General features: G+C 40.9%; 5 protein-coding genes and 2 long non-coding RNA genes across 16 annotated transcripts in view; 6 read left to right on the forward strand and 1 right to left on the reverse strand.

The window, feature by feature from the left end:
* Window positions 1–3967, forward strand: part of LOC135491548 (uncharacterized) — a 5415-nt gene extending 1448 nt beyond the window's left edge. Inside the window, exons 2-3 of the long non-coding RNA XR_010447846.1 lie at window positions 1–179; window positions 3230–3967. The exon at window positions 1–179 is cut by the window's left edge and continues 112 nt beyond it. This is a non-coding gene — a long non-coding RNA (uncharacterized LOC135491548). The remainder of the gene's footprint in view (window positions 180–3229) is intronic.
* A 13011-nt stretch (window positions 3968–16978) lies between these two features.
* Window positions 16979–31238, forward strand: LOC135491122 (uncharacterized). Of its 3 annotated transcripts, XM_064776786.1 has the most exons (17): window positions 16979–17077; window positions 19992–20054; window positions 20395–20665; window positions 21469–21543; window positions 22420–22497; window positions 23171–23275; window positions 24890–24925; window positions 25245–25373; window positions 25707–25883; window positions 26173–26223; window positions 26456–26524; window positions 27448–27531; window positions 28057–28104; window positions 28936–29007; window positions 29609–29676; window positions 30465–30758; window positions 31118–31238. In XM_064776786.1, exons 7-17 carry the CDS (start codon window positions 24899–24901, stop codon window positions 31185–31187), a joined length of 1089 nt encoding a protein of 362 aa, XP_064632856.1. In that variant the 5' UTR covers window positions 16979–17077; window positions 19992–20054; window positions 20395–20665; window positions 21469–21543; window positions 22420–22497; window positions 23171–23275; window positions 24890–24898; the 3' UTR covers window positions 31188–31238. The 3 variants fall into 3 exon arrangements, with proteins under 3 accessions (XP_064632856.1, XP_064632855.1, XP_064632857.1); XM_064776785.1 differs by lacking the exons at window positions 16979–17077; window positions 19992–20054 and adding an exon at window positions 18378–19702; XM_064776787.1 differs by lacking the exon at window positions 16979–17077 and having other exon boundaries at window positions 18378–20665; window positions 27460–27531.
* On the forward strand, window positions 31168–34721 carry LOC135491123 (uncharacterized). Its single transcript, XM_064776789.1, has 4 exons — window positions 31168–31375; window positions 31753–31910; window positions 32301–32545; window positions 32869–34721. Exons 1-4 carry the CDS (start codon window positions 31301–31303, stop codon window positions 33150–33152), a joined length of 762 nt encoding a protein of 253 aa, XP_064632859.1. The 5' UTR covers window positions 31168–31300; the 3' UTR covers window positions 33153–34721.
* Window positions 34722–38818: 4097 nt separating this feature from the next.
* Window positions 38819–45786, forward strand: LOC135491247 (uncharacterized). Its single transcript, XM_064776983.1, has 3 exons — window positions 38819–39401; window positions 39927–40102; window positions 43585–45786. Exon 3 carries the CDS (start codon window positions 43808–43810, stop codon window positions 45434–45436), a length of 1629 nt encoding a protein of 542 aa, XP_064633053.1. The 5' UTR covers window positions 38819–39401; window positions 39927–40102; window positions 43585–43807; the 3' UTR covers window positions 45437–45786.
* A 205-nt stretch (window positions 45787–45991) lies between these two features.
* On the reverse strand, window positions 45992–78998 carry LOC135490802 (uncharacterized). 6 transcript variants are annotated; one of them, XM_064776314.1, is made up of 7 exons: window positions 78828–78998; window positions 77538–77670; window positions 73590–74313; window positions 48562–48778; window positions 48185–48319; window positions 47746–47952; window positions 45992–47487 (listed from the first exon to the last, which is right to left on the reverse strand). In XM_064776314.1, exons 4-7 carry the CDS (start codon window positions 48775–48777, stop codon window positions 47197–47199), a joined length of 849 nt encoding a protein of 282 aa, XP_064632384.1. In that variant the 5' UTR covers window position 48778; window positions 73590–74313; window positions 77538–77670; window positions 78828–78998; the 3' UTR covers window positions 45992–47196. The 6 variants fall into 6 exon arrangements, with proteins under 6 accessions (XP_064632384.1, XP_064632383.1, XP_064632385.1 ...); XM_064776313.1 differs by having other exon boundaries at window positions 77371–77670; XM_064776315.1 differs by lacking the exons at window positions 73590–74313; window positions 77538–77670; window positions 78828–78998 and adding exons at window positions 57686–57766; window positions 59201–59224.
* Window positions 78999–105889: 26891 nt separating this feature from the next.
* Window positions 105890–109556, forward strand: LOC135490675 (uncharacterized). 3 transcript variants are annotated; one of them, XR_010447752.1, is made up of 6 exons: window positions 105890–106863; window positions 107810–107979; window positions 108440–108592; window positions 108855–108959; window positions 109116–109281; window positions 109483–109556. It is a non-coding gene; the product is annotated as an uncharacterized LOC135490675 (long non-coding RNA). The 3 variants fall into 3 exon arrangements; XR_010447754.1 differs by having other exon boundaries at window positions 109514–109556; XR_010447753.1 differs by lacking the exons at window positions 105890–106863; window positions 107810–107979 and adding an exon at window positions 108201–108241.
* Window positions 109557–110209: 653 nt separating this feature from the next.
* On the forward strand, window positions 110210–120713 carry LOC135490673 (M-phase phosphoprotein 8-like). The gene is made up of 6 exons (XM_064776005.1): window positions 110210–110224; window positions 110563–110666; window positions 110807–110866; window positions 119733–119815; window positions 120009–120069; window positions 120484–120713. Exons 2-6 carry the CDS (start codon window positions 110564–110566, stop codon window positions 120648–120650), a joined length of 474 nt encoding a protein of 157 aa, XP_064632075.1. The 5' UTR covers window positions 110210–110224; window position 110563; the 3' UTR covers window positions 120651–120713.
* The last annotated feature ends 23466 nt before the right edge of the window (window positions 120714–144179 follow it).

The following is a 144179-nucleotide window of genomic DNA, read 5'->3' on the forward strand; positions in this document are numbered from 1 at the left end:
CACGCTAGGCTTGTAAGCGAGAATATCTATGTTTCTCGGCAGCGAGTTAGAGATAGTATGCTTCGAGTAGACCCGACATCGGTGGCATTAAGGTGGTGTCATTCAATTAGGAGGCGTTCATACAGGGTTGCGGGACCAAATTCCCTTTGGCATATAGATGGGAACCATAAGTTGATTAGGTATGTACCATCACCAAGTCCATTAACTTTTCAATTTCCGTTCAAAAGAGAACTCTTGTAAAAACATTTTTGGTATGTATTTTGGGTGTGACTAGAGGAAAGTTCATTTCAAAAAAGGGACTTGTTTGATTCTTGATATATAACACCTTGGCAGCCACCTTGAAATCGGTTTCTGTCAATTTAAAGTAGAACCAGGTGAAATTAATTTTTGGTCTGAAAGTTGGGGATGACTAGAGGAAAGTTCCTTTCGAAAATTGGCTCATTCGATTCTCGATATGACAACCAGGGTGGCCATCTTGAAATCAGTTTCTATCAATTTGCACCACGCCTAATCCGTATTCCCGCACTCCCCATTTCCAAAACAGCATAGTGGATGTCACGTCCACTATCGGCATCATTCATAGACCTTTGCTGGAATAAATCATGCTATAATCGAAAAGTGTAATCCTTTACATTATATTACAATGGTGGTATCAAAATAAAAAATATTTTCATTGTGCAGTTATGAATAAAGTCCTCTAAGTCTAAACACACCTGCGTGTGGTAAAAAAACCTAAAAAGTTCTCAAACTGCTTTTTAGCTCACCTCTTAGCAGAGGTGAGCTTATCCCATACCGTGGCGTCCGTCGTCCGTCGTCGTCGTCGGCGTCGTCGTCGTCGTCGTCGTCCGTCGTCCGTTAGCAGGGCACGTTTCGTAACTGTTAGAGCTATTGAGTTGAAACTTGGTACACATGTACCCTTATGTAATGACACCTTGGAGACCAAGTTTCGGTCCAATTCGTTTCATAGTTTGGCCACCAGGGGGCCAAACGTTAAAAGTGAAAATATGCAATATCTCCCTTAATAGTAGTCAGGAAATTTTGAAAAAAATATGGTAGGTACTTCTAGCAAAGGTGCATCATATATCCTCCGGGTTTTTGATTTGACCTCCTTTTCAAGGTCACAAGAGGTCAAATGGTGTAAATTGGCCGTTAGGATGTAACGATGGCACGTTTCTAAACTGCAATGACTATTGATACCAAATTTGGTACACATTCACCCCTTAGTCAGGTGATCTCAGGGACCGATGTTTGGTCCAATATGATTCACCACTTGACCACCAGGGGGCAAAATCCAAAAACCTTAAAAATGTGATTATTCCTTTACTTCTTGCCCGATTGCCACCAATTCGATATCATGGGTACATCTAACCACCATACAGTATATGTCACACAGGTTTTTAATTTGACCTTCTTGTCAAGGTCACAGAGGTCAAATGGCGTAAATTCGCCGTCAGGCTGTAACTATGGCACGTTTCTTAACTGCAATGACTATTGATCACAAATTAAGTACACATGTACCCCTTGGTCAGATGATCTCAGGTACTGAAGTTTGGTGCGATCTGATTTGCCGTTTAGCCTCCAGGGAGGGGGCCAAATCCTAAGTTCTTCAAAATGCCATTATTCCTACTTGCCCGATTGGCACCAATTTTATATCATAGGTACATCTAATTCTAACAACCATTCAATGTGTCACCCGGGTCTTCTTTGATTTGACCTACTTTTCAAGGTCACAGAGGTCGAATGTACTGTAAATTGGCCATTTTGGGGAAATTGTAATTGCTTGGACCTACATCAAACCTAACACTACATGACACAATACCATGCTCTTTATCCATCTTTCCTCCACGTGAGGTGAGCACAATGGCCCTGGCCATTTCATTTCCTGCAATATAATGAGACTGTTCTTCTGACCAGAATGATGCCGATTGGAAAACTAGATCATACATACATGTCTAAATATATTTTTTACTAATTTTGCTAATCCGAGGTCACGTGACCGACCTCAATAATTTAAAAACCAATTTGCATAATGTTTTATCCTGGAAATGAACTGTAGTCTTCTGCAAAGAAGTTCTAACTAAGGCTATGTAGGGGAGCCAAGTGCAAGAATTGTGCAAAAAAAAGGGTTTTTAGGTTACAAGTGCTATAAACATTTTTGGGTAGGTACATCCATTCTATGAATTGAGGGGTTTGCCTAGCCATCTCTTGGAAACTCCTGTTGTGGACCATTATGAGACTCGAAAAAATACCCAAAACGTCATTTGTGTATAGGAATCATTGAAGAATATCATCCGATGAGGTATCGTCTGAAAGGGTTTGGCCTAGGCTACGATTTGAAATAGATTGATTATTGACCACACCTTTATTTAGTAATTTAGATCAGCAGAGGTCAAAATGTTCTCCCGGAAGGGCCGAAGTAACAATCTAGGATGTCTCCGCATTAAAAGTCCTGGTGTGACCTTACCAACTGGAGCAATTGAATGAAATTAACACATATTTTTTATTTAAAAGAGTACCTTATTTTTGATAAATATAGTCTTAGGGTATTTAAGACTATCCCCATTTTGTTTATTGACAAAAAGAGTTCCCAAGAGAAATGGCTGAGTAGACCTCTCAATTCATATGTAGAATAGATTGGGCTACCAAAAAATGTTTAAGCTAAGGCACACATGACGAACAAAATGACATAAACATTTTGTTCAAGATGACCGTTGTGTGCATGCATGTGACAAAAACAAAAACATTTGTTCCTGGAGAATTTTTTTCGGATATTTTTGTGGAAAACAGATATGCGCCAAATGTGAACATGGTCATCAGGCAATCGTTGATGACGCTCAGCATTTTTGACGTGACTCACTAGTGTCAAATGGTCCATCGTCTGTAGGTGTCGACGCTGAAAACATGACAAACAGCATGTCCCCTGGGCTCTTGAGCCCATTGTAAAATACTCGTATTGACCAGTGTTGTCGATCGGCCCTTTTGGCACTTTGCAAGCTGCTTTGTTCGGGAGCCCATGGGACATCCTGTATGTATACATACTGTCGTGGTTCTTCTACTACAACCACCCCGCACCCTTGCACTGTTATGCCAATAAATAGCTTGTTTGTAATGTAGTGGGCAGCCAGAATGCCATTAGCAGGGGCACATTTTTTGTCCAAATTGTTTCGACCACAATTAGTCCTGTGAATATCACTTTGATATACTTATGTATTTTATTTTATATTTTCAGATGGGGCTTTGTCATCCATGGTGGTATTGATGGGTACAGCCGTTTGATGGTTTTTCTGTCCATTGCGTGCAACAATCGTGCAGCAACCGTGCTAAGATCTTTTCGGACTGCCACCTCAACATATGGAATACCATCAAGAGTAAGGGCGGATCGTGGAACAGAAAACAATGAAGTCGAGACCTATATGAACGTCAATCGTGGGATGAACAGAGGAAGCATGATTCGTGGCCGCTCTGTTCATAATCAAAGGATTGAAAGATTTTGGCGTGACCTTTTCCACGGTTCGACTAATGTCTATTATGATCTTTTTTATTTTATGGAGGACTCTGGTATCCTTGATATAAATAACAATATCCATCGTTGGTCCCTTCAATATGTTTTTACACCTCGTATGCAGAGAAACATCACCATTTTCCAAAATCAGTGGAATAATCACCGACTTTCCTCAGAACGTGGTCATACCCCTTGCCAACTTTATATTGAGGGTATTCTACGTCTGTAAGGTTCAGGACATTCTCATATCGATAATATGTTTTATGACCATGGTAGTGATGACCATTTGGAGCCAAATGATCTTCCAGATTATGGTATTGATTGGGAAGGACCGACCGCAAACGAGACTGATACAGTTCATGTAGCTGACTCTGATTGTCCACTTTCTGCAGAACATTTTGGTCATTTGCAAGACTCCATTTCGCCTCTTGGAGAACCCTCAGATCGCTATGGTATCAGCATATATTTGAGTGTATTGTATTCAGTCATGAGTCACTGTTTGTTTCTTGAAAATATTTGTGTTTTTTCAACTGCCTGACCAATTACAGGCCCAGCCGAGCATCACGTGATCGACGAGTGGGCGTGTCTGATATCAATTTGTGTTCAACATTTTCATATATAGAGATTAAGCACACTCCTTATATAAACAAAAAAATCCTTATATAAACAAAAACCAGCAACTCCAACCAATCGGGCAAAGTATCAGTTACCTGGTCTGGATTCCTGTTATGAATTAAAATTCCAACAAAGTTGGTGAGAAGTCCCTCGTGTGTAGGAAGACACATGAGGGATTTTTCACCAACTTAGTTGGTTTTAAAATTAAGAACAGGTGCACAGGTGACTGGAAGTTAGACATAAAATCGAAAGACATAAAATCCAGCAATATTTAGGTCCTGCACTATTTTTAGGCCAAAATAGATTTTATCTATTATTATTGTAAAAAGTATCAGTGAAAAGAGGAAAAGGAGAAGTCGATGGGATGATAGGAGGTTTTGGGCAAAACCGTGTATTATGAGAAGGTACAGCCTTGGCGGATATGTATAAGCCTGTATTGCGGGCCTCATTTGCATCTTTCCAAATACTAATCTGGTGATAAAGAAGGGGAGTCCCTAATCAGAGTTCCAAGTTCCATGAAGTTCCAAGTTCCAAGTTCCAAGTTCCAGGGGGGCTATCTCAACATGATTTAGGTGGTGCTTCGGAAATGTCAGTTGTTAATGTTTGGAAATTAAAGGGAAACAATGCTGTAGACGTCCTCCGATAGGTGGCTCTTGACCACATTTACCTTGTGATGCATATCGCTTAAAGGGGTCTGTCACTGGGAGTTAATGTTTAATAGAGGGAAACCATGCGATTTCCTCCGATAGGTGACGCTTTAATACATTTACCTTGTGATGGAAGTGCGATGGGGGCAGCAATTCTTTTCAATGTGCTTTTAGCCTTGTCAGTGTTCTCCACACCATGCAACGGGGGGGGGGGGGTGTTTGTTGTGATGCTAATTTTTGGGGTTCTCCGTACTATTCAACAGAGGGGTGACAACTTTATATCTGATGGTAACCCTGTATCCCACACGTTTCGCTACAAAAATGTGGACGTTCTGTTTGTGATGCATATTCCGAACGGTCAGTGTTCTCCACAGAGTTTGCACCGAGAGGGAACAAAGAAGTTCTTTTTGAAGGGATGCGCCCCCAATCCCATTGCCCCAATCCTTCCTCTGACAATGTCTGCCAGGCCCATTATTAGGCTGGCCCAATTTCTTTTTTGTTTGCCGTCACCCCGACCGACCCACCAAAATCATGCATACCCAAAAGATTGTATTGGCATTTTAGTAATTTTCTTTAGCATCTTGGAGTTTTTCTATGGTTTTGCTAAAATCACTGAAAATTAAGAAAAACCCACTTACCCTGTATGAATACCTTTGGTAGGGTTACTGCAAACGGACAATTTATTTGGGCCAGCCTTAGCAAGCATCTGAACACCTGCTGAGTTTGGGTACAGAAACAAGGCCTGGACTTAATTCAGGCTTCCTTACTCATCAATCAATCTTGACAGCTTATATGCAGATTCCTTTACCATCAAAGAGCATGTTTATAAGCAGTTGTAGTGACAAAATTGAAACTTCCTGTTCATCAAAGACAGGTGGAAAGGGTTTAATTAAATCTTATATAATAATTATAATTCTAAGATGTATTTGTAAGGCATAAATAAAGGCAAGATTTATTCTCTTGTCGATGTTCTTGAGTTGAGGATTGCAACTGGGAGCGGATACAAACCCACGAGTCCTACCCACACTGCCTGGGGCTGCATGTAAGGTTATATAATATTACGCAATCAAAGGCATCACCTGGCTAGCTTTTTTATTATAATAGTACATTGGTTCATTAATGGTGTGTTCACACTGGATGCGAATTGAAACCGAATTCCGTAGAGTGCTCTCCGGAATACGAAATGGAAATGCAAGTCACGTGCAAGGGAGTTGATTTTTCCCTATTCTATGGCATAACGAAAAACGATTTGAGTTAATGAGATCATTTAAATACATCAGTTAACTAGTTCGGAGCACTTGTTCCCGCGGTCAAAGGTCATTTTCCATGCGCCGGGCGCATGCGCAGTGCGATCGAAAACCTTAATTCGTATCAAGCGCGTCACACTTGAAATCTCAATACGGTTTCGTTGATTCGGATTAGCTGATTCGCATTCAATTCGGTTTAAGAACCGTGTTGGTTAAAGCGGATTGAGATCGGTATGAACCGAATTGAGTGTGACGCCCCAATACGTATCAACGTTTTAATTCGAATTCAATTCGTGTTAAAACCCCAGTGTGACCACGGCATTAGTGACCCAACCCAAGAAACTCCTTGGAAACATATGTTGAGATAACTTTTGATAGGCCAGACGCATGCATTGTAACAATGTATCGCTGCAAATCATGAATTTTGGCATTGAATGCATTTCTGAGATGGCCCCTTGGAACTTGGAACTTCATGGAACTTGGAACTCTGATTAGGGAGTCCCATAAAGAAAAGTCAAAATATGGCCCAACTATGTTGTTGACTGAATCACACGGGAAATTTCTACCAGCACACTCCTTATATAAACAAAAAATTCCTTATAAAAACAAAAGATGCAATCCAGAAGGCAAAGTATCAGTTACCTGGTCTGCGTTGCAAACACATTGGCCTATTCCTTTTATAAATTAAAATTCCAACTAAGTTGGTGAGAAATCCCTCGTGTGTACGCATTCCCCCCCCCCAACTTGTCATCAAATGTGACATCTCCTTCACCCCAGACACCAAGATCCAATAAGTTCCAAGTGGTTTTGACAAGTAGACAAATAAATATTTCTAATGACACCTTTTTCTAATCAATGCCATGTGTCTGAGGCTGGAGAAAATCACACTTTGGATCTTGGTATGGTTGACAAGCCCAAGAAGATTGGTGCCTAAATCCGCTTCAAATTGTTTTGCCAAACATTCCCTGATTTATGGTGACGTGGGTTATCACTTCACTATTGGCGTTTGGGCCCTTCTGCGTCGAAGTTAGTAGAAATTGGTGGTCCAAGGAGATTGGGCATGTTGCCTATTTAAAAATTTGTTATCATTGTTTTTCAGGCAGTGCTGTTTATGATGACATTCAAACGACCATAGCCTCATTTGGTTTAGCAACTCAGAGTGTGGTTCAGAACCTGGCTCCCGGAAATATTCCTGTGATGTCTGTGCAACTAGCCGATAATTTTCAAGTGCAGAGGGTGACCACGCCAATTAACCGAAAAAAAACGAAAACGAAAAAATTAAAAATCTGTAAGAACCATCAAACTCAAGATTACGGCAGCAGATTAGTGCCATAAAAAATATTAAAAATAAAATATTATCTCGTTATTACGAGATCTTTTCTCGTTATTACGCGATGTTATCTCGTTATTACGCGATCTTTTCTCGTTATTACGAGATCTTTTCTCGTTATTACGCGATGTTATCTCGTTATTACGCGATCTTTTCTCGTTATTACGAGATCTTTTCTCGTTATTACGCGATGTTATCTCGTTATTACGCGATCTTTTCTCGTTATTACGAGATCTTTTCTCGTTATTACGCGATCTTTTCTCGTTATTACGCGATCTTTTCTCGTTATTACGAGATCTTTTCTCGTTATTACGCGATGTTATCTCGTTATTACGCCATCTTTTCTCGTTATTACGAGATCTTTTCTCGTTATTACGCGATCTTTTCTCGTTATTACGAGATGTTATCTCGTTATTACGCGATGATGGTATATGGGTCTATAAAGTACGGACCTTTCCCGCGCTTGATCCTGAGCTTTAGGTCTCGTTAGGGAGTTTTTCCCAAATGTACGCGATGATGACGTGCCCCATTAACAGGACGTAACATCTATTTTAAAATGCGTTTCCAAAGTGAATGCATGAGGACAACCCATTTGTGTCGTATATCACTGGAAACGCCCGATTCCCCTGATTCTGCAGGATGTTAAATCGGGCATTTTATTTCTTTAAATAAATGATAAGCGTCGCATTTGCTCCTAGCTCTGTTCACCATCCCAAATGGCAATATTGCCAATTGGGCCGGACAATCACGAAAACCCCCAAATATTATACATTTCTTCCTGAATAATTCTTACAGAGACCATTCTCCCATGAAAGACAGTTGCTTACGCTACACAAAAATCAAAAAAAAAATCGAGGGTCAACCATTGAACTTTTGAGATATGTTGAATTTTGCACAAATCAGCGAAAAACGCACCAACTGGTACTGGACGGCATTTCAACACGGGGCCGACGCACATCCCAAGTTCAGTGTACACATACGTCGGCAACAACAGTATAAATGCGTAGTTTCTTGTTAGTCGCCTATTGAGTAGCGCTCTAGGTTTCAGAAACTCCAAAAAAACATGTCTTTGCCATAACAACTGCTGAATCAACGCTGACATACTGTAAGGACCGAGAAATCAATGATTTTAAGAACTACGGTTAGGGCTTGGCCGCGCATGAATAAAAAAACAACTCCCTAATGAGACCTTAATCCTCGATGTTGCGTGCACTTTCGCATCTCGTAATAACGAGAAAAGATCTCGTAATAACGAGATAACATCTCGTAATAACGAGAAAAGATCTCGTAATAACGAGAAAAGATCGCGTAATAACGAGAAAAGATCGCGTAATAACGAGAAAAGATCTCGTAATAACGCGATAACATCTCGTAATAACGAGAAAAGATCTCGTAATAACGAGATAACATCTCGTAATAACGAGAAAAGATCGCGTAATAACGAGAAAAGATCTCGTAATAACGCGATAACATCTCGTAATAACGAGAAAAGATCGCGTAATAACGAGAAAAGATCTCGTAATAACGCGATAACATCGCGTAATAACGAGAAAAGATCTCGTAATAACGAGATAATATTTTATTTTTTTTGGCACTAATCTGCTGCCGTACAAGATCACCTGTCTAGATGGGGCATGGCGATTTAGCGGATTCTGCGGAACCTGCGGAATCTGGGCGGAATCAGCATAAAAACAGCTCGAGAATATCGATATTATGATAAATTATCCTTATAATAAATATTTGTAATATTCCATAACTGTTAAATTGTCTAAACCGCTAAGATTATCAAGCATTTCGGAAAAACCCCAACATGCATGAAAAAAATGTCTGCATTCTATTATCGGACGATTTCCACATTGGTCTCGTTAGGGAGTTTTTCCCAAATGTACGCGATGATGACGTGCCCCATTAAACAGGACGTAACATCTATTTTAAAATGCGTTTCCTAAGTGAATGCATCGGGACAACCCATTTGTGTCGTATATCACTGGAAACGCCCGATTCCCCTGATTCTGCAGGATGTTAAATCGGGCATTTTATTTCTTTAAATAAATCATAAGCGTCACATTTGCTCCTAGCTCTGTTCACCATCCCAAATGGCAATATTGCCAATTGGGCCGGACAATCACGAAAAACCCCAAATATTATACATTTCTTCCTGAATAATTCTTACAGTGGCCATTCTCCCATTAAAGACAGTTGCTTACGCTACACAAAAATCAAAAAAAAATCGAGGGTCAACCATTGAACTTTTGAGATGTTGAATTTTGCATAAATCAGCGAAAAACGCACCAACTGGCACTGGACGGCATTTCAACACGGGGCCAACGCACATCCCATGCAAGTTCAGTGTACACATACGTCGGCAACAACAGTATAAATGCGTAGTTTCTTGTTAGCCGCCTATTGAGTAGCGCTCTAGGTTTCAGAAACTCCAAAAAAACATGTCTTTGCCAAAACAACTGCTGAATCAACACTGACATACTGTAAGGACCGAGAAATCAATGATTTTAGGAACTACGGTTAGGGCTTGGCCGCGCATGAATACAAAAAAACCTCCCTAATGAGACCATTGACCGTTATCTATAACCCAGGCCGAGTTGTAATGGGCCGAGTTCGCCCGTAATCGTGTAAGTCGTTACACACCCGAAAAACACACGTCATTTTCGCTCATTCATTAATTTGTTAATATCGTGCAGAATACAATAGGGACGGACACTTTTTCCAGGGGACATTTTAAACTTCTACACTGGCCTGGTTGACACGTCTCTCTTTATTTTACAACATCGCAAAATTGTGCACGAGCAACATACGATTGCCTTGATGATCCATCATTAAGATATTCAAGTCACATGATGACTGATGATGTCCAGGACTCCCAAATAGACCCTGTGACCTTTTTAAACCCGAAAACTCCTTTCCAGCCCATAACGTTTCCACAAAAGCAGTTTTCTGGCCAGTATTTTCATAATAATATGTAATAGCCATCAAAAGCACACCACCCAATCTTCCCCTAAACAGCATTATATTCTTGTTGACCATAATTTGACCTTGGAGTTGAACCCATCAGTCAGTATGAACCTGGCTGGCTATAGACTAAGTTGGTCGGTTGAAAATCGGTTCATTTTTTGGTGGCAATTGGCCCATACATGTATGATTGAATTTGACGTGCTGACCTCGGCCTCTGCCCTTATGACCTTGGCCTTTGACCAATTTGAACTTCAGTCACACTTGCATAACCCGTACCAAGTTTGGTGACAATATGTGTATTGGCATTAGTCATGAACATTACCTGCTTGTTTTCCGTTGCTATTGGAAAATGTGTGCACGATGTTCATTTTTCGTATTGTAAATGTAGAGGATTTTATTTATGGCACTTATTTGCAGAGAACTCAGTTTTAGCTCACCTGTCAAGGTGCACAAAGCTGCCCGTAGGCAACTTCTACGAAGTTTCGGCCTGATTTGGTTTCAAATATGGCCACTACATGCAAATTCCAAAATTTTTAACTCAAACTAGATGTCCTAGGATTATGATATCTGGAGACATACCTAATCAGCAAATATCGGCTTGATCAGATTTCAAATATCGCCACCAGGGGGCAAAGTAAAAAATTCTTCTTTTGCCTAAACTTTAATGCCAACAAATAAAAATATATGATGTGTTGGTATTGCCCACAAATTTCAACCCGATCAAATTCCAAATATGGCAAAGTCCATTTTGTGTCATTCAAACTTACCTATGGAACACTTTTGCATGTTACTCCATTTGGGCTCAAACACAAGAGTATCCCTTTAATTTTCTAAAGGGAGAACTGAGTTAACAGCTCGGCCGCCAGGCGGCGCCCTGACCGATCCCGCGAGATCGCGCCGATCTCATGCCGCCATATTCAGTCTTTACTCTTGTGCTTCTACGAAGCACATCGTTTTTTCAAAGCTGCCGTGAATTCGATTTAAAACCAAATTCAACCAGCCAAGTCTAGACGATTTTTGGGTTCATTCACCTACGGAGTAGACCGCCAAACTAATCTTGGCATTAGTATTGTCCAGTCTATTTAATTATAGACCTTTCTTAGCTAGCTTAGTCGACCCGGCTCCATTATTTTGATCTTGGTAGGGTAGATTTACGTAGGCTATTCTCCTCTCTATTGTAATGAACAAGACTCAGATCCATTGCAATAGTGTTTAATTCAAGTAGGCATGTTTTCCTTTCCATTAATAATTGCGTCCTTTCTGGCCTACTTGGGGTTCCCAGTGTTTTTATTGTCATTGGTACCATTTTTTATATGGCGTACCCCTCCGACGTTATCCTTTGTCTCACCACAAAGGACTGCGTCTGGTGGCGGGAAACGGGCCGCGAAGACGCCTAAACCCTCTTCCGGTTCCGTTTCCGGGCATATAACCCGGAGGTCTACCAAACCTCCCGCCACCACCCCTTCCGTCAGCCGAGTTCCGGTTCCGGCCGCGGCTGCGAAGGATGCGGGATCAGACATTATCAATGTCTGTGGTCCCAAGGGAGACTTACATCCAGTAAGTCTCCAAGGGTTTAATATACCCCAGACCTCAGGGAACCTTCCGGTTCCTCTGTCGTCCGCTCCCCCGAGTACAAGCCCTTTGTACCCGCGGGAGCACCCTGCTTCCGGTCCGCCGATTGCAGTTCCGGTTGCTGACGCGGGTTCCCGTTTATCAGTTACCGAAGACTCTACTGGGGGTTTTTCTCAGTCTTTACTGCGAAATAACCCCAGTCCTCACGGACACAGTAGAGTAGGGACGGACTTTATAACGCCACCTCCGAAACGCCATGCGTCTTCGGTAACAGCGTTTCCGCTCCCCGTACCTCCTTCTAAAGGGCAACCGGTAGCTCCATACCGGCGAAGGAGTTACGGGCATTTCCGGTTTCGGACTTCGTCCTGCCGGAAATGCAGGCACCTCCCTACGTTGGCCAACCTCTTAGGTGGAGCCAACCGGAAGTGCCACCCCCTCCTCGTAGCAGAGGCGTCGTTCCAATGGAACGAGCTACCCAGAGGGGACATCTGAACTCTGGTTCAGAATATGGGCATCTTCCGCTTCCGGAAGACCCATTCGCCCGTACATACGGCTTCGAGGGTTCGCTTATGCACTCACCCTCGCCTCAACCGCCCGTCGTTGAGAGAAGCCGCACGTCGGGTCCGGAACCCGAGTCGGGCCAGCAACTGTCCCAGCTCATCCAGATGGTAGCGGGTCTTACTGATAGACTCAGCCATCTGGAGCAGGGTTCCGGTTCCTCTGGTGCGCCTTGTCCCATCGGATACCCACCATCCGACTCCTCTATATTAGAGGAATTTTCTGAGAACGAGAGTTCTCAGCCAGGCTACCGCTCCCCCAATCAGGAGGAGCTGTCACCAGAGGAGGCCAGTATCTTGTCGGATATGAGGACACTCAGATCCTTGATCAGAGCGTACCTCCCGCAGGATCTGTGCCCTACCCCGCCGGAACTGCCAGCCTTATCAACACCGACCTTTTCACTTTGGGGACAGGAAGTGGATCCCAATCCACAGGTTTCTCAGGGCTCCACTCGGGCACTTGAATTCCTTCCTCCCTCCCCGTCGGTGGTAGCAGTCTCTGAACTTTTGGAGCGTACAATCAGAGACTCCCAAGGCGCCCACCAACGTACTTCCATCCCTGTCCTTCCGGCAGTCGGACCGGAAGCTTGGTGTAAACCGGGGAAGTTTTTCACGGCACAACTTCCTCCCGTTAGGCAGTACCGCGCTGACTATTATCGAGTCAGCTCGGCCGGCTGTCCAGCTGCAGCATCGACTTCCATATTAAAGGACGATGTACAGCTGGACCAACTTGTGCCTAGGGTGACCTCCTCCACGGCTTACCGAGACCTTAGAGCACAAGAGGGTCTGGCCAAAAACACGTTAGCGGTGCTCTCCTACGCAGAGCACACTAACCTGGCCCTAGCCAGATCCCTAAAGGATAATGAGTCACTATCTGATGACACAAAATCGCTTGTGACATCCTTGTCACATTCGATTAGGCACGCTATTGCTCTGTCCGCCAAGACCGCAGCAAATAGCGTCCTACTCCGTAGAGACGCCGCACTGGGCTCTCTCAATGTCATCAGATCCCTCCAGCTGGAAGGGGCCTTAAGAACCGCTCCTATGGACGGTTCTTTCCTGTTCGCAGATTCTGTACAAGAGGCGGCTCAAGCACAGAAAGATTGGGACAAATTATATGCCCCCACTGCGACACAGAGGGCCAATACCTCTCTACCTAACGCTAGAAAGATAAAGAGGCCCCAGCAGGCATCGGGTTCAATCCCGTCTGCCAGGCAGGTCCTGCCTAGGCCTACCCCGCCTAGTCAGCCTGCTCCTGCTGGATCCTTCCGACGGGAAGCGGAGGGTCGCCGGACTGGAAAGAGGAAAAATACTTCCTCTAACCAGGGTGGATCCGGTCCGACTAGGCACTCCTTTCGTCCAAGGGGTGCAAGCCGGAAGAAGTGACTCCCCCCTCCTTTCTCCTCCCGGACGCAAAAAGGAGCCGACTCCGGTAGTCGGGGGCAGTCTGCAAAAATTTGCAGACGTTTGGGACGATTGGTGCCCCAAGGGGTCCCCAGTCCCAAACATGTTGAGGTACGGAGTGAAGCTAGATTTCAACCGTACCCCCCCCCCCCGACTACCATATATCCAACCCCAGTTCAGCCACCGAAGGACCCAGTCAAGGCCTCTGCCCTCCAAGCAGAGGTCGCGACATTACTGGAGAAGCAAGCTATCCAGGTCCTTCAAAATCCATGTTCCCCCGGCTTTTACAGCCACGTTTTCTTGGTTCCCAAGAAAGCAGGGACATGGAGGCCGATCATAGACCTTTCCAGGTTAAACACCTTCTTGAATGTTCCTCATTTCAAGATGGAAACCACCAGGTCTATAGCAACGGCGATACAGCCCAACGATTGGGCGGTATCGATGGATTTAACGGATGCGTACTTACATGTACCGATCCATCCAGACTATCAACACTTCCTTCGATTCCATCACGAAGGAAAGACGTATCAATTCAGGGCCCTGCCGTTCGGTCTGGCATCTGCACCCCTAATTTTTACGATGATAGTCACAGCCTTCGTCGCTCCCTTTCACGTGATGGGGTTCAAGCTCCATCACTACCTAGACGATTGGCTACTCCGTTGCAAATCGCGGGAACTACTACTGCAACAACTTCAGGTTCTAAAGCAAAAAGTAGTTTCCGCAGGTTGGATTATCAACGAAACAAAGTCAGAATTCATACCATCCCAAGACTTCGTTTACGTTGGAGTTCGGTTCCTTACGGCCATAGGGAAAATGCTGCCCCCCTAGACAGGATAAAGAAAATTATTCATCTCGTCGCAGAATTCAGAGGAAGGACTCAAGCTCCCGCAAGGCGATGCTTGAGCCTTTTGGGACTTCTGAATTCGGCAGCAGACCAAATCCCTCTTGGCCGCCTATATATGCGTCCCATCCAGATGTTTCTAATATCTTCTAATATTTTCAAGTTTCACGCCTGGAACTTATCCAGTTGCATCTCCACCAGAGAGGCTTTTCGGACATCGCTGTCAAACGCATGTCCGCACCTCAAAGGGGGTCAACCCTTGATGTGTATCAAGGAAAGTGGTCTACCTTCACTTCCTGGTGCAGGGAGAACGGAGTTAATCCGATCTCTCCCTCTATATACAGATTAGTTGATTTCTTTATTGAATTATTCACGGAAAGACAACTATCTGTCACGGCTATAAAAGGGTACAAGTCCGCCATCGCTTCTACCCTCCGTGTTTTAAGCACCTGGGATCTTCGTTGGGAGGACCAAATAACCAGAGCATGCACCGCACAAAACAGTGAGATTTTCACTGTCTCCATTTTCCACTTACACAGCAGACAGCTCACAGTTGGCCAGATGCTTTCGCCGTCTATTATCCGCTTCTTGAACTAACAATGAGTGGGCCCATACGTGAGACAAAAAGTTACCAGATTGTGACTTGTGGCTGTGAATGATAGGCCCCTGACCCCTGATCACTGCCAAACTTTATATGTGAGACAAAAAGTTACCCGATTGTGACTTACGGCTGGGAATGATGGGACCCCGACCCATGACCACTGCCAAACTTTATATGTGAGACAAAATGTAACCAGACTGTGACTTGTGGCTGTGAATGATAGGACCCCGACCCATGATCACTGCCAAACTTCATACGTGAGACAAAAAGTTACCAGATTGTGACTAGTGGCTGTGAATGATAGGACCCCGACCCATGATCACTGCCAAACTTCATACGTGAGACAAAAAGTTACCAGATTGTGACTCCTGGCTGTGAATGATGGGACCCCGACCCATGGTCACTGCCAAACTTTATATGTGAGACAAAAAGTTACCAGATTGTGACTCGTGGCTGTGAATGATGGGACCCCGACCCATGGTCACTGCCAAACTTTATATGTGAGACAAAAAGTTACCTGATTGTGACTTACGGCTGGGAATGATGGGACCCCGACCCATGACCACTGCCAAACTTTATATGTGAGACAAAAAGTTACCTGATTGTGACTTACGGCTGGGAATGATGGGACCCCGACCCATGATCACTGCCAAACTTTATATGTGAGACAAAAAGTTACCAGATTGTGACTTGTGGCTGTGAATGATAGGACCCCGACCCATGATCACTGCCAAACTTCATACGTGAGACAAAAAGTTACCAGATTGTGACTAGTGGCTGTGAATGATAGGACCCCGACCCATGATCACTGCCAAACTTCATACGTGAGACAAAAAGTTACCTGATTGTGACTTACGGCTGGGAATGATGGGACCCCGACCCATGATCACTGCCAAACTTTATATGTGAGACAAAAAGTTACCAGATTGTGACTCGTGGCTGTGAATGATGGGACCCCGACCCATGGTCACTGCCAAACTTTATATGTGAGACAAAAAGTTACCTGATTGTGACTTACGGCTGGGAATGATGGGACCCCGACCCATGACCACTGCCAAACTTTATATGTGAGACAAAAAGTTACCAGATTGTGACTCGTGGCTGTGAATGATAGGACCCCGACCCATGATCACTGCCAAACTTTATATGTGAGACAAAAAGTTACCAGATTGTGACTGGCGGCTGGGAATGATAGGACCCCGACCCATGATCACTGCCAAACTTCATACTTGAGACAAAAATTTACCAGATTGTGACTCGTGGCTGTGAATGATAGGACCCCGACCCATGATCATTGCCAAAATTCCTACTTGAGACAAAAATTTACCAGATTGTGACTGGCGGCTGGGAATGAGAGAACCTAACCGCCCCAACCCCTCATACTCCTGGCACATAGGGGAAAAAGGTCTATTATGTGACATGTTGTTGGAAATGATACCGCCTGTTGCCGCCCATCCTCACTGCTAAAATGAAATTAAAGAGTCAAAATTTCAAATTCAAATTGATTTATTGATTGATCATCTATTCGGCTACAGTCAAAAACTGTATACATGTATATAGACTAGTACAAATTAAAAACACGTGGTCATTCAACAGTATTCCAGATTATCATACCTCATTAGTATGTGAGCCAATCACGTCGCGTCATTCACGACCACGTGCCATGCGATAATTTTGACTATTCCACGGCCAAGGAGGATACCGCGGTGACGTCACGGCTTTTCCAAGATGGCGCTGCATATTGTAAACAAACTCGATCCACGGCCAAGGGAAAATCAAGTCATCAAAAAAGTTTGATTTTTCGCATCAAATCAGAGTTATTAGTACTTTTCTGCTATGAAATAAGTCTTCAGACAATAAGCTATCATTTGAATAATGAAAAGTGCTGTTTTGATGGGGGAAAATGGGGTTTTTTTTAACCAAATAGCCGGGCACCGATCTTCCAAAATTAGCGATGGTTTCAAAACAGTCTCCCAGATATGGGGCAATCTCTTCATTATCATAATGGGATTTGGAGGCATGTTTACAGATTTTACAAGTTCGAGACCTGTAATACCTAAAACTCGCATAGATCCCCATAGATCCCCTCTATTTGTCAAGTTAGCGCCCCTGTAAGATCATGCATTTTCGGACACTAGAACGAAATCTTCCTGCGGATATCGCGGTTTCGGTGATGATTCAAGGAGAAATTGACTGTTCTTAGAGTTGTATGGGACAGAAATGAGTTCATACTTAATGAATACATGAATATATTATGATATGGGCGGGCTTTTAAGTCAAAACAATAACAAACTCAACTGCATCTCTACTGTATATTGCGTAGTGCATTGCCTAGTGTATTTCGTAGTGTATTTTAGCGGAGACATTATTTCCGCACTTTGGCCACGCCAAACGTCTTTTTTATTCGTGGAAGTTAATCTGCTCTGTAAATTTTATTTTACACAGGAAGAATCCATACTAGGTATTGCAATATTTCATGTCTATTTGTGTTTTTGTGTACAGGAGCGCACCAGACAGTGAGACGTGGAGATGTGTTCAGTGCTGGTGCTGTCAGTAGACTGAATCTGATTGGCCATAGCGATCACTAATATGGGTCGGGATCACGTGATGTGACGTCACCGCGGTATCCTCCTTGTCCACGGCATTATTCCACGGCTGACGTCATCGATGACGCAATATTGCAAATGGCGGCCATTAAGATTTCGACGAAATCGGCGATAAAAAACAGCATATTTACGGCGTTTTAAGCCAGGAAGTTGCACAGTGATACTGTCAGGGTCTTGAATTACACCCACAAAGTAGGTAGGTTGCATTGGGTGGGACTGTTACATCCACGAACAGAAAGTACAAGGCATTCAAGTTGGGCCTGGACTCGCTTCAAACAAACATCGTCTGCTATGTAAACACACACTGTCTACAGTACATAATGTACACGTCTTGGCTCCATACATGATTTGCGTATCCGCCGATTAAAAATCACTTTGACAGTGGTTTGGGTCGCTGTGCAAAACCTGCTGGGCCGATTTCTTCAAGGTTTGGTTCGCAAAGCCTCGTGAAATAATTTTTTACCTGACAAATAATTTTGACTATTCTAATGGCTTGACATGCAATATCTAATATTCAATCTCAATGGTACTATTCTTCGTTGCGCAGAGAATGTGCGCAAAAGCAAACACACAGTAGAATGTTCACTATAATTTATAATGCGATATCGACAACAGTGAAATGCTCTACTGTTGTATAGTAGAGAGTACGTTGAAATAACCCCTCTTTTCAGAGGAATGTTATTAGAGCGTCCTAGACCGGTTCACAACACCCCTAAATGGGACCTTTCTGTTGTCCTTAAGGTGCTCATGAGGCATCCTTTTGAACCCATGTCTATTTCATCCATGAAATATCTGACACTCAAAACGGTCTTTCTAGTAGCCTTGGCTACCGCCCAACGGAGATCAGAGCTCCATGCACTTTCTTTTAAGAAGCTGGCTTTTAGAGAGGGAGGGGAGGTTATCCTGGCTTTCATACCAGGCTTTCTGGCGAAGAACCAGGGACCGGCCGCCTCTCGGGCCCCCGGTTACTATTCCCTCTCTGTCAGGAACGATCTCTTATGATCTTCCTGACAGAACTTGATGCCCCGGCAGGGCCCTAAAGTTCTACATAAATAGGACAAAACCTCCCGGTATTCGCCAGGGGAGAGAGCGTTTGTTTTTGTCCTATAAGGAGGGAAATAAACGAGAGATAGCGGCCGCCACTATTTCAAGGTGGATTGTGGAGACTATTCGTCTTTCCTACAACACCTTGAGGACTTCCTCTGATCTTCGTGCGCTAGCTAACATCTCAGCGCACGAAGTTAGAGCACTAGCCACCTCCTGGGCTAACTACCGAGGAGTTGCTCTTCAAGAAGTCGTTTCCGCTGCATGTTGGAGTAATCACTCCACATTCTCTCGTTTCTACCTACGAGACGTTTCTTCCCTCGTAGATGGCATGCACACAATCGGCCCGATTGTGTCTGCGGGGCATGTTGTTTGATCCTGGCTAGATCAAAAAAGGGGGGGAGCCCGATTGAAGAGTCAAACGCGCATCTTGCGCCATTTTTGATATGCCCTATCTTCAACAATCCAGGCAACCCCTAGTAGACTAGAAAGGACGCAATTTCTTATTGTTGTTTAGCAATAACTCATTCTACACCCTTGAACATGCCTTACTTGCTCTAAGCTCTGTTGCCGGAAAGAAGATGGTTTTATTACGCAATTCTAGCGCTTTCGGGAGAATGGGTCTATTACTCTCTATAATTCGATTGTAATACCGAGATCAAAATACCGGTACCCTGGTTCTCCCCATTTCTTTCCCCTGGCGGTCCTCCTTAGCTAATATGCCGGTGGTGCATGCCTCCTTGATGGAACAACAGCTCAGCCTTAGGTAAGTCCTCGTTTCCCACCTCCAATAGGTTGCTGGGATTCGATGCAAAAGTGTTCCATAGGTAAGTTTGAATGACACAAAATGCCCATTTCCTTACAAGAAATGGCCATTTTGTTAGTTCATACTTACCTATGGAACACGGCCCTCCCGCCGTCCCCACAAACGGGACATACTCTTTATTAACGCTCAAGAGTAAGACTGAATATGGCGGCATGAGATCGGCGCGATCTCGCGGGATCGGTCAGGGTGCCGCCTGGCGGCCGAGCTGTTAACTCAGTTCTCCCTTTAGAAAATTAAAGGGATACTCTTGTGTTTGAGCCCAAATGGAGTAACATGCAAAAGTGTTCCATAAGTAAGTATGAACTAACAAAATGGCCATTTCTTGTAAGGAAATGGGCATTTTTGCCACAACTATGATTCCTAGGTTAATAGTTAGCTATGTGACATCATTCTACGCGCAAGACAAATTTTGGCCCGATCAGATTCCAAAAGCCACCAGGGGGCGAAGTCCAAACCTCATCAATGTCTGCTGTTGATGTCCACAGGTGAGCACGTCCTTGGCCATGATTGAGAGAATCTGAAGAAGTGTCTGATGAATATATACCTAAAGTTAACCCACTTAGGCTTGAGTCTCAACACCCAAATCATTCTTGATAGATGAACTACTAATATATAAATTTTTTTATCTCCAGGAATTCCTTTTCAAGAACCTCCTGTTACGGGGCCTTCACAGCTGAGGACTGGCATCAAGTTTCTTTTGTCTCTCTCGGCACATGACTTTAAAGGGGAGATATACAGGCTGTATCCTAAATTAGGAGATACTCCCTTTAAAGTAATGTCGGCTGGGAGGAACAGAAAATTGGTGCATATTGTAATCCTTCACCAGCAGCCATCCGTTCCCTTTCCGCCACAAATGCTCCTACTATTTATATCAGGCCGGAGCATAAACTGTCAAATGTATCTGTAAGTATAAATTAATCATTACATTTAAGCTTGCTATTCGATCTCCACAACCATGCTAGTATTAAACAAGTTGGTACTATTATCACTACTATGATGTGTATTCTAAAATACCTTCGTATCACAAATTATGATTTCAAAAGGGAAATCCATTAGCCTCTTTCTGAGTGCAGAGGGTTTTGATAATGCAACGAAGACCCTCCTGGAAAATCTTTCAAAAGTTTTTTCATCACCCTAAAAGTTTCTAGGGACGTGTAACCTTCATAAAGTACAATGAGTGGACGACCACCTACCATTTTCCAATTATATACCATGCGCTACAGTCTCAATAATAAAAAATCTGTTGAAAAATGTCGCCATAAATGTCATTTTTAACACTGAAGAACGTCCACCTCAAACCATTCAGTCAGACTGCAAGTCACCAAAGTCGTACAACACAAATCACTCAGTTAGGTGCATGACATCACAAGGCGGAAATGACGTCTTCTGTGACGTTGTAATGCGCGAGTGAAATTTTGTGACGAGATGCCCAAATTCCACAATGGTCCAGACAATGGATTCTGCTAATCTTCATCAGAAATATTGCTGTTAAAATCTTTTTACGCTACCTTTTAATATTTATTTTGAGGCGTTTTATGATTGAAATTGAACTTCAACACATGAATATGCCACCTGTAATATAGGGTTTTACAGGCATTTCAGCTCGAGTCCCAATATTTTGATGTTACTGTGCCAAATCCAAACTCACATCATGAGTGTCATTGCAGCATCTTGGCCCAGACTATTAATTTTGTGTGTATTTGCAGGATAGCATACTTTATCATGGTCATAGGACCCCATCGACAGAAACTTTACAAGAGGATGAAGAAAGGTCTACTAATGTAAGTAGGGCTAGGGTAAATTCAACTGCTTAAAATAAAGCTCGAAATAGGCCTACGTGGTTTGTTGGAAAGTAATGTTGTCAATGATAAGATTAACGTTGGTATGAAAAATGAAAACACCAAATTTGTTCATGATGCACCGAATTGTTTGACCAGTGTGAAGAAGTAAACTGTTATTAAATTTCATGAAGCACAACGTTAAACATTTTTCACCGTTTTCCATGCCTTTTTGTTTCTCACACGCAAAAGAAATTGTTGTCTCCATGGAAAGAAATTGGCGCATCCTCGGTGGCTGTTAGTGCCAGTGCTGCCTTGGTGGGTAAAAAGTTAAACTGCAAGCAAATTAATCCAAATAGTTTTTAATATCATGGCAACCATTGTACTTACAACACTCTGCGGCAAACGATGATTTTGTTCAGAGATCCGATTCAAATATTGGTTGCGGTCACGCTAAATATCTGGAAGAGGATGTTGCGCAGGACGGTATTTTCGTTCATTTTCACCCCAGGCAGACTCGCGATGACATCATTCCCCTTGTCTTGTATCTATACAATGTGCAAGTTATTTAATAGTGATTACCCTTGCTACCTATGTCCAAAGTAGGTACTCCTAGTTGACACCTATTGACTATTTCCATAGACGGTTTTTCCATTCAAATGGTTTTTAATAATTAATTCCAGGAAATACTTGAGATATGATTGTTAGGAAAATTCATCCATTCACTACTGACTTTTGTTGCCCAATGTGAGCACAATTTCCCTGGGACATTTCATTTTTATAATGATTCTTTTTGATTATCATATATATAATTTTGATTTATAATTGAAATTAGAATATTTTCGAAAGTTCTTTTATCCAACCGTCATCTTTTTGCAGGCCAGCACTCGGGGTCGAAATGTTACAAATCAGCACCTCCCAGCATCGACTGCAGCTGTGGTTGATGAATCTGTCTTGGTGAGTAGGCCTACTCCATAGAAAAATAATGGTGATCATACGGATTCAAGCTCTTTTGACCAATTTGACCAATCAGCACTGGTCACTCGAACTCGAGACCAGATACACCTCCCAAGGTAGTGAACTGAGGCAATAGACTATCATTTGCGTATTCATGAGGTTGATGGAACCAGCTATCAATTAGTGGGACTCTTGAGATCAATCTGTACTGTTTAGCAGCATTTATTTCTGCAAATACATCATGTGTCTTCTGCTAGGAGGCGCAGTATCTCTAGACGCATTGTACGATGTACATAATGTTCTTGAGCAAAGTCTTTCCCGATCCCTACATAATTGATCATACAGGTTCACCCTAACCTTGTTTTCAATGTCACAGTAGCAGGAGTTTGAAAACATTTATGATGATATCCAACTGCGTAACTATTCGCAAGATCACCAAGATTTTTAGTATCATGGATGCTTCTAGGCCTATTCGGAATAGGTGTCATATCATTGCATTCACCTACTTTTCAAGGTCAAACAACTCATAAAAAAATAATGTCATCAACCGTTACTGCCTATCAAAAACAGGGAGATAGCAGAAGATACCCATTGCTCTAGTTCTTGATGATATGGAATTAATCTTTCCAATCATTTATGGCTGTATTTGATACATTTACCCTTTTAATTGTAGCCTCAACAAGTGTGCAGTTGTGGCCGTAGGAAGGTAGCAAACACGTGTTTAGTTTGCCAGCAAAACGCTGAATACAATTTGTCTCTGGCAGCTGACCAGAGAAAGGTTAGTAGTTGTTTTGTCCTCTGTAACTTATTTCAAAGTTTATGATTCTTAGGATATCAGCAAAATGTTTTCTGTGTTGTTTAAAAAGTTGTGTATCTTCATGCTATTAATCACACTTTTACGCAATTACAGAAGCAAGGCAGGTGTGAGATTTGAGAATGTGGGAGTGCAGTTTATTATCTGGCTTCAGCCATCTGTTGCTGAGCTTTTATAGTTGCCATTATATGCAGTAATCACGTCTAAACACCAAGGAGGATACCGCGGTGACGTCACATCACGTGATCCCGACCCATATTAGTGATCGCTATGGCCAATCAGATTCAGTCTACTGACAGCAGCAGCACTGAACACATCTCCACGTCTCACTGTCTGGTGCGCTCTTGTACACAAAAACACCAATAGACATGAAATATTGCAATACCTAGTATGGATTCTTCCTGTGTAAAATAATATTTACAGAGCAGATTAACTTACACGAATAAAAAAGACGTTTGGCGTGGCCAAAGTGCGGAAATAATGTCTCCGCTAAAATACACTACGAAATACACTAGGCAATGCACTACGCAATATACAGTAGAGATGCAGTTGAGTTTGTTATTGTTTTGACTTAGAAGCCCGCCCATATCATAATATATTCATGTATTCACGAAGTATGAACTCATTTCTGTCCCATACAACTCTAAGAACAGTCAATTTCTCCTTAAATCATCACCGAAACCGCGATATCCGCAGGAAGATTTCGTTCTAGTGTCCGAAAATGCATGATCTTACAGGGGCGCTAACTCGACAAATAGAGGGGATCTATGCGAGTTTTAGGTCCAACAGGTCTCAAACTTGTAAAATCTGTAAACATACCTCCAAATCCCATTATGATAATGAAGAGATTGCCCCATATCTGGGAGACTGTTTTAAACCATCGCTAATTTTGGAAGATCGGTGCCCGGCTATTTGGTTTTAAAAACCCTATTTTTCCCCATCAAAACAGCACTTTTCATTATTCAAATGATAGCTTATTGTCTGAAGACTTATTTCATAGCAGAAAAGTACTAATAACTCTGATTTGATGCGAAAAATCTAACTTTTTTGATGACTTGATTTTCCCTTGGCCGTGGATCGAGTTTGTTTACATTATGCAGCGCCATCTTGGAAAAGCCGTGACGTCACCGCGGTATCCTCCTTGTCTAAACACCATCGGAGATCAATGTGTAGCATAAATTTTTTCACACAATTTCTTAGTCTGGCACTAATCAGATAACATAATAAGCTGATGGGTCAAATATACCATCCTGACTCATACAGAAGCTGAGCACTAGTAATGTACATCTGTAATGTACATGCCCATTACCCCTAGTGCACAACTGAAGCGAGATCATTCTCTGCCGAACACCAAAGTGTGCACTTCGAAAGAAACAATCTTAGAGCAGCACAAAAAATGTCCCGAGGTCAACCAGAAGAACTATAGTTGACCACCAATCCAGTGAGCACGATTGCCCCTGGCTATTTCATTTTCCAGGCGACTGGTGTGATTTTTTTTGTGCCATATATTAATTACAACATCTTTTTACTGGTAACATGATTAGGTTCATAACGATTTCTGTTTTGCTATCATTTCAGGATAAGAAAATGATGGAAACGGATGCTGAAGACAAGGTATGCCACAAACAGGATACTATACTATATCTTACTAGTGTTTATATATCGGGTCAAGACAAATTCATTGGCTGATGTGGGTCAGCTCTCAGAGGATTGAGGCAACAAGACCATCGACATTCAAATGCCTATATCCAGGCATAAGAAGATACTGCCCTCGTCTCAACAAATCAGAGACCATTACAAGCCATGTCACAGGTCGTGGTAGGAGTGGCCCTAAGAAATTACTAGTAGTGTTTCTAACAAAAATATACAACAAGTGTACCAATTCTCATGGTTTATGCATGCCACCCCTAAGAAGAGTTATTTCCTTATGCAGGTTAGAGTAGAAAGACGGGGGCGTTTAGAGAGAAGGTTTGTGGATGGTGAAGGAACCTTTCCAATAAAAATCAGACTGCCAGGAGGCAAGCAGGGCACTTGCAGATTTTTGCCCCAAGAAAATGTGTCTGTAAGTGTTGCTAACTTGGAATTGTAACCGCACTGCTGAGCTCATTATGATGTTTATATCAATTGATTGATATGTTTCAAAAGATCATGCTTGACATATCCTGGGCAGATCATGTTCACACCCTTTTAGCTCACCTGAGCTTTTGCTTTGGTGTGTCGTCAGTCGTCCATTAGCTGGGCACACTTTGTTACTGTCAGAGCTGTTGTGAATCTGAAATACTTCAAATTCTATTATTCCTTAATTTCTTCCCTGATTGCCACCAATTTTATATCAATCGACCTTAGACATTTTCATAATTCATTTTCTTTTCTTTCCTCACGCATCTACCTACAGGTATTGGTTGATTTTATTGGTGCTCAGGAAGATTCGAGTCAACAGTTTTACATGATGATACCCGGACAAATACAAGTGGTCCACTCAATTATTGCAGAGTCTGTTCCGTCAGAAAGTTTATTTGACCTGGGTATAAATAGCCCGGTGTTAATAAATGTTCAGTGGGACAGAGAGGAAGTAAGTATAAAATTGAGCATTAGTTTTATATCAGCTCTGTGGTTTCATTTTGAGCCTCTTTTTCAGTGCATGTTTTGTGACTGTTTTGTGCTTGGACAAATGCATTTACCACCAAAGTTGGTGACAATCTGATTCTAAACATCATTAGGTTGCCATTGCATTTAAACTTCATAGCAATGTTGAGGTAAATGGCTTGCTCAAGGGCGCTAAGACGGAACAGCACGATCTTTCTGAAATTTAAACTCAAACCTCCTGATTATTAACTTGTAAATTTGTTTATTCCTTGCAGCATACTTCGCCAATAGCTTCATCCTCTTCATCAACTGGGAACCAGCCTGAGGTACATGTTCTTCACATTTCATATTTACTAGTAGTATTTGGGTAAAGATTTGTAAAGTCACTGCAGATACAGGCCTGTTTTATCTGATTATGATGGATTCTTTCCTTAGTAATATGGAATATTCTCTTATTAATTCTCTTATCTAGCAATTCATTTTGTAAATTTTTAATGAATATAATTGAAATTAAAATATTTTCGAAGGTTCTTTTATCCAACCGTCATCTTTTTGCAGGCCAGCACTCGACGTCGAAGTGTGACAAACCCTCCAGCATCAACCTCTGTGGTTGATCAATCTGTCTTGGTGAGTAGGCCTACCCAATGGATTCTTGCCTTAGTAATATTGAATGTTCTCTTATCAGAAGAAAAATATCAATCTTCATATAATCTGTTAGCAATATGTTTTGGAAATGTTAAATGAAGAAGCACAAAGCTATGGCATAAACCTATGCATAAAACAAGTAACTTTTAGAAGGCTAGTTGGAGCGTTGTTTACAACATGTCACCTGTGCCAGTGGCTCACTGATCATGGCAATTTACTTTGGCGTTTTCTTGGGAAGTGGGATATTTTAAAATTTCTTCAGTGTCAGACGGTCAATATATATTTAGTCTCCGCCATCGGCTGAGACTTTTGTACTAGGGTATTATTCTCCTCAAGAAATTATTCCAGCAAACTCTCGTCCCCAGGTGAAAGCTTCATATGTACATGAACACGGCAATGCATTGCAAAACATCGATAAAACGAGGGTGTCCATGAACTGAGAAGTCAATCTGGGTTACAGCCGCGAAAGTGCTATGGGCATGCATAACGCAATACATGTAAATTTTTAACCAATAAACCTCGCCATACCGACACGATGACTGGTGCCCCGCGTTATGTGTATTACATATTGGCTGCACATATGGAGGAACGTAACGGATAAAGACCAGGGACTAGTCTACACCATCGAAGCATTTTTCTATAATACCTAATATAATATTTGGAGTTTATGGGCTATGAAATAAGAAAAACGGCAGTGAATTAAAGCAGCTGAGTTTCAAGAATGTGTTCTTCCCTTCTGGACACTTTATGTTGCCTTGATCAGTCGTATTTCGCACATAAACCATCGCTCCGCTGAAGTGAAAGTGCGATGTTTTTGTTTTGTTTTTGTCATGTCAACATGCATGGCTGTGTGCATATGAGGGCGGAGACTCCAGAGTCTGCTAAGACTCAACTGACAATTCTAGTTTATTTTGCAGGGGACCAACATTGATGATGATACTTTGCCAGAAATCCTGCCTGTTACTGCAGCTGCAATGCTAGACTTTGATGTATGTTACTGTTTTAGTTTAAATGGCAACTAAAGACAAGAGCTAAATGAATATGAGTTTGATTTGTATTCTAAGATTAGTTTAACATTTTGGGGCTATTCTTAATAGCATGTACTCACTAGTATTTTAGTACGTACACGCAATTTTCCGATTTTCTCCTCTATGTTTATGATTGGGAGTGATCAGTTCTGTGGGAATTAGAAGTGAGCCAATTTTGTGCATTGGGAGTTGAGTTGTTTTCCATTACTTTGTATTGTATTTACTTAGTGCACTATGCCACTTTGTACTTGGATACACAGGGAATTAGATGCTGGTGCCTAGTTGTTTTGTGGTCCAACTATTTGTTGCTAGTAGAGTTGTTGTCTATTGACAGAAAGGGCGAATACAATGGCCAAACAATATTAAAATCCTGTACTGTACATGAATAGACGACAACTCGATTCTCTGCGCATGCATCCATAATTATTATTATTGTTATATAATGCATTGTTTCATTTTTCACATTTTCTTGTGTTGTGCTTTCAGAATCAGAACAATGCAGTGCAAAGGACAAGCAGACGATCTGTGCATAGGGTAAGTTAGTCAATCTAGCAAGTTTATCATTTATCATAAACCTAACCTAAGCAATCAAAGTGCTAACTACTTTTGCTCATAATGACACATTGTATTTGAATTTCATAATAATTGGTTGGCAAGTGGCATTTTCAGACTTAAACCCCTGTTTTTGTTTTGCACACCACAGGATAACTAGACTCCCAAGATTTCTCTTACAAATATATGTACCTAAACGGCTGAAAATTTTCATTTCATGAGAAGGACACTTCATTGGTAATTTTGCGCTTTAAAGAGTAGGTGCAGATATTGCCATAATCCCTGCGAGAAATGTATTAATCCAATCAGGGATTTAAATTCCATACTGGCACTTTTATTACATCAAGTGCCAAAATGCTGTGATGCGCCTCCCAAGTCTTCAAGCGCAACAAATTTTTAGGAAAAACTGGTCATATTTGTTTGCTCTTCGAACGAAATTGGACAGTTGATTTTCAGTCTGTGTCATGTCTATGTATCTCATTGGGCCTACCAACTTCTCTGTTCAATTTAACATGGTGTTCAGTACCTGCACAGCTGAATTACCCTAGCATGACGTCACGCCAGGGTGCGCGAGTCTGCAAAGGTTTGAACGTACCAGGCGGTGCAAAGTGCCCATTTTTTAAATTTTTAGATTTTTTTCACTCATTTGGAATGATCAATTAGAATGAAAAAAACCTATTTGGATTGGATCTACCCTTTAGAGTTTGGCAAGTTCTGTGTCCACAAATAATATATATATACTGGTGTGCCTGTTAATGTTTTATTCTTGGTTTCATTGTTAAGTCCCTTTATTTTACATGTTTCTAATTTTAGCCTTCAATAAGACCCCAGAGAGCCGCTGCAACTAATGCTAGGAACTATATATCAGCGGTAGCAAGTGCATTGGTATGTAGTTGTTTGCATCATTCATATTAATTCATTTCATTGGAGAAACTATTTAGTGCTACCTTTTTTTATTCGCTCTTTTTTTTATTATGAAATGGGTTGGGGTGGTTAGGACTGTTCTCGCTTTCAAGAGAGAACAGCAGACAGCAGTATGCCTCTAAGGGATTTGTGTATTTGTAGATTTTAGAGTTGGTGTACTAGCAGGCTATATATATAGTGTTATGCATGCATATAAACCCTAACGGCCAAGTTAGAAAACACAAACGCCGACCACCAAACGACCAACTGCACTTGAAACATGGTAGACATCCAGCGACTGGTCACACTTGACTGCACAAACGACAAGTTCATTGACGAGAAAAGTCATGGGGGACGCTCTTGTGTAAAGAAAATAATGAAAAATATTCTAGATATCATGATTGGCCTTTTGGAAGTGCCTAAATCGACTTCAAATAGTTACGCCAGAGATTCTCTAATTAAGGACAAAATGATCCCTGATTGGCCATTCCATGATAATAAAAAATGGGTGAAACTTCACTGAATTTAATTGTGTGCTATTCAATTCTTACGTGTATTACAATGTCATTAGATTAATTTGCAGGGTGCACCTCAAGTTCAATCTGCAAGAAACTCAGTCGGCATCCCAGAGGAGGAGACAGCTCATGATGTGTAAGTAACATTGCTATAAGATAAATTTACTCAGAGTTTATAAATTGCCATTGGAAGAGTACAACTTCATTGTCATCATCTAACACTACCGGAAAGCTTGGTGACAATTTGTTTTTCCCCAGCTACTCCGTTCCAATACTTGACTTGGCCACAAGTTCACAGAGGTCAAATGGCGTAAAATGGTCGTTGGGCTTTAACTCTGGCACGTTTCTAAACTGCAATGACTACTGATCTCAAATTTGGTACACATGTACCCCTTGGTCAGGTGATCTCAGGTACAGAAGTACGGTCCGATCTGATTCACCATTTGGCCACCAGAAGGCAAAATCCGAAAACCTTAAAACTGCTAAAGGCCTCCAAGTCGAGCATCAAACTATTTCATGGATCGGGAAATGAGAGCGCGGGTCGCGAACTTTACTGTTGTGTCTCTTCCCTGATACTCTTATCCCAACTCCCCAGTGTATATATCAGGTATATTCATGCCCATTCAGAGATGAATAGTAAGGGTTGATATGATATCTTACCAGCGAGAAGGGTTGAGTACAAGGATGCTCTTCATACATGTAATGGAGAGTAAACCCCCTAGGAGTGATACTCCTAGTCGCTTAAAGCTACAAACACCAGGATAAGTTCTGGCCTGATCAGCTGTTAGCTGGCTCTAGCATTTTGATGAGCTGGGACTAGGTGTAAAATTATTTGTTCCAAAGATAAATGTGAAATATCTCTAATTGACCTATTTTTGCACATCCACTTACATCGACCATCTTTTTTCTAAATGATTATTTTAGGGTGGATAACATAGAAGATGAGGATATGGTTGCAGCTCTGGCCGCAAGTATTCTTTTGCAACCGCCCAAAAAGCCAATATCCGCAGAGGACTTGATCATCAATTTCCAAATTGCCACCAGGGAACCAACTGGGGAAATTAAGACTAGTGTACTGGTCAACCGGGCAGATGTCCTGGAGAGTACAGAGGAAGCAGTAGAGGAGGATGAAAATTTCAACTTTTATGCTGTCCCTGAAGTAGAATTCGCTGGGGAAGATGCCACCGATCTTGGCGGGCCGATGAGGGAATATTTTAGGTATGTTGTGTTTGAATCACCAGTGTACTTCTAAACTTTAAAATATTGAACCAACAACTTCATTTCAGTTATGGGAGAGATTGCCAAGTTTTCCCATTGTTGTTTTTGCCAATCTGAATTTGGCATAGGTCCACCACAGAATTTGGCATAGAGGGGAATGGTCTTTTTGGTGATGCCAGGATAGGCCAAAAAACGGCCGGGATTTTCGGGATAGACACCCATATTTTATCTGGATTGTGTTAAATAGTTCTGATCTTGTTCTGGATAAGAAGGATTTCAACAAAAAATGACATAGTTGATGATATTTCAGGTTATTTGATACTTTGATTGTCCTGAAATCCATGATATTTGTTTTTCAGCCTCCTACTGAACGCAATAGTTAAGGCGATTGTTACGATGGTGAGTTGGAGAAGCGTTCCTTCTCACTGAACATTAGCCATCTGGAGGAGAAGAGGTACTTCCAGGCTGGTCGTTTCCTGGCATGGAGCTTGCTCCATGGTGGCCCCGGTCTTAAGTACCTCAGCAACCAAGTGTGGTCACTGATGACCGGTGGAGTCATTGAAGATGAGGATGTCAGCCATGTGCCAGATATTGATGTGCAGAATAAATTAAACAAGGTAAATGCGAATCCATTTCAAGTCTCTCATGTGTGGGGTACTTTTGAACACTTTAAAGAAGTGGTTTACTTGACTTTTAGGGATGCCATGCCGAATCCCCCCCCCCCCCCCTAACAGAGCACCAGGAGTCTGATTTTCATCTGACTTCTCGCCTTCAGCCAATCTGGCATGGTTGAACCTGCCAAGAGTTTTCACCTAGCATTGCCATCCAGGTCAATGAAGCATGCAAGCTCTTACATGTACACCACATCAAGGTTACAGACACAACAATAACAGAGTCCCATATTAAGCCAATGGAAATATGAGTGGTAGAGACAACCCCGATTGCAGATGTTTTATATTATCATCATCATTTGAAATTATTTAATTTGTTTCAGTTGAAGGAGTGCAAGACTGATCAGGAGTTCTGCCAGGTCTGCAGGGAACTTGCAGATTGGGGATACGATCCCGGTTGCCCCCAGATCATTGGGATGAAGTCCCTCAATCAAAGGACACCACTCCGGAGGCATTTAATTGCATTCTATTTGTTTTATAGGTATGTGTCAGTACTATTGTTTTTCTTTGAAATGTGTGTGTGATTGTGATTGGGTTGCTGCATCTTGGTAAAATCATGAATCAAATGAAAAGCTCTCGATTCCCTTTTTTTGGCTTTATCGCATGAACATTTCATGCTTCGGACTGTATGGCCTTAATCAGCTGAATGCTAATCACATGTAATACATGTTTTGAGTTTGACCCTCTATCTTAACTTGAGACAACATGGGGAGCGCAGTGCACGGTGGTCGAGCCAGTGCCACTCTTTACTCAAAAACTTATTAGGCTGGGGAAATAATTGTAAAGTCCTTAGAGACTTTTTTACAGTATTATGAGCTCTATATATGAACTTACATTTAAACATGTAATTGAGACCTACACTTTTTTGCAGAGTAAAGCCGGCCATTGATCAGTTCACCAGTGGTATGAACAGCCTTGGTGATCTGTTCACAGTTATGGGGAAGAACCCAACAGACTTTCAAAATTGCATGTGCGGGGGTGATAAATCACTTACCCGCAAAACATTCAAATCGATGTACCGAATCCAGTACACCAAGAAAGAGGACAACAAGGCCCAGCATGAGGAGGAGAAAGTAACAATGTTAACTTTCGAAAGGTTCCTTCAGAGTTGTGAGAGTAAGTATCAATGATCGAGCTGCTTTGCTTAATGCTTTCACTACTGCAGGGTTTGGGGAGTGTACTGTACCCCTGGCCCACACCCGGTATAGACCGGGAGTCCTGCCATCTATTTCTTTAGGTGTGACCTACCAAAAGGTTACAGGGACTGTGGAAATTTGTTCCGCAGCAAAACATTTGCCCGGATAATTAATCCCTCGATAATTTAACCCCACCTCCAATTTTATGCAGGCAGTTACATCTTCAAGAAAATGGGAAAATAACCAACACTTAACAGGGGCCTGGCTGCATTTTTTTAAAACTTTTATTTTATTATTTTGCAGATCAAAAGAACAATATCACGATAAATGATGTTCTACAATTTTGTACTGGACTGGCTTTACTTCCGCCTCAGGGGCTTAACCACAACGCAATTGTGGTGAAGTTTTATGACCAGGAGGAGGGCACATTACGGTTGCCGTCGGCCTCGACATGTGCGTTGTGGCTGTGGTTGCCAAGAAACCTGAAGGATAGGAAAGACAGGAACAAGAAGGTGGTGTTTGACGCGAAGGACTTTCTTGGGCAGGCAATAAAGAACGGCTTGGCATCTGGGTTCAATAAAATATGAATTTTTAGCTCACCTGGGTCATCACATTTTGTCCGTCGTCTGTCCATCAACAATGGTGGCACGTTTGTTCACCATTAAGTCTAGAAAATTGAAACTTGGTGTGTGGATGTTTCATGACAACTTGACTTGATATACCAAAAATCATCTCAATTTGGCCTACTTTCTGGGCTCTAGGCGGCCATCTTTGAAAACCTTCTCTGTCAATATCTCATAGTCAGAATCATGTCATTTTTACTGTGGTAACTTCAGACAAGAATACATGACATAATACCCGGGTTTTAGATTTGACCTACTTTTCATGGTCACAGAGGTCAAAGTAGAAAATTTCACCAAAGGTGGCACGTTTCTTCATTATTTGTCCTGGAATTCTTAAAGAGAAAGTAGAAAGCCTTTAAAATCGTTCAAAATACAGTTTACCCGTGAGACATTAACTCGATATATCACGACTGACCAAATTTCTGTGCCGAAATATTGCCACATGACCTATATCGGGGATTTAAATCGGCCGTGTAAGGGGCAAATATCTTGGTGCCAAAAACAGACGTCGGCCATGTATGTACACACCTGTTGGCTATCTCTACATGTTGACAAAAATTTTAAGCTGCAGTGTAAGTAGGTCAGTGTCATAAAATTCTATGGGTCATGTCTCAAGAGGCGAATGACCTTCACTCTCATTTCATCCATCACTGAAACATTACCAGGTGAGCACAATGTCCCCGTACATTTCATTTATAGCTCACCCAGGCTATTTCATTCCTGAGCGTATGGATTCAGTGAGTGGTAATTGATTCCTAGTGTCATGAGGACAATGCCATTCCATGTCTCATCTTTATTGAGGATTTATTTATGTATTTTTGTGGATGGTGTTTGGTTTTTTGTGAAGAAGTACACTTTAGGGTGCCGGGTGCTACACTCCTTGCACCTTAATGGGTATTAATCTGCAGGCAATCTCTCATTACAAACACAGAACAAACTTGTTAGGAATCTTTTTTTCTGAGATATTGTATGTAATAGGTGATGTAAACCCTTTGAGTGCCAGCCCTCCAAAAGCCAGATGGTCTACTTTTCCAGTCTGAAGTATATTTTGAATTGAATCGGAATAGTCTATAACTTTTTAGCTCACCTTTTAGCAGAGGTGAGCTTATCCCATACCGTGGCGTCCGTCGTCCGTCGTCGTCGTCGTCGTCGTCGTCGTCGTCGTCGTCGTCGTCGTCCGTCGTCCGTTAGCAGGGCACGTTTCGTAACTGTTAGAGCTATTGAGTTGAAACTTGGTACACATGTACCCTTATGTAATGACACCTGGGAGACCAAGTTTCGGTCCGATTCGTTTCATGGTTTGGCCACCAGGGGGCCAAACGTTAAAAGTGAAAATATGCAATATCTCCCTTAATAGTAGTCGGGAAATTTTGAAAAAAATATGGTAGGTGTTTCTAGCAAAGGTGCATCATATATCATCCGGGTTTTTGATTTGACCTCCTTTTCAAGGTCACAGAGGTCAAATGGTGTAAATTAGCCGTTAGGATGTAACGATGGCACGTTTCTAAACTGCAATGACTATTGATACCAAATTTGGTACACATTTACCCCTTAGTCAGGTGATCTCAGGGACCAAAGTTTGGTCCAATATGATTCACCACTTGACCACCAGGGGGCAAAATCCAAAAACCTTAAAAATGTGATTATTCCTTAACTTCTTGCCCGATTGCCACCAATTTGATATCATGGGTACATCTAACCACCATACAGTATATGTCACACAGGTTTTTAATTTGACCTTCTTGTCAAGGTCACAGAGGTCAAATGGCGTAAATTCGCCGTCAGGCCGTAACTATGGCATGTTTCTTAACTGCAATGACTATTGATCACAAATTAAGTACACATGTACCCCTTGGTCAGGTGATCTCAGGTACCGAAGTTTGGTGCGATCTGATTTGCCGTTTGGCCTCCAGGGAGGGGCCAAATCCTAAATTCTTCAAAATGCCATTATTCCTAGTAATGACTTGCCCGATTGGCACCAATTTTATATCATAGGTACATCTAATTCTAACATCCATTCAATGTGACACCCGGGTCTTCTTTGATTTGACCTACTTTTCAAGGTCACAGAGGTCGAATGTACTGTAAATTGACCATTTTGGGGAAATTGTAATTGCTTGGACCTACATCAAACCTAACACTACATGACACAAGACCATGCTCTTTATCCATCTTTCCTCCACATGAGGTGAGCACAATGGCCCTGGCCATTTCATTTATGTGAGGATTTTATACTTGAAATATTTTCCTAATCACGTTGTGCTAAGGAGGCAACACTTCACCACAACATGGCCCTGGCTGCAACTAGGGTATTTGCGTTATTGTCTATTGATGTAAACGAAAAGCTGTGGCGAGTTGTGCGCAAATTTTGCAGTCATCTCGTGCTGCAGACACTCATCGGAGATCGGCCGATTTAAAACTGTAAGTTCTAGAAGTTATTAAGTAATAATAGGACAAATATTTTGAGTCAGTAATTCTCAGAGATTGTGATAAGCACTCATTCAGCGCAATGAGCAAGTTATTCTCTTGAACTAAAGCAACTGACGTCACACTTCTACACACCTTATTTTGGTATTGTTACATCAAACACATAAAGTTATGTTATGAGACAAGTAGCCCGACCTGTACCTGCTGACCTGCTGAACCCAGATTAATGTTATTTTCAATCCACGATTGCAGGTCACCTGATCTTTGAGATTTCGCGGGAAGTGAAATTGTAAACAAACGCATGTGTGAAGTTCAAATGTAAACAAAAATGTACTTGAGTACGTTTTCCCATAGTTAGGAGCTGGGGGTGAAATTGGTTGTCTATTGTTTAATAATGGGTGCTGTGTTAGCCAGAGCTAGCCCTTGATTATGAAGGGATTTTCAAATGAAGGTGACCATTGTCTGCCTATGTGCTCACCACAGCTTTCAATACTTGATGATGTATCTGAAGAGACACTCTGATCGTGGCATGGCCTTATCAAAGAGCTGCTCATAGTGCTGAACTTCTAGCTTGCCTGTCGACTAAGTGCCTTGCCCATGACCTTGCTACATGTAGGAGGAGCACGTATTTTAAAGTTATAGTAGTGATAGTCCAATTGGTTCGAGCCATTTGGAGGCCGACATGTGAAGGCCTATCTGGGTTCGCCTTCTTCTCCGTATAAAAAGGGGCCTATTGCTGACTAAGGAATGAGGCATATTGACATTGCCTCATCTCTATTGCACCAATTGATATACTTTTATATGCATGCATACATCACGCCACTGGGTCCGAGTCGTTGGACAAATGGTTGGTTTAATTTGTCTCTTCGATATGGCTCCTTTGATATCCTTTGAGATTTTCAGTGCAATTCAACGTTCGTCACATGCAGTTCAAGGTATAGCCCACTTGAACCTGCCTGCGCCACGGGTATAAAACCAGTAACCATTAATACCCTAGTGACAGGGAGCGCCACCTATTAAGATGCCAGTACCTCATTAGCTGTTTAGGTCATATGACACTAATTGTCATCTAATTTTCGTAATTGGTCATATTGAAAATGACATATTTTTAGTTGTCTATATGTTTCAGAACAGTTGTCAGTTTGATCAGATGAGTGTTTTATGTTTAATTTTGTATTAATTTTTTTGAAATAAAAATTGCCAGTCCCCAATTTTTCTTCTGCATTGAAAGGGTTAATTTGAGCTGGCTATTCGTTTTCATCGTTTCAGAAATACATACGTGTACTTACATTTGACATTTTTTAAAAAGGGCACAGTTGCAGCATTGAATAATTTTTGTTTAAATATATTCCGCATACTAATTGCAGATTATTGTGAACTAGAAGCTTTCAGAATGGTGTATGGCCATTTCGCCTACAATCATTTTGCCTACAGCCATTTCGCCTACTTGTCAATTCGCCTACTTGTCAATTCGCCTACTTGTCAATTCGCCTACTTGCCTTTTCGCCTACTAGCCATTTCGCCTACTTTTACTGCTATTTTTGTTTTTTTATGAATTGGAAGGAAAGTATAGGACTTTCTGGATATTTGTATTGAACAGAGGTGGTTTGAGGCGAATTTTTAGCTGGCAGATAGGAGTACGGTCACTATGCATTAGCAGAAAATTAGTTAGTTTGCTTGTGTTGTGTGACACACTTTATAGTGATCCAATTAATCCAGTAACCAAATTAGAGCTTCAACAACAACAAATTAGTGTATGATGATTGGGACTTTAAAAGGGAAATGGGATACAAACTGCAACAGTAGGCCTACATAGGGCCAAACATATATTTTTGGCAGATACCAAATAAATGTGGTGGATTTGCAAATCCTCTGCAACAGTAGGTATAAGGCCTGATAACTTATATTTTTTACTGATACTGGTATCAATATGGAGGATTTAAAACAAATATATTCAGAATTATGTGAAATGGCATTTTCTGTATGTAGGCGAAATGGCGGGTAGGCAAAATGGCAGGTAGGCGAAAAGACTGTAGGCGAAATGGCATTTTTTGGTAGGCGAAATGGCGATAAACCCTCAGGATTTGTTCCAACTCCAACAACTCCGAACAAACATTGACAACTGGGAACCAACCAACTATTTGATGCTAATACTTGGGTATCTGGAGATCAAACTCAGCCTAATGAATATGTCTAAATCATTTTAGAGTAATGTTTTTCAAGTTTGCAGCTGTGTCAAAATTTTAGACACACCCTGTACTTGTTTAATTTGTCCAGAACATCGTGATGGGTTCTGACCAAGTCTACATTTGGAATCTTTATTTGTTGAAATTGTGTCTTCGATATTGCATAAGCCCACTTCGACCTGCCAGCATGACTGATAATTTGCTAGTTGTAAATAAGGAAAGATAATAATTATATTGTGTTATGGTCATTTCATTTCGTATCATTATGCTGTATTAGAAGAGAGGATAAGAGATTGTTCCGCTAACTGTTGCGGTTGTTGGTTTGACTTTATTTCAAGATAGCGGTTTCAGAGCGGGTTTTTTGCAGAAGTACGGTTTCATCCATCTTATCTTTAGATGGCGGAATCGTTCCGTTGCTGAGCCAGGACGGGGACCAGCATAAATCTGACTCACAGAGATCTCTGGTGAAATTCTGCGAGTCAAAAGATCGGCGGGATTATGTTTTGTGTGGGCAGGCATCTGATGTCACCTGGGAACTGTTGAATCAAGTTCACACAGTTTTGAATATATGTTGGTAACCTTTTTTCAAAGTTAACCTGTTGGATGACTATCTGTGAGTCAATCCACATGACCCTTTTCTTTATGGTGAGAGTTGTTTCGCAGTGCGTTGTGTATTGCAGTAACCACACCCAGTAGTTCCATACAGAGAATTGTGGTGTCCGGGAGCAGCTTAACCCTTGTTTTAACCATGAGCAGAGATGTGCGGTTTTCACTGACCAAACATGCAATGCTGCCATAGCATGATGGTGAAGCATTGCTATAGTCGTACTTCCACCTATCAAATCCCCGTGTTTTTTGCGCTTACACCTATCAATTGCCGTGTCTAAATAGACCCGTGTGTCAAATCCCCGTGTCTATTAGCCCCATCGAGCTTGATGGGGCTAATCGGGGGCTAATTTAGACCCGTGCAGTGTCATGTTTGATACGTACGTTGTATGTCCCTTGTTTCATCCTGAAATTCTCATGCCAATCCTTTTCGGTCCATGTCTTAAGGACAATCTCTCGCCAGAAGTCCCCTGACCCGACTTTCACCCATATCCCTCGTTGAACGCGTAGGCCTACGTTCAGACCGCCAACATCGTCATAACCTGTCCGATTCATCAACAGCATCATCATTTGGAAGATCATCATCATGAAGTTCCGCAGTTTTCTTCGCCTGTACGCCATATACAACGGCTTTCTACGTTTCGATGCCGTCGTTGAACATGGCAGATTCTCCAAAGCACTGTTTTTTCGAGAAAGTATCGTCTTCACAATAGAACAGAAGGTTTTTTTCAACAGAAAATCGCATTTTAACTTGGAAGATGCTAAATGCAATCACCTACAGTACCCGCCTCGTTTTGAAAATAGATTCTTGGGATCTCCTCCAGATGAAACATGGCGGCCAATTCAGAAGTGGCGGGCCTGTTCGATGAGTTTGTTTCGAGCCATTTCGGCATCGCAAACTCATGCGAGAGAGTGAAAGAGATACTGTGCTCTTTTGAAACGTTGACAACCACATCATACACAGTTTGGAAAAGCGAAAAAAGCTTTGGTGAAGGTAATTATTCACATACAATGATACATGGTACTATGTATGTAGACTATAGTGTATGATACACTATAGTGTATGTAGGCCTAAATATACATGCTAAACTAATTATATACTCGTGCATGTTATGTATGAAGGCAGTTATAGCCTACCAGTACCCTAAATTATAGGCTACTATACTAGACTACACGCGCATAGCCATAAAATGTGAAGAAGTTGCAGTCAACTGAAATTTGGAAAACAGCGGATGCTTTCCAATCTTGGTTTTCGAAACAATGGCTGTCTGTGTCTGTGTCAGAGGTAAGTTAAAACAAAAATGGCACCCATTTTGGTTGCGCTATCCGTTGATCAAATTCTTTTTATGAGAGGGGATGTGATCAGTACCAGGTACTCGGGCAACAACAAAAATTATGATGTCGTTTTCACACATGATTGAAACTTAAGTGTTTACTGAATCTTTTATTTTAGACGTGGCAATATAGGAGGATGCTTCCAGCTTGTCTGTGTATTGAATCTTTGTTCTCACTATTTCAGAGATGGGTACAGGCTTTCCAGAATGGTCGATTCTTGGTTCAGGTTCGAACAAACAATGGTCTGGAGCGACAAAATAAACTGTTCAAACACACATATCTGAAGCACTATAGTGAGAAGTCGCTGTCAAAGATGTTGACCACATTGATCAAGGAGTTTCTACCGGAGAGACTTTAGCAGTAAGTCATTTTTGAGCCCAATAGTAATTTGCAGGGGTGCAGATAATGATATATCGCATGAGTGATAAATGTAAGAGTGTTACTTTAGTGCGAGTTGCGAGTTGCGAGTTACAAAATGCGAGTTGCGAGTTACAAAGTGCGAGTTGTGAGTTACAAAGTGCGAGTTGCGAGTTACAAAATGCGAGTTGCGAGTTACAATGTGCGAGTTGCGAGTTAAAAAATGCGAGTTGCGAGTTACAAAGTGCGAGTTGCGAGTTACAAAGTGCGAGTTGCGAGTTACAAAATGCGAGTTGCGGGTTACAAAATGCGAGTTGCGAGTTAAAAAATGCGAGTTGCGAGTTACAAAATGCGAGTTGCGAGTTACAAAGTGCGAGTTGCGAGTTACAAAATGCGAGTTGCGAGTTACAAAGTGCGAGTTGCGAGTTAAAAAATGCGAGTTGCGAGTTACAAAGTGCGAGTTGCGAGTTACAAAGTCATCCTCTTCATGTGATACTTTAACAGCCACAGTTTCATTAGAATGACAACACTTCAAGACTTTCCCAAAGCCGCCACTGCCTATCTCCTCCTTTCCTTTGAGATCATGGTACCGAAAGCGTGGTATCCCAGCAAACAAAGGCTCGTGTTTATTTGATGTCCCGATTGATGGAAGTTTGAACATTTTGTACACATAAAATGACAGGATTCAAAGATGGAAACACCAAACGCCAAATAAAACAACGTGAGAAGCCAGAAAGGATCATGGGTGCTATCCTGAAGCTACAGCTGATGTATATCCAGTTGCAAAGATCATACTGAGAATTAGACTAAGGTCATTGAAACATGTGTCAGTGTGGTCCATCTCATCAACCTTATCACCAGCCACTTGGTGAGCCCTAATTTTTCTCAGCTGGGTGACTGTTTATGATTTGATACACAGTGTGCATTTATAAGCTGGTGTATACAGTTTCAGTGATGTTGGGGAAGCTCCATGTCTTATAGACATCATACATGTTGACTGTTTCTGATTTTTGCAGGATCTTGAGAATTTGAGTTGGAAAGTTTTAGCAAAATAACCAAAAACTGGAGGCTAGATTGTTCAGTCTAACTAATATAAGGGCAGCTAGCTGGACATCATTGACATTAGAAAGGAATATACCCGATAACTTGAATTAACCCATTACCGTTATTAGGTGGCCTTGGTCTTTGACTGCTATCACAATATGCATCTATATAGGCCTAGTGCCTTGTCAAAGTGAGATTACGGACGGGTCTGTCAGCGGCGGGCAGAAAATGCATGCTGCATACCGTCTGCAGACTGGGGGTTTTCTCATGAGTCAATAGAATCTAAGGTCTGGAATTAGGGGACCATATCAGCAGTTGCTTTCAGCCAACTTCTGTATTAAAATTAAGATCTGGAATTAGGGGACCATCTCAACAGTTGCCATGTGATTTTCACACTAAAAAATAAGAGGCCATTTCAGGTATATGCCAAACGGTAGAACAAAGATTATCTAGGCCGTTGTGCAAACAGGCTTTGCGATACACCACGAGTTGGGGTGTAGGCCTAAATTCCTTTAACTGTGAACCAAGTGCATCCACTGGCACCCTACATGTATGTGTGACTCGCACGGATTTAGCACGTAGGGCCTACATGATGCTAATCAGCTAGGATGTATCTTGTGACCAGGACTGTAGTGATAAACATTTGCCTGAAAACATTTTTTATTTGGCCTAACAACACCTGTTTAGAATGTCAAAGAGGCCGGTATTTTCACTTAACATCAAGAGACAGAGGAGAACTGTCAAGGTGGGTGTTTGATATACAATGGTTTTCTGTTCCCTGGGTTTCTTCATTCTGTTATCTTTAATTATATTTACCCATGTCATTCAGCACTTTTTATCATGAAATGCTGCCTTTGAGACGAACCCAACCTTGCCGGCCAATCAACCAGGCGCACGAGGCACAACAGGCCGATACAATATACATGTTCTGTATTAAGTACGTCATCAAAACAATCTTCCTGCAAGATGATTCACAGGTAATTCAAATATAAGAAAACAAACTTTGAAAAAAGTTGGCGCAAAGCAACTACTGATATGGTTTTTTAATTCCAAACCTTAGATTCTATTGACTCATGAGAAAACCCCCAGTCTGCAGACGGTATGCAGCATGCATTTTCTGCCCGCCAGGTCTGTCAGTCATATCAGTCATGTCAGTTGATCATTGACAACCACATTTTATATTGTTATAAAAAGAAACCTGTTTTGTAAATGTATGATTGTTTTGTTACTAAAAGTAGGCCCATTAATTAAAAATTGGAGCCCTGTGGGCTAAGGCCCATTACGAGCAAATTTGACCCTAGTAATCTGCAGCAATGAAAACTCATTCGATATACGCCTATACCATGCCCATGGACCTTTATAGTATAAAGGTACATGGCCTAACAGTTTAAAGGTCCATGGCCTAACAGTTCATTGATAGCCTTGATTGGGTTAATTTAAAAATGGACCAACATCCTGTAGTACACAGTGATGTTTACTATTGTTTGTGCAGGACTGATACTAAGTAATGCCACATGTGCTGTAAAAGGATTCTTGAACTTTCACCACAGGAGGTCAACCCAGAGCCATAACTGATAAAGACATCCATACTTGATTATGTTCAGGAGGCGGAACCTGGAGTTGCTTTGTAACTCGCAACTCGCATTTTGTAACTCGCAACTCGCACTTTGTAACTCGCAACTCGCATTTTGTAACTCGCAACTCGCATTTTGTAACTCGCAACTCGCACTTTGTAACTCGCAACTCGCACTTTGTAACTCGCAACTCGCACTTTGTAACTCGCAACTCGCATTTTTTAACTCGCAACTTGCATTTTTTAACTCGCAACTCGCACATTGTAACTCGCAACTCGCACTTTGTAACTCGCAACTCGCACTTTGTAACTCGCAACTCGCAACTCGCATAAAAGAAACCCTCTAAATGTAATGGCAGATCAACAACACTTTAATATATTCTTTTTGCATTCCAGTCTCAGCAATTTGAAAAGGTATTTTATTGAAGATGTTATCATGCACATTTTATCGACGTGTTGTGCACGTGTATGCATCCTCTTGTCTGTGCATTGGTCTTTGGTTGCTATGCTTTGGTGTTGGTTGCTATGCTTTGGTCTTTGTGTGATGTCATTGTAAATTTCTGTCCATGTCTTTTACGCCCACCCGGTCATGGTTTTTGTTCAGTTGCCAATTGACAAAAGTCTCATTTGAGTTCAATCATAATTTATCAGGGTCCAAATTCCCAGAAGATACTGTGACTTGCTAGTTATTATCTATTATTATGACATAAATACAGAAATAACCCAGCGGGATTTCGAAGACACTGCTTCCTGATACACTTACCAATGCTCACACACATCAAGGTGTTCAAAGTTGTTGGAGGATGAATTCGACAATGAGCTCTTGATTGGTTTATTTCATGACGATTGGATTTCTTTCTATTTTCAGCTACATTGATATATACAGTGTGTCCTCATCAGAGTACAGGGGGTACAAGGAAGACGTGCTGCCACGTTTCCTTCATGAGCGACCCAAGCAGTTTATTGAGCACTGCAAGAAACGCTATACCAATTCATCAGGTGTTGAACTCTCTGGTGACCAGCCCAGTGAACCAGGAAAATTCAGAGTGATAAGTGAGGATGGTAGAAACTGCTATGAAGTTAACCATGGGATGGACTCTGAGTCTCCATCATGCACCTGTCCTGACTTTGCCTTGACTTTCTGGCCCTGCAAGCATTTTTTTGCTATTTGGAATGCTGATAAAGGTTACGCATGGAATTCCTTACCAGCCTGGTACATGAATTCGCCATTCCTAAGTATTGACAATCATGTCATATTTAGGTCGAAACAAGAGGTTGCGGCTGTATCCGAATCAGTATCACCGATACCGTCTGTTTCTCCTCAACCATCTGATTCTTCTTCCGTGACAAACGAAAACAGTGATTGTGAAGTTGAAGTGTTGCCTCAAATTCCATTAAAGACTTACCCGAAGAGGACGACTGTCTCAAAATGTGTGGAGTACCTTTCAACACTGAAGAATATGGTGTATGACGTTACTGATGAGGAGGACTTGAACAATTTCCAGGCAGTGCTCCAAGAACAACTCGATCGCCTGAAGGCTGGTTGTGATATTGATTCTGGCTTGACTGTGCTAAATTCTTCAAAACAGACCACCAAAAAAAAACCCATCCAAAAGCTGGCAACCACCAAACTACTAAACATCCCATCAGCTTTGAAAAGAAAAAACAATTTTTCAGGGCGCGTAGGTAAAAGGGCAAATCTGATGAAGACGAACTTTCAAGTCAATGTGCCCGTGGACTTAAAAATACATCGAAAAAGAAAAACGGACAATGCATCGTCAAAACGCGTGTGTGATTGCGCAGGAAGTCACGAGATGCCGCTCACACCAGCTATGCCCTCCATGCCATCTGTGTCATTAGAGACACCCGTATCCTCCAAGCCATCCGTGTCGCCCAACGAATTCGTCTCGTCTGAGCCATCCATGTTCTCCAAGTTATCTGTCCCCTTCAAATCCAAGCCATCCGAACCCTCAAAGCAATCTGAGTCACAAGTGTTTGCCAAGCCAACTGTGTTCTCCAAGCCAAACATGTCCGCAAAGCCATCAGTGCCAGCCGTGCACTCTTTGAACAAAACTGTTGTGAAAATTGCTCCTCACAGTATCACTTCACTTCAGCTACACTCGCTTTGTTCTGAACTCCCAAAAGGGAAACTTCTGGCACTGAAAGCAATGGACCCAGTCTTCAGGGAAGGTTGGCTATATGACGAAATACTCAATGCCTATTTCAATTGCTTGTGTCGTGAAAACCAGAACTTACTATATATCTCCTCTTGCTCAATGCTCATCATTGAAAAAGGTTCCAGTATTGGTTCATTGTTCACGGAAGAGAAAGAAAACTTGGCGGGAGAAACTCTCATCATTGCGCCGTGGAATTCTAGTGGTGGTCACTGGGTGATGGTGTGTCTTGGCATTGTGAATAGGGTGGTCATTTATATGGATCCATCCCAAAAAATTGTTGATGGAACAACAGGTGTTAATAGTGTGAAAGCCATCATTGCCCTAAGAATGATGGCCAGGGTGGCCAAAGAGAAGTTTGGCATACAGAGTGTGGCACTGTCATGTCCTCCGCACTCCACGCAGAGTGACGGTTCTAGTTGTGGTGTGTATGTGTGCTGGTTTGCCCACCAATTAGGCTTGCAATGGTCTGTTACACAGCATCTAGACCAGCGTCAGTTCAGAGGACTAATTCTTGAGAAGATCAGGAAATATAATGTATTGTAAAGTTATTGCGCAGTTCCAATATTGGTTTTCGTTGTTCATGACACCTTGGATTCATTGCATTTTTATCAGTGATTGTTGTAATCAGTTCTTCCAGGATAATACTAGAGAGTTCTTTCGATTCTGTACTCTGTCAACGAATATTAGTAACTAGTATTGTATAAAACTATGTTGTCCTTATGAATATATGTATTGAATTTTGCATTCTCGAAGGTGTAAGAACTGCATTACATGTAATCAATATTGTGCCTCAGTTGTGTCTTTCTCATTGGGCACTGTTCTTGCCTGGAGCTTGAAATAATGAAATGGCCAGGGCCATTGTGCTCACCTCATGTGGAGGAAAGATGGATAAAGAGCATGGTCTTGTGTCATGTAGTGTTAGGTTTGATGTAGGTCCAAGCAATTACAATTTCCCAACTAGAGCTGGCCACGGCCAGCAATGAAGTCGTTGTCGGGCGGGGAGGGGGGATGTGGGGGGGGGGGGGAAGGGTGTCAAAAAGTATGAATATGGAATGGGTGATTTGTGAATTACTGAGAAAAGTTGATTTAGAAAACAATAATATGATTATTTATTTCTCAAAAATTAACATAAGTATCAAAAATAAAGTTTGGTGTAACCTGTAACTTAATGTTCACTCTTAAAGCGACTAGAGCGTGGATTTGGCTTGGGGGATATTTGTCACAAATAACCCTTTCTTTCTGCTCGTTGCAGCTAGTTCTGAGTTCAATGTTGATTTCGAAGTAATGTGGATATAATAAACTTACAAATTAACAATTACCAGCAACTACTTGTCACTCATTGACTCTTGTCAAAATAGACTGAACATATTATGACTTCTTAACAAATTTCTTCCCTTTCTTCAAGTGTTAGGAAATGGAATATTTTCCAAATCAGATATCTGTGTGGTTCACAGCGAGTAACTTAATTTCAGTTACAAACAAATTACCAGCAACTACTTGTCACTTATTGATTCTTCTCAAAATACACGTAAATTGAACATCATTATGAATTCTTATCAATTTTCTTCCCTTTCTTGAAGTCTTAGGAAATAGAATGTTTTCCAAATCAGATATCTGTGTGGTTCAAAGCGAGTAACTTAATTTCAGTTACAAACAAATTGCAACTACTTGTCACTTATTGATTCTTCTCAAAATAGACTGAACATCACCATGAATTCTTTACAACTTTCTTCCCTTTCTTGAAGTCTTAGGAAATGGAATATTTTCCAAATCGGATATCTGTGTGGTTCACATTGAGTAACTTAGTTACAGTTACAATGTACAAACAAATTACCAGCAACTACATGTCACTTATTGATTCTTTTCAAAATAGATCGAACATCATTATGAATTCTTAACAAATTTCTTCTCTTTCTTGAAGTCTTAGGAAATGGACTATTTTCCAAGTCAGATATCTGTGTCGTTCACAGTGAGTAACTTTATTACAGTTACAAACAAATTAATGGCAACTACTTGTCACTTATTGATTTTTCTCAAAATAGACTGAACATCACTATAAATTCTTTACAACTTTCTTCTGTTTCTTCAAGTGTCAGGAAATGGACTATTTTCCGATTCAGATATCTGTGTGGTTCACAGTGAGTAACTTAATTACAGTTACAAACAAATTACTGGCAACTACTTGTCACTTATTGATTCTTCTCAAAATAGATTGAACATCATAATGAATTCTGAACAAGTTTCTTCTCTTTCTTCAAATGTTAGGAAGTGGAATATCGGTGTGGTTCACAGTGAGTAGAAGTTCACTGAGGTGTAGCAGGTCTTGTGCTGTCTGAATTCTTTACGGCTTTCTTACCTTTCTTCGTCGACGTGTTAGGCGACGTAATCTTTTCCAAATCGGATATTTGTGTGCCGTTAATTACAACTTTAACAGTGAGTGGAAGCTCGTTGGAGTGTGGTAGGTTCTGTGCTGTTGCTGTGAAAACTTGTGCATCTGACTGATTTTCTATGATGCCGAGGACTTCTGGCGTGGTGTCTTCTTCGTTACTAATGGCGATGATTTGCATCCTTTTGCTTTCTGGTGCGTGTGTTACCTATAGGAATGTAAAATGATAGAAATTGTTACTACATGTATCACTATCATGTTACATAAAGATGCATAAATTCATTAGTCTTGAAGAATTACTAAAATAAGTTTTGTGTTACATTGTTCAGGATGAACTATTCATATATCATGTCAGAAGTCAATTTTAAAACTAAATGGCTTAATTTTATCATTTTACTGCAGTCCTGTAATGTTATGGCTATTTGAGTTGTTTCCATTACATGCTTTCTACTATTACTGCACTTACCATTGATGTTTCAGAGGTATTCTTTAGGCTAACTTGCCCCTGGTATATGTCGACTTCTACGTTTTCAATCTTGAGTTTCTTATTGATGTGGTCTTCTTTAACGGTGTCAGCGCTCTCATTCCACATTTTGCAGGTCATGGTATGTCCATCCTCTTCCAGGTACACATCTTTTCTTTTCCAATTTGCACCTGTCTTTAGTGGTGAAACCTGCAAAGATATTCCAGATTATATTTTTGTTTAGTTGAGACAATTTATTGGGCAAAATTAATGACACATGAAAGTTGTATTGTTCTAATTTTTGGATTAGCATCATTTATTTTGAATCTGGTTCATTTGTTGTGTTATAGCCTTGATATGTAGATAGTTAATTTTTTAAAGGAATATCAATGTCTCCAGGTGCAATTTCAGTGACTGAGTGTAATGAATAATTCATTCTTACCTGCTTTACAAGTGCTTCCACGGTTACTCTTGTTTTCTTGGGGGATGTCAACGCATCTTTCAAGGATAGTTGCGGGGCATGGAGGAATTTGTCTTCAAGCCCTTCTGGTGTGGAGAATGGCGTGGTGGAAAATATCTGAAACACAGTTTATATCCATTTCAAAATTAACTGGTTGTATTAACTGGTCTATAACATGTATGAATGTGTTTGCGGAGTTCCTTATTGTATATGGAGAGTTAGCTACTATAAGTTATAGAGAATGAAACACAATAAAGTGTTTGTGATCTTTTTTATCAAACATGTGGAAGATCAGACTACATTGGTGTCCTATTATATTGTGATTTCAGACTTGTGATGATATCATGGAATTTGTTTACCTTCGATTGAGGTGTTAGCCTTATAGCTTTTTCCTGGTGGTTTATGGTACCATTGTGTATGAGGAGGTAAGCATCTTTCTTTATCATTTTCCTTTCGGATGTATTGCTCCAATAAACTTGATGCAAATCAGTCTGTCCTGCTATTATGGCAGTTACTGTGGTCATGGATCCTCGAGCACCCGGGTGGTTGAGAATCTTCACTTTTGTTGTATTCATCCTACAAGAAAAAGATAGAATGGATTGGTTAGATAATGGTAGTGATAATTGAGTAATATGAGCAAACTATAAATCCTGCAATAGAAGCATGTTTCATCATGGCAAGTACTTTAGGATGTCTGGTTGCCTCTCATTATCAGAAAGTTGCTCTGTAACATATTGTACATAAAAACTGGAGTATAGGGGCAGGGCAATTGCTTTGCAGATGTGACTTGTCCGTCTAAAAAATTTGTTGTTCAGGGGATCGGGAGAACAAGTAAAATCTAACATTGTCAGTACTGTTGTATGGACTTCAGTTTTTATATGAAATAAATAAATGTGTATTGTTTTAAAATCTTATACTTACTAGTGACATGTGATAGTGTCCAGTGGGTGCATTGGTGCACGAGCTCAAAGTAAACTTTGAGCGCTTATGCCAAAGCCCCAATTGGGGCATGATGTCTAGCACTCTTACTTGTATTTTTTTTTTTTTGGAGGGGGGATGATTTGATTTTGCTTGTTGTTAATTTTGATTTGCATTCAATTGTAGGTGCTATTACACCGTAACAGTATTTCAATTCACACTATTTTCCATTACACAAGTAGATATTCTGATGATGCTCTCAATTGATTTTGTGCAATTCATTCCATTATATGTGAAGTTTCATTTGTGGCAGGATGCTTTACACACAGTAAGGATGGGGACTGATGGATGTTGAACTGGACAAGTTTGTGATCAGAATAATATGATTCATGTACAATAAGAGAGAAAATATCTGGATTTATGTTTGTGTATACGAGGTCCAACATACTGTGATAGTCTGTTGTTTCTTCTTGCACATACTGTGTACATTTGTAGAGGGACATCATTGTAGTACATAGATTTTGAAATTCCTGACTAGGTTTTAAGCCATCTATATTGAAATCACCCATGAATACTATAGCTTTATCTGTTATTAGGTTTGACGACAGATTATTGAGTGTGTGAAGTAGGTTTGCATATGGTACTGAAGGTGATCGATATATTGAGACAACTTGAACCAGATCATTACACACTTCTATTACCTGGCAGGTTACTTCAACATTCATGTGATGTGTATAACTGAATGATACAACTGGAAAGTTGTTGTCCTGATAAATTGTAATACCATGACAATATGATGATGGATGATTATTCACATGGGTATCAAACCCGTTCAGTTGATATTCAGGGTTTGTGTAATCTGGGGAAACTCTACATTCAACTAAACATATAAGATTTGAGGTTTTGTGGGTGTAGTTGGTATTTACATCATGGAAATGTGATTTCAAAGATCTGATATTCTGGAACGACATTTGGAATAAAATACATGTACTTGTCTTATGCATGTATTTATCTAGACACAAAACAGAATTTGTTCGGAGCCGATGCATTTCTTGCATGACATCCTTATTGACTTTTATATCTGCTGGATTGAAATTTTTTAAGTGTAATTTTGATATTGTCTTGCATCTGCTTAAACCAACATAATGCATATGATCAACTTGTCTATTTTCAAAGTTTATGACAATCTCATCTAACGTATCACCTTGTGCCCGATGAATTGTTTTTGCTGTAGCAGGCCGTAGTGGGAATTGCTTTCTTATAATGGTAGCAGAACCATTTCTTCCATATAAGAATTGACGAGTGATTTGCATGATTGGTGTCCATTCTTTCTTTATGCCTTCAGTGAAGAGGTGACGATTCAGAGATCTCTTCTTCAGACCAATGTTTTTTTCATAGAATTTAACCCAGATTACAGATGGTTGAATCTTTTTCAGAAGACAAGGTGCTCCATCAGTAAGTCCATCTTCTGTGTTAAGATTTGATGTCAAATCATATAACAATCCTTCTGATAAGTGAATTGTTTTTGCTAAGCCCATACTAACATACTAACACCGCCAAATGGTAATTTATTTCCTTTTATTTCTTGCAGTCTTAAGTGGATTTAATTAAACATATTGTGCCCCACCATCGAAATTTCATCTATAAAAAGAACTGTCATTTTCCCCAACCTGCATCTTAATGTGTTTAATTTCTCAGATGTTAGTCTTTTGTAATTACATAGGCTCTGATAAGCTGGAATAGAATGAAACGGCCAGGGGCCATTGTGCTCACCGTAAGTATTTTTAGTAGACAGTTACAGAAAGTGCTACAGTATGTAGGCCTCTCATAATTTATACATGCATCTGTGACCAGTTAAGAGCCGGCCCTGGCCAAGTGGTGAATCCGAGACTTGTGGTTCCAAGCTTGTAGAGTCTAGGTGAAAATGATAGTGAAGAAATGTGCCACTCCATGACAATGGTGAATATATTTTTAACTTTGACCTCAGTGACCCTGACATGTAGGTCAAATAACAAACCAGGGTGATATGTGATGTAGACACATCCACCCGACCATAACAATTCCATCACTCGTTACACTACAGCAATCGGCAAAAACGATTTCCAAGATGGCCGCCTAATTAAATCTATGGCACCAAATAAATCAAAAAATGAAGAAAATGTAAAATAGAACTCAGAAAAGAAAATATGTGATGTATCCTTGCTAGGGGTACCCACCATAAAATTTTTATCAAAAACTAATCAATAATAAATGAGATATTGCACTTTTTAAGAATTCGGTTTTAGCCCCCTGGTGACCAAGCCAAGAATCAAACCGAAGGGAAATTCAGTGTCAGGGTACATATGACCTTGGGCATGATGTATAGAAAGTTTAAGGTTCACAGCACAAGCGGTAAAGAAACGTGCCACAGGATACGACGCCGGACGACGGACGCCAGAGACCTCTGGCGGCGAGATTGTGAACTCAGGTGGATGAGGTTGGTTTAAAACCTGGCAATGGCACAGGCATTACAAATACAAAGCAAAATTTATACAAAACAAATAGGCCTAGGCCTTCCATGTTTCAATGATATTTATTCCAAGTGAATCTGGTGCACTCAGTTGAATCTATTTATAGTGTGACACAAAACAAGAGCGAGGGTCGGTTCATAACATGACTTTAGGCAGGCACATGGCAGACACTGACACTTTGTCTTTGGGCTGATTTTTTAAACATCAATTTTACTGATTCTTCTGTGTTAATGATCACATGACCTAGGACGTCATGTGTAGGCCTATTCAATTTCAAGTAAAAAGCTTTAGCCGTTAAAATAACGTACAATGTTCCACCCTTCACGACAAATTTACACCACTTTCCCCTCAGTGACCTTGAAGATTACGCCACATCAACCTGATTTTTGGTCAACATGTTCAGCTACATAAGAGGTGTCTACATACCAAATTTAAAGACTGCAGGACTAATGAAGGCAAAACGTGCTACTATCGGTGAAATTTTAGAGTTTGACCTCTGTGACCTTTACAAGTAGGTCAAATCAAAAACCCGTATGATATGTGATGTATCCTTGCTAGGGGTACCCACCATAAAATTTTTATCAAAAACTAATCAATAATAAATGAGATATTGCACTTTTTAAGAATTCGGTTTTAGCCCCCTGGTGACCAAGCCAAGAATCAAACCGAAGGGAAATTCAGTGTCAGGGTACATATGACCTTGGGCATGATGTATAGAAAGTTTAAGGTTCACAGCACAAGCGGTAAAGAAACGTGCCACAGGATACGACGCCGGACGACGGACGACGGACGCCGGACGACGGACACAGAGCTTTGGTATAGACTCCCCTACGGTGAGCCAAAAAGCAGCATGTATTGTACTTCCATTCACGTGATGAGCTGCTTTCCCAGTTGGTGCAACAATTAATAATTTTATATCATCAGTCTTATTTTTTTAGCCCAATTTTGCGAGCATTCTGACATGCGTGAAAAAAAATCAGCGACATTTTCCTTCACTGTCGTCAACAAGGTGGTATGAAATGCTCTGTGTGATTGCTTGACAATAATATTGGCAATGTACAGGCCCTGGTGAGCGCATTTTAGGATGACCGCAGGATACAATGACGGACACTATGCTAGATACACTATGCTAGATAAAATACTAACACAATGCAGTACAAAAATCTCCCTTTATTACTACATGAGGTCTACGAACAATCAAAATAAAATCTAAAGTCCAGCGGACTATAGTAACAGCGGATATACACAAAAGTCAATGTACACGAAATAGTTGTGAGCCAGTCCCAGGCACTGGTTTTAACATGTAGCTCGTCTCCAGGCTAAATGCCATACATTCAGCCCGCTAAACATGATACAAAATTTTAGGCTGGAGACGAGGCTTCTGGAACACGGTCAAGGTCACACTTGCCCCCACTGCAAGATGAAGTCTACGACTTCATAAAAATGGCCAATTTACAGTACATTCGACCTCTGTGACCTTGAAAAGTAGGTCAAATCAAAGAAGACCCGGGTGACACATTGAATGGTTGTTAGAATTAGATGTACCTATGATATAAAATTGGTGCCAATCGGGCAAGTCATTACTAGGAATAATGGCATATTGAAGAATTTAGGATTTGGCCCCCTCCCTGGAGGCCAAACGGCAAATCAGATCGGACCAAACTTCGGTACCTGAGATCACCTGACCAAGGGGTACATGTGTACTTAATTTGTGATCAATAGTCATTGCAGTTAAGAAACGTGCCATAGTTACGGCCTGACGGCGAATTTAGGCCATTTGACCTCTGTGACCTTGACAAGAAGGTCAAATTAAAAACCTGTGTGACATATACTGTATGGTGGTTAGATGTACCCATGATATCAAATTGGTGGCAATCGGGCAAGAAGTTAAGGAATAATCACATTTTTAAGGTTTTTGGATTTTGCCCCCTGGTGGTCAAGTGGTGAATCATATTGGACCAAACTTCGGTCCCTGAGATCACCTGACTAAGGGGTAAATGTGTACCAAATTTGGTATCAATAGTCATTGCAGTTTAGAAACGTGCCATCGTTACATCCTGACGGCCAATTTACACCATTTGACCTCTGTGACCTTGAAAAGGAGGTCAAATCAAAAACCCGGAGGATATATGATGCACCTTTGCTAGAAGTACTTACCATATTTTTTTCAAAATTTCCCGACTACTATTAAGGGAGATATTGCATATTTTCACTTTTAACGTTTGGCCCCCTGGTGGCCAAACCATGAAACGAATCGGACCGAAACTTGGTCTCCCAGGTGTCATTACATAAGGGTACATGTGTACCAAGTTTCAACTCAATAGCTCTAACAGTTACGAAACGTGCCCTGCTAACGGACGACGGACGACGACGACGACGACGACGACGGACGACGGACGCCACGGTATGGGATAAGCTCACCTCTGCTAAGAGGTGAGCTAAAAAGGTATCTCACAATATTATTCATGTTATTGTCAGTTCAACTTCTTTCCAGGGCAAGAAAATATTGTCCCTGCCCTGTCATCTTGAGGTGCCAATCTAATCTCCCTTGCAACACAGAAACTTGGGACTGTTTATAACGGTGTTGGAACTAGTGTTACGTGGAACAACCAACCCAGTATTCTAGTATAATTGAAAGATTTTGACACCTAAAGATAAACTAGAAAAAAATGTTTTTGCCCTGCAGCATCCTGAGGAAATCAGTAGGCCTACGGGCTGTTACTTCCCCCTAGTCCAAGGAGGAGGACAAGAAGAACACCTGAACTCGGCGGCCCAGGATTGCCCTGGAGCTAAAAGAGCTACATTAACTGAACTTCACTCATTAATCCTCCATTGATCTGGTACCATGATCTTGCACCTTGGATGATGCTTGAATTACTGGACAGTGCTGGATGCAGACGTCGTACCCACCCCCACCCCCTGCCGGGTCCCTACCAACCTGGACCAACCTACATGTCCTAGTGACCTCTGAAGGTAAAAGGGGCGTGGCACATTAGAAATATCTATCTGCTAATAGCTGATTTGAGCCATGGGATTTATGTTCAGGGTTCCCTCCAGGTGCTCTGGTTTCCTCCTACACTACCTGAGGTCCCTCTGCACTAGATTGGGGATTAAAAATTTATCAGAAAAAAATTGACAACAAATGGCAGAAAGTAACTCTCATTTATGTGGAGAAATGACAAACTAATGTTATTACTATCTATAAATACAGATCAAGCAAACACGTGTCAAAAGTTAAAAATAAATTATCCCATCGGAAAACCCTCAGCCCAAGAATAGATTAGTGACGTCATTGAGTTAATTTCAAAATGAAATGGCCAGGGCCATTGTGCTCACCTCATGTGGAGGAAAGATGGATAAAGAGCATGGTATTGTGTCATGTAGTGTTAGGTTTGATGTAGGTCCAAGCAATTACAATTTCCCCAAAATGGCCAATTTACAGTACATTCGACCTCTGTGACCTTGAAAAGTAGGTCAAATCAAAGAAGACCCGGGTGACACATTGAATAGTTGTTAGAATTAGATGTACCTATGATATAAAATTGGTGCCAATCGGGCAAGTCATTACTAGGAATAATGGCATTTTGAAGAATTTAGGATTTGGCCCCCTCCCTGGAGGCCAAACGGCAAATCAGATCGCACCAAACTTCGGTACCTGAGATCACCTGACCAAGGGGTACATGTGTACTTAATTTGTGATCAATAGTCATTGCAGTTAAGAAACGTGCCATAGTTACGGCCTGACGGCGAATTTATGCCATTTGACCTCTGTGACCTTGACAAGAAGGTCAAATTAAAAACCTGTGTGACATATACTGTATGGTGGTTAGATGTACCCATGATATCAAGTTGGTGGCAATCGGGCAAGAAATTAAGGAATAATCACATTTTTAAGGTTTTTAGATTTTGCCCCCTGGTGGTCAAGTGGTGAATCATATTGGACCAAACTTTGGTCCCTGAGATCACCTGACTAAGGGGTAAATGTGTACCAAATTTGGTATCAATAGTCATTGCAGTTTAGAAACGTGCCATCGTTACATCCTAACGGCCAATTTACACCATTTGACCTCTGTGACCTTGAAAAGGAGGTCAAATCAAAAACCCGGAGGATATATGATGCACCTTTGCTAGAAGTACCTACCATATTTTTTTCAAAATTTCCCGACTACTATTAAGGGAGATATTGCATATTTTCACTTTTAACGTTTGGCCCCCTGGTGGCCAAACCATGAAACGAATCGGACCGAAACTTGGTCTCCAAGGTGTCATTACATAAGAGTACATGTGTACCAAGTTTCAACGCAATAGCTCTAACAGTTACGAAACGTGCCCTGCTAACGGACGACGGACGACGACTGACGACGACGACGACGACGACGGACGACGGACGCCACGGTATGGGATAAGCTCACCTCTGCTAAGAGGTGAGCTAACAAGGCGGGTACTGCAGGTGATTGCATTTAGCATCTACCTTTTGAGACAAGACCACAATTGATTTTTTAAGCCTTTTAGCAGTTAAATTGTCAATGTTTGACCACGACGCATCAAAGAATGCGTCAAGTAGTGAAACTGAAATTCGGATATGATATACGGGTTAGTCTTGCGAGTAACTGGTGCGATGGAAATTGGTGATTGACCATGGAAATTTTTTTTTAATCGACAAATTAGACAGACTTTGATATTTCTACTCTTTTCAGCCAACTGGCAGGAAAAACTCAAAACACGCCCCCTATTACCCAATTAGCAAAATTCGAAATTAATTTTTTCATCAAATAATTTCTTTATATCTGTAGATTTGCCACAACAAATATTTTTTCAATACCTCTCCAAATATGTACTTGAGAGTAAAAAAACATGCACTCGTCTAATAGATAGGCCTGGACCCTTGCTCCAACCTATGAATATTCATTAGTGGTCTTGTCTCAATGAAGGTACATTTCAGGGGTTAACATTTTGAGAATTTTTTCAAACCAATGTACATGACATCCCACAACTCTCCAACAAAGGAAAGTCATATCTGGACATTTTGGGAGAAATGAGAGACATTTCAAAGAGTGGTACAACTGTGCCAAAGCGACGAAAGAGGACAAAATGGACAAAAAGTCATGATTTTGCAGCCAACAGCTATGGAGCTGAAAATTCAGGATGTGATTTAGGAATATCTTTGCTGCTTAGGGAACAACTTTCAGAATCAAGGCCTAAGAAGTTTCAAAGAAATTACAAAATGAATGGCAACACAACAAGACTTGTAAAAATGAAACCGAACTTAGACCGGGGCTAGGTTGGCTCATATTGGGGTCAAATTAAGTTTTTTTCTCATTATTTTAGCTTGTTTTGACCTTAAATCATCAGCAATACAATATTCTAAATGAATTAGAGTGATTTGAGCACATTCAAATTTTTCACTATATTGACCCAAAATGTAGTGTAAATGAAGGTACATTTCAGGGGTTAACATTTTGAGAATTTTTTCAAACCAATGTACATGACATCCCACAACTCTCCAACAAAGGAAAGTCATATCTGGACATTTTGGGAGAAATGAGAGACATTTCAAAGAGTGGTACAACTGTGCCAAAGCGACGAAAGAGGACAAAATGGACAAAAAGTCATGATTTTGCAGCCAACAGCACCAAATTCAAAGACCAGCCCTGGCCAGAATAAGTAAGCTATGGAGCTGAAAATTTAGGATGTGATTTAGGAATATCTTTGCTGCTTAGGGAACAACTTTCAGAATCAAGGCCTAAGAAGTTTCAAAGAAATTACAAAATGAATGGCAACACAACAAGACTTGTAACAAGAGGCCCAAGGGCCTGGCGCTCAGCTGAAATGGATAGGTGAAGGCAAGGGTCAAGTGTGTGTCGGTACCGTTATTATGAGGCAACGAAGAAGATAAAGAGTTGGTTAACAAAATGAACTTTATTGGTGCGGCAGATATTTGATGCCTTTCGGCAGATATTGAAGCGCCTTGCAGCAGATATTTGTTGCCTTGCGGCAGATATTTGATAACGCTCTCCAGGAATGGAAAGCAGTAAAACGAGTAAGCACACCTTACTCTGAATGTGGGAACAGCAAGTGCTTTCCTGGACTTGAAATGTGCCAACGACTCCTCTTGCAATAACCAACAACAGTTAATCTGTAAAAAAAGAGAAGAGAAATTAACACTGACTGAATAAAAAAGGGTGACATAGACGGGGAAATGTACACCACCGGATACAGTCTGTGCTTGATCAGGCATCGGTCAGATGATATCCTGAACAAGGCATCTATGGAAGCAAATCCAGAAAGAGACTTAACCTTCGAAGGGCACACTTATCACTCAGTGAAAAGTCAGTCCTGGGGGTTGTTTTCCAATTCAAAATAAAAGTGTAACCTCTTTGAATTAGTCTCACAGACTGAACCATAACACTCAACAGCCAACCGTGCCCACATGATGTGAGCCGTGAGCGAGTGGTGTACTACATTTTGAAAATTGTCTATCATGTAACAGAACAGGATCTAGTGGACTTAATGATGAGGTACTATCAAATAAGGTGTCCATCAAATGAATCATGAGGGCCTGTTGAGTTATACTCTAAGCCTGCACAGCGCAGTGTACAGACAGTACAGGATTGCCAACCAAAAACATGAGCATTGCTGCGTAAGGAAACTGCAGTGGAATTCATACTACGATGTCATAGGCCTAATGTGACTTTCAAAATAATTGTAAACAAACGTAAATGGCGAGATTTGTTGACCGTCCCAAAATGGCCGACGGCGAATTCTCCGGTCGCTAGCGCAGTCCATAAACAAGCATCAATTTTACCAACTTTGGGTGCAAGCTTGGTCATAAAAGTTACAGAACTGTTAGAAATACATCTAAACAACATATATATACAGTTAAAAGTGCATAAAAATCCCGTTTCAACCTCCGGGCGCTACCTTTTTTTCTCCGCCACACGCCGGGCCCTACCGGTCGTTATTTAGTGCGACCGCCACCAGAGTGTTTATCACGATCTTTCGCCGTTTTAATTGCGCGTTTTAGGTAGATTAATCAATTATTACATGCATGCATTATATATCACCGAAATGATAATTGCGTAGGCTATTTGAAACTAAGTTCAGATGTCATTTTCGATCTTTGAATTGAATTTAGGCGAGTGATTTCTGACACCCGGTCGACATATCAGGACTTGCAAAATTCACGCGAGATCGCTTGCATCATCGGCACGTTTGAAAACCGAATTTCACAAATTCCACAAATATTTATCACATACCATATGTATCACCACAAAGGTAACTCTCTAGACTATTTGAAACCAAGTTCAGATACTTATTTTCACAAAAATTCGAAGCTATGCAAGCGATTTTTCAGTGGTAGAGATCGACGGAAACAAATTTTTCGCTCTAAAATGACATGAGACGAGCACCAACTTCCGCTGATTTGTGCACAAAATTTCCGGAATATTATAAAAAACTATTGATAAATCTGAATTATATAGACTCTTTTCAGTACCTAAACAAATTTCAGGTACATGGTCATGTTGATTAAAAGAGTATCAACCGATTGAACATGAGAAAGTTCACTCACCTTCATTGAAGCAGCGACTACCGCCATTTTTAAATGGTGGCATCTCTTCTATCGATCGGCCAATCAGCGGCACTGCTTGCAAAAAAGTTAAGCCACCGCCAAATTTGAAATCGCCAAAATTCAGGCAATGTGCCTGCAGCGCCAACTGGCGGTGAAAACTATATTAATTCCATTAAAAGTAAAAAATGAAAAAATATTTAAAAATATTCAGCCACATTTGAAAACAATATTTGCTCTGTGGACCGAGGTAAAAAGGGAAAGAAATCTAAACGCGAAATGACCTCATTCTCTTAATACAGGTCGGATCGCGCCGATTTTTCGTTTTTTGAGTTCACCTTGGGCAACTCCTAATTTAGCACCGTCAACGAAGTGGCTAGGCCTTCCCGGTCAGAAATGTCCAAGTTTGTCCACAGATGGGTCCCTAGATGGATGGATTGCAGGACGGACACCATTTGAACAGCTATACTACTAGCTCCGCTGACTTTGTCAGCTGAGCTAAAAATGAAACCGAACTTAGACCGGGGCTAGGTTGGCTCATATTGGGGTCAAATTAAGTTTTTTTCTCATTATTTTAGCTTGTTTTGACCTTAAATCATCAGCAATACAATATTCTAAATGAATTAGAGTGATTTGAGCACATTCAAATTTTTCACTATATTGACCCAAAATGTAGTGTAAATGAAGGTACATTTCAGGGGTTAACATTTTGAGAATTTTTTCAAACCAATGTACATGACATCCCACAACTCTCCAACAAAGGAAAGTCATATCTGGACATTTTGGGAGAAATGAGAGACATTTCAAAGAGTGGTACAACTGTGCCAAAGCGACGAAAGAGGACAAAATGGACAAAAAGTCATGATTTTGCAGCCAACAGCACCAAATTCAAAGACCAGCCCTGGCCAGAAGGAGTAAGCCATGGAGCTGAAAATTTAGGATGTGATTTAGGAATATCTTTGCTGCTTAGGGAACAACTTTCAGAATCAAGGCCTAAGAAGTTTCAAAGAAATTACAAAATGAATGGCAACACAACCAGACTTGTAAAAATGAAACCGAACTTAGACCGGGGCTAGGTTGGCTCATATTGGGGTCAAATTAAGTTTTTTTCTCATTATTTTAGCTTGTTTTGACCTTAAATCATCAGCAATACAATATTCTAAATGAATTAGAGTGATTTGAGCACATTCAAATTTTTCACTATATTGACCGAAAATGTAGTGTAAATGAAGGTACATTTCAGGGGTTAACATTTTGAGAATTTTTTCAAACCAATGTACATGACATCCCACAACTCTCCAACAAAGGAAAGTCATATCTGGACATTTTGGGAGAAATGAGAGACATTTCAAAGAGTGGTACAACTGTGCCAAAGCGACGAAAGAGGACAAAATGGACAAAAAGTCATGATTTTGCAGCCAACAGCACCAAATTCAAAGACCAGCCCTGGCCAGGATAAGTAAGCTATGGAGCTGAAAATTTAGGATGTGATTTAGGAATATCTTTGCTGCTTAGGGAACAACTTTCAGAATCAAGGCCTAAGAAGTTTCAAAGAAATTACAAAATGAATGGCAACACAACAAGACTTGTAAAAATGAAACCGAACTTAGACCGGGGCTAGGTTGGCTCATATTGGGTCAAATTAAGTTTTTTTCTCATTATTTTAGCTTGTTTTGACCTTAAATCATCAGCAATACAATATTCTAAATGAATTAGAGTGATTTGAGCACATTCAAATTTTTCACTATATTGACCCAAAATGTAGTGTAAATAAAGGTACATTTCAGGGGTTAACATTTTGAGAATTTTTTCAAACCAATGTACATGACATCCCACAACTCTCCAACAAAGGAAAGTCATATCTGGACATTTTGGGAGAAATGAGAGACATTTCAAAGAGTGGTACAAAGACCAGCCCTGGCCAGAATAAGTAAGCCATGGAGCTGAAAGTTTAGGATGTGATTTAGGAATATCTTTGCTGCTTAGGGAACAACTTTCAGAATCAAGGCCTAAGAAGTTTCAAAGAAATTACAAAATGAATGGCAACACAACCAGACTTGTAAAAATGAAACCGAACTTAGACCGGGGCTAGGTTGGCTCATATTGGGGTCAAATTAAGTTTTTTTCTCATTATTTTAGCTTGTTTTGACCTTAAATCATCAGCAATACAATATTCTAAATGAATTAGAGTGATTTGAGCAGATTCAAATTTTTCACTATATTGACCGAAAATGTAGTGTAAATGAAGGTACATTTCAGGGGTTAACATTTTGAGAATTTTTTCAAACCAATGTACATGACATCCCACAACTCTCCAACAAAGGAAAGTCATATCTGGACATTTTGGGAGAAATGAGAGACATTTCAAAGAGTGGTACAACTGTGCCAAAGCGACGAAAGAGGACAAAATGGACAAAAAGTCATGATTTTGCAGCCAACAGCACCAAATTCAAAGACCAGCCCTGGCCAGAATAAGTAAGCTATGGAGCTGAAAATTTAGGATGTGATTTAGGAATATCTTTGCTGCTTAGGGAACAACTTTCAGAATCAAGGCCTAAGAAGTTTCAAAGAAATTACAAAATGAATGGCAACACAACAAGACTTGTAAAAATGAAACCGAACTTAGACCGGGGCTAGGTTGGCTCATATTGGGGTCAAATTAAGTTTTTTTCTCATTATTTTAGCTTGTTTTGACCTTAAATCATCAGCAATACAATATTCTAAATGAATTAGAGTGATTTGAGCACATTCAAATTTTTCACTATATTGACCCAAAATGTAGTGTAAATAAAGGTACATTTCAGGGGTTAACATTTTGAGAATTTTTTCAAACCAATGTACATGACATCCCACAGCTCTCCAACAAAGGAAAGTCATATCTGGACATTTTGGGAGAAATGAGAGACATTTCGAAGAGTGGTACAACTGTGCCAAAGCGACGAAAGAGGACAAAATGGACAAAAAGTCATGATTTTGCAGCCAACAGCACCAAATTCAAAGACCAGCCCTGGCCAGAATAAGTAAGCCATGGAGCTGAAAATTTAGGATGTGATTTAGGAATATCTTTGCTGCTTAGGGAACAACTTTCAGAATCAAGGCCTAAGAAGTTTCAAAGAAATTACAAAATGAATGGCAACACAACCAGACTTGTAATGAAACGGCCAGGGGCCATTGTGCTCACCGTATACATCTTTTAGTAGGCAGGATCATGCTTAGTTTAGAGGTGAATATGGTGAACACAATCAGGCATGAAGACTTTTTTTAGATGTGTATTGATTTTTAGATGTGTATTGATGTCAAGTAATAAGACAGGGCAGTATATATAAGTTTATGATCCAACCAATAATTGTCTATGACATCAACAAGATCAATATCGTGTGATTGCTAAGAGTCCCTGCAATAAAAAATTCATCGAAAAAAAGTCATTAATAAGCAAGATATTGCACGTCCTACTTTTTCAGTTTTGACCCCCTGGTGGCCAAATCAAGAATCAGATGAGGCCAAAATTCGGTGTCAGAGATTATCTGATGTAGGGGGTTACATGTACCAACTTTCAAGTTCATAGCTTCAGCAGTTAAGAAACGTGCCATAGTTACACTCTAATGGCCAATTTACGCCATTTGACCTCTGTGACCTAGAAAAGGAGGTCAAATCCAAAAATCGTAGGACATGTGGTGTATCCTTGCTAGAAGTCCCTGCCATAAAAATTTTATCGAAAACAATTCACTCAAATAAGCAAGATATTGCACTTCTTCCTTTTTCCATTATGGCCCCCTGGTGGCCGAATAAAGAATCAGATCAGGCCAAAATTCGGCATCAAAGGTTATCTGATGTAGGGGGTTATATGCACCAAGTTTCAAGTTCATAGCTTTACTGGTTAAGAAACGTGCCATAGTTTACACTCCAACGGCCAATTTACGCCATATGACCTCTGTGACCTTGAAAAGTAGGTCAAATTGAAAACCCGTAAGACATGTGATGTATTCTTCCTAAGAGTACCTACCATAAAAATTTTATCGAAAACAAGTCACTTAATATAAGCGAGATATCACACTTTTTAGATATCCACTTTTGGCCCCCTGGTGGCAAAGTTGAGAATCAGATCAAACTGAAATTCAGCACCAGAGGCTATGTGATATAGGGGGTTATATGTACCAAGTTTCAAGTTCATATCTTTAGTGGTTAAGAAACGTGCCATAGTTTACACTCTAACGGCCAATTTAAGCCATATGACCTCTGTGAACTTGAAAAGTAGGTCAAATTAAAAACCCGTATAATATAAGATGTATATTTGCTATGAGTACCTACAACACAAGTTTCATCGAAAACAAGTCACTAATAAGCGAGATATCACACTTTTTAGATATCGACATTTGGCCCCCTGGTGGCCAAGTTGAGAATCAGATCGGACCGAAATTCAGTGTTAGAGGTCACCTGACCTAGGGGGTGCTGTGTACAAAGTTTTAAGTTCATAGCCCTAGCGGTTAAGAAACGTGCCACTGTTTTTTAAATAGGATACGACGACGGACGACGACGACGGACGACGGACACTGCGGTATTACATAAGAATCCCCTACGGTGAGCCAAAAATCAAGAAAATGTAAGATACAAGTCAGAAAAGACAAAAGGGAAAAGATAAAAAATAATAAAATAAAAAAATATTTTTGGCCGTCCCTGACCGGGGTTTGAACTCACGACCTTTGGATTGCCACAACACGAAAAACACAAAACATGCAATTTCGGCCATATCTGTGTCTGCGTTGTGACCTCTGTGACCACGACAAGTAGGTCAAATTAAAAACCCATATGATATAAAAGTTTTATCGAAAACAAGTCATCAATAAGCGAATTATCACACTTTTTAGATATCCACATTCGGCCCCCTGGTGGCCAAGTTGAGAATCAGATCAGACCGAAATTCAGCACCAGAGGTTATCTGGTATAGGGGGGTAAATGTACTAAGTTTCAAGTTCATAGCTGTGGAGGTTGAAAAACGTGCCATAGTTACACTGAAACAGCCAATTTACGCCATTTGACCTCTGTGACCTTGAAAAGTAGGTCAAATTAAAAACCCGTATGATATATGATGTATCCTTGCTATGAGTACCTACCACAAAAATTTCATTCCAAACAAGTCATTAATAAGCGAGATATCACACTTTTTAGATATCTACATTCAGCCCCCTGGTGGCCAAATTAAGAATCAGATCGGACCGAAATTTAGTGTCACAGGTCATCTGACCAAGGGAGTCCTGTGTACAAAGTTACAAGTTCATAGGCTTAGCGGTTAAGAAACGTGCCACTGTTTTTGAAACAGGATACGACGACGACGACGGACGACGACGACGACAGACGACGACGGACGACGGACACTGCGGTATTGTAAAGACTCCCCTACGGTGAGCCAAAAATGAAACCGAACTTAGACCGGGGCTAGGTTGGCTCATATTGGGGTCAAATTAAGTTTTTTTCTCATTATTTTAGCTTGTTTTGACCTTAAATCATCAGCAATACAATATTCTAAATGAATTAGAGTGATTTGAGCACATTCAAATTTTTCACTATATTGACCGAAAATGTAGTGTAAATGAAGGTACATTTCAGGGGTTAACATTTTGAGAATTTTTTCAAACCAATGTACATGACATCCCACAACTCTCCAACAAAGGAAAGTCATATCTGGACATTTTGGGAGAAATGAGAGACATTTCAAAGAGTGGTACAACTGTGCCAAAGCGACGAAAGAGGACAAAATGGACAAAAAGTCATGATTTTGCAGCCAACAGCACCAAATTCAAAGACCAGCCCTGGCCAGAATAAGTAAGCTATGGAGCTGAAAATTTAGGATGTGATTTAGGAATATCTTTGCTGCTTAGGGAACAACTTTCAGAATCAAGGCCTAAGAAGTTTCAAAGAAATTACAAAATGAATGGCAACACAACAAGACTTGTAAAAATGAAACCGAACTTAGACCGGGGCTAGGTTGGCTCATATTGGGGTCAAATTAAGTTTTTTTCTCATTATTTTAGCTTGTTTTGACCTTAAATCATCAGCAATACAATATTCTAAATGAATTAGAGTGATTTGAGCACATTCAAATTTTTCACTATATTGACCCAAAATGTAGTGTAAATAGAGACAAGACCACAATTGATTTTTTAAGCCTTTTAGCAGTTAAATTGTCAATGTTTGACCACGACGCATCAAAGAATGCGTCAAGTAGTGAAACTGAAATTCGGATATGATATACAGGTTAGTCTTGCGAGTAACTGGTGTGATGGAAATTGGTGATTGACCACGGAAATTTTTGTTTAATCGACAAATTAGACAGACTTTGATATTTCCACTCTTTTCAGCCAACTGGCAGGAAAAACTCAAAACACGCCCCCTATTACCCAATTAGCAAAATTCGAAATTAATTTTTTCATCAAATAATTTCTTTATATCTGTAGACTTGCCACAACAAATATTTTTTCAATACCTCTCCAAATATGTACTTGAGAGTAAAAAACATGCACTCGTCTAATAGATAGGCCTGGACCCTCCAACCTATGAATATTCATTAGTGGTCTTGTCTCAATGAAGGTACATTTCAGGGGTTAACATTTTGAGAATTTTTTCAAACCAATGTACATGACATCCCACAACTCTCCAAAAAGGAAAGTCATATCTGGACATTTTGGGAGAAATGAGAGACATTTCAAAGAGTGGTACAACTGTGCCAAAGCGACGAAAGAGGACAAAATGGACAAAAAGTCATGATTTTGCAGCCAACAGCACCAAATTAAAAGACCAGCCCTGGCCAGAATAAGTAAGCTATGGAGCTGAAAATTTAGGATGTGATTTACTAGGAATATCTTTGCTGCTTAGGGAACAACTTTCAGAATCAAGGCCTAAGAAGTTTCAAAGAAATTACAAAATGAATGGCAACACAACAAGACTTGTAAAAATGAAACCGAACTTAGACCGGGGCTAGGTTGGCTCATATTGGGGTCAAATTAAGTTTTTTTCTCATTATTTTAGCTTGTTTTGACCTTAAATCATCAGCAATACAATATTCTAAATGAATTAGAGTGATTTGAGCACATTCAAATTTTTCACTATATTGACCCAAAATGTAGTGTAAATGAAGGTACATTTCAGGGGTTAACATTTTGAGAATTTTTTCAAACCAATGTACATGACATCCCACAACTCTCCAACAAAGGAAAGTCATATCTGGACATTTTGGGAGAAATGAGAGACATTTCAAAGAGTGGTACAACTGTGCCAAAGCGACGAAAGAGGACAAAAAGTCATGATTTTGCAGCCAACAGCACCAAATTCAAAGACCAGCCCTGGCCAGAATAAGTAAGCTATGGAGCTGAAAATTTAGGATGTGACTTAAGAATATCTTTGCTGCTTAGGGAACAACTTTCAGAATCAAGGCCTAAGAAGTTTCAAAGAAATTACAAAATGAATGGCAACACAACAAGACTTGTAAAAATGAAACGGCCAGGGGCCATTGTGCTCACCGTAAGTATTTTTAGTAGACAGTTACAGAAAGTGCTACAGTATGACAATGGTGAATATATTTTTAACTTTGACCTCAGTGACCCCGACAGGTAGGTCAAATAACAAACCAGGGTGATATGTGATGTAGACACATCCACCTGACCATAACAATTTCATCACTCATCACTCACTACAGCAATCGGCAAAAAACGATTTCCAAGATGGCCGCCTAATTAAATCTATGGCACCAAATAAATCAAAAAATGAAGAAAATGTAAGATAGAACTCAGAAAAGAAAAAAGGAAAAGATGAAAAATACAAATATTTTTGGCTGTCCTTGACCGGGGTTTGAACTCACGACCTTTGGATTGCCACAATACGAGGAAAAACCCACAAAACATGCAATTTCGGCCATATTTGAATTCCGATCTGGCTGAAACTTGGCATACAAATAGTGGCTTCTTAGATGCATCATTACACAAAATTAAAACTCTTTACATTGAACAACGACAAAACGTACTAAGAACGGTAAAGTTTTCAACTTTGACCTCTGTGAACTTGAAAGGTGGGTTAAATCAAAAACCCGTAAGATATGTGATGTATCCTTGCTAGGAGTACCTACCATGAAACTTTTATCAAAAACAAATCAGTAATAAGCGAGAAATCACACTTTTTGAGTTTTGAGTTTGGGCCCCCTGGTGGCCAAGTCAATAATCAGACCGAACCAAAATTCAGTGTAAAAGGTCAACTGACCTAGGGGGTCATTTGTTCAAAGTTTCAAGTTCATTACTGTTGCGGTTGAGAAACGTGCCATAGTTACACTCAAACGGCAAATTTACGCCATTTGACCTCTGCGACCTTTAAAAAGTAGGTCAATTCCGAAAAATCGTGCAACATCTGAGGTAACCTTGCTAGGGGTCCCTGCCATAAAAATTTCATCAAAAACAATTTTGCTAATAAACAGGCTATTGCACTTCTTACTTTTTCAGTTTTGGCCCCCTGGTGGCCAAATCAAGAATCAGATCAGGCTGAAATTCAGCACCAGAGGTTATCTGATATAGGGGGTTATATGTACCAAGTTTCAAGCTCATAGCTTTGGTGGTTGAGAAACGTGCCATAGTTACACTCAAACAGCCAATTCACGCCATTTGACCTCTGCGACCTTGAAAAGTAAATCAAATTAAAAAAACGTAAGATATATGATGTATCCTTGCTATGAGTACCTACCACAAAAGTTTTATCGAAAACAAGTCACTAATAAGCGAGATATCACACTTTTTAGATATCCACATTTGGCCCCCTGGTGGCCAAGTAGAGAATCAGATCGGACAGAAATTTAGTGTCACGGGTCATCTGACCTAGGGGGTCATGTGTACAAAGTTTTAAGTTCATAGGCCTAGCGGTTAAAAAACGTGCCACTGTTTTTGAAATAGGATACGACGGACAACGACGACGACGACGACGACGGACAACGGACACTGCGGTGTTGTATAGACTACCCTACGGTGAGCCAATGAAACCGAACTTAGACCGGGGCTAGGTTGGCTCCTATTGGGGTCAAATTAAGTTTTTTTCTCATTATTTTAGCTTGTTTTGACCTTAAATCATCAGCAATACAATATTCTAAATGAATTAGAGTGATTTGAGCACTTTCAAATTTTTCACTATATTGACCCAAAATGTAGTGTAAATGGAGACAAGACCACAATTGATTTTTTAAGCCTTTTAGCAGTTAAATAGTCAATGTTTGACCACGACGCATCAAAGAATGCGTCAAGTAGTGAAACTGAAATTCGGATATGATATACGGGTTAGTCTTGCGAGTAACTGGTGCGATGGAAATTGGTGATTGACCACGGAAATTTTTGTTTAATCGACAAATTAGACAGACTTTGATATTTCCACTCTTTTCAGCAACTGGCAGGAAAAACTCAAAACACGCCCCCAATTACCCAATGAAATGGCCAGGGCCATTGTGCTCACCTCATGTGGAGGAAAGATGGATAAAGAGCATGGTATTGTGTCATGTAGTGTTAGGTTTGATGTAGGTCCAAGCAATTACAATTTCCCCAAAATGGCCAATTTACAATACATTCGACCTCTGTGACCTTGAAAAGTAGGTCAAATCAAAGAAGACCCGGGTGACACATTGAATGGTTGTTAGAATTAGATGTACCTATGATATAAAATTGGTGCCAATCGGGCAAGTCATTACTAGGAATAATGGCATTTTGAAGAGATTAGGATTTGGCCCCCTCCCTGGAGGCCAAACGGCAAATCAGATCGCACCAAACTTCGGTACCTAAGATCACCTGACCAAGGGGTACATGTGTACTTAATTTGTGATCAATAGTCATTGCAGTTAAGAAACGTGCCATAGTTACGGCCTGACGGCGAATTTACGCCATTTGACCTCTGTGACCTTGACAAGAAGGTCAAATTAAAAAACTGTGTGACATATACTGTATGGTGGTTAGATGTACCCATGATATCAAATTGGTGGCAATCGGGCAAGAAGTTAAGGAATAATCACATTTTTAAGGTTTTTGGATTTTGCCCCCTGGTGGACAAGTGGTGAATCATATTGGACCAAACTTCGGTCCCTAAGATCACCTGACTAAGGGGTAAATGTGTACCAAATTTGGTATCAATAGCCATTGCCGTTTAGAAACGTGCCATCGTTACATCCTAACGGCCAATTTACACCATTTGACCTCTGTGACCTTGAAAAGGAGGTCAAATCAAAAACCCGGAGGATATATGATGCACCTTTGCTAGAAGTACCTACCATATTTTTTTCAAAATTTCCCGACTACTATTAAGGGAGATATTGCATATTTTCACTTTTAACGTTTGGCCCCCTGGTGGCCAAACCATGAAACGAATCGGACCGAAACTTGGTCTCCAAGGTGTCATTACATAAGGGTACATGTGTACCAAGTTTCAACTCAATAGCTTTAACAGTTACGAAACGTGCCCTGCTAACGGACGACGGACGACGACGGACGACGACGACGACGACGACGACGACGACGACGACGACGACGACGACGACGACGACGACGACGACGGACGACGGACGCCACGGTATGGGATAAGCTCACCTCTGCTAAGAGGTGAGCTAATTAGCAAAATTCGAAATCAATTTTTTCATCAAATAATTTCTTTATTTCTGTAGACTTGCCACAACAAATATTTTTTCAATACCTCTCCAAATATGTACTTGAGAGTAAAAAACATGCACTCGTCTAATAGATAGGCCTGGACCCTCCAACCTATGAATATTCATTAGTGGTCTTGTCTCAATGAAGGTACATTTCAGGGGTTAACATTTTGAGTATTTTTTCAAACCAATGTACATGACATCCCACAACTCTCCAACAAAGGAAAGTCATATCTGGACATTTTGGGAGAAATGAGAGACATTTCAAAGAGTGGTACAACTGTGCCAAAGCGACGAAAGAGGACAAAATGGACAAAAAGTCATGTTTTTGCAGCCAACAGCACCAAATTCAAAGACCAGCCCTGGCCAGAATAAGTAAGCTATGGAGCTGAAAATTTAGGATGTGATTTAGGAATATCTTTGCTGCTTAGGGAACAACTTTCAGAATCAAGGCCTAAGAAGTTTCAAAGAAATAACAAAATAAATGGCAACACAACAAGACTTGTAAAAATGAAACCGAACTTAGACCGGGGCTAGGTTGGCTCATATTGGGGTCAAATTAAGTTTTTTTCTCATTATTTTAGCTTGTTTTGACCTTAAATCATCAGCAATACAATATTCTAAATGAATTAGAGTGATTTGAGCACATTCAAATTTTTCACTATATTGACCCAAAATGTAGTGTAAATGAAGGTACATTTCAGGGGTTAACATTTTGAGAATTTTTTCAAACCAATGTACATGACATCCCACAACTCTCCAACAAAGGAAAGTCATATCTGGACATTTTGGGAGAAATGAGAGACATTTCAAAGAGTGGTACAACTGTGCCAAAGCGACGAAAGAGGACAAAATGGACAAAAAGTCATGATTTTGCAGCCAACAGCACCAAATTCAAAGACCAGCCCTGGCCAGAATAAGTAAGCTATGGAGCTGAAAATTTAGGATGTGATTCAGGAATATCTTTGCTGCTTAGGGAACAACTTTCAGAATCAAGGCCTAAGAAGTTTCAAAGAAATTACAAAATGAATGGTAACACAAAAAGACCTGTAAAAATGAAACCGAACTTAGACCGGGGCTAGGTTGGCTCATATTGGGGTCAAATTAAGTTTTTTTCTCATTATTTTAGCTTGTTTTGACCTTAAATCATCAGCAATACAATATTCTAAATGAATTAGAGTGATTTGAGCACATTCAAATTTTTCACTATATTGACCCAAAATGTAGTGTAAATGAAGGTACATTTCAGGGGTTAACATTTTGAGAATTTTTTCAAACCAATGTACATGACATCCCACAACTCTCCAACAAAGGAAAGTCATATCTGGACATTTTGGGAGAAATGAGAGACATACCAAAGAGTGGTACAACTGTGCCAAAGCGACGAAAGAGGACAAAATGGACAAAAAGTCATGATTTTGCAGCCAACAGCACCAAATTCAAAGACCAGCCCTGGCCAGAATAAGTAAGCTATGGAGCTGAAAATTTAGGATGTGATTCAGGAATATCTTTGCTGCTTAGGGAACAACTTTCAGAATCAAGGCCTAAGAAGTTTCAAAGAAATTACAAAATGAATGGCAACACAACAAGACTTGTAAAAATGAAACCGAACTTAGACCGGGGCTAGGTTGGCTCATATTGGGGTCAAATTAAGTTTTTTTCTCATTATTTTAGCTTGTTTTGACCTTAAATCATCAGCAATACAATATTCTAAATGAATTAGAGTGATTTGAGCACATTCAAATTTTTCACTATATTGACCCAAAATGTAGTGTAAATGGAGACAAGACCACAATTGATTTTTTAAGCCTTTTAGCAGTTAAATTGTCAATGTTTGACCACGACGCATCAAAGAATGTGTCAAGTAGTGAAACTGAAATTCGGATATGATATACGGGTTAGTCTTGCGAGTAACTGGTGCGATGGAAATTGGTGATTGACCACGGAAATTTTTTTTTAATCGACAAATTAGACAGACTTTGATATTTCCACTCTTTTCAGCCAACTGGCAGGAAAAACTCAAAACACGCCCCCTATTACCCAATTAGCAAAATTCGAAATTAATTTTTTCATCAAATAATTTCTTTATATCTGTAGACTTGCCACAACAAATATTTTTTCAATACCTCTCCAAATATGTACTTGAGAGTAAAAAACATGCACTCGTCTAATAGATAGGCCTGGACCCTCCAACCTATGAATATTCATTAGTGGTCCTGTCTCTTTTAACTTCGGTTTGTGGTGGTCGCCATTAAACTCTAATGAATCTCGAAATTCCCCTCCAACGGGTAAGAAACACAGGAGAGCACCCTACCTACAGCGCACCTGTCGCCGGGGCTATTAACCATTATCTAACACCACTGATAGGTGTAAGTGCGCCCCGGGTTTTTTGACACACGGCGAAGACACGGGTTTTGAAAAAACACGGGGTTTTATGATAGGTGGAAGTACAACTTATGTCTCGTATGATTTGTCTAGGAATAGAGATGGTTTGCACTTTCTCCAATATGTTACTTTATTTAGAGAGAAATTGAAAGTTAACTAAACTTAGTATCTCGAATTATGCAATTACGAAATAAAAGATATTCTGTAATGATAATTAAAGTGTCGTTTTTACTTCTGTTTTGGCGAATATAATCAGAAGAATTTGTGGATAAAACATGACTGAAAGGAGAGGATGTGTTCTGTTGTGTTGCTGCAAGGCCAATAGGCTAAAAAACAGTTGAAGTGTTCAGATGCAAAAGCCAATAAATTCCCTTGAGGTCGTTTTGAGGAAATGCAACTTTTCTGCCATGACTTACGTAATGGTTTTTACAATAAAAGTGAATCTTTTTACATGATTTACAATGGGATCCTGCGGTTTTGCATTGAAACGTATTCCACCTTAAACTGTACAGTTACTTTCTGGTGGAGGTGGATCAGGAGTCAACAAGCTAATGTTGTGACAACAGACACCAACCCTCGCCAGTCGCGTGACGATGGAATAAAACCTACCCATACTAAACACCTTAACAAAAGTAAATCCCCCCAGAAATTTGTTAATAACTATAAAACAACTGATCATATAGGATCATATAGGAATGTCCATTGAATGAGGGCAATTTGAATGTCAAAAAGTAAATCAGAAGCTATGAGCTTTCCATTGATGCTACTGTGACACCCATGCTGCTACGCATGACTGAGCACCAAGGCTCTGAAAAAGACTTGCAGATTTTACCTTATTCCAAGTTGGGAAACTCCATCCTGATGTTATGCCAGATTATGTGGGCACAAAAGCATTCGTGTTTAAATAACCAATAACAGCTTACCCTCTTTCAGATACATTTTGTTCCCTGATAAATCCAGAATTTTACAGATTAAGCCCTGACACCCTCCACGTGGCCTCCTCCTCTTTCGATGAACAAGCCTTGGTGCTCAGTCATGCGTAGCAGCATGGGTGTCACAGTAGCATCAATGGAAAGCTCATAGCTTCTGATTTACTAAGAAGCAATGGCTTGCCAATGCCAAAAGTGTTAAAATGCATGATCTCATCACATTAACCCTTTTTGCCAGGATTACCTTTTTTCTGGGACACCCTGTATGTTGAAAAAACACAAATATTTTCAAGAAACAAACAGTGACTCAATAAAATTCGCAAAAAATAATAGCTGCTGGGTGCAAGGAAGTGATGAAATAACTTCACTCAAGAGTCACGGGAGCTAATAAAATACAATACACTCAAATATATGCTGATACCATAGCGATCTGAGGGTTCTCCAAGAGGCGAAATGGAGTCTTGCAAATGATCAAAATGTTCTGCAGAAAGTGGACAATCAGAGTCAGCTACATGAACTGTATCAGTCTCATTTGCGGTCGGTCCTTCCCAATCAATACCATAATCTGGAAGATCATTTGGCTCCAAATGGTCATCACTACCAGGGTCATAAAACATATTATCGATATGAGAATGTCCTGAACCTAACAGACGTAGAATACCCTCAATATAAAGTTGGCAAGGGGTATGACCACGTTCTGAGGAAAGTCGGTGATTATTCCACTGATTTTGGAAAATGGTGATGTTTCTCTGCATACGAGGTGTAAAACATATTGAAGGGACCAACGATGGATATTGTTATTTATATCAAGGATATCAGAGTCCTCCATAAAATAAAAAAGATCATAATAGACATTAGTCGAACCGTGGAAAAGGTCACGCCAAAATCTTTCAATCCTTTGATTATGAACAGAGCGGCCACGAATCATGCTCCCTCTGTTCATCCCACGATTGACGTTCATATAGGTCTCGACTTCATTGTTTTCTGTTCCACGATCCGCCCTTACTCTTGATGGTATTCCATATGTTGAGGTGGCAGTCCGAAAAGATCTTAGCATGGTTGCTGCACGATTGTTGCACGCAATGGACAGAAAAACCATCAAACGGCTGTACCCATCAATACCACCATGGATGACAAAGCCCCATCTGAAAATATAAAATAAAATACATAAGTATATCAAAGTGATATTCACAGGACTAATTGTGGTCGAAACAATTTGGACAAAAAATGTGCCCCTGCTAATGGCATTCTGGCTGCCCACTACATTACAAACAAGCTATTTATTGGCATAACAGTGCAAGGGTGCGGGGTGGTTGTAGTAGAAGAACCACGACAGTATGTATACATACAGGATGTCCCATGGGCTCCCGAACAAAGCAGCTTGCAAAGTGCCAAAAGGGCCGATCGACAACACTGGTCAATACGAGTATTTTACAATGGGCTCAAGAGCCCAGGGGACATGCTGTTTGTCATGTTTTCAGCGTCGACACCTACAGACGATGGACCATTTGACACTAGTGAGTCACGTCAAAAATGCTGAGCGTCATCAACGATTGCCTGATGACCATGTTCACATTTGGCGCATATCTGTTTTCCACAAAAATATCCGAAAAAAATTCTCCAGGAACAAATGTTTTTGTTTTTGTCACATGCATGCACACAACGGTCATCTTGAACAAAATGTTTATGTCATTTTGTTCGTCATGTGTGCCTTAGCTTAAACATTTTTTGGTAGCCCAATCTATTCTACATATGAATTGAGAGGTCTACTCAGCCATTTCTCTTGGGAACTCTTTTTGTCAATAAACAAAATGGGGATAGTCTTAAATACCCTAAGACTATATTTATCAAAAATAAGGTACTCTTTTAAATAAAAAATATGTGTTAATTTCATTCAATTGCTCCAGTTGGTAAGGTCACACCAGGACTTTTAATGCGGAGACATCCTAGATTGTTACTTCGGCCCTTCCGGGAGAACATTTTGACCTCTGCTGATCTAAATTACTAAATAAAGGTGTGGTCAATAATCAATCTATTTCAAATCGTAGCCTAGGCCAAACCCTTTCAGACGATACCTCATCGGATGATATTCTTCAATGATTCCTATACACAAATGACGTTTTGGGTATTTTTTCGAGTCTCATAATGGTCCACAACAGGAGTTTCCAAGAGATGGCTAGGCAAACCCCTCAATTCATAGAATGGATGTACCTACCCAAAAATGTTTATAGCACTTGTAACCTAAAAACCCTTTTTTTTGCACAATTCTTGCACTTGGCTCCCCTACATAGCCTTAGTTAGAACTTCTTTGCAGAAGACTACAGTTCATTTCCAGGATAAAACATTATGCAAATTGGTTTTTAAATTATTGAGGTCGGTCACGTGACCTCGGATTAGCAAAATTAGTAAAAAATATATTTAGACATGTATGTATGATCTAGTTTTCCAATCGGCATCATTCTGGTCAGAAGAACAGTCTCATTATATTGCAGGAAATGAAATGGCCAGGGCCATTGTGCTCACCTCACGTGGAGGAAAGATGGATAAAGAGCATGGTATTGTGTCATGTAGTGTTAGGTTTGATGTAGGTCCAAGCAATTACAATTTCCCCAAAATGGCCAATTTACAGTACATTCGACCTCTGTGACCTTGAAAAGTAGGTCAAATCAAAGAAGACCCGGGTGACACATTGAATGGTTGTTAGAATTAGATGTACCTATGATATAAAATTGGTGCCAATCGGGCAAGTAGGAATAATGGCATTTTGAAGAACTTAGGATTTGGCCCCCTCCCTGGAGGCTAAACGGCAAATCAGATCGCACCAAACTTCAGTACCTGAGATCATCTGACCAAGGGGTACATGTGTACTTAATTTGTGATCAATAGTCATTGCAGTTAAGAAACGTGCCATAGTTACAGCCTGACGGCGAATTTACGCCATTTGACCTCTGTGACCTTGACAAGAAGGTCAAATTAAAAACCTGTGTGACATATACTGTATGGTGGTTAGATGTACCCATGATATCGAATTGGTGGCAATCGGGCAAGAAGTAAAGGAATAATCACATTTTTAAGGTTTTTGGATTTTGCCCCCTGGTGGTCAAGTGGTGAATCATATTGGACCAAACATCGGTCCCTGAGATCACCTGACTAAGGGGTGAATGTGTACCAAATTTGGTATCAATAGTCATTGCAGTTTAGAAACGTGCCATCGTTACATCCTAACGGCCAATTTACACCATTTGACCTCTTGTGACCTTGAAAAGGAGGTCAAATCAAAAACCCGGAGGATATATGATGCACCTTTGCTAGAAGTACCTACCATATTTTTTTCAAAATTTCCCGACTACTATTAAGGGAGATATTGCATATTTTCACTTTTAACGTTTGGCCCCCTGGTGGCCAAACTATGAAACGAATTGGACCGAAACTTGGTCTCCAAGGTGTCATTACATAAGGGTACATGTGTACCAAGTTTCAACTCAATAGCTCTAACAGTTACGAAACGTGCCCTGCTAACGGACGACGGACGACGACGACGACGACGACGCCGACGACGACGACGGACGACGGACGCCACGGTATGGGATAAGCTCACCTCTGCTAAGAGGTGAGCTAAAAAGCAGTTTGAGAACTTTTTAGGTTTTTTTACCACACGCAGGTGTGTTTAGACTTAGAGGACTTTATTCATCACTGCACAATGAAAATATTTTTTATTTTGATACCACCATTGTAATATAATGTAAAGGATTACACTTTTCGATTATAGCATGATTTATTCCAGCAAAGGTCTATGAATGATGCCGATAGTGGACGTGACATCCACTATGCTGTTTTGGAAATGGGGAGTGCGGGAATACGGATTAGGCGTGGTGCAAATTGATAGAAAGTGATTTCAAGATGGCCACCCTGGTTGTCATATCGAGAATCGAATGAGCCAATTTTCGAAAGGAACTTTCCTCTAGTCATCCCCAACATTCAGACCAAAAATTAATTTCACCTGACAAATGGTTCTACTTTAAATTGACAGAAACCGATTTCAAGGTGGCTGCCCAGGTGTTATATATCAAGAATCAAACAAGTCCCTTTTTTGAAATGAACTTTCCTCTAGTCACACCCAAAATACATACCAAAAATGTTTTTACAAGAGTTCTCTTTTGAACGGAAATTGAAAAGTTAATGGACTTGGTGATGGTACATACCTAATCAACTTATGGTTCCCATCTATATGCCAAAGGGAATTTGGTCCTGCAACCCTGTATGAACGCCTCCTAATTGAATGACACCACCTTAATGCCACCGATGTCGGGTCTACTCGAAGCATACTATCTCTAACTCGCTGCCGAGAAACATAGATATTCTCGCTTACAAGCCTGGCGTGACCTAATCTGTAGCCAAGATGTCATGGATGTCGATTGAAGGAACAGATGGTGCGGACAACTGCATCAAGTTGCATATTGTTTATCCTGGTACGACGCAATCTGTATGACAAGGAATAATATCTGAAAGATATAATAATACAGAATGTTTCAGAGAATCTATCAGAATCTATGTAGACCAAAACCTCGCTATGCCGCGGTTTTGGCCAATATTTTGGCTCCACCCGACCGGTTTGGGTGAGACAATCAATAACGACATTGAGGTATCAATTTCTATTCTAAAAACATCTCAAATTAAATATCGACTTATGTGGTGTTTTAAATGCTTTTGAAATGACTCCACATTTTGCACCAACCCAAGCGGTTTGGGTTGTCTCACCCAAACCTCAGTGGTGAAAACGAAGCTAAATATCTATTATGAAAAAAATATTCTCAGTCGGGTGTTTTTAATTTGATACCTGGCTTACTTCTACGGATTTCGCGCTCACAAGTGGCCGTACAGATGGACGGACGGCAGGTATTTTCTCTGCGAGCGACCAGGGACAACTAAACAAAATGAGTCAACCAGGGAAACAGACAACAGTTTTCAATCCATCAACATCTTACAATACATTGTAAGGTGGATCGAACACCCGGCATAATACATGACCCGTTTAGGCCCAAGTAAAGGTAGAACTTTAAGGAGTATCGCAAAGCAAGAAAAATACAGATAGGAATTTCCGTTTCACAATATTAGCTGTCAGGGGTGTGGTTTTTGAAGAAGGAAATATCCCGCCAGACAAGCTAATTTGGGTTTTTTGAAACATGTGCAACTGCTTAGTTTTTATGTACAGTTTTAGCTATGACAATGACTATGTAATTTTTAACAACATTCAGCAGCCAATTTAATCCATGTTAATTCCCTGTGTAAATTTTCAAGACACCCGAGAATTCAAATTAGTTTTGAGATCCAAGTTCAAAACGTTTATTTTTGGCCACCCGGTATTTCGCATTTCCAATTACCTGTATGACAAGACAAAGGACTGAAAACTTTGAGTCCCATTATCTCTAAAGAACACGAAGATGGGATGGCCCAGTCAGGTTCTTAGGGGCTCAAATATTGATTATCAAAGGTCCACCCCACCAACTATTATCAAGTTGACTGACTGTTGACAAGTACATGTATTTTTTGTTGAATGGCCTAAAATAAGTATTAATAATATAGCCCACAGTAGCCTGCATTATTTATTGCCTCTAGGCTCTAGACATGCTATATCATGAGTTTTGAGCAAATGACTTACCTCAACCTGCGGCGCACTGTTGATACAGAAACATGTAGCATAGTTGCAATCCTTGGAACAGTGAAATCGAGGTCAAACAAAAATTCCAATTGTTGTGGGTAGTTGTAAAACAAGAAACACAGAAACAAAACAGAAACACAGAAACGCAGAAATGAAACGCAGAAACGAAAATCAAACGGGTTTTCATAAAAGTTGGAATCAAGCGGCACGCCGATACTTTCCTTGCCCAATCCGTTGTTATTGTCGTTTAAAAGTAAAATCTGAGATTGGTGGGTTGCGGCCAGCCGGAATGCAATAGAGTTGTTGAGGGGATACATGGAGCAACTTGGGGGGGGGGGGGGGGGGGGGCGGCACGATAAGGGTGAAGTCTTTTGAGGTGGTGGTGTAGTACTTTGGTAGGTTCGATTCGATTCCTACAGCATGTTATTTTAAATGAAGGTGCAGTGCAACATCTTGCCTTGTAGTGTTCAATTCACATGAAGTACCAGGATCATCCTACAAATCCCGTCTGATGCAGCACTAAATGCAAGGTACGGTACCAGTACATGGGTGAATCATTTCGACGTTATGTGAGACGTGAGAGACCAATTTTGGCGACTAGAATAGAGTAAAGTGGGGGGGGGGGGCGGGCGGGCACTAGACTTGGACTTGGAGTAACTCAATCTTGCCTGCCCAGCTGCTGCCTTTAAATAGTCCCTTTAAATATCTGTTTATGTTAATGAGGTTGCAGTAGGGAAGTTCAGCCTAGTGTCGTGCACAGGCCATGGAATGTACAAAAGAACAGGACTCGCTATTCGAAGGACTATTTTCTATTTACGCCGTGTAGTACATACATGTAGTGTATTGGGGAGGTCAGGGGCACGATCAAGGCCGGATGCTGCCAATCTGCGCACACGTTGATGAGGCTAAAAGGGATATTGGGAAATGAGCATTCCTCCTTCCATTCCGACTGAATACCAGTTTTAGTTACACCTGCGTTCGCGGCCACAACCATGGCAACAAGATGGAGTCTGCAGACCATTATTCGCCACAAGACTGGTTTCTGCGTTTCGTTTCTGTGTTTCTGTGTTTCTGTTTCGTTTCTGTGTTTCTTGTTTTACAACTACCCAATTGTTGTTGAGAAATTGCATAGGCTGGGGGGCCAACTTGACCACTCCAAGTACGCTGAGAATGAAATCCTGACCGTACACCTGCAAGTATCCTGAAAAAAAGAAGTTAAAGAAATTCACATTGAATTTGAATACATGTATGCCAGGTGGGTAGTGTGGCTGTGTGCTGGCCATGCGGAGGTTCGAATTTCTCACTACTAGACCCTCTTTCAGTATGCGTATTGACTAACATGGACGTGAAGTGTAGACCCATAGGCAATGTTTCCGCTAGGACTGAATGAAAAGGAGGTACAATGCTTTTTTAAAAAGCAATTTTGATGCAGTAAAACAACATTTCAGGCGTAAAAAAGGTCATAAAATCCTATTTTAACTTAAAAATTACCTTACTTCAAATTAATAGACCACTTCCGCACCAGGTAGCGTACTGCAAGCCATAACAAAGCCAGTCTTCAATTGGCTTGACCAGCACATAAAAATACCATATTTCTAGGGGCGGTGGTCTTTTTAGGACGCTTCTGTTTTTTGTTCATACAGTTCAGCTTTAATTTCACGATTTTGCGTAAACCCCGATGAATCTGTCTTAGAATGCTCAGAGTCAGAGAGCAATCGAATTGTGTGCTATGGTAGAAATCTTGTGTTTGATGTGTCAGCCAAGCCTAACACTTTATTTTGAACAGAAAAACAGCATGCTGTATACCGATAATGAATGAAATGGCCAGAATTTTCACAAGATTTTTTATGGATTGTTAGAGAAAAGAGAGAAGGAAAGATGCATTGGGACTGCGACATTTTATCTTACAGACTTGATTTGCTGTATATTTTGCATCATACAACAGTTAAACCGGATGGATGTTATGATAACGAAACGAAAAAGGACAATGCGTTGGTTAAAGGGACGATGTGAAACGAATATGAAAACCGTTAGGCGATTAGGAACACTGGTTATTTTATTTTCACCAGAGCGAAGTTTATGCCCGCCCGCCATCTGACCATCCGATGGCCAACGTCATATTTTAAGTTGCAGAGAGAGGCAAATGCCAAATCTGGACTTAACTCTACTGTCTTTACTATCATTTAAGAACAAGGACGGATTTTTCTTAGTTAACGAGACAATAAGAATGTGTGATAGATTGTTTTTGAAAGGTAGTTCATTGAATGAGGATTGTGAGAAAAAGATGCTTTTTGAGTTTGAAATGGGAAGTAGAACTATAATGATTGATGAAACCAGAGTTGGAATAATTTGATTACAAAGCTTTATTTGTGTCGTACTTAGCATTAGAACATTTCATAATGGCTTATGTCATTAGTGTATTTAGAGGATGCTTGAGGATTAGTAGATTGATGGATTAGATTGATGATTAGATGGATGATTGGTTAAGTTGTTTGATCTAATGTGTTGATTGCCACCAAAGTTGTTGTGTGATTTAGATTAAAATGTTTATATATCATAACTGGATACTGTAAAGCTCTTTGATGGTGGTAAAGTAAGCTTTAGTCTTGTGTTTCCAGGTGGTCTGGATGTCTGAAATGACTATGTTATTACATAACATCAGTCAGGGTCTCTTCTAGACAACTTGATAACAGGATGCAGGAGATTATAGCTTTATCAGATTATAAGCATTGTAATTTGAGTGTGGTTGAGTCTACGATTATTATTATTTGAGAGCAGATTTCAAGTATAGGAAAATAATTAGTTTTGGTGAGGTTAGTTTTGATTTTGATTTCGTGATTAAACCCTTTGCTTAATGCATTGCATATTTTTGAGTTTTAAAAATTTATGCAAAATTTCCATTAAATTGGGGGGGGGGGATGCAAAGCTCACCTCTCAGACAGGAGAGCTAAAAAGAGCCTCATCACTTTTCAAAATGTCTTGGAAGTTGCATTAGTCTAAAAAGCAATCCGAGTACAATACAATGTGGCCATGCACGGGGCCGGATAGCCCTATGCTACCAGTGCATGGATTTGACGTGCCGGAAAAATAGGCCCCATGGTGCATGGCATATATAATAGCCTAATGGAGACAGTTAGGTTACAAGCGTACGACAGATAAACCACTCACCTATTAATTTCAAACGTTTCCAATTGTCTCAGCATAGTTTGTATAATATCCGCTAGTTCTCCGATTTGCGGCCACTCGTGTGCCGCACGAAATAAATTTGTCCGGACACCTTCCAGTCGTTGCACCGCAATCGTCACTTAATTTGTATCCATGTCCTGGTGCAAGTACCTACCCACGTCCTGAACAACATTTCTGCATACATCCAAAAAGCTAAGAATATTGTATCTCTCAGGCGGTGGAGGCCCTTCAGCGCAGTTTGCCAGGGAAAAAATTACAAAGAAGGCAACAAAAAACTTCGTCATGTCAAAATCTCCGCGTCGTATCTGACTAGCGTATGGCGCTCACGCAGGACAAGTCACGAATTACAAATTACAAATTACAAAAGTTTATTGAATCCGTATAAAATTTACATTTTACATGGAACGAAAATACAATAAACAGTGCAGTGTAGATAGAAAGTCAGAAGAAAAGAGAGCAATAAGTAATAAAAGTAATCAAATAATACAGAAATTACTTAAGAGTGCAAGAGAGTTGGTGGGCATTATTACGATGATTGCAGCAGTATTTTTAATAATTATAGAGCTTTCCTCACCTGAAATGCTAGATAACAGAATTTGCCGGTGAGGCGAGCTACATTGCCTTCAGCAGTTAAAAGATATAATAATAGATTTCTATTTGAAAGTTCATTTGTTAACCCAATTCGAGTTTTGTTCAAATATTTATCACGAAGGTTAGAGAGCAAAGGGCATGAACACAAAAAGTGAGTCTCATCTTCAGTTTCTTTGATTCCCAATGATAAACAGTGAGGGCACCATCTCTCATCCCTGGGGATAATAGGACGAGAGTAGCGGCCTTTCTCGATTAAAAGACAATGATTACTCAGTCTTAATTTGGTAAAATGGGACCTGTGCTCCCTATTTTGAATATCATCGAGATAATTTTCGTAGCAAAATCTATTTTTAAATAGAGTCACGTGACTCATCCGTAATGAAAGAATGTAAGAGGGCATTTGATTGGTCGCCGGATAACCAACCTGTCATCAATCAAGAATGATTTGTGTTGAACACAAATCACGAAAGGAGACAAGTGTTTAACGCTTATATTAATAGTGATCGCTTCCGCGCGCCATATATAGGCCTACAATGAGTATACAATGCATAAGCATAACAAGAATGTAAACAAAACAAAACTTATGCCCGCCGTTCACGATCAAATTTTTTGGTCAAATCTGTTGGTCAAACTTTTGTGTCAAATTTTCTAGTTCAGCCGCCCGTCGTGCACGATGGATTTATTTCACCAAATCTTTTCCAGTATGGCTCCCGTGCAGTCAAGACTGATTGCGGCAGCTGCTGCATGGATCAGGGTTCGCCAGTCTACCTCTCTGGCTGGGCACCACCTCCACAGCTAGGAACCTCTCTGACCAGGCACAACGGATGCGCATGCTCCGTTTGGATCTATTCCGTTTCCGTTTTGATCACTTCCGGTAACGCAGGCACATTGAAGTTGAGAAAAATATTAACTTAATATCGTATCCGTATTTCGCGTAGCTAATGCCTGAAATGCAGTGGCAGTGCCCAATCATGGCATAGTGATAGTAGTAAGGTGGATGCCTCATAGACATAGACAGTCATACCATGTACTGTAACGTACAATACCAGAAATCCCCGACCTCGAACTTGCGCATGCGCACTAATTACCATCTCGGCCGATCAACGCAGTAGTGCGCTTAGCTTAGGGCAATCTCCAAAAGCAGAGTTAATCAGGCGGTGGGGAGCATTACGCACTTTGCCGATAGCCCATTGGTTTCCTCTAATGTCTAGCTAATAGGCCTACTGTGCGAAATTTCAGTGAATTTAGTCAAAAAAATCCTTTGTCCACCTTTGTACCACCGCTTTGCATGCATTGATGAAGTTCAAACAGGGAAAATCAGGAAAATAAGCCTTTGAGGCGTTTTTACGGCTCAAAAACTGGCATTTCTAGCGATAATATTTTAGTTGCCGATAGATCCGCGAGAGGGCAATACCATATAGTCATAATAACACTGCTTCTGGTGTTTTGGAACATTTTTTTCTTTGTCCACTTGCATGCCGAAATTGGAGGTTTTAATGATGTGACAGCAAAAAATTGAATTGGTCATTGCGAGGGGGTCACTAGGGAGCTTGGGGGGTTGATCTATGCAATATACCTAGTTTTAAATCGTGCTTGTTTCATGCTAATGTGAAACACCATCATTCTGATACTACTGAGATTTAAATTTTTCACTGTAGATTTTAAATGAAGTTTGAAAATTCATTTTTCACTTGATGATCGTGCTAATCATGACTGCATGAGTCCAGTTTCCCTGCACCCAAAGTTTATTACTGATGGTAGCTTTCCTATATCTAATTGTCTAATGTAAAAAAGTTGGGCATTTTGTGGGGGGTGTACTGTGGTCTTGGCCTCTCCTACCTTGGGGGTGGGGGTGGGGTGGGGGTGGGGTGGGATGGAGGTTGGTCTTGTTGGCATCCAGGTTTGAAATTGATGTAGGCATTCCAGTAATTTGATTGCAAATTTGTTAGATCCTCTGGTGAACAGTCATATCAGGTGGGAGCATACAAACAAGGACATCAGGGACGCTGTCCTAAATAAAGAGGTGTCCTGATTATGATCACCTGTGTCCTCGAACACAAGACGTACGATCGTTTAGCCAAAACATACTGCGAGCCGTACTTTTATTATGGACTACTCGTTTTTCTCTCTTGTAATTCGGCAATTTTATATCAGATAACAAAGCGTAATTCAAACGGATACCGCGTCTCGTTGAGGCTGCCATTGTGATTGATTGCTGCGAGCTGATTCGTCAATGGCGGCACGTGACTGATTACACTGGTGGCCTCTATCGGACGGCGTTGGTCGGGTTTTTCTGGTGTTGAAATCATGAAATACAGGCCACAGGCACAGCACAGGGCGTCTCCAAAAAAGGTAATTCTGACAGAACAGAAGGGGTCAATACTGATTTGATTGCATACAATACGGGAAGCTGATTGCCTATACTGCAGCACAAGAGACCAACTTGTCACCGAGCAGTCCGAACCTGGAACCAGCTTCCAGAAGCAACAAGATCAGCTGAGACTGCCGAGGAGTTCCTGCCGAGTGCTCCTAGCCTCCCATCAGTAGACAACAAGCACGCCTTTTTTAATCAAGACTTTTTTAACCAAGACTTTTTTATCATCGCACCCAAGATTTTATCTCTCCGCACCGTCTACTCATGGGCAAACAACAACATGGTTCACAACGCGCAAGACTATGCCCAATGAGAGAAATGACTTTGAAATGTTCTGTAATTAACACAGTTTACCCAATATTGAACAGACTCAAAGTTTTATTTGTTCAAGTAATCAAATGTATAAGGCCAGGGACACATACACTGCTTTTTCAACTTGGTGGTGCCTGGCTTTGGAGGTAACCTGCTTTCGACCATTTCAAGAGAAAAGACTATGAAATGTTCTGTAATTAACACAGTTTACCCAATATTGAACAGAATCAAAGTTTTATTTGTTCAAGTAATCAAATGTATAAGGCCAGGGACACATACAATGCTTTTTTCACTTGGTGGTGCCTGGCTGTGGAGGTAACCTGCTCTCGACCATTTCAAGAGAAAAGACTATGAAATGTTCTGTTATTAACACAGTTTACCAAATATTGAACAGATTCAAAGTTTTATTTGTACAAGTATTCAATTACATAAGGCCAGGGACACATACAATGCTTTTTTCACTTGGTGGTGCCTGGCTGTGGAGGTAACCTGCTCTCGACCATTTCAAGAGAAAATACTATGAAATGTTCTGTTATTAACACAGTTTACCAAATATTGAACAGACTCAAAGTTTTATTTGTACAAGTATTCAATTGCATAAGGCCAGGGACACATACAATGCTTTTTTCACTTGGTGGTGCCTGGCTGTGGAGGTAACCTGCTCTCGACCATTTCAAGTGAAATGACTATGAAATGTTCTGTAATTAACACAGTTTGCCCAATATTGAACAGATTGGGTTATTGATCAGTTTGGAAGAAACTTCTTTGAAATATTCAATATTGGGTGGATTGTGGTAATAACTTTATAGTCATTTTACTTAAAAAGTCAAGAGTGGTATTCATTGATTGTAGTCACAGTGTAAAATGTTCAATTCTCACCAGGAGGTTTTTATTAATAGATATGCGAATGTGTCCACTGAACAAAATTGTTGTAATTCAAATGATGTCCATTGATTGATTAATAAATACATCTTTAAAACTAAATCGTGTGGTCATTTCATTACTTGGACCCTTCAGCCTGGAAATTATTCTTCTTTGTGTTCATTTCCATCTAACAGACTCTCCAGACTTACATACATACATACAAATAGCATTTATATAGCGCAAAATCCAATTAGAAAAATTGCTCAGTTGCGCTTAACAAAAACACTGTTCAAATAGTTTGGTTTTTAATCTTCTTTTGAACTCGCTGACGGTGGAGCTGTTGCGGGTGTTAGTGTCCAGCGAGTTCCATAATTTGCTGGCATAAACTGTAAAGCTTCTGCCACCAAAAGTCTCAAGGCGATACCTGGGAGTCACCAACAACTCTTGGTTATCCGATCTCAGGGATCGCCCTGGGACATACGATGGCAGGATGTCCGAGATAATGATGGAGCCATGTTGTTTTTGGCTTTGAACACCATGAGTAAAACCTTGAAATCGATACGATATGGTATCGGAAGCCAGTGGAGAGTTGTCAAAGACTTACTAGTAATCAGAAGCGGAGTTGGTGTTCGTCAGCCGGTCAAGTCTCCCTCCTCAACGCTGCAAGCGTTGGGCATCTTCCCAGGATGTGCTCTACAGTCATTGGCTCGATCTGGGGGGTGTCGCTATCTCCTTACTCCTAGACAGAAGCCTGGAACAAGCTGGACATCGGGCAGCAAACCCAATATTAATGTGCTCAGAACACTTCTCAAGTAATTAGTGTTTCAGAGTAATCTATAGCCTATACCTAATACAATAGTGATGGTTTCGGGCAGGGCTTAGAGGAGGCTTAGAGTAACGAGACTAGTATATAGCAGGCCCGGGAAAGCAGGGGCGTAGGTAGCAGAGGGGGGGGGGGGCAAATGCCCCCTCCCCCGAGGTCACCAAAATATGTGTTTTTGGCCAAAAGATTTCATAAAGGGTCATTTTGTCCCCCAGAGAGCCTTTTGCCCCCCCCCCCCGCCAGACCAAAAAGCTAGCTACGCCCCTGGCCCTGTAGGTGTATAGTATAATTTACTCTAAGTAAGGGCAGGGCAATAAGGAAAGGTGCTATGCTGTATGTAGGCCCTATTATATTCTATAACAAAGAAACCCAACATATGATTTAAAGGTGCCGGTGTAATAGAATCAGATGCCCCCTGATATTAAATGCCCTCAACAATAGAACACCGGCACCATTCAATAGGAATAAAGAGGCCAAGACCCTTCATCCGAAGAAGAACAATACAGGCGGGCATCAGGAAAGGGAGGGCATTTGATTCTATCACAGCGGAACAATATATCTCCCTTTTCCCACAAGAACTAATATTCCTCACAAAGGAATTCTAGACTGGACTTAGATTCATGGGGACCAGCATTTCTTTTACACCCGCACGCGGAGCATGAGCTGAGCCACTACTGCACGCCAACATATCAACCAACAGCACCGCCATTTCTTCAAACGGTTGGAAGTGATACTACCAGTCACGTGTGGTTCCTGGTCAGAGAGGTTCCTAGCTGTGGAGGTGGTGCCCAGCCAGAGAGGTAGGCTGGCGGAGGGTGTTGGCTGCATGTGCAGCCATAACTGCAATTGCTGCGAGCCCTATACTCTTCGATCAACACATCTACAGCATTTTGTGTCCAAACCATCTTGGTACAAGCCTGCGTTTCGACCGAGTGTGCAGGTATGGTGCGAGTTGCTTGTATAAAGTGTACCTGAATTATTTCTTGGCGCATAATACTCATTATTATAACTATTAACTGTCTTTGTCGCTGTCCCGGCTCACAAAGGATCGGTACAGTATATGAATAGGCCTACCTATTTGGACAGCTCGGATAGTGAAAGACCATGCTTTAATTGTTACTAAAAACGCCAATGCGCGTCACACCTGAAAAAAAACCCATCTAATTGATGTGTTCATTGATTGATGGCCCGATAATATTGAAATGGCCACTTTGACTCAAACGGTTAATCGTACAGAAAAAATCCAATCCCGCCGCTCACGATCCAATATTTCCGAATCGTACTAAATAAATAGGACCGGTCCTATCCACAACAATTTTTATCCTAGGAACATATTTCATCCAATTTCCCGTCGTTCACGATCAAACTTTTTGGTCATATTTTTTTGGTCAAATTAAATTTGATCGTGAACGGCGGGCATTACTCGTTTTCTCTCCCTTATCACGGCGGCATTTCGACTTCCAGTCAATTTGGGGGTCGTAAAAATGTTTGATGAAGGACCAGGAACTGGGGTGAGAGGGCTTCGTGTAGCTCTCAGACGTTCTGTGACTGCAGAGGTCCCGGGTTTCGGCTTGCTGGGGAGAAGTGAAACGGATATTCAAATATGGAGAGGTACGTAAGCAGGGGGTGTGTTGTTCAGTCACTTTGGTGTGTAAAAACTGTGGTTTTGATTCGAAATTGTATAAACTTTTTGAGGACATAGACACTGGCAAGCGCGGACGAAAAGCCGCTCTTCCAAATGTTGCATTACAGATTGCGTTGCAGGACACAATGATTGGCAACGAGAGTATGAGTTACATACTGAGCATGATGGGAATCCCACCCCCCTGTAGGAGTATCATGCAAAAGCAGGCAAATATAGTTGGTGAAGAAACAGTTAAAATGAATGAGGCCGATATGGCAGACATACGTGAGAACTTGAAAAGGATACTGCGCCGAAATCAGGACGACATAGGAATCAATGTCCAAGCTGATGGACGCTATAATAGTTTACACCTCACTTCGAGGAACAAGATGGGCCGTTGTGCGAGCACAATGACTGGATTATGTGTTGAAAATGTGACAGATGAACACAAAATCATTGACATTGAGGTTAAAACAAAACTCTGCTGGATAGGGGCTGCAATGCGGGCGAAAGGTTTTGAAGTTAAATGTGGTGCCACTGGCACAAACGTTGACGAACGACACTCGAAGTGCACGGCTAACTTTCCTGAGGCAGATGCATTCAGAGAATATGATCTTGGGGTTGCATTTGCCGAGACTTTTGAGAAACAGCTAGGGCCTACATGTAGAACATTTGACTACAGATGGTGATTCCAGTTCATTCAAAGGGTTAACTGATGCAACAAAAAAGCTCTTCGGCGGCTTATTCACGGTGAAGCATCAACTTGACTCTATACATTTGCATCAAGCCCAGACGCGTGCAGGACATAGAGCTGAATTCAGTAAAGGTATGTTCCCGGGACGTACTGCAGAGGAGAGAACACTGTTAAAAACAACGTTTCTGAATGATCTTAGGGTAAGGTCATCCAAGATTTTGCAATCTCTATTCAAGCGCTGCAACGGTGATCTCGACAGGATCATGGGAAACCTGTATGACACTGTTGCCTGTGTTGTGAACTGTTATGGTGGTGACTGCACTGGTTGTCCACAGAACGAATTCTCACTGTGCTTAGGCACAACTGGTTCTTGGTGGCACAAATCAACACGATGGTCATCTTACGGTGAGATTCCCAAGTTTAAAATGACAGTGATTGACAAGAACTTGGTACATCTCGTTTTGGAGGTATGCCTTAGTAAAGGAGCGTTGCAACAGCTGAGTCTTGGCGTGACAACCCAGGGGGTTGAGTCCAAGAATCGAGGTCTGTCGACCAGCGATCCTAAGATTGTGACCAGGAGCAGGAACTCAACCCCTCGTATCCATTCAGCAGCCCACAGAATGAACCATAACATAGCCGAGAGCGGGCGACGGAAACTAAAGTGGTTCAACATCGAAGTCGATACTTGTTGCCGCCCAATGAAAGCGCTCGACAGAATTGCAATGAACAGGCAGTACACAGTCAGGTACCAACGGAGTGCTAGACACCAGAAGTTAGCTGGTGTTTTGAAAAACATCAGGGCAACAGATTACTTCACGAAAAAGAAAAACAAAACCAGGGGTGGTGACTACAAGAAACATGTGATGATAACAATGCCGGACTTGCGAAGGAAGGCTGTCAAGAAGGCTGTTGCACGACGAGACAGACCGCCTGTACCAGAGTGGAAATGTCTCGACCCAAACAGCAGAAACTATGACCACTCCTACTTTCGGCGATCCTTCAAGATCCAACCAGCCACCAAGACATCCAAGAGGTTGCCATCGCGGTAAGAAAACTTTCAAATGTCAATTCAATATAATGATATTTTCTTTCAACTTCAACATATAGCTTACCAGGAAAAATGCATTTAGGGCGGTTGCCATGGCCTGCACAGACTTTCTTGGCATTGCACCTTTTTCTACTTTGATTGACCCTTCCTCTTTCTATTGTCACGTGCTCGACTTTCACGCACAGAGGATTATGACAAAGATGACTTATATGATAACCTGCGCCAGTTTTGAACTTCAATTCATCATGGTCACACAAAAACATTGCACGGTGTGCAGTCATTGTGACCGGCTTATCCAAAAAACTTACTTTAACAAACCCGTATGTCACTTACCCCCCTCTTTTTTTGTTTAGCCCCCTCCCAATTCAAACAAAAACCATCACTTTTAGTCTTTGCTAAAATTCTCGCTCGTAATTCAGATACTTTTCTCTTGAATTCACCTGCTGAAATAAAAAAATTAGTGAAAGCTTGGTACCCTGCCACCCAGCGTGCTCTGTGCCCGACACCTCCAAAAATGAAAATAACATGCAAAACAATCAACACTCTCATTACTATTCACAATTGATGATTGTTATGAAACATATCTAGCCCAAAAAAGTAGAAAAATTTGAAATTATTTGAAATTTTTTGAAAATTTCAATTTTTGGCATTTTCAATTAAAAGCCCTGTAGGACAGGGGGGGGGGGGTTAAATTTGAGAATTTTCTTTTTTTCCACATTTTCCAATTTCCATGATATGTCCACACATTCTCAACACATTTCAGCCAATTCAAACGGTTTTTGTGGATTTCAGAGCTCATTTACTATTTTTGACCTGTAACCCAAAACCCTCTAAATAGAGACAAGACCACAATTGATTTTCCAAGCCATTTCCAGTTATTTCAAATGCACGCCATCAAAGAATGCGTGGAGCTGTGAAACTGAAATTCGGATATGATATACGGTTTAGTCTTGTTAGTAACTGGTGCGATTTAAATTGGTGATTGACCACGGAAATATTTTTAAAAATTGACAAGTTTAACACAAGTGGACATTTTTACCCATTTCGGCCATTTTCACTCCAAATTTGAACCACCCCCTATGGCCAGGTTGTCAAAATTCAAAATTATTTTTTTACCAAACAATTTATTTATATCTGTAGACTTGCCACAGCAAATATTTTTTCAATACCTCTCCAAATATGTACTTGAGAGTAAAAAACATGCACTCGTCTAATAGATAGGCCTGGACCCTCCAACCTATGAATATTCATTAGTGGTCATGTCTCAATGAAGAGGGATAATCTTGAGATATCAATGAAATATGCCTTTTCCCAAGCATTTGAGATGTCTTGACTAACATAACCAAGTTTCATCAAAAATGAACTTGATTTGAGCGAGCTATTAACGTTTTAAAATTTTGTCCGATACGGACAACCTACCTTATATTTCGTCTTCAAATTGTTTACAGACTGTCTTCAAGTTAAGCTCATTAACTCGTAGAATTCTTAATCGAATGGTACCGAATCTTCGACAAATCACCAGTGGTCTACAGTCAATCTGAAATAGGAATTTGAAACAATTTTAATTCATGAGAAATATTCAAAAATTTCAATTTTTTGGAAAAAAGTTGTCTTTTTAAAGGATGTTCCAAGGTTGTGACAGTGGTATCATGCTGAAAATGTCAAAATTTCAAATCGAACAATATTAACTTTGTCTGAAATTTGAAAAACAACAAATATATGATGCATTATAAGCATGGAAAGCTTGTTAGTAAGGTGTAAAATGAGAAAAAGATTAACCCATATGTTATCTCCCTGTCTGTCACATCCAAGTCTGACACTTCCACAACAGCAACCATTGTCATCGCTATTGTCCTATCAACATCGACCCTTTTGTAATCTCTTGTCCTTTCTTGTGTATTTTCAGTCTGTGGAAGGAAGCATCCCGAAATAGACATCTCCTAGGAGTACGATTTTAAGCAAAGAAAGACAAGTTACGAAAAGACAAGACAAGATGAGGACAAAGGCGGGGAGATTGATAGGAAAACGGGGTTCTCCGAGGCGCGCTAGGGCATCGAATGCAGCAACGAGAACAATGTTCAAGAGCGGACACGTGCGGAGTGGAGGTGTCGAGGTGGTGAGCGACGACGAACGAGAAGTAGGCCTACAACCCGCATGGAGACGACTCACGCCCCAGGAGTACGGACAGGTCACAACGATGGGACACGACGGCAAAAGACACATACCGGATATTAATAACCGTACTGCCAAGAATGTCAACTTACTACGGGTCAACATGACAGAAGACACTGATGATGAGATGGAGATACCAGATGAGACCATGGAGCATGATCACGAGAGTTTCGTTGTTCAGACAACCAAACTGATGGATGTGCTCAACGACGTTAACAGGGCCCATAGCGAATATCACGTGAACTGTCAGCCGATATTCAAATATGGAGAGGTACGTAAGCAGGGGGTGTGTTGTTCAGTCACTTTGGTGTGTAAAAACTGTGGTTTTGATTCGAAATTGTATAAACTTTTTGAGGACATAGACACTGGCAAGCGCGGACGAAAAGCCGCTCTTCCAAATGTTGCATTACAGATTGCGTTTCAGGACACAATGATTGGCAACGAGAGTATGAGTTACATACTGAGCATGATGGGAATCCCACCCCCCTGTAGGAGTATCATGCAAAAGCAGGCAAATAAAGTTGGTGAAGAAACAGTTAAAATGAATGTGGCCGATATGGCAGACATACGTGAGAACTTGAAAAGGATACTGCGCCTAAGAAATCAGGACGACACAGGAATCAATGTCCAAGCTGATGGACGCTATAATAGTTTACACCTCACTTCGAGGAACAAGATGGGCCGTTGTGCGAGCACAATGACTGGATTATGTGTTGAAAATGTGACAGATGAACACAAAATCATTGACATTGAGGTTAAAACAAAACTCTGCTGGATAGGGGCTGCAATGCGGGCGAAAGGTTTTGAAGTTAAATGTGTTGCCACTGGCACAAACGTTGACGAACGACACTCGAAGTGCACGGCTAACTTTCCTGAGGCAGATGCATTCAGAGAATATGATCTTGGGGTTGCATTTGCCGAGACTTTTGAGAAACAGGGCCTACATGTAGAACATTTGACTACAGATTGTGATTCCAGTTCATTCAAAGGGTTAACTGATGCAACAAAAAAGCTCTTCGGCGGCTTATTCACGGTGAAGCATCAACTTGACTCTATACATTTGCATCAAGCCCAGACGCGTGCAGGACATAGAGCTGAATTCAGTAAAGGTATGTTCCCGGGACGTACTGCAGAGGAGAGAACACTGTTAAAAACAACGTTTCTGAATGATCTTAGGGTAAGGTCATCCAAGATTTTGCAATCTCTATTCAAGCGCTGCAACGGTGATCTCGACAGGATCATGGGATACCTGTATGACACTGTTGCCTGTGTTGTGAACTGTTATGGTGGTGACTGCACTGGTTGTCCACAGAACGAATTCTCACTGTGCTTAGGCACAACTGGTTCTTGGTGGCACAAATCAACACGATGGTCATCTTACGGTGAGATTCCCAAGTTTAAAATGACAGTGATTGACAAGAACTTGGTACATCTCGTTTTGGAGGTATGCCTTAGTAAAGGAGCGTTGCAACAGCTGAGTCTTGGCGTGACAACCCAGGGGGTTGAGTCCAAGAATCGAGGTCTGTCGGCCAGCGATCCTAAGATTGTGACCAGGAGCAGGAACTCAACCCCTCGTATCCATTCAGCAGCCCACAGAATGAACCATAACATAGCCGAGAGCGGGCGACGGAAACTAAAGTGGTTCAACATCGAAGTCGATACTTGTTGCCGCCCAATGAAAGCGCTCGACAGAATTGCAATGAACAGGCAGTACACAGTCAGGTACCAACGGAGTGCTAGACACCAGAAGTTAGCTGGTGTTTTGAAAAACATCAGGGCAACAGATTACTTCACGAAAAAGAAAAACAAAACCAGGGGTGGTGACTACAAGAAACATGTGATGATAACAATGCCGGACTTGCGAAGGAAGGCTGTCAAGAAGGCTGTTGCACGACGAGACAGACCGCCTGTACCAGAGTGGAAATGTCTCGACCCAAACAGCAGAAACTATGACCACTCCTACTTTCGGCGATCCTTCAAGATCCAACCAGCCACCAAGACATCCAAGAGGTTGCCATCGCGGTAAGAAAACTTTCAAATGTCAATTCAATATAATGATATTTTCTTTCAACTTCAACATATAGCTTACCAGGAAAAATGCATTTAGGGCGGTTGCCATGGCCTGCACAGACTTTCTTGGCATTGCACCTTTTTCTACTTTGATTGACCCTTCCTCTTTCTATTGTCACGTGCTCGACTTTCACGCACAGAGGATTATGACAAAGATGACTTATATGATAACCTGCGCCAGTTTTGAACTTCAATTCATCATGGTCACACAAAAACATTGCACGGTGTGCAGTCATTGTGACCGGCTTATCCAAAAAACTTACTTTAACAAACCCGTATGTCACTTACCCCCCTCTTTTTTTGTTTAGCCCCCTCCCAATTCAAACAAAAACCATCACTTTTAGTCTTTGCTAAAATTCTCGCTCGTAATTCAGATACTTTTCTCTTGAATTCACCTGCTGAAATAAAAAAATTAGTGAAAGCTTGGTACCCTGCCACCCAGCGTGCTCTGTGCCCGACACCTCCAAAAATGAAAATAACATGCAAAACAATCAACACTCTCATTACTATTCACAATTGATGATTGTTATGAAACATATCTAGCCCAAAAAAGTAGAAAAATTTGAAATTATTTGAAATTTTTTGAAAATTTCAATTTTTGGCATTTTCAATTAAAAGCCCTGTAGGACAGGGGGGGGGGGGGGGGGTAAATTTGAGAATTTTCTTTTTTTCCACATTTTCCAATTTCCATGATATGTCCACACATTCTCAACACATTTCAGCCAATTCAAACGGTTTTTGTGGATTTCAGAGCTCATTTACTATTTTTGACCTGTAACCCAAAACCCTCTAAATAGAGACAAGACCACAATTGATTTTCCAAGCCATTTCCAGTTATTTCAAATGCACGCCATCAAAGAATGCGTGGAGCTGTGAAACTGAAATTCGGATATGATATACGGTTTAGTCTTGTTAGTAACTGGTGCGATTTAAATTGGTGATTGACCACGGAAATATTTTTAAAAATTGACAAGTTTAACACAAGTGGACATTTTTACCCATTTCGGCCATTTTCACTCCAAATTTGAACCACCCCCTATGGCCAGGTTGTCAAAATTCAAAATTATTTTTTTACCAAACAATTTATTTATATCTGTAGACTTGCCACAGCAAATATTTTTTCAATACCTCTCCAAATATGTACTTGAGAGTAAAAAACATGCACTCGTCTAATAGATAGGCCTGGACCCTCCAACCTATGAATATTCATTAGTGGTCATGTCTCAATGAAGAGGGATAATCTTGAGATATCAATGAAATATGCCTTTTCCCAAGCATTTGAGATGTCTTGACTAACATAACCAAGTTTCATCAAAAATGAACTTGATTTGAGCGAGCTATTAACGTTTTAAAATTTTGTCCGATACGGACAACCTACCTTATATTTCGTCTTCAAATTGTTTACAGACTGTCTTCAAGTTAAGCTCATTAACTCGTAGAATTCTTAATCGAATGGTACCGAATCTTCGACAAATCACCAGTGGTCTACAGTCAATCTGAAATAGGAATTTGAAACAATTTTAATTCATGAGAAATATTCAAAAATTTCAATTTTTTGGAAAAAAGTTGTCTTTTTAAAGGATGTTCCAAGGTTGTGACAGTGGTATCATGCTGAAAATGTCAAAATTTCAAATCGAACAATATTAACTTTGTCTGAAATTTGAAAAACAACAAATATATGATGCATTATAAGCATGGAAAGCTTGTTAGTAAGGTGTAAAATGAGAAAAAGATTAACCCATATGTTATCTCCCTGTCTGTCACATCCAAGTCTGACACTTCCACAACAGCAACCATTGTCATCGCTATTGTCCTATCAACATCGACCCTTTTGTAATCTCTTGTCCTTTCTTGTGTATTTTCAGTCTGTGGAAGGAAGCATCCCGAAATAGACATCTCCTAGGAGTACGATTTTAAGCAAAGAAAGACAAGTTACGAAAAGACAAGACAAGATGAGGACAAAGGCGGGGAGATTGATAGGAAAACGGGGTTCTCCGAGGCGCGCTAGGGCATCGAATGCAGCAACGAGAACAATGTTCAAGAGCGGACACGTGCGGAGTGGAGGTGTCGAGGTGGTGAGCGACGACGAACGAGAAGTAGGCCTACAACCCGCATGGAGACGACTCACGCCCCAGGAGTACGGACAGGTCACAACGATGGGACACGACGGCAAAAGACACATACCGGATATTAATAACCGTACTGCCAAGAATGTCAACTTACTACGGGTCAACATGACAGAAGACACTGATGATGAGATGGAGATACCAGATGAGACCATGGAGCATGATCACGAGAGTTTCGTTGTTCAGACAACCAAACTGATGGATGTGCTCAACGACGTTAACAGGGCCCATAGCGAATATCACGTGAACTGTCAGCCGATATTCAAATATGGAGAGGTACGTAAGCAGGGGGTGTGTTGTTCAGTCACTTTGGTGTGTAAAAACTGTGGTTTTGATTCGAAATTGTATAAACTTTTTGAGGACATAGACACTGGCAAGCGCGGACGAAAAGCCGCTCTTCCAAATGTTGCATTACAGATTGCGTTTCAGGACACAATGATTGGCAACGAGAGTATGAGTTACATACTGAGCATGATGGGAATCCCACCCCCCTGTAGGAGTATCATGCAAAAGCAGGCAAATAAAGTTGGTGAAGAAACAGTTAAAATGAATGTGGCCGATATGGCAGACATACGTGAGAACTTGAAAAGGATACTGCGCCTAAGAAATCAGGACGACACAGGAATCAATGTCCAAGCTGATGGACGCTATAATAGTTTACACCTCACTTCGAGGAACAAGATGGGCCGTTGTGCGAGCACAATGACTGGATTATGTGTTGAAAATGTGACAGATGAACACAAAATCATTGACATTGAGGTTAAAACAAAACTCTGCTGGATAGGGGCTGCAATGCGGGCGAAAGGTTTTGAAGTTAAATGTGTTGCCACTGGCACAAACGTTGACGAACGACACTCGAAGTGCACGGCTAACTTTCCTGAGGCAGATGCATTCAGAGAATATGATCTTGGGGTTGCATTTGCCGAGACTTTTGAGAAACAGGGCCTACATGTAGAACATTTGACTACAGATTGTGATTCCAGTTCATTCAAAGGGTTAACTGATGCAACAAAAAAGCTCTTCGGCGGCTTATTCACGGTGAAGCATCAACTTGACTCTATACATTTGCATCAAGCCCAGACGCGTGCAGGACATAGAGCTGAATTCAGTAAAGGTATGTTCCCGGGACGTACTGCAGAGGAGAGAACACTGTTAAAAACAACGTTTCTGAATGATCTTAGGGTAAGGTCATCCAAGATTTTGCAATCTCTATTCAAGCGCTGCAACGGTGATCTCGACAGGATCATGGGATACCTGTATGACACTGTTGCCTGTGTTGTGAACTGTTATGGTGGTGACTGCACTGGTTGTCCACAGAACGAATTCTCACTGTGCTTAGGCACAACTGGTTCTTGGTGGCACAAATCAACACGATGGTCATCTTACGGTGAGATTCCCAAGTTTAAAATGACAGTGATTGACAAGAACTTGGTACATCTCGTTTTGGAGGTATGCCTTAGTAAAGGAGCGTTGCAACAGCTGAGTCTTGGCGTGACAACCCAGGGGGTTGAGTCCAAGAATCGAGGTCTGTCGGCCAGCGATCCTAAGATTGTGACCAGGAGCAGGAACTCAACCCCTCGTATCCATTCAGCAGCCCACAGAATGAACCATAACATAGCCGAGAGCGGGCGACGGAAACTAAAGTGGTTCAACATCGAAGTCGATACTTGTTGCCGCCCAATGAAAGCGCTCGACAGAATTGCAATGAACAGGCAGTACACAGTCAGGTACCAACGGAGTGCTAGACACCAGAAGTTAGCTGGTGTTTTGAAAAACATCAGGGCAACAGATTACTTCACGAAAAAGAAAAACAAAACCAGGGGTGGTGACTACAAGAAACATGTGATGATAACAATGCCGGACTTGCGAAGGAAGGCTGTCAAGAAGGCTGTTGCACGACGAGACAGACCGCCTGTACCAGAGTGGAAATGTCTCGACCCAAACAGCAGAAACTATGACCACTCCTACTTTCGGCGATCCTTCAAGATCCAACCAGCCACCAAGACATCCAAGAGGTTGCCATCGCGGTAAGAAAACTTTCAAATGTCAATTCAATATAATGATATTTTCTTTCAACTTCAACATATAGCTTACCAGGAAAAATGCATTTAGGGCGGTTGCCATGGCCTGCACAGACTTTCTTGGCATTGCACCTTTTTCTACTTTGATTGACCCTTCCTCTTTCTATTGTCAAGTGCTCGACTTTCACGCACAGAGGATTATGACAAAGATGACTTATATGATAACCTGCGCCAGTTTTGAACTTCAATTCATCATGGTCACACAAAAACATTGCACGGTGTGCAGTCATTGTGACCGGCTTATCCAAAAAACTTACTTTAACAAACCCGTATGTTACCCCCCTCTTTTTTTGTTTAGCCCCCTCCCAATTCAAACAAAAACCATCACTTTTAGTCTTTGCTAAAATTCTCGCTCGTAATTCAGATACTTTTCTCTTGAATTCACCTGCTGAAATAAAAAAATTAGTGAAAGCTTGGTACCCTGCCACCCAGCGTGCTCTGTGCCCGACACCTCCCAAAATGAAAATAACATGCAAAACAATCAACACTCTCATTACTATTCACAATTGATGATTGTTATGAAACATATCTAGCCCAAAAAAGTAGAAAATTTTGAAATTATTTGAAATTTTTTGAAAATTTCAATTTTTGGCATTTTCACTTAAAAGCCCTGTAGGACAGGTTGAATTTGAGAATTTTCTTTTTTTCCACATTTTCCAATTTCATGATATGTCCACACATTCTCAACACATTTCAGCCAATTCAAACGGTTTTTGTGGATTTCAGAGCTCATTTACTATTTTTGACCTGTAACCCAAAACCCTCTAAATAGAGACAAGACCACAATTGATTTTCCAAGCCATTTCCAGTTATTTCAAATGCACGCCATCAAAGAATGCGTGGAGCTGTGAAACTGAAATTCGGATATGATATACGGTTTAGTCTTGCGAGTAACTGGTGCGATTTAAATTGGTGATTGACCACGGAAATCTTTTTAAAATTGACAAGTTTGACACAAGTGGACATTTTTACCCATTTCGGCCATTTTCACTCCAAATTTGAACCACCCCCCTATGGCCAGGTTGTCAAAATTCAAAATTATTTTTTTACCAAACAATTTATTTATATCTGTAGACTTGCCACAGCAAATATTTTTTCAATACCTCTCCAAATATGTACTTGAGAGTAAAAAACATGCACTCGTCTAATAGATAGGCCTGGACCCTCCAACCTATCAATATTCATTAGTGGTCTTGTCTCAGCAGGCTCGTAGCAGACGATGGATTTGGAAATTTTAAAACGCTAGTTAAAAAATAACTATCCGTAGGAAAATAATTATTTTCATTCAGGATTGATTAAATGACTGCCATTAACCCATTTCTAAAGTTTTATCAGTACATCAAATATCTATGAAGTCTCTCTTTAAGTCCACCCCCCATTTTGAACTCGTTTAGCAGAGCCTTATACCAAGAAATACCTCGTGTTTAGGACACAGTTTGTCTGTGTCTTCATCAACCTCAAAATAACATCACTGGTACCTTTTTGGAAATATTGACCTGTCTCAATAAGATCCCCAGCCGTGAATAGATTACTAATCTATCTCAGGTACCAATTACACGTGTTGCTGTGTACACAGCTTCAAGTAAGCCACCAGAGCACGCTTACATCTGCTGAACTCAGGACCTTGTGTGATTCATTGAGCAAAACTCTTCTTTCCATATCACAAAAGGAAGAATTATTCCCCAATCATTGTCCCTAACGTCTTGCCATTTCACAAGTGTAAGAATATCCCCTCGGATCACAGTCCCCACTACTGGACTAAATACTTACCATTTCACAAGCGTAAGAATTACACTCCTCGGTCGACCCAATAGGTACCCCGTACCAGCCACAACTATTAACCCCTCTACACTACAAATTCATAGCGTCAAAAGAAATGGGCTAATGTCCCGTGTCAAAAATTGGCCCCCGAGAATTCGAACGATGATATTTTTTCAGCAAAAACTAATCTGCTTGACTGTGTGTTATGTTATTTTCGCCAAGGATAACTTTTACAATGTAAAACATGTGATCTCTAAAGGTGAGGTGATTTGAAAGAGACAATCATACAGTTCGTGGGTCATCGTGTCATGCCTTCTGATTGTGTACAGCCCAGAGGTGTATTTCTCAGTGTAGCGGTAAGGCGCCACCAATAAAGCAGACAAAGACAATGTCACAACCAAGGAGCGACTCCAACCATATCGACCACGTCATCAGCTGGTTCGTTAAGGGCGATATCGCCAGAGGCGTAGCTAGCGGGGGGCCAGGGGGCAGATGCGCCCCACCCCAGAGCTCACCAAAATATGTGTTTTGTACCATGAATTTTGCCAAAAATGTCAAAAATGGCCATTTTGCCCCCGCCTCCCCGATAGCCTTTTGCCCCCCCCCCCCGACCAAAAAGCTAGCTACGCCCTGGCCTTGGTCACCACACAAATCATCACAGATTTGCATCACAGACTTGTCATAAATATCATCCAACTAATGATGTCGACAAAACAGACAAAGACAACGTCACAACCAAGGAGCGACTCGAAATAATCGACGAAATCAGCTAGTTCATAAGGCAATGATGTCACAACACAAATCATCACAGATTTGTCACCAGTCGATCGAATCCAACTAATGATCCCAAACACAGACGACCAAAACTTCATATGTAACTAATTAACCTTTGTCTATTTTCTATTTCTATTCTAACTCATTAACCAAGGGTACTCAAGCCACAGTCATACTGGTTGTGTAACTCAATTAGGTCTCCATGGCCATACAGTGTTTGTATTCCGCGCAATTTGCCGATCTGCGCTTACCGATCCTATGATTGCGCGGCCATCTCGAGATCGCGCAAGTCGGTTTTGGCCTATGCTGTGCTGGTCGTGAGATTGTGCTACGCGGACTTCTCTCTGTCGGTCCTGGAGTGTATCCAAATATTCTTACGAGTATTCTTATGAGTGAATATATTATGACGATTCTAATTCAATTTGCATGGGTCATGGTCGTCGGTCATGATATGGGTGGCTGTCTCGTCAAAAATTTTGTGGATATTGGAACAGCAATTGACCTGCTACTACAGTTTGAACATCTTTATTGACACCCTTCCCTTGGGACTGAGAAATGGGCTACTCATACTGTCCTTGAATTCAGAGGTGTCCTAATTCAATGCCAATATAAATTCCTTCTTTAATTGGGTTCTTTTTTATAATGTTCCACTCTGCAGTTCTTTCCCAGAAATAATCTAAAAGTTACCAGGAAGTATTTTTTAAATTTTTTAGCAAATACTGACGATTTTTAGCCTAAATTAAATTAAATTAAATTAAATTCATTTATTCCCAGCTTCCTAGCTCTGTGATGATAGCTAGGCCTAGATTAGGCCCTGTCCATTAAGTGTCTTATATTTTGGACAGAGATTTATAATGGTAAATTTGCAATTTATCCTCACACTGGCCAACTACTAGATGATTCGATTTCTATATTGTTCATACATTGGCCTCATTTAACTTGCAATTCCAAAACTGCTCTTTCTTTTGCAGGTCCACACATTTGAGAAGGATAATGAATGCTGTTTGCGTTGTTAGTTTCTATTTATTTGAAATTTATTGTATTGAAAATTAGGATGAGACAACTAAGTGAAGTATCGGTCACAAATAAACTTTATTGAGTCTTTATAAATGCCATAGTATTAGTATTACATTAAATAACTGGGTATTACATATCATCTAAGAGTTTCAATAAAGCTTCTCATCACATGTGATGATTCTTCCCAAGACCCATTGGTCATGGAACTAAGTTTTCCTGAAAAAAGAAAAAATAATTTACGTAAATATCAACCAGCATAGATTATAATCAAGACCTTGGATGATTATACTCAATGAAATCAACAATGTCAATAAGCCTGTATGTTCAGGAACACTTTTCTATTTTGCATACTCCCCTTCCAGATTATTTGTTGGGTACATTTAGAGCCTATATATCATTTTCAGCCATCCAGTAAGAGAAAATAATAGCAGGAGAATTTCTGAGTATTTTTACAGAAACGTTTCCCTAGAAAATGATGCAACTATGTCCAATTAAAGAACAATTAAAGAATTAAGAGATTAGAATAAGAAAATATACATATTTGTATTGGAAGACATTGCAAAATAAAAAGTGTGCATTGTGTCATTCTAGTATTCAAATATTCATGAGTCGGAGAAATGTAAAGGAGCGCAGTTACGGTATTATTATCATTGGCAGAATATCTTGTACTATTGTTGTATTATAGACCTGCATATTATAATCGAGCTTTATACATTATAGGTCGTATCACCCTGAAAGTAGAGTTTCTTGGCGGTCAATCAAAAACTCCCATGTGAACAAGTGGGAGTAAGGAAGATAAACTTCGTTCCTCAAAGGAAGACACGAGGAGAGAAAAACATCTGTAGAAGCAGCAAGCAGCAGATTTCTCGAAGTAGAGCGAGCATCGGTTCATGTTCGGCGATGCCAAACGTAGCTTATAATAGACGACCGGGATTCAGCGTTGCACTCCAATCCGGGAAGCGCAAAAGATCTCGGACTCGTCATCCTGGAGAAATAAAAGCAAAACAACACCTCGATTTTCTATCTTTGTTCGGCAGAATTGGAAGTAGATCGACGAGGGCAAAGCTTCTCGATTTGGCGAACAAAGGACAGATTGACGCGATTTTAGAGTGTATTGAGAACGTTCACAGGTGTAACGTTCCGATACCGGCGAACAAAATACAAAAGCTTCGAAGACACAGCCCACTGGTAAGACAACTATAAAACCCCCCGAATCAGTCTTCAGACCAGGAAAAAACTACTCGCACAATCGGGAGGATTTTTGGGATCACTCATACCGCTAGCTGTTGGAGCGATAGGTAACCTCGTAGGAGGGTTAATCGGCAAGAAATAAACATTTTCAAATGTCATCGACTGCAAATTTCAGCGAAAGCATCATCATTCCTTTGAGCACATACCGCAATAACTGTCTTGCAAGAACACACACCGAAAACGAAGAAAGGAAGAAGAGTCCCGTACCAGAGAGCAAAGATGAAAATGCCAGCGAAATGCCTATGCCCGATGATGTGAAGCTATAAATACTGGAGAGAAAACGTTGGGAGCAAAAACAAACTGGAAAAATCAAGGATATCGCAAAAAGAACTGGACACGCGCAACGGCTCAAAGATTTGCTGAGTAAATTTGCAATCATTGGGATTCGACATCCTTTTGTTAATATAATTTTACGCGATTACATACAACATTTTCCTAATGAAATCGATTGGAAGGACAACACCTATGAAATACTAGTTGAAGGAAATCTAGTACCCAATTCGAACATTTTGCGAAGTCTACATTTCCTTCTAGCTCCCGATGACCTCAAATATCATGCTCCTCCGGGAGCCTTCAGCCTGGCCGCGAAACTATTGGACATTGGTGTGCCGCGTGGATGGTTCAACATAGTCGATGCCGCGGAAGCAGCAGAATTATCAAGAGCACAATTACCAATATCGACGCAAGGTAAAACCAAGATATTGGAGAAGAAGAGACCGCCAGGTCACGATCCGAACGCCAAAAGCTACGTCTACACCCTTATTCGAGCTGGAAGAGGAAGATGAAAGATGAAAGCCAGCTGCGACCCGATTCGACGCCAAACGTTAGCGTTAAAAAAACCGATAGTCCCTGGCTCCCCACCTGATACAGGAGATGTATATCGTAACGAAGCGGTTTCTGTTAAGGTTCGTCTGACTGTATGTAGCGCTCAGGATACGTAACTCCATATCCCAAGATATTTTGTTTAACGCTTTTTAACGATGTTTCACTGCATGAATGTATGCGCCTGCGTATATCCCGACCGTGAAGATATATTGTTAACACTTTATTCTAAAATACCTTGGTACCGTAAAGTCAACTTTTAAATGGAAAATGCATAAGCCTCGTTCTGAGAGTGGAGTGTTTTGGACACGCAACCAAGATGCTCTACCAAAGTTTCCTCGGGTTGCACTAAAATGTAGAAACCATGCACACAGCTCACTTCAGAAGTTTGAGGCTCTCAAAACACTGCTTCAAACACAAATCAGCCAAGGAAGCATCAACCACCCTAAGTTTTTTAATGAGCACTACACATATTTGCTGAGAAAATCGCTCCAAATAGCCCATTTGCGCGGATTTTAGCATCACTTGAGCGAGCCGATGCGGACTTCCTATAGTATACGCGCTGCCGTAACATAATGTAAACAACGGCGCTACCGGCGCTCCGGGCAGGCGATGGATGGAATTTGCCAAATTCGCACATATTCAAGTTATTTTCGTGGCCTATCTTTTTAAGTTTGAGGTATTTTAGAATAGAAATTGAACCCTCGGCTTCGGACCTTGGTTGAGTTACCAAGACACTCTCGGGTGGAGCTAAAATTTCGTCCAAACCCTTGCCTATCGGCTCGGGTTTGGACTGTATTTTAGCTCCACCCGAGAGTGTCTTGGTAACTCAACCAAGGACCATGTTAACCGTCTTGTCATATCTTGTCATGATTTTTATTTCGTGCACCACTGGTCTTTGCGTCCCTACATGACAGAGATAGGCCTACTATAATAAGTATAGTTACGCCTATTTGTATAGGGTTTTATGCGTCCTGGGTGCTATGATATTGTGTCCCATCTAATGATATGCACCAAAATAAAACAATTTTAGGCTTTGCAGGTACTATTGAACAAGGATGACCCCCGGTTTCACTGAAATGGCTCTGGCTCTGGGCCCGGCAGAGTTGCGGGCTCTGGGTACCCTAATCCACATCCAATTTCTCAACCCTAACTGTACCTAGGCCTAACACAATTTTATACACAGACACTGGGCATGCCGAGACACATAGAACTAGCATAGGCTATCTATTTTTTAGGGTCGGATAGCCAATGGGTTGCAGCCCACCCCTCCCACAAGTTAATCTGCCTGCCCTGTGACCCCTGGCTGCCTTGCCTGCTCCTGCTTACCGGCCCCACTCCCTTTTTCCAAATCGCCGATGTCTTGCCTCTCTTTAGTGCCGGATGCTGCACCTTATGAAAACCGATACTATTATCACGCCCCAATAAGGAGGCGGGGGTGGGGTGGGGGGGGGGGGGGGGGGTAGGCGAAGGGTTGTCGGGAAAGTGGCCTGGTACCCGTATGCTCTTTTTGCCGGGGATACCACTCGTTACCCCTCTCCTAAGTTTAGCTATAGGCCTACCTGGCGGGGGTGTGCGGGTGGGGGAAGGGTGGCAGGGAAATTGGCCTGGACGTACCCGTATGCTCTTTTTGCCAGGGATACCACTCGCCACCCCTCCCCTAAGTCTAGCTCCCTCGATCACAATCATGCTTTGGGATTAATTGATAAGCTATATGATAGTGCAATCACCAAACCCTACTTCGTAAGTGTTTTATATGGCCTTCGATCCGTTGAGAACGAAACGACTGCTACATATATACTTTTGTACTGTTCTGTCGTGGCACAGGTAGTTGTATTGTGTGGCCTAGTAAAAGGCCCCCAAAGTGAAAGATATACCCAAACCATACCATCATGTACTATGTAGGATGTAGCCTACATAGCAGACCCCCTATAGTATACCATACCACCAGTAGGCCTAGCTAGGCCTATGTACCCTACTACGTGTCCCACCTAGTGACCTAGGGTCGGGAAAACAGACTATTTTAACAATAGGCGTATGCATGTCATCATACATGTAGGCCTGTCAATAGTCAACTGTCATGATAGTAGGCCTACTATACTAGGGGGCTACATGATAAATATTACATGGTTTACCAGCAGTCTACCACAGTTCCCATCATCAAGTGTACATAACACCTATAACGGTCGTTATACGTGTACCTATTCTTAATATCATCATACATATTACATGTCATAAAAGATGTTGTGACGTATTTTCTGCTTCATTTAAGATTCGTTTCTTCATTTCAGGAAATGTCTTCCAAATGCCGAGTCAAAATTACTGATGACCAGCGAAAAAAGTTAATTGCCCACTTCAATGGTGGATGAACTCCACAAAGCGGTCATGCCATTCAAAAATTGAAGAGGTGGCAAAAGAATTAGGATTGGAGTTCAAAAATGTGAAGGTAGGTTCTGAAAAAGGAATGTTCTTTGTGTTAAAATCTGAAATAATAGGACTAGAGTTTATGGAGCCTTCTCTGCAATGGATAGCCTTCGCTATTTATAAAAACAATTTCCTGTGCTAGAAATCTGCAATTGTACATTGTACATTGTGAATTTTTACTGAAGGATGGTACAATTTCACACTGCAGAATAAAAATTCTTGTGCAATGGTTTGTTACATATTTTTATATACTTTCAACTCGGCTGTGTAAGACCAGATCATATATTTCTTGCCCGCCCATTACAGACATGTAGGATTAACCAAAATCACGATTCCAACCAGTGAGGTATGACGAGAATTTTTATAGGCCTACTACCCCTAACCTGGATGAATATCCTTATGAATAAACATCATAAATGTGGTATTGGGCAGTATTATCAACCTGGGAGTATTTCAGTATTTCATTGAAAACCATGCAAGGCCCTCCTGTTCACCTCAGTGGCACAATAAAGAAGAGGAAGCCAAGTTCATATAATATTTTTTTAAAAGAAAGGAAGGAGACCATGAAAGGTGAATATTTTCTTCTTAGTTCATGAAGAAAAAAATTCTGTAGTTTTACCAGGTAGTTACTAAGTATTAATGACCTCCCGGCAGCAACATATTTTTTTTCTTCTGGAATATTTGTGGATCCTTAGAAATTTGAAAACGAATTGGATCTAATGCACTTCTGTGAAAGATAAACTAGAAAATAAACAATTTAACTACTGGGTACATTGTATTCTGTTAGATGTCTGCAGGGGGGGGGGGGGGGGGGGGGGGGGTGGACTGCAGAGCTCTTGCAAAATTGCAGATGATTTGGTGCTTAATAGTAAGATTAGAATGGAGTTAATCTTTGCTTTATGAATTGATTTTCTAAAGGCCGCCTTTAATTTAAAGATTGTGAATAACCTTCATCTTTTATCCATCAGGTAAACCTCCTGGTGAACAGTTCCAGGCCTGGGCCAACGAGTGGAATGCCCTTTCTCCTGCAGCCAAGAAGGGCTTCCATGAAAAAAAGGGAGTCGTTGGACATCAGACCAACAAATGAAAGGGAACGGATGGCCAGGGTGGAATTTCTTTGGCGCAAATTGATGAAGCTGTAAGTAATGCTACTTAAAATACATTGTACTGTCAATGTAAGTCAGTTGCTGGCTTACCTGGCATGAAACCCCAGTGTTCTAATGGCGAAACTTTGTGGTCTGTTTTAAATTTGGCTGAACTGAACTCGAAATACTGCCCTGATGCATTACTGACTTGGTGACCTAGATAAATATACACTTACATTGTATGCAAATAACGTCACAACATGAGAGCAGAGTTGAAGACCTGGACCCGGTTTCACAAAGAATCTTAAGTTTTCTGTATATTTTCTTGGTGGTGCTCTCGATGAAACTTAATTTCTTCTTTGTGTATGCAGCCTTATGTGTCGTAACCTTTTTTGTGCCATTGGATTTCTGTTTGATATCCCTGTTACAAAAGTTTACATGATCTACATCTACCCCGCTCATTTCAGAGTTTTTTGTATTAATTCTTAATCCTTCCTGTTTTTGATTTTGTAGTGTCAAGAACTGGCAACTTATGGAACGGATGTGTTCCTCCTCAGTTGTGACGTCAAGTCGGGGAAAGAGGTTGTCCTTGGAAATGGGAGGGGAAAGTCTTCCTGGGAAAGTTTCCCAGTTGTGCGACCAATTTTCGTCTGCACTGTAGATCTGGTAAGCTTTGGCTCAAGTTTGTTTTCTACCGGGTGATCAATGCTGGTTGATTTCTCATTTCACTGAAACTTCATTGAAAAGAATATACATGTAGTTCTTTTTTTGGAAGAGGAGCTGGTTTGGTTAAACAACTACATTTAGGTACTGTAATGTACCCATTGGATTATTCTTATTTTTTAAGCTTACATTTGGTTTTTAACCTTTCTGGCTGTTAGATACTGGTAATATAATCTTACCAATTAATGTTGTTTTTTACTTTAAGGTGTATTGGATACTCAGGCTGCTGTTGGAACCAGCACATCAGGCATGTCAGGTCAAACTAGAGACCTCGAAAAGAGGGTTAGGGAGGCTCTTAATACTGCATATTGTAAGTTTCGTTTGTTTTGGTTTACTTCTTTAATTGCAAGGTGACACACCATTTCAGGCTTCTTCATTATTTCTTTTTTTGGTGAGTTAACTTTAACAGGTATTATATGGTGAAACATTGTCAATTTAAATTTATATCTTCTTTATTACGTTACAGGTGTTTCTACTGGTAGGGACCGTTTCCCTTACAGTGATCACCACAAAGTCAATGTTCATGGACTACCGGATGGACTTCACATTCCACAGTCTTTTGGGAGCATCGGGAAAGCCAAACTCCAAGAACTCCTGGAAGTTATACCACAGTTAAAGTTTGTGGTAAACCCGTAAGTTCAATTTTCCAAACTCATAGGACCTATGTTAGATACATGTATGCAGAACTTTCACAAGTAGTGGTTGCGTGCAAGACCATTTTTACCACTGCTGGATCCGAGCCTTATAGTAATAGTTACCAATAACTAAGCATCCAATGTGCCCTATTTGTGTTTTTACACGCACACTGTTGATTTGTTGATTTTGTTACCCAGCTTTGATTTTTGAATCTTGCTCTACCCCAAGCACCACAGCAGAGCCAACACATGATGATGATGAAGAAAGGACATTCTAAAAGGCCTTAGTCACAGTATATCATTGTTTCTAATACAAAATACATTACGCCTCGTTTTGATCGGAGCGGTCTTGGTATCGTAACCAATGACCGCCTGGGTAGGTATAAAATTCTGAATTTTAGCAGACGAATTATTTTCACCAAGAAGCAACGACTCAGCCCCACAAAACAATGTCAAGAACACGAGATTTTGAAGTATTCCCCGATATATTGGGATTTGTGAAGTAGGGAGGATACCCGAGGACTCTTTCGAGGTCGTCAGTCAGGATTCAGAAGAGGTCAAAGACGAGGAAATGGTAGAAATCGAGCTAGCAGACTGGGAATTCCCTTGCTGCGTGACGTCATCTTCACAAGCAACAATATGGCGGAGTTCCGGACACCAGGCTGGATCATTCTTTGACGAAAACGGAACATATATACCTTTCAAATCGTATTTAATTTGTTTAATTTTGAAACCTTTTAGAATAGAAATTAATACCTCGCTGTCGGTCATTGGTTGTATAATCAAGACCGCTCGGGTAGACCTCAAATTACGTCCAAAACCCTCGGCGAAGCGCCTCGGGTTTTGGACTGCATTTTCGGTCTACCCGAGCGGTCTTGATTATACAACCAATGACCGCCAGCTCGGTATTAATTCCTTAAACCAACACCTCTACCTCCAGGTAATGTCCCTGTTTGTTTGGCCTTCTGCATTCATATGCTAATAGTAGAAGCATTTTGACATTGATCAGGTCTCCAGTGTTGACAGATACATACTAACATAGCTAAATGTGATTGATGTCATAACCCAAATTATGGCATGTTAAATTCGAGTCCAGTAACCATGAATGAACTGCAAAAACTGAGAAAATGGTTATTGCTCATACATGCCTAGAATTGTTTTGAAGTGGACGTATATCTTCAGGCTATTTTTAGTAAGGCTTGAAGTAGTGTGGGTAACTCTAAATTGGTTCGTGCGTTAATATATGTTACTTAAACGGTACTCTGTGTTACATTGCAGTATGCCACAGCTAGAACCAGTGGATGGTGAAAACACCGGTACTCCCCTCTCAGATGATGAAGAATCTCTCCCATCATTAGATCAAGCTAGTGTCAGTGTTAGTGGTGAGCATTGATACTTAGGCGTTATTTGATAACGTTTGGTGTTGGTGTATCACAACGACGTCACAGGATTGCCTAAAATATGCTTCATTCTGTTATGTTGCTGTGCAACCTTTGCTAATTCTTATTCTCTATTCTATCAGCTATGCCAATGCTCAATTATCTTGCTGGAGGTGGGATTGGAGATGCTCCAGTGATTCAAAGTAAGTACAAAAACTACAACAGACTACTGCATTTAAACTGGAGCAGTGTCATAATGGCACTGGTTGAAAGTCATTATCACAAGCCTATCGGCGTCTGATTCACAATGTGGTTTGTGAGGAGTGTCATAGTCGTCAACAGTGTAGCTTACGTATTTCGAAGACCAGTGGAATTGGCGGCGTCAAATTATTAGTGAAATTTATAATTTACAAATTACAAATTACAAATCGTTTATTGAAACCGTGTAAAAAGTTACATTTTACATAAGATGAAAGTACGATGACCATAAGTGCAGTGTGGACACATTCGGTAAGAAGAAAGAGTGGGAGAAGATTGGTGATCATAAATAGGTATGTAGTATTCAGCAGTGTTGACCTACAAGGTTCTAATATATATAGTAATCAGCTATACAGTCTTTCTTATCTGGTAAGCAAAAGGAAGTAAAATTGTCGTGGGGGGCTGGCGATTATTGGCTATGGCAGTTTACGGCACACGATTTGATGGAGAGTTTCATGCATTCATGTAAGTGTAGGACTGCAGCGTTATGCCAGCTATGAAAAGTTCGAAATGTGGCAACTATTTGAAACAATCGGCATCTATCACAGGTAGTCTATGATGTTTGTGAATTTATGATCATAACAATGTATTGCAATTAATGACTAAAATCCTTGTGGATGATGTTTAGGATGACCCATTTTCAACTAGCAGAGAATGAAGCAGCCAGCAAAAGAATGAATACCCTAATGGCTGCAGATGACTGGAGACCAGGACCATTTATTCAGCCATAAGGTTGTTTCCTGTCAAGAATTGACAAGTTGTCAAGAATTGACAAGTTGAGAATGTGTCAACCATTCAAAACACCAAGACGAAATTTACTAGCAAACTTTACCATGAGGCTTGGCCAACCTATTCCAAAGATATGAATGAACAGCCTGAGGACAACGTCACAACCTGGGTTTGAGACCAAATGCAGGGACACTTATCTTCTATATTCATCAACATGCCTGACAGTTGGTGCCATCTAGCGCAAAGCATGATGAACTAAATAACTGGTGTGACATTGTTGTGGATTTGGTGGTGTGCAGCTGGAGGAATGGACAATGTCACAACCAGGGTTCCTACATTATATAAAGTGGAACCTCCGTTAGTAGACACCTCTCTATTAAAGACAACCTTTCCAATAAGGACACTAGTTTTGGTCCCAAATTGGTTGTTTCCATTCAATTTTGACTTCTCTAATCAGTCTTTGGGTGTTCCGAATGCTTGACACATTTCGAACATGTTTTGGTTGGAAACAACCCTACAGTCTTACACTTATGGCTGAATGAATGACAGTGCATTTTCGTGTAAGCTCGGTGACGAAATGCTGCGACACTATTCGTCACCAACATGCTTGATGGGTGGTGCCATCTGCACAAAGGACGATGAATTAAATAACTGATGTGACATTGGGTGATATGAATAAAGACTAGCAAATGCTTTTACTTCAATTTTGTACAGAAAGGCCTAGTGTAAATGTACATGGAGTTTTAGATAAAAGCATTTGCTAGTCTTTATTCAAAATCACCCATTGTCGCTGCATTTGCAGGTGTCCACATCGAAGAGTAGATGATGTCACTACATGTACCAGGGTTTGTACTTTCATATACAGTGGACCTACTTTTTGTGGACACCTTTCTATTGAGGACAACCTCTTTAATAAGGACAGTAGTTTTTGGTTCCAAATTGGTTGTTTCCATTCAACTCGACTTCTCAGATTAGGACACCTCTCTGTTAAAACAGCACTTTTCCGTCCCTGGGGCATTTCTGGAAATTTCATGCTATAGAGCAATTGGTTCAGCTAAGTGACAAGAACAGTACTATAAGACGGTTTTAAAAAGTTGAAAATTATTTATTTAAATGACATATGAATGGTTCAGCAGTAATTGGCAGTGTGCATTATGTAATGAAATATGATTTACATAATATAACATTTTTGTGACAAATAGTACAGATGATGGATAAATCGATACAGTGGATAGCTGTTAGAATATGCAATACATGCAATAGCATTTGTTTTTATTGAGATTTTGCGAGAACCAAGTGGTATTTTGACAAGATAATTGAAAGCCAATAACACTACAAGAACATGACTTCAATACATTGACATTGTAGTACCGGTACTTGGTATACTAAAAATATTCAAAGATGGGTATCTTGAGTTAAAGTACAAGATGTATGAATGAAGGAGGCACTCGGGTAAGAAATGGTGTCGCTAATGAAAGATTAGAATTAAGACATATCTCTGTATTTCATGTGGTGTACTGACAAATGGTGCAGTTTGTTAGCAATTTTGTACATAGTTGGTGTGTCATGTTTATTCATACATCTTGCTATATAAAAGCGAGTGAGAGAGGCATTGTGACATTGGAGTGTTGTATATATCTATAGAATATGTGACCCGTCACAGCAAAACCAGGTACATGTCGCACAGAAGATGAGCCTAAATGACACCAGGAGATAATGGAACAAATTGATGTGCTCATATTTTGCAAAAGGCAGACAATAGATAAATGAACAAACAGTCCGTCTCAACCTGCCAAGCTCAGAGCGACATGTGCCTGGTTTTGCTGTAACGGGTCACATATACAAAGTTTACATAAAACAAGATTTGTATGTTTATTTAGGAGGAGTACAAAAGTTGTATATAAAATGCCGACTTCATAATGATTTATAGGACACAAAATTTGACATGACAGCATTTTATAAAATATGAATAATCTATAATGAGAATAGTTTTGTAGCACCAATGATTTGAAAAAACTGAATTTATTTATTGCATGAATAGAACACAAAAAACAGGATGATTACATGACTGTCACATGCGTGAAATATATTGTCATGGATGGGCATTGGGAACAAAAAGAATTGCTGTTATCAGCTGCATTGGTAGCGATTGCTTTAGCTGATTTGCAGAAACTGACAGGAATGAGAATGTTGATATAGTGTTAAAAAAATATTTTTATAACATACATTGCATTCAAATAACACTAAGAAGTAGACGAGTACTAATTTCGCACACTTGAAAATATATGGACATTGACTGTCACTGGTAGTGGTAGTAGAGTAATTACATGCCATCAGCAGCACTAATTCAGACAGTTTTCGCTGTGCTTCAGTAACTGACTGGAATGACTAAGTTTGATTGTACTGAAATGATACATAATAACGTACATTGCATAAACAAAATGATTACAAGATTTGTACTGTCTTGAAATATATGGACAGGGACAGTCACTGGAAGTTTGACATGCCATCAGTTGCACTGCTCCCGACAGTTTTCACTGTGCTTCAGTAACTGACTGGAATGACTAAGTTTGATTGTTCTGTATTTGCCTCCATTTGGATTTTGTGAACAAAAGTTACTAACCTTGTGTAATTGAAGTGTCGAATTCGCCTTGGTCGAAATGATAATACAGTAAATAAATCTATTGAATGTTGCTGAAAAGAAAACATTTACTACCCCTGCGAAATTCGACTGGAAATTGTCGGCAAAAGCCGGCAATTTCCACCTAATTCCAAACTATTTTTCCTTGCCAGGAGGCTGGAATTAGCTGGAAATTCCAGAAAATGTCAGGGCTGGAGTTTGGCGGTATTTTGGTAAATGGCAGTGCCAGAAAATGCCAGCTCTGGAAAAAGCTGGCATAACCTGGCATTAGCTGGAACCTAATTTCCAGAGCTGGAATTAGGTGGAAAAATCTTGACCCAGGCCTTCCAGCTGATTACCAATGTCAGGGCTGTCATTTATTGGAAATAGCTGGCATTAGTTGACATTAGCTGGAAATTACAAATTCAGCAAGCAACGACGAATGTCAGGGCTGTCATTTATTGGAAATAGCTGGCATTAGTTGACATTAGCTGGAAATTTAATATTGAGTATGTGACCTGCTCTACGTTTGAATCGATCAGAGCGCTGCACACTAATTAACAGGCGTTTTTTGTCACTCAACAGTGACTATGATTAGAATCGTTGTGATATGCAACAAGAAGATCTCTTGTCGTGGAGTAAAACCGATAATCGCTTGGTTTTGACTTTGCTGATTGCAATCTTGTCACACGCACCTGCGATTATCACCACAGACAGGCAATTTTTCACATGCAAACATGATTGCATGTTGATTTTGCTTGATCCCTGGCCGTGCGATTTCCAATTCTAATTCAATTTTGATGGCATCTGCAATTATAACTGCAAACAAGCAATTTCTGTCACACAGAAATATGATTAAAGGTTGCAGGTTGATTTTGCTTCCAACAGAGGTTGCTAGGATGACCAGTTCTTGTTGCGGGCACCTGAAATTATCTATGCAAACAAGTGATTTATGTCACTTGCAAACATGATTGCTGTGGCATTATCAAGTTTTGAGCATATGCCACTGACCTAATCCCTTAGTTTTCTGACACAATCTTGTCACACTGTTATAATGTAAATATCATTCTTGGTGTGTGTTGAATGGACTTACACGAGCATAAGAGGCCCATCATATAAAACGTAAGATTATTGCTTCACTCAGAGGCTCCTTGCAGACACCTCTGCCAGGCGGACACTTCCCCATTGCAGATGGTTTAAGTTGCCACATGACCTGGGTTGGAGTGCTCATCAATGCCGACTGGCGCCGTCAGGGCTCAATGCCCATCCTGGAGACAGCACGTCATTTACATCTTAGCTAATTGTGATCAGTTGATACGATGACGTCATTGACAATCACTGACAGGAAAATTTTGCCTCTCGTTTAATAATATAGATAGTGCAAAGTATTCACATTGTAATATTAGGCTCGTAAGTTTGAGGATCATGGATTGACCAGATTGGTGTGAATTGCCCCAGGGCCCAATGGAACATATGTGTTCCAATTTTAAGTCCAGACTTTACGAAACGTGCCGCGCTAACATACGGCCGCCACCGACGATGGACGCCACATCATCGCATAGGCTCACAAGGTGAGCCAAATAAAAAAGAGGTGCCGTTTTAACTGGATACCGTGACATCAACATGATGTTAACCACACATAGCACACTCTGTCACTTTGATGTCTGAAGGGCAGGGTTAAAGACGGGGACTGACGTCCAAAATGGATGTCCAAATAACATCACTGCACGACCTTGAAAAGAACGATGGAGCAAGCCGACTGTTGATTGACTCCATCACTACATGAGTCATGAGCTGTGGACATCTCCCATGCAAAATCTTACAGTTATGATACCGTCTGGGTCCACGATCATGCATACAATAATACAGGCTTACAGCAAATGCACTGATTCAGGCTTCTTCATATGCTAAAAAAACAACCTCAAGGCCTGTCCAGATTACCCTTTTGGCATTCATTTGAATCCTTATGTGTTCCAATTCAATTTGTGTAAACTTTGGATATCTTGATATCGAATTCGGGGTAAAAATCAAGAAATAAGAAGAGCTCCCGCATGATTTCTTTGTTTGACTTGAAAATTCAAACCTACAAGTTCCTGTCTGAGGTGTAATGCATCATGGGATAGGTCAGGTGATAAGACCACATGATAGAATTGCATAACATAATAGCAATTTGCATAATGCCAGCAAATGCCAGCTTTTTCCAACAATTGTCAGAAACATCGAATTTGAAATTTCCAGCTAATTCCAGCTCTGACAATCTCATAGTAAAGTGACAGAGATTTCCAGCGCTGGAACTTTTACGAAAAGTAAAGTTCCAGAAAATGCCAAGAATTTCCACCCCATGGATAAAGTTCCAGTTTTTGTCAGCTTTTGCCAGCTATAACTTTTCGATGAAACTCTCTAAATTCAAAGTGTCAGCTTATTCCAGCCAAGAGCTGGAAATTCCAGCTATTTCCAACAAAATCCACCTGAGGTAAAATTCATTTCGCAGGGGTACGTTAGAAGCCATGTACATGATAACACCACCACCACCATTATCAATATCATCACAAGTCAACTGGGGAATATGTGTGATATTTGTTCAAAACTTGCGTATATGGTATTTGCAGGTCTATTGTTTTGTAACATATTTTTCACTTTCAAAATTAACTTTTTTACTAGAAATTATGAATCAATACTAACCGTAAGAAGCGTATGAAATTACAGAAGGCCTTCGTCGAAAAATGTAATGTACTTGTACTCATTCGTGTCATTAAACCTGAAAGCAGCACAGCATAACAGTGAAATTACCGTGACATCAATGGATGTCAAACTAACGTAGTGACGTGAATTTGAATTCGAAGTGCACAATTTCACAATTAAGGTTTTGAACACATTGAGAACTGAAAAACTTCATACAAATGCTTTCACACCAATGATATGATTGTGGCGCTCCTGATGAGGTATCGCCCTCTGCTAAGCAGCTTTGGTCGTAACTAGGGTAAATGTTTTTTTCAAGTGATATGAGCGATGCAATACCTTAGTTACCACCAGCGCCACGTAGCAGTCAATGAAGTTGTGCTGGTACCCCATTAACGTCATGCTTCAAATTTGAAGAAATTAATATTACCTTCATCAAGTACGTAATATTACACCAGGCCTTTGTCGAAAATGTAGATCTCGGAAGTCTAACTGTATAAATGAAAGAAAACATCAATGTGACAATATGGTCTACTATGTATGAGGGGGAGAACGGGTATTTTCGGGACACTGGGATGGGCCGAAAATAACTGTCGGGATTCGGGATAGACATTCTAAAATACCTTGGTACCGTAAAGTCAACTTTTAAATGGAAAATGCATAAGCCTCGTTCTGAGAGCGGAGTGTTTTGGACACGCAACCAAGATGCTCTACCAAAGTTCCCTCGGGTTGCACTAAAATGTGGAAACCATGCACACGTCACGTCAATGGAATTTCGGCTCACTTCAGAAGTTTGAGGCGCTCAAAACACTGCTTCAAACACAAATCAGTCAAGGAAGCATCAACCACCCTAAGTTTTTTAATGAGCACTACACATATTTGCCGAGAAAAACGCTCCAAATAGCCCATTTGCGCGGATTTTAGCATCACTTGAGCGAGCCGATGCGGACTTCCTATGCGCGCTGTACAAAATGTACATGTCTCATTTTCTGTAACGTTGCCGTAATATAATGTAAACAATGGCGCTACCGGCGCTCCGGCCGGGCCGGCGATGGATGGAATTTGCCAAATTCGCACATATTCAAGTTATTTTCGTGGCCTATCTTTTTGAGTTTGAGGTATTTTAGAATAGAAATTGAACCCTCGGCTTCGGACCTTGGTTGAGTTACCAAGACACTCTCGGGTTGAGCTAAAATTTCTTCCAAACCCTCGCCTGTCGGCTCGGGTTTGGACTGTATTTTAGCTCCACCCGAGAGTGTCTTGGTAACTCAACCAAGGTCCTCCGCCTCGGGTTCAATTCCTTAACCCTTATTTTAGCGGGATTCGAGACAAGCCGTGTTTTGCGTCACGATTCGGCTAAAATTGCGTATTGGGAAACGGGATAAGCCTTTTTTCCTAACGGGACGTCGAGACAGTTACCCCCCCCCCCCCCTTCCCCGTTCCCACCCTCATGACATGTAGCATTGATTGTAGGCCTATTTTTACTCACAATCTATTTTTTTGTAATTGATAGGCCTACTGGTAGTATCAATGTGAAATATGCCACACGTTGGGAGCATGCAAGGCCTATAGTTATAGTACAATACACCATCATCACAATCAAATAAGTATTTCAATAATACACTGTCGACGAGAGTGAATGTTCAACCATCAATCACGTGCATTGTAGTGTACATCACATTCGAATTTCAAAACTACCACTTATTTTTGCCGTGAAACTGACCTGAGTTATCGAAACACCGTCACCCCTTCGAACGGATTACGAAAAGAGGAAGAAGCAGGTCCGCATTTATCGAAATATTGCTAAATATAATTGTCAAAATGTCGACCAAATTACCAATTAAATCACAATAAACTTATCAAATGTTCACTCATGCCTTTAGGTGAAAAAATACTGATTTTTCAATCATTCTCAATTTTACAAATCACCAATCACAAAAAGAAATAATGATGCAATTACCCAAAATAGATGAGATTTGACCACTGGTATAATTCCGCCATCTTGGATATCGGCATCGTCACCACCACTTCAAATTCTAAAGTCTTATTCAGGCCTAATATGTGTCACCTGCTGTGGTAAAATGGCTTGTTTTATCAATAAATAACAAAATATGATCTTTGTAAATAAAATCGGAGATCTTCTGGTGTGTTTTTATGTGAATTTATTACGAACTATCAATGCAGCGCAGGGCAGCCATCGTGTTCTCATGCGTAGTGGCGATGCGATAGCCATCCGCGGCACTGCTTTTCAAGATGGTGGCAATTGCCAAGTGCTAGAGGCGTTGTAAGGAAAATTGAGGGCAGGCCCCTAATGAATGAACTCTCAACGATATCGATATATTTTCGTAATTCCACCACAACTGTTCAACAATGAACGTCCACCGACAATCCCACTTAACGAATATTAATATCAATTCATATCATGTATCTTAAAACGCGTTTATTTCATTTTAAAAAGAGTTATCGAGTGAACGATGACCTCCTACCGTACCCTCGAAATAAACAGCCAAAATGACCACAAAAACACCTTTTTAGAAAAAAAACAGCGATTTTTACGAAATAAATGTCATCAGAGACGAAACTAGACACTAATTTAGCTAGGTATGCACAGTAATAGTACCTGAAGTGATCGATTTCAAGGAGAAATACACTGAAAACAACTTTTCAGGAACAGAAATAAGATCACATTGTGAATAATAGTAAATGCAACTACTAAATGTCTCCCTCCCCAAGTAAATGAAGTAACCATTTATGGTGACCATCATTATTTTTCTCCTTTTTAGGTGTGAACAGAGATGATGTAGTGCGACCAACAAAGAAATCCAAAATAACGGTTGGCATCAGAAAGAAGAAGGCAGGGAAACAGGTAGGACTTGAGCTGAATTATTTTCTAAATTATCCTTATTCAAGTTTAAAACATTTATTTGAATATTGAAATCAATTGATAAACTTAAAGGTTCATTTTGTAAACCTCCTCATCAAATGGCTAGAACCATATCCATAGCAATTTGTTGTCTTCATTCTAAACTCACCCAAACCATTTCTATCCACTCTTCCAGGTTGCAGATAAAGATGAACAGCTAAGTAAAGATGTAGCTGAACTTGCTGAAGCAAACCAAGGTACAATTAAGGATTTGTGTATTCGGTACTATGTTATGCAGCGGTCATTCAGAACAGTGTACCCAACCCCACCAGTAAGGCATTTCATGACAATTTGAGTCACAGAAAAATTTAATAGGGTCATAATTCGACATTTGTTCACCCCAGGACTTATTAGACATGGCAGAAATATTGGTGTCAAAACCTTTACCAGAGGGGGCTAGAGTTCTGATTGACTGCTGCATTGTGAATTCTCTCAAAATAGCGCTATACATTTACAGGCAGCCTCAATACTATAGCAAAAAAATCATATCTTTGTTGTTATTGCAAGTTTTCCAGGGGACTTGGCAAGTGCAATAACTCGCAATCAACTCACAACAAATACAATTCCTTTTCTGATATCTCTCTCAACAATTATTTCCAAATATATTTCAGGTATCGTGGAAAAGATAACAGCCCAACGGAAGAGTTCAGGACGGCTGCAGTACAAAGTGCAGTGGTTGGGCTACGATGTAAAAGATGACAGCTGGGAGCCATTGAACCACATCGACTCAGCTCACTCTCAAAAAATCCTCAAGAGATACTTAGCTGAACAAAAATAGCTTTGACTTGTACTTGATTGTATTGTTGTACAAATTAATAAAACAGCATTTAGTTTTTAATAATTTCTTTGTGGTACTTTTTTTATGGTTTTTGTCAAGTATTCAATGGCTACATCTTCATGTATGCATTGCTGTAATTAGGGCAATTGTCTGCAGAGATGATAGCTTTGAGTGCACAACTTGAGCAACGGTGACATTCAAACTCCAGTCTTCTTCTTTTTCTGAAAGAGTTTACTTCTGGACTTCTATTTCTAGCACTGTGTAGGAGTATAATTATTGTGTACCGGTACATCCATTGAAGTTACACATAGCTCATTCATTCTTTTCCCGCGAGGCACTTTCCACATTTTGGCTCACCGTAAGGGGAGTCTATACGATAGCGCTGTGTCCGTCGGCGGCGGCGGCGTCGACGTCGTCGTAGTCGTCGTCGTCGTCGTCGTCGTCGTCGTCCGTCGTATCCTGTTTCAGAAACAGTGGCACGTTTCTTAACCGCTAGGGCTATGAACTTGAAACTTTGTACACATCACCCCCTAGGTCAGGTGACCTCTGACACTGAATTTCGGTCCGATCTGATTCTCACCTTGGCCTCCAGGGGGCAAAATGTCGATATCTAAAAAGTGTGATATCTCGCTTATTAGTGACTTGTTTTCGATGAAACTTTTGTTGTAGGTACTCGTAGCAAATATACATCTTATATCATACGGGTTTTTAATTTGACGTACTTTTCAAGGTCACAGAGGTCATAAGGCATAAATTGGCCGTTAGAGTGTAAACTATGGCACGTTTCTTAACCACTAAAGCTATGAACTTAAAACTTGGTACATATAACCCCCTATATCACATAGCCTCTGGTGCTGAATTTCAGTTTGATCTGACTCTCAACTTTGCCACCAGGGGGCCAAAAGTGACTTGTTTTCGATAAAATTTTTATGGTAGGTACTCTTAGGAAGAATACATCACATATCGTACGGGTTTTCAATTTGACCTACTTTTCAAGGTCACAGAGGTCATATGGCATAAATTGGCCGTTAGAGTGTAAACTATGGCACCTTTCTTAACCAGTAAAGCTATGAACTTGAAACTTGGTGCATATAACCCCCTACATCAGATAACCTCTGATGCCGAATTTTGGCCCGATCTGATTCTTTATTCGGCCACCAGGGGGCCATAATGGAAAAAGTAAGAAGTGCAATATCTTGCTTATTTTTAGTGATTCGTTTTCAATAACATTTTTATGGTAGGTTCTCCTAGCAAGGATACATCACATATCATACGAGTTTTTGATCTGACCTGCTTTTCAAGGTCACAGAGGTCAAATGGCATCAATTAGTCCTTTGATTGTAACTATGGCGCGTTTCTTAACCACTAAAGCTTTGAACTTGAAATTTGATACACATGACTCCCTACGTTATGTAACCTCGGACACCGAATTTCTATCTGGTACTCAACTCGGCCACCAGGAGGCCAAAAACTAAAATAGGTAAAAAGTGCAATATCTCGTTTATTAGTGACTTGTTTTTGATGATATTCTTATGGTACTTACTCCAAGCAACGATACATCACATGTCATACTGACTTTGGTTTGACCTATATACTATACATGTACAATGTTTCTTAATCTAGATGAATTCCAAAGCACCAAATATTAATACGGTGAGCACAATGGCCCCTGGCCGTTTCATTCCTTTCGTTTCTCCGTATGGAACGAAAGGAAAAGGTGGGAAATACACACTAAATGTCTCTGTCCACATGTACATGTAAACAGACAGTGTTTGTGATAGTCAAGGACTCCATATTCAAAGCAGAGCAGGTGCGAATGTGTAATGTTGTGGGGGTTTCCATTCAAATCCACTTTTGATAAAGGGAAAAATGACATGTGGGAAATGAATGAATGAGCTCGATGTAACTACAGCCTTGGGGACAGCTTGGCCATAAAGGGACTTGAAAAATGTGTACATCCTTATCGGGGATAATGCCATTCACCACTTTCTATCATGAGTGTGTTATGTATAGATTCAGGGCATTACTGCGTACTGTAAAGCTCTTTACCTCTGGTCTCCATTTTCGGCCCTCCATACTCAACGCTCAACAAATAACTATAATTATTATTTACATGTTTTTATTGTACTGAACACACACTTTAAATCACGCCAAACACAGCAATTGTCTGTGACCTTGCAGTTTTCTCAATCTTTGAATAGCTTTTGACTGCTATTAACTTTGTAGCTTTTTGACAAACATAATATCATACATAAATACATAATACATACTACATAATATCTCATCAGGGTCTCAATTGATTTGTTCTAAATTGGAGATTAAAATGACTGATATCACAGTCACATCCACATGACATGATTCTGAACTGAACTGAACCGTGAACTTCAGTTAACGCATGACAACACCATACAAATACATTTCAAACTGAGATCTTTAAATGTTGAAAGATTCGAGGTTTTCCTCGAACGACTGAACGCCTGGCCTTGCTGCATATCTCGGATTCACACATTTAAGGCAGAATGTCTCTAGAGCTGGGATATCGCTATCCGCAATATTGTTTGTCCTGCAGTACTTGCCCACCTTGATGCCGAGGCAACCAAAGGCGTAAATGTCACTCGCTATAGTATATGGCTTTTCCCTTCTCAGAACCTCTGGCGCCACATCCTTCTCTCCAAGCGACTTGGCCTGCCTCTTGGTAAGAATCCGGGCAGACTCGATATGACAGGCGTTCTGCCAACTACACAGAATCACGTCTATTCCTTTCTCACCGTTGTCAAGGACAACATTATAAGCCTGCAGGTTGTTGTGCAGGAAGCCTCTCTGGAAAAGGTGACCGAGGTGAAAGCCAACTGTGATGGTAGCTTTCACCCATCCCTTTCCAGACAAGTGTGATGGGAAGTCAAACAGACAGTCCTGCAGGCTGTAAACTGTCCCAGTGATGTGATGCATGGAGGTCACGAGTGCCGGTTTGTTGTCTTCACAGTAGACGCCGATCGGGAATGGGGTGAATGTTTCGTTTAGACAAGCCAAGACCTGAAATTCTCTATTAACAATAGAAACGGATCCCTCCCAGTCGTCAGGGTATTGCTTGGCAGCAAACCTGTTGACAGTGTTTGACTTAGCCTTATAAACGGTGCAAGTAGCACCAACTTTCAACACCTTCATCAGTTTCAAAGTGCTGATGACCGGAAGAACGACGTTGTCAATGTCGCTGTCCGGATTATAGCACACGTTGCTGAAAACGCTCTCTTCTACCTGCTTGTCAGCATATTGGGAGACCTTCTCCGCCATACGAAAGTGAGAACATATTTTGTGGCGTTCGTTCCTCACAGCCGCAGTGAATTCAACATTCTTGTATTGTTCGTGTAGGTAGCGGTATCGCCTGTCCTTCCTCACAAGTTCGTCCTTGAGTCGGTCGCACTTGTCCTCCAATTTTGCACATTCCTCACGCAGTTGTCTTAATTTCGAACTCTGAAAAGTCAAAGGAGCACCTGTAACCCAAAATGAATAACAATCTGTCCCTGCTGATTCCCCACAAACTATATGCACAGTGAACCTCTTAAAGTTCAAGATAGAATCTGTGGGAGGACCTTCAACCATCTGAATGGACATACTTGAAGACTTCTCAGGAGACCACTTAACACTTTTGGACCGAGACCAACTAACACTGTAATGTGTGAACTTACTTCTTGCGATTGAGTTTCTTCTGGTGAAGGCGTTTCTTTAGAACTTTGCAGACATAACTTTCTTCTTTGAACTGTTATTGTTCCTCTTGTCAGCGATGAAGAAGGCCCGCCAAGTGACTGTCAAAAATAAGACACTCATTAGAACAATAATGAGGGTATTCATGTCATAGGTAAGACCGACTAGAACTTGGAACATGGTCTTCGGCAAATGTGTCTTAACTACGTTTTTTGGATTTGACTGGCTTCATAGTCGTCGTAATTGAAAGAGACATAGACTGGACTACATCATCATGACATGTACTCTACATGTCTAAGTTTGTTTTAACTCTACCTACATGTACCTCAAATTGAATTTCATCTAGTTACATGTTTTCTTGATAAAAATACATGTACTTACAGCAAATTTTGATATCCATGCTTGTGTATATGCGCTAGCAGCACAATGACTCTTATTTGGTGCACTTGTTGACACCACAGCTCCCTGAAAATGAGATCATCGTCATTAGTTTGTAGATGTAATAATGTTTGGCAATTGTTCAGATTTTTATACAGTTCATAAACCGTTAGAAATAATGTCAAGGACATATCTGTCCTGATTATTACCAAGTCTTTCATTCTAAGAAATTTACACTTACATTAAACTGTTCCTGTGTTTCAGTATCTTGTCTGCAGTCATCCTGATGAGAAGAATCAGCAACAGGTGCCTAAAAGCATATATCAACATGCTCTTATTAATTGATATATCATGTCAACACTTTTGATGAACTGACTCATTGTGTCTGGTAGATCAACAGAGCATAAGGAAATCCACACCTTTCGGAAATCTTTGCAATCCATGTTTTCCATGTTTCCATATGCACAAAAAATTCTTAATTTTAGGGGTTTTTACTATAATAGAGATCTACATTAGTGGTTCCTCCATTCATCTGAAAATTTATAAATCTAACTTGATTTAAAAAAACCCTTAGCAGCAGAGTATGGCCACAACATTTACTAGCTTTTGAAAATACAGGTACTCACAGTAGGTTTCCGAGTACTTTCATTGTCCAGAAGGCTGCCATCTTGAAAAGAAGAGCTAGCAACTTGATCCTGTAAAAAGACAAAAAGATTGATTACCATGACCTACCACTACCATAACTGTATCTCTTGTTCGACAGAATACACCTCCATCGATTAAAAGAATTGGCATTGAAACAAAAGCGATTGGTGAATCTAGTCAAAGAAATTTAGCATCACTGCATGAGAGTAAAGGGGAATACAAGTAAGGACAAGGAAAGGAATAAGTTCCCTCAAAAAAACCATTGATTCTTACTTCAACTAGTTGAGCTTTTTTTCTCATCTGTTTGTTCTTTCGTAACCTCTTTTTCTTTTCTGTCCCAGGAGAAGGGAGGGACCGACCCTTTAGGAAAGGGAGGAATCAATCAATTATGCAGTTGCCATTTATACAGTCATTAAAGAACCACAATTGTTCCGATTAAATGGTTTGATTATTTGAGTATCAACAGTGTAGCTGTATGACCCTATGTAATTAATATTACCGTGTGATCAAACCGGAGTGTTCATATATCCCAGCCACGTAGTGTGTTCACGAACAAAATATTTTCCTTGAGCATTTTCATGAAATATTGTTCATTTTGATTAATTTGATGAAGTGAGTAATCAATCAATATTCCAACACATGACGATGCATATGCAGCAAACACCTCTAAGATATGACCTCAAATGTAGAGCTATTATTTCGTCCTCTGAATTTTTACAGGCTAGGTGAGAACTTCATTTTTAAATCACACCTAGTAAAAGTAACATGAACTCACATTATCACTTTCCTCGAACAACCTATACGTTTGGTGTTCGCCCTCCTAACTTCTCTTCTCCATTTCTTCGCTTCTTCTTTCTTTAAATCTATTGTAATTAATGTAGCTTCACCTATAAAACATTGAACAAATTGCGGTCAAAACATTTGACTTCATCCTTTGTTAGTTAATTGTTTCAGGATTTTAAGTTCAAGCCAATAGAAATGCGATAAGGTACATGCGATGAATCCAACTGGTTAATCAGTACATGAATTGAAAATGAAAGCACATGGTCATGGTGCATGGCCGGCCAGGAAGGACTAACACGGCAAATGATGAAAGGAAAAAATCTCTCCGATTCATGAATTAAAAATCATAGCAGTTTTTGCATATAAACGCATTGTATACTTACAGTTAGAATGTATATCACTTTGTTCACAGCAAAAGCCTTTTAATAGAAAATGAAAAATAAATGGACCAAATTTCGCAGATAGATGAGAGGTTTGGAAGTGGTTGTCGTCGTTATGAAATCTGACGCCGGTTATGCCGTAGTGTAGTAGAAGAAAATGTCCCCTGAAAAAAATCCTTCCACTCTATTGCTTGGGCCACTATTGTTCGCTTCGTAAAGCAAACACCAATCCATGATTTCATCAGGATGCAAAAGATGTGCAATTATTATTTTACCTACCTTGAAATTAGTATCACGTTTGCATGCGAAAGTGTTGTATTTTGTCTGATATTGCACAAGGACAAAGTCACATCCAGATCGCTGATCAGAATTGTCATAAACCTAGATATATTGAGAATGGTTATATAACATGGAATTGTACTTGAACCTTGATATATTATATGTATGTCATATAGAATAAGCTATTGTGGTAGAGTGTTGTATTTTGTCTGATGTACATGCATTAGGAACCACCAAAATAATATAAAGACATACTCTATGGAATCATAATGCCTTGATTTGAAGGAGATCTAAGGCTTGACCGCAGGATCCCTTACAAAACATTTTTATTCAGTGAAACCATCATGTCAAGTGGTTGGGGCGTCGGGTCTTGAAAGTAGAGGACTCGTACAGGACGTCGGGTTATCGGGTGTTCAGAGTGTGGACAACAACTTTGTCCCTGGGCACGGGTCTTACGCTGCGTGTGACGAGGTTGCCTGGGCGCTATCCTAGTGTCAAATAATGGAACTAGGCTACCACGAGGTTTACAAAGAAGTGGTCGGGTCGTCGGTCGGTCATACCGCACAGGAACTGGACGTCGGGTTATCGGGTGTTCAGATGAAGAATTACAAGTCACTATTTCACTTACTTATGTTTTAGATATTGATTTATTTATATGTTATATATATTATATATTTAGTTTATAGATTATCATTATTATCTTCATTTATTTATTATCATATAATTGATCACGCCTATAGGCTACAAGGGATTTTACATCAGTATTATATCTGCCACTTCTTTTCAGCTATTTACAACTTCTTAAAAGAATTTGCTACAAAGTTTGAGGTCAGAGGTTCTCGTTCAAACCGTAACCTGACGGGTCACGCCCCTTTAAACACAGATAAACCCGTCATGTTAGTTTGGAAGGTCCCACATGTCTTTATTGTACAGGCTGCAGATGTCCTCTAGCAGAGACAGGAATGGATCTCCCCCCATCCTCTTAACTTGAGATTTCCAGAGATGAGAGGAAAGGTAAGACTGGAGATAAACCTTCTTCACACCATATCTGGGCATGCTTTTCTTAGCATGCATCCATGCCCCTTCAATGTTATTTGTGTGGGCACCTGTCTCAGGATTCTTGAATTCTATAGAATGGTTCATGTTACGAGTCCGTGAGCTAGATAGGGCTCGTATTGATTGAGACGACTCAGTGTTGGTGCAAATACGTTTATTGTCAACTACTGAATATAGAGGGGGACACAACTCGGTCTCACTATACAGTTATATCGTAACATCCCCTTTTGTTTAGAGGAGTCCAATGGCCAAGCTGGCTATAATGTAAGAGAACACTTACTAATAAAATGAAATGTTAATTACCAATATTGAAAGTCAAAGTTATAAGAAAATTAAACAAATCATCGCAATCTGCGGCTAGTCGAAAGTTATGGTAAGTAACCACATAAACAAAGATAATCATAGACTATGAAATTGTAGATACACGACTTTAGTGCGCGGATATACGTATCAGAGGATATACGTGTGCGGGTATATTATATTAACTATAATACTAAATAGGCTATAACTTTAGTCTTATGGCGGAAGTAAAGGTGTCATCGATGAACGCTTAAGTTGTTTCTTGGCACGCATTATAAGTTTAACTTGTCTGGCGGTCTCACAGTGCGTCCAGAACGAGTTGTGCGGAGCTGCGGATGTTCCATGGGAGTGTCCTCTGATGGAGAGTGATTCTCGCGTGGGGGTTTGTCCACTGAGCTTGGAGGGGCTGATGTGTTGTGATGATCATCGAACACAAGTGGCGGTTCGGTGTCTTGATCAGGTCTGATACTAGTAGTGAACGGTTCGGAGGTTGCGCGAATGAATCTTCTATTCCTGCGAATCTTAGTGCCATCATCCATAAGAAGTTCATACGATCTATCATTGCGCTTGTCTATTTGTCCTTTCTGCCATTCCTTTTGATATGGTCGGATGGATCGTACGCGGACGTTGTTACCAATTTTCAATTCTGGGAGGTCCTTTGCTTTTGCATCATAGATTTGGACTTGCTTTGCGATTTTCTTCTTCTTTTTGCTGTTGACGTCTTCCAGAGTCTTTGGCTTTAACTGAATGTTTGTTATGGGTAGCTGGGTCCTTGTACGACGACTAAACAGGCGCTGTGCTGGAGAACTTTGCATGCCTTCTGTTGGGGTATTTCGAATCTGTAGAAGCGATAGGTGTAAGTCTGTTCTTGAGTGGAGGGATTTCTTTATCAGACGTTTCGCGATTTTCACTGCGCTTTCTACTTTGCCATTTGATTGTGAATGTCCAGGGGATATGGTGGTGTGTTTGAATCCATATGTTTTGGCAAAAGTGGCGAAGTCTTTGGCATTGTATGGAATATTATCAGAAACTACTTCTGTAGGGATTCCATGGCGTGCAAAGTGGCTTTTCATCTTTTCAATCACTTCACTGGCTGTTTTGGTTTGTAGCTTGTCTAGTTCGAAAAAATCACTGTAGTAGTCTACACAAACAAGGTAGTCCTCCTGATTGATGGAAAACAGATCTGAACCAACTTTTGTCCAAGGCAGGTCAGGTATCAGGTGTGGTTGTAGTGTTTCCTTTTGTTGCTTTCTCATGAAGGTCTGGCAAGTATCACATTGTTCGATCAAAGCGGCTATCTCAGCATTGATGCCAGGCCAGTATACACAGTCTCTAGCTCTTCTTCGGCAGGCTTCTATGCCATCATATGATTGATGCAGGCGTTGTAGGATTTTACGTCGCATAGATCTTGGAACTAGGCATTGCTGTTGTCCTCGAAATATTATGTTGTTCTCCACAGACAACTCATCTCTGATGTTGAAGTAGGGCGTGCACGCAGTTGACAAGTCTCTTTTGTTGATTGGCCACCCTTGCAGGATGACAGACTTGAGTTCCTGGAGATCTTCATCATCCTGTGTGGCATGTTGAATTTCTCTGAGGGTTGTACTTGAGATTGGTGTGTAGTCTGTCATTCGAATTGATTGGAACTGTAGAACAACATTCTGACGGGTGTCATGGTGGTCTTCACTCTGGAGATAGGCTCTGCTTAGTGTGTCTGCTAGAAACATTTCGTTTCCTTTCTTGTACTTGATTTCGATGTCGTACGCTTGAAGGCTGAGCAGCATTCGTTGTAATCGCTTTGGCGCTGACAAAAGGGGTTTTCTCTGGATGGATTCTAATGGGCGATGGTCTGATTCAACTATCACCTTTCGGCCATACGTGTATTGATGGAACTTCTTTGTCGCATAAACAATGGCCAGTAACTCCTTTTCAATTTGAGCGTAATTGCGCTCGGCCGACGTGAGAGCCCTGCTAGCGTAGGCAACAGGTTGTTCCTTTTTCATTATGGCTGCACCCAAGCCAGTGTCGGACGCATCACATTGTATGGTGGTGTCTTCATGGACATCAAAGTATCTGAGCACTGGAGCTGTTGTTGCCAAGTGTTTTAACTTTTCGAAGGCAGCGTCGTGGTTTGCAGTCCATAACCATTCGGCATCTTTCTTGGTTAGTTCTCGGAGCGGTTCACAGGCGTCTGATAAGCCTTTGAGAAATCGGGACAGGTAGTTTATCATGCCAATGAGACGCTGTACTACAGCAACATCTGTGGGTTTTGGCATGTTAGCGATGGCTTCGACCTTCTTAGGGTCAGCTTTGAGTCCGTACGTTGTGAACAAGTGTCCACTAAAATCAACTTCTGAAAGTTTGAACTTGAGCTTGTCCCAGTTAAGTTTTGTGTTGTTCTCTCTGCAGCGTTCGAGTAGAGAAATGATGTTTTGATCGTGATCCTTGATAGCATCTTCTATAGTGTCTCCCTCTCCAGTTATGAGCATGTCATCAGCTATCAGTTCAACACCTTTTGCGCCATTTATGACCTGGTCGAGGTGGCGCTGAAAGATCTCAGACGCAGGTTTCACTCCAAATAGGAGTCGCAACCACCTAAAGCGCCCAAAGGGGGTCCCAAATGTAGTTAGAAGCGAGGATGGTTCGTCAAGTTCTACGTGCCAGTACCCATTTTTGACGTCCAAGACGGAATATACTTTCACATTGGCGAGCTTGGGCAGTAAGTCGTCCACCACAGGTAATGGACAGTGGCTCCGTTTTAGTGCACAGTTTAGTGGTTTGGGGTCAATGCAGATTCTTAAGGTTCCATTTGGTTTCTTGACGGCAACTAGACTGGAGACCCAATCTGTGGGAGAGTCCACCTTTTTGATGATGTTGAGGCTTTCAAGTTTGTCTAGTTCCTTCTGGAGCGGTTTTTTGAGTGCTATTGGTACTTTGCGCACATACTGTTTGACAGGCGGAACGGTTTCATCAATTTCGAGACGCTGCGGTTCCCCTTTAAAGCGACCAATGCCTCCGTCGAATACTTTCGGGAAACGCTTGCGCAGATCCTCCTTTGTGAGGCCATGGCTAGAGTCTATCGCAGCAATGTTGTCATGACGTACCTCTATTAACTTCATGCGCTGTGCTGTGCGAGCACCTATGATTGGTTGAGCTTTTCCACCAACAATCACGAATTCAATGCGATGCTTCTTTAGAGTTTTCGGATTTGTGAGTTTGAGAACCGACTTGCCTATCGGCACAATTTTATCTGAGCTGTAAGTAGTAAGTTGCGTATCGGTGGGGCTAATTTTAGTTCCAAGCGGCAGATCTAGTTCACTAATTACATTGCAGGTGGCACCACAGTCAACTTGAAATTTAGTGATGCACTCGCCCTTCTCACCGAGACACATGTTCGCGAATATTTTGCGCTTGTAACCCTTGTTTGAGTTATTGATAGATAAGATGTCCTCATCCGTGTCAGTTTCAGTTTCGTCGGTAGTTTCATCATCGAGGACATGGACATGCTTGTTTCGCGACTTTTCTTTTGCGCTTCTAGAGTGGCATTTGCGGCTGAAATGCCCAACGCGATTGCAAAGGTTACATGTTTCGTTAAGTGCAGGACACTTGTTCCTGTCTTTATCATGTTTATATCCACAATATCTACAGTCAAATTTCAGAGTCATTTGAGTTTTAGAGTCATGTTTGGAGCTTCCACCTTTTCCACGATTATGTTGACCTCTTGAAGAACCTTTAGAGGATTTCCTGCTTGAGAATTTAAGCACAGAGTCACTTGCACTAGATTTCATCGCCTTGACTTGAGCGGTAGTGGTCTCAGCTGCACGGCAAATGTCAATGCACAACTTTAATGTCAGCTTGCTCTGTTGTAGGAGCTTCTTGCGGACACCATCATCCGAGATGCCACAGACAATTCTGTCTCGGATCAGTTCATCCTTGAGATTTTGAAATTCACAAGTTTGCGCGAGGGACTTTAGTTGTGTACAATATTCATCTATCGTTTCACCAGACTTTTGGTCACGTTTGTTGAATATGTACCGTTCATAGATCGTGTTTGTTACACCGAGACAATGATTTTCCATTAAATCAATGATTTTAGTTATATCCTGTTAGGGAATTATAAATCTCTAGGGCCTCTGGGCCGACACAAGTGACGAATGTCGCAGTTCTGTATTCATCACTTTGCACTCTGAGATTTGTGACGATCTCATAAGAGTTCCATACTTGTTTCCAACGTTTCCAATTCTGGGAAAGGTTTCCCTTGACATCTAGCTTGTGGGGAAGTGGAACTGAACTCTGTATGATCGGAGGGGCAGGATTGGCAGGAACTGCATTTTCAGCTTGAGCTTCGTTCATGTTCGCATATAGAGTGTCCATTTAAACAGTGTATCGATTGGTCCTGGAGACGAGGTTTCAAAAGTACATTCGAGCGTGCCAGGTACTACGAAAGTGTCATTACTTTGAGCCTAGGTCAAGGTTGGCTGTAGCAATGGCTGCTTCCAGGCGAGCACGTTTTTAGAGACAAGACCACAATTGATTTTCCAAGCCATTTCCAGTTATTTAAAATGCCCGCCATCAAAGAATGCGTGGAGCTGTGAAACTGAAATTCGGATATGATATACGGGTTAGTTTTGCGAGTAACTGGTGCGATGGAAATTGGTGATTGACCACGGAAATTTTTTTTTAAATTGACAAGTTTGACACAAGTGGACATTTTTACCCATTTCGGCCATTTTTACTCCAAATTTGAACCACCCCCCTATGGCCAGGTTGTCAAAATTCAAAATTATTTTTTTTACCAAACAATTTATTTATATCTGTAGACTTGCCACAGCAAATATTTTTTCAATACCTCTCCAAATATGTACTTGAGAGTAAAAAACATGCACTCGTCTAATAGATAGGCCTGGACCCTCCAACCTATGAATATTCATTAGTGGTCTTGTCTCAATGAAGAGGGATAATCTTGAGATATCAATGAAATATGCCTTTTCCCAAGCATTTGAGATGTCTTGACTAACATAACCAAGTTTCATCAAAAATGAACTTGATTTGAGCGAGCTATTAACGTTTTAAAATTTTGTCCGATACGGACAACCTACCTTATATTTCGTCTTCAAATTGTTTACAGACTGTCTTCAAGTTAAGCTCATTAACTCGTAGAATTCTTAATCGAATGGTACCGAATCTTCGACAAATCACCAGTGGTCTACAGTCAATCTGAAATAGGAATTTGAAACAATTTTAATTCATGAGAAATATTCAAAAATTTCAATTTTTTGGAAAAAAGTTGTCTTTTTAAAGGATGTTCCAAGGTTGTGACAGTGGTATCATGCTGAAAATGTCAAAATTTCAAATCGAACAATATTAACTTTGTCTGAAATTTGAAAAACAACAAATATATGATGCATTATAAGCATGGAAAGCTTGTTAGTAAGGTGTGAAATGAGAAAAAGATTAACCCATATGTTATCTCCCTGTCTGTCACATCCAAGTCTGACACTTCCACAACAGCAACCATTGTCATCGCTATTGTCCTATCAACATCGACCCTTTTGTAATCTCTTGTCCTTTCTTGTGTATTTTCAGTCTGTGGAAGGAAGCATCCCGAAATAGACATCTCCTAGGAGAACGATTTTAAGCGAAGAAAGACAAGTTACGAAAAGACAAGACAAGATGAGGACAAAGGCGAGGAGATTGATAGGAAAACGGGGTTCTCCGAGGCGTGCTAGGGCATCGAATGCAGCAATGAGAACAATGTTCAAGAGCGGACACGTGCGGAGTGGAGGTGTCGAGGTGGTGAGCGACGACGAACGAGAAGTAGGCCTACAACCCGCATGGAGACGACTCACGCCCCAGGAGTACGGACAGGTCACAACGATGGGACACGACGGCAAAAGACACATACCGGATATTAATAACCGTACTGCCAAGAATGTCAACTTACTACGGCTGAACATGAAGGAAGACACTGATGATGAGATGGAGATACCAGATGAGACCATGGAGCATGATCACGAGAGTTTCGTTGTTCAGACAACCAAACTGATGGATGTGCTCAACGACGTTAACAGGGCCCATAGCGAATATCACGTGAACTGTCAGCCGATATTCAAATATGGAGAGGTACGTAAGCAGGGGGTGTGTTGTTCAGTCACTGTGGTGTGTAAAAACTGTGGTTTTTATTCGAAATTGTATAAACTTTTTGAGGACATAGACACTGGCAAGCGCGGACGAAAAGCCGCTCTTCCAAATGTTGCATTACAGATTGCGTTGCAGGACACAATGATTGGCAACGAGAGTATGAGTTACACACTGAGCATGATGGGAATCCCGCCCCCCTGTAGGAGTATCATGCAAAAGCAGGCAAATAAGGTTGGTGATGAAACAGTTAAAATGAATGTGGCCGATATGGCAGACATACGCGAGAACTTGAAAAGGATACTGCGCCTAAGAAATCAGGACGACACAGGAATCAATGTCCAAGCTGATGGACGCTATAATAGTTTACACCTCACTTCGAGGAACAAGATGGGCCGTTGTGCGAGCACAATGACTGGATTATGTGTTGAAAATGTGACAGATGAACACAAAATCATTGACATTGAGGTTAAAACAAAACTCTGCTGGATAGGGGCTGCAATGCGGGCGAAAGGTTTTGAAGTTAAATGTGGTGCCACTGGCACAAATGTTGACGAACGACACTCGAAGTGCACGGCTAACTTTCCTGAAGCAGATGCATTCAGAGAATATGATCTTGGGGTTGCATTTGCCGAGACTTTTGAGAAACAGGGCCTACATGTAGAACATTTGACTACAGATGGTGATTCCAGTTCATTCAAAGGGTTAACTGATGCAACAAAAAAGCTCTTCGGCGGCTTGTTCACGGTGAAGCATCAACTTGACTCTATACATTTGCATCAAGCCCAGACGCGTGCAGGACATAGAGCTGAATTCAGTAAAGGTATGTTCCCGGGACGTACTGCTGAGGAGAGAACACTGTTAAAAACAACGTTTCTGAATGATCTTAGGGTAAGGTCATCCAAGATTTTGCAATCTCTATTCAAGCGCTGCAACGGTGATCTTGAGAGGATCATGGGATACCTGTATGACACTGTTGCCTGTGTTGTGAACTGTTATGGTGGTGATTGCACTGGTTGTCCACAGAACGAATTCTCACTGTGCTCAGGCACAACTGGTTCTTGGTGGCACAAATCAACACGATGGTCATCTTACGGTGAGATTCCCAAGTTTAAAATGACAGTGATTGACAAGAACTTGGTACATCTCGTTTTGGAGGTATGCCTTAGTAAAGGAGCGTTGCAACAGCTGAGTCTTGGCGTGACAACCCAGGGGGTCGAGTCCAAGAATCGAGGTCTGTCGGCCAGCGATCCTAAGATTGTGACCAGGAGCAGGAACTCAACCCCTCGTATCCATTCAGCAGCCCACAGAATGAACCATAACATAGCCGAGAGCGGGCGACGGAAACTAAAGTGGTTCAACATCGAAGTCGATACTTGTTGCCGCCCAATGAAAGCACTGGACAGAATTGCAATGAACAGGCAGTACACAGTCAGGTACCAACGGAGTGCTAGACACCAGAAGTTAGCTGGTGTTTTGAAAAACATCAGGGCAACAGATTACTTCACGAAAAAGAAAAACAAAACCAGGGGTGGTGACTACAAGAAACATGTGATGATAACAATGCCGGACTTGCGAAGGAAGGCTGTCAAGAAGGCTGTTGCACGACGAGACAGACCGCCTGTACCAGAGTGGAAATGTCTCGACCCAAACAGCAGAAACTACGACCACTCCTACTTTCGGCGATCCTTCAAGATCCAACCAGCCACCAAGACATCCAAGAGGTTGCCATCGCGGTAAGAAAACTTTCAAATGTCAATTCAATATAATGATATTTTCTTTCAACTTCAACATATAGCTTACCAGGAAAAATGCATTTAGGACGGTTGCCATGGCCTGCACAGACTTTCTTGGCATTGCACCTTTTTCTACTTTGATTGACCCTTCCTCTTTCTATTGTCAAGTGCTCGACTTTCACGCACAGAGGATTATGACAAAGATGACTTATATGATAACCTGCGCCAGTTTTGAATTTCAATTCATCATGGTCACACAAAAACATTGCCCGGTGTGCCGTCATTGTGACCGGCTTATCCAAAAAACTTACTTTAACAAACCCGTATGTTACCCCCCTCTTTTTTTGTTTAGCCCCCTCCCAATTCAAACAAAAACCATTACTTTTAGTCTTTGCTAATATTCTTGCTCGTAATTCAGATACTTTTCTCTTGAATTCACCTGCTGAAATAAAAAAATTAGTGAAAGCTTGGTACCCTGCCACCCAGCGTGCTCTGTGCCCGACACCTCCCAAAATGAAAATAACATGCAAAACAATCAACACTTTCATTACTATTCACAATTGATGATTGTTATGAAACATATCTAGCCCAAAAAAGTAGAAAAATTTGAAATTATTTGAAATTTTTGAAAATTTCAATTTTTGGCATTTTCACTTAAAAGCCCTGTAGGCCAGGGAGGGTTAAATTTGAGAATTTTCTTATTTTCCACATTTTCCAATTTCAATGATATGTCCACACATTCTCAACACATTTCAGCCAATTCAAACGGTTTTTGTGGATTTCAGAGCTCATTTACTATTTTTGACCTGTAACCCAAAACCCTCTAAATAGAGACAAGACCACAATTGATTTTCCAAGCCATTTCCAGTTATTTAAAATGCCCGCCATCAAAGAATGCGTGGAGCTGTGAAACTGAAATTCGGATATGATATACGGGTTAGTTTTGCGAGTAACTGGTGCGATGGAAATTGGTGATTGACCACGGAATTTTTTTTTTAAATTGACAAGTTTGACACAAGTGGACATTTTTACCCATTTCGGCCATTTTTACTCCAAATTTGAACCACCCCCCCTATGGCCAGGTTGTCAAAATTCAAAATTATTTTTTTTACCAAACAATTTATTTATATCTGTAGACTTGCCACAGCAAATATTTTTTCAATACCTCTCCAAATATGTACTTGAGAGTAAAAAACATGCACTCGTCTAATAGATAGGCCTGGACCCTCCAACCTATCAATATTCATTAGTGGTCTTGTCTCTTTAGAATTTGAGAGGCGAAGTGTGGGGGCTTGAGGCGGCTATTTCACTGACGAACTAGCTCTACAGAATCTCCATCTGGCGATCCTTCACCATCCCACTTCTGACACCATGTTACGAGTCCGTGAGCTAGATAGGGCTCGTATTGATTGAGACGACTCAGTGTTGGTGCAAATACGTTTATTACCAACTACTGAATATAGAGGGGGACACAACTCTTAAGAACCACGGCATCGCAAACTTCCCGACAAAACATTGACCAATCCACAGCTGTATGTGAAGCAATCCCCAACTCGTGTATCATCTCATCTTCGGGCCAACCTCTCGACCATGCATACGTTATGCGCAGGATTTCAGCTACGGTCATGTTTGACTTCGAGAACCAGCTACCCTTCCGTATCGAACAGAATTCATTGCATTGAATACCCTTCCTCATCCGTCTACAACTCCAGAGCTGTCCATCAGATGACGCCTTTTTGCCGGAGTCTTTTGTAAGTTTCATGTTCATCCCACACTTGCGGCAGATCCTCGAAGTAGCCAGAATTCCTTAAAATAATAATATATATAGTTACTTAAAGTGCCGAATAGGGTTACGGTATGACGTATTCATCTGCTAAATGTGGCCCCGGTTGCCACAAAGTACACGATATATCAAATGCCGGTCACTCAAGATAACAATTTATGACTTAGGGTGTAGACCCTTCAGGTGTCCCACGGGGCCGATGGACATGACGTCGCACTTCAGTTTCATATCATTCTTCAACTAGACTAGATGTAAAACATTTACGAAATATTATTAAGTACTAGTAATTACCTCTCTCCATCAACCAGCTGAAGGTGGTGTGTTTGTCAAAAAGGATTTCTGCATTCAATCGAGTGAAAGTAATGTGCTTTTGTGGTATGCGCGTGACATTGTAGCTTTCCTCCCAAACTTTTGAACAAGCTATAGTGGACGGCTAAGTACAAGTGTATAATGGGCCTTAGCCCATGGATTGGTATTTTAATCGGAAAGAAAAGGGGGCGCATGATCCTTGCATTCGTTTTTCTCCGCCCAAGTTTTATTGTACTTTTCTTATTGTCACATGGCCACGTAACATTCACTTTGGAATATGGTACCCGTTTCTTAGAATTTGCTCAAGGGCTAATCCTTACACTTTATGTTCCGGTTATGCGCGCCTTATGGTTATAAAAAAAGGTCACTTTTGCACCCACCATAACGCCACGAGTCGACGAGGAGACACATCTGAAGTCATGGCGTTCAAAACTCCAACCTTCAAGCGAGAAGAAGTCTTGAAGACATACAAAGTGGCCTTCAAAAACGCGGTTTCGTGGGAAAACATTTTACCTCCCCCGATGGACCAATTTCTCACGAAGTTTGAGAAGGGGTGTGGCTGGGATAGTAGTCCTAGGGCTGATAGTCCGTGTAACAATAGCCCGCATTGCTAAATGTTTTGGTTAGGGTTAGCGGTACAATAGATCATGCTGCTTAATTGGTCAAATACAATGCTACCGGACTATGACTCCAGGGGGACTATATCCGCTGTCACAGGGGAACAATTGCTCCAAGGACTTGGTAATTAATACCCTCATGTGTTTGACCGGTTGCCTTTGTGGACCAAAAAGTCAGGTATGTACAGCATCTTTATACTCCTTTATACTTGGATATTTGCTAAATATATAAGAAAACCTATTGGTCGCCTTTTCATTTCTTCTTCAGGTACAGTCTCATGACGGCTCCTTCTCAACAAGTATGAATATGTACATCATTTCGGGTCTGGACATTGGTGGCGGAAAAAGTAATGTATTTTCGAAAGTTGCGGAACCGGTAGTGGATTTCTTCGTGGAAACGTACGATCGCAATATACATCTGCAGTCGTACACTGGTGCTGGCATTCAAGTACATCAGAATAAGAACCAGGGGTATGGGTTCATTACAGCAGATGAAGGAGCCAAGTTATTATCAGCACTGAGAGGGAAGGAGGCACGTGGTGACGGGGAGCGCGCGTTGTAATGCAAGATGTGGGGAGGTAAAGGGGATGGCATAAACTTGAGTCCTGGGGAACGCTCTTTCAAGGCCACGTCGATGTCGGTGCACATCCCCATACAGCCAGGGCCATTACTTTCAGAACTAGCGATGTTGTCGACCTGCCAAGATGGTCTCATTGACAGGTTCCTCATCACAGCGATGAAGCCAGCCTTGCACAAAGCCAAGGTGGTAAGACAAAACTTCAAGGAACTGAAAGAAGACGGCAAGACTGACTTTATTGTGCCAATGCGCAATATATATGAAGAACACAAGGACGGCCAGACATACAAGCTGGAAGAGGCGGCCCAAGAATTATTTGATGACATCACAGATGAATATGTGGCATTGATCAACCAACAGTATGATTCCCAATCTGGTGAGTTATCATCCTATTAAATTAAGATGCTAGGAATCGCGATATAACGTACATCTTCCTCATTTTACTCAGGATGAAGAATGTAAACTTAGCAGCGAACATTACACAGCTCATTAGGGTTCGACGTAGACGGCTAATATCTAAAAACCTTGTTTTATGTTATACCTTTCCCAAAACCATGACATGAACTGATCATTATATGAATACTCATTTCAGGTGAAAATGAGGCAACACAGTTTCCATGCACACAAGACAGGGCGGTTCCCATGACAACGAACAAGGACACGGTCCACATAATGAAATTAAGCGGCATCATTCACGTCATTGGCCACGTCATAACCACATGGGTAAATAAGGAAGAGGCAGGAAATATCCCCCCAACCATCAGCATCCACACAATCAGAGCAGCACAATTGTTGTACGGAACATTAATTGCACTTACACCACCACATTGCCGCGACAAATTGGTTCGGCAATCCATTGCCGATACAAATTGCCGAGCGAATTTGTCCCACCAAGCTTGATGGTCCAAATTCGCCCGGCTTGTTAAAAGTTCGGCTTTGTCGTGGTGTAAGCGCAAATGGATCGGCAATTAGCTAGTTAGATGGTTCGGCTCCAGGCGGCGCTTTCGAAATGGCGCTTTCTGCCAAGGCTTTCCGCGTTCGGCTTATTGTTTGCGCGCCATCTGTAGCCGGATTTTATAACTAGCTGCAGCGCTGGTGTAAGCGCTTGGTGGATTTTCGATGGTGCGGCATTGGTTCCCGAACCAAGATTGGTGGTCCATTTTCAGGTGGTGTAAGTGCGGCTATAGGCTCAACAAAAACATACGTTTATGCAGGTCAAATAATGTACTATTTCATTTTAATTGCTAATAAAATCATAAATGCCGTCCGTGGTACTAACTTTCATATCTTATTGAGAAGTCTGCACACAGGAGATATACTGGTATAGGCCTACTCGTCGGCAATGTGTTAGATATTGAGTATCGAGATATATTTTTTTCAGGCACTCTTCAGGGTTGGTAGGTCGGACACCACACACCTGTCGACTACTAAAACTTTACGTGAAAAGATAATGAGAACTATATGCAGACGACCAGGACCCTTGACAACAACAACAGAGGTGCAAAAATGTGTACACGGCTCACAGATTGTTCACCTAAAAGGTACTGTATATTGCTCTTTTATCCATCCATGCATAGAGGCAGTATGTTTAAACCCATTCGATATAACTCATAGATCTTGTCGAAAAAGGCTATGTAGCCATATAATAATCTATACCCTATACCCCTCATTCTCTATTTGTTAAGTCCTTGGGAATAAAACCTCCCCTAATGGACCTTGTCATAACGAATGCTTACGGTGATATAAAACTTTTATAATATCATTTTGTTCATATACCTACAATACTATAACATTATTTCCAGATGAGATAGACAAGATGTCAAAAGACGGTGTCTTCACCTATATGACCACGGAGGACAGGTGGAAGACGACGGTGATCTTCAAGCCCTGGCCTGGTTCTCTTACGGACAAGTCGACTATTATATCTCAAGGGGGGTCACGATGGATGCATACACTGGAGCTTTCAATGACACCGTAAAGATGACACCCAGACTGTCAGCCATTTGCATGGAGCATCACCCGCATGCCGATATGTTGGACACCATCCTCGACACTCCAACGCAGTCCTCTCAAGACACCCAATCGTCTGAGGCAACCATGCAGCCATCAGCCGGACCAAGTACAAGTGGAGCAGCAACCGCCAGTGCATCAGATACGGACTGATAACGATAGGCCGTATCAGACGATACCTATGTCATTTTATCATCTTACATTCACTATGTACGTGTTTAGCTGTGTGATGATGATGATGAATGTAGTAGGACGATGTTAAATTTAGCCTGATATTATAATGTTTGTATTGAGCATGTGTGACGTGGTACATCATGGAGGTGTAACTATATATGTTGGGAGGAAATAAATAATAGTTTTGACAATAGAATACGTTTCGTGTCATACTTATACCATTTAAAAATCAACCAACCCACCAGTAGTAGGTATAATGTCCCTTTCAACGCCCGAAATACGAGGCCCAAAGTCCGAGGGTCCCGGGGCGTTGAAAGGTGCATCATTGACGCCCGCGACAAATGCCCTCCCGTGATATTGTGCTTGAAGAATTTTTTCCGCGCTTCGTGTAAGCGCTCAAAAATTCGGCGCTATCCGTCTGCGCTGTCCACGGGAGTGCATTCGTCGCGTAGCAGAGTACAAGCAGCCCGATGCCGCAACGAGCACAGATTAATGTGCACTCTTATTCGCGCTGCTCCTGAGGTTTTACGGGCTGCTGTCAAAAGCCGAGCGGAGCGAAGAATGTGGATCAATTAGGGTCTCCACCATCGGGGAAATCTGTTCGGGGCAAATAGCCTACTGAAGCATTTTGTTGCTATAACTGGGATGTTATCAGTGTCTAGGCAATCCTTGTCATTGACTATGCATAGAGACTGCTCATCCTAGCTAAAATTATGACGCGAATTGCCTCGACTCGTCGCCACATTTTAGGGGTCCCGTCTCCTCAATGTCCGTTTAGCTCCAAAGCAACGAGGTCTGTACATGTCCTCTAGCTTCGTCTCGCATGGTGGCCGGGTTCGTATAGCGCGGGAAGAGCAGGACAGGACAACTCTCCGATCCACCATTGGGAAAGTCTGTTCGGGGCAAATAGCCTACTGAAGCATTCTGTTGCTATAACTGGGATGTTATCAGTGTCTAGGCAATCCTTGTCATTGACTCTGCATAGAGACTGCTAATCCTAGCTAAAATTATGACGCGAATTGCCTCGACTCGTCGCCACATTTTAGGGGTGCCGTCTCCTCAATGTCCGTTTAGCTCCAAAGCAACGAGGTCTGTACATGTCCTCTAGCTTCGTCTCGCATGGTGGCCGGGTTCGTATAGCGCGGGAAGAGCAGGACAGGACAACTCTCCGATCCACCATCGGGAAAGTCTGTTCGGGGCAAATAGCCTACTGAAGCATTCTGTTGCTATAACTAGGATGTTATTCCTTGTCATTGACTCTGCATAGAGACTGCTCATCCTAGCTAAAATTATGACGCGAATTGCCTCGACTCGTCGCCACATTTTAGGGGTGCCGTCTCCTCAATGTCCGTTTAGCTCCCAAGCAACGAGGTCTGTCCTCTTCGTCTCGCATGGTGGTCGGGTTCGTATAGCGCGGGAAGAGGAGGACAGGACAACTCTCTTGCGCCACCCTTTTCCTGATGGGAGGGTGGATATTTTGACATGCACATGAAGAAAGAATAACTCATATACGACGTATTTGTGATATGAAAAAACACTTTTATTTCTGTTGTCTTTTCACATCGTTTTGTTAGATTTTTCTTCATGCATAACATTTTTATATGCTTAAAGACCCAGGCGCGTCCGACCAAAAATGCAGTTTTAGACATGCTTATGCATTTTTATTCTGTTTCCCTGATTGGGTTTTTGATGACGACAACACATGTACATTGTATGTGTGCCCGGGCTGAGAGTTTGCTTAACTCACTATATAGAGGAATACATCTTATTCTTAATGCTCTTGGTCTACGTACATGTTCACCGCTCGAGTATACGCGTTTTATTTTTATAAACGCCCTATAGAATGTTTAATATATTCCGATTCTAAAATCAACACTCAATGGAAGATGCCTGCCGTACATGGCGCATTTTGCTATGTTTTTCGGGAGAAGCTCACCCGTCATGAAAATAATTGTCTCAAGTTGGCTATGCTTATAATATAAAGTTGGTCGGCATTTTCCATTGATCTTTGTTATACAAGAGTATACCTTTCTTATGAAGGTCTATAAGAGTATACGATGGCCTGTATATATTTGCATTCAATATTTTTGTGTTAAATAAGCACCATCATAATGAAACTGATGATGAAGCTACTGTTATTCTGAGTCTAGAATGCAGCAATGAAGGATGTCTGAAGCGGCGTTGCTTTTTCCTAATACGCTCCGATGTTTTGCGGGAACAATCTCCCGATCTTTAGCGTGACAATTTTAGCGTCTGATCGACTGCATCCTTCACAACAGCAGAGGTAAGAAACATTTCATTTTCTTCATCGGTCTTACTCTTTTGACATTTACATAAGTTGCATAGTAAGCAATGAAACCTATATCGGGGTTTCAGATGAGCTCTAAATAAACCGTTAAAAACCACACGCGTGCAACTATCTAATTCGTTAATTATTTATTTTTTTAGGAAATTGCTAATCAGTTCGTCAAAAAAAAAATAAAAAATTACTCAATTTAAAAATCTATACTTGCTCGCGTATGGTCTTTACATGCATTCAGCCAACAAGTTCTACAAATAATATTCATTTTACAAGAAGAGATACACATTATTAATGGATACATGATGCGCTTGTTATATATGCTGTCAGTCTGCCCCATACAATATCTCTTTTAAGCTTTTT

This window comes from Lineus longissimus, chromosome 7 (assembly GCF_910592395.1).
Source record: "Lineus longissimus chromosome 7, tnLinLong1.2, whole genome shotgun sequence".
Classification (NCBI taxonomy): domain Eukaryota; kingdom Metazoa; phylum Nemertea; class Pilidiophora; order Heteronemertea; family Lineidae; genus Lineus; species Lineus longissimus.

Bases quoted from the DNA above. Each gene is read 5' to 3' on its own strand.
- LOC135491122 (XM_064776786.1), top strand. From the start codon at position 24,899: ATGATGGAAACGGATGCTGAAGACAAG. The intron at 27,532-28,056 runs GTATGTTACTGT...TTGTGCTTTCAG, and splicing joins CTGCAATGCTAGACTTTGAT to AATCAGAACAATGCAGTGCA. The intron at 29,008-29,608 runs GTATGTAGTTGT...ATTAATTTGCAG, and splicing joins CAGCGGTAGCAAGTGCATTG to GGTGCACCTCAAGTTCAATC.
- LOC135491123 (XM_064776789.1), top strand. From the start codon at position 31,301: ATGACCGGTGGAGTCATTGAAGATGAGGATGTCAGCCATGTGCCAGAT. The intron at 31,376-31,752 runs GTAAATGCGAAT...AATTTGTTTCAG, and splicing joins TGCAGAATAAATTAAACAAG to TTGAAGGAGTGCAAGACTGA. The intron at 32,546-32,868 runs GTAAGTATCAAT...ATTATTTTGCAG, and splicing joins GTTCCTTCAGAGTTGTGAGA to ATCAAAAGAACAATATCACG.
- LOC135491247 (XM_064776983.1), top strand. From the start codon at position 43,808: ATGGACTCTGAGTCTCCATCATGCACCTGTCCTGACTTTGCCTTGACT.
- LOC135490802 (XM_064776312.1), bottom strand. From the start codon at position 57,819: ATGTCACCCTTTTTTATTCAGTCAGTGTTAATTTCTCTTCTCTTTTTT. The intron at 47,953-48,184 runs GTAAGAATGAAT...ATATCTTTGCAG, and splicing joins TGGAAGCACTTGTAAAGCAG to GTTTCACCACTAAAGACAGG. The intron at 47,488-47,745 runs GTAAGTGCAGTA...ACATTCCTATAG, and splicing joins ATACCTCTGAAACATCAATG to GTAACACACGCACCAGAAAG.
- LOC135490673 (XM_064776005.1), top strand. From the start codon at position 110,564: ATGCCACAGCTAGAACCAGTGGATGGTGAAAACACCGGTACTCCCCTC. The intron at 110,867-119,732 runs GTAAGTACAAAA...TCTCCTTTTTAG, and splicing joins AGATGCTCCAGTGATTCAAA to GTGTGAACAGAGATGATGTA. The intron at 120,070-120,483 runs GTACAATTAAGG...AATATATTTCAG, and splicing joins ACTTGCTGAAGCAAACCAAG to GTATCGTGGAAAAGATAACA.